General features: G+C 39.9%; 1 protein-coding gene across 2 annotated transcripts; it reads left to right on the forward strand.

The window, feature by feature from the left end:
• The first annotated feature begins 39,717 nt into the window (after positions 1–39,717).
• On the forward strand, positions 39,718–92,472 carry HIP1 (HSP70-interacting protein 1). 2 transcript variants are annotated; one of them, XM_087700182.1, is made up of 11 exons: positions 39,718–40,089; positions 40,226–40,277; positions 64,603–64,782; positions 65,427–65,514; positions 65,590–65,670; positions 65,797–65,861; positions 67,306–67,446; positions 68,058–68,174; positions 68,540–68,650; positions 68,747–68,804; positions 92,150–92,472. In XM_087700182.1, the coding sequence occupies exons 1-11, from the start codon at positions 39,980–39,982 to the stop codon at positions 92,245–92,247; spliced, it is 1,101 nt and encodes a 366-aa protein (XP_087556308.1). In that variant the 5' UTR covers positions 39,718–39,979; the 3' UTR covers positions 92,248–92,472. The 2 variants fall into 2 exon arrangements, with proteins under 2 accessions (XP_087556308.1, XP_087556316.1); XM_087700190.1 differs by having other exon boundaries at positions 39,721–40,089; positions 68,543–68,650.
• Positions 92,473–144,179: the final 51,707 nt, after the last annotated feature.

The raw sequence follows: 144,179 nt of genomic DNA on the forward strand, positions 1-144,179 counted from the left end.
TTGTAAATGCAAATGCATGAAGTAGGATTTGTTTTTATTATGTAATGGCTTGTATTGATTCGGGCATCACCATCTTTGCTTATGATGTTTATTTGACCCTAGCCATCTTCCTTTTGTGATGTTGATTCGGTCCCAATTTTTTGTGATGTTTACAAAGTTGGTTCCAAAAAATTAGAACACATCAAATGAAAAATATTTCAAAACACAATATGACGAGCAAAACTCGAGCTTTCGCATAGTTATTCAGCTTATCTTTTGATAAAAAGAGAATATTTTACCCGAAATATTAAATTGATCTAAATTAATTAGGGATAATTGATCACTTTAAAGCTGTGAGCTAATTTGAAAATTATGGAAAAAATGAGAAACATTTGGAAATTTTTAATTTTATGTCACTTTTAATTATTTTTCAATTACCTCTCTCTATGGTGAGGTGAAATTTCTTACAAGGCCCAAACTTAAGTTCGAATTTTGCCTAATGTTGCATAACAAGGGTTTCCAAAGCCACAATCTTTCACAAGGATGTAAGCTCTTCCAAAATCTCCTCCATCTTATTGATGTACTCCATCATCATAGGGTAATTTTTTATAGAGAGAGGTTGCACCTTCAACTCTATGATCATGCAATGGATGAGTGTCCAAACCTAATGTAAGTATACCAATTGAGTCCAAACTTGCAACAATGCAAATACACCTTACATGCACAAGCATAGAATCTATAAAACTCAAAAAGAATGACTGGGTTCTGGCATTGAGTTGTTCCCACAAAGCTATGGAAACTTGGATAGGTCCAACTTGGGGGATCCACATTAGGTTGATGATAAGGGACTGATGACAAACTCCTATATGTCAAAGGTATCAAGGATTCATTGGACTTTGCACAACCATAGTAAATAGTTTGTCCCATCATAATCTTTATCTCATTATTAAGGGCCTATTCAATGATATTTAGTATCACTATGATCAAAACACAATCACTTCAATGGTCTTCATGGTTGTGATCCATATGATCTACCAATCACACTATCTATCATCTACGTCCCTCTAAAATACATGGAAAAAACAAACAATATATATTTTTTATGAGGATGCTCTACTAATGGATGATGTTAGTATAGGTTACACTAATACCAATACAAGATTTGTATAATATGAAAAATACAAGACTCCTATAAAATGACCTCGTAAAATATGGATATAATACAGGGACACACTATCAAATACTTGGATTACCAATTACATTAAACAAATGATTGAAAGAAAATTTCTTCCGTACAAAAGAAAATGCCCTTACAAATTTTGAACGTGCATAGAGGCTTACTATGTCTAACCAATTTTTAAGCTCAAGAACTCAAATATCCTAATAGGGTCCCTTTATTGTGGGTTGCCAAGCTATAAGTTCTATGAAAATATGATTTTCAATAAGCGAAGCCTTGATATAATATGCTTACATACATACTTGGGACTCTACGTTATTAATGAAGGGAGGCATAGAGAATAAGTAAGTTTTGCATAGAGAATATTTGAACAATATCTTAACTCTTTGGCTTTTGACCAAGCAATATAATTTATAAACTTTGATTAAAAATTGACTCACACCCCTAGCATATCTTTTAACTTAGACAATTTAAATAAAATAAAAAGGTATGATTGTATTCGAACAAAACACTCTCAATTATGAATGATAGCTTAAATCCCACATTCAAATGGTAAAGCTATTGTTATGGAAGTTATCCGATTTATTATGAAATCTAGATTATTTTTATTATTTTGGTTTTTTAAATTTGCAACATCTATGACTTATTGCACGAGTGTACATGTGTGATACTGGTCACATTATGCCTGGCAGATAGATGGAGGGATACTAATATGTGTTGTATTGTGGTAAGGAGATAATTAAACAAGGCTAAGTGGAATTATTGTTTTGGAGTGTGCATTTTAATGCATGGGATTTATGCACTTTACGATGTGAAAAATCATTAATAGAGTCATTATGTTTTGTTTATTTATTTATTTTGATGTTTTTACTAGAGAAAAATATATTATTTTTGTAAATCTATTCGAATAGTGTATTTTGATTTATTTGCAAAAAAGCAAGTAGTGCAAGATGAGGAAAATTAAGAACTAAAAAAGGATACTTTCAATGTATTTTGAGCATAAAAGCTTAAGTCAATATTATAAATACATGCATGGGGAAAAGAGTATACTCAATTTTATGTCATGCATGCTTTCTCAATTTCTCTTCTCTTCTTCCAATTGATGTTTTATGAAATTTGAGTTAATAGTTTGTTCTTCGATGGTGAAGGGTCTCAACATTAGTATCAGCCTTATCCATGGTAGATAGATAAAAGGATACTAATGTGTCTTATGTTGTGGTGAGAAAATATTTAAATAGAGTTGAGCCAAAACTATTATTTTGGAGTGCACATTTTAATATGTGGAATTTATGCACTTCATAGTGTGAAAAATTATTATTAAAGTCATTATATTTTGTATATGTCTATTTGTGCAAGGACTTTTTGTGCACATATGCGCAATAGATTTATTTTAATGTATTTAGAGAATAAAAAATGTCATTTGTATAAAACTATTAGAATAGGGTGTATTTTTATTTATTTGCACAAAAGCAAGTCATGCAAGGTGAGAAAAAGCAAGAACTCAAAACGGATACTTTCAATATATTTTAAGTACAAAAGCTTAATTCAATATTACAGATATATTCATGGGGGAGATACTCACCCATGCATGGGGAAAGAGTGTACCCAATCTTGTGTTATTGTAATAAAACAAAAGTCTTACCTTTAGTTTTAGAGAACTAGCTTTACTTTAGGCTGCTGGAGTATAAAGGAAAGAGGGTTCCAATGTAACACATCTTTTACTCATATGTTAATTTTCTCCATTTCTTAGAGCTTGAGGGTTTTGTATCTTTGATTCAATCTAGTTATTGGCTTCATTGTGCTATAGTCTTAATACATGTTCAACTATGGCATGGCTATGGCTGGTTGTTTCAAGTACTGTTTCTTGAATTTCTTGACATTTTAATTTAAGTTAAGCTAAGTTCATTTCAATGGTATCAGAGCCTTGCTTCCGATCAATTTGGCAAGACCATTTTCAAGCTTAGATTTGGTTACTAGCATCGTACAAGGTAACTAAGTCCAAGATTTAGTTACATGACTAGGTATAGTTCAAATTGTGACTAGTCTGGGTTCTCTACAATTAGTCTTTACTATTTCTAGAGTTCTTGGAGAAGATCTAAAGAAGAAATTGTAGGTTCTTGTTAGTAGCTTGCAATCAAGAAGAGGCCCATTTTGGAAATTCTTGGTGTAAGTAGGATTACTGGAGTTTAGAAAAAGCCTAAGAAGGGTTACTTTTTGTTAATCCATGGTCTTTTTCTCTTCTCGTAGCTTATGTCAAGCACCCATGGTTGATTTCATGACTTGATCTCTTCAACATGACTTGATTTGTTCCTTCTGAGTGTAAAAACATCATTCTTCTCACTTACAAGGAGTAGCATAGTGTGACCAGCTTGAGGAGCACCAAGGCACATGGCAAATAAGGCCTAATCACCATGATTTACAATGTTAATTTTGGATATCATCCAAGCAATCTTCTTCAACTCCAATCTCACCTCTGATGCTTCAAACATTGTTCAAGACATTCTCTAAAGGTTCTTCTACAAGCTTGTGGCATTTTATCCAAAGATTGAAGGTCAAACATGGATTCTCTCTCTTCTCCTTTTATTGAGAATTTAGGACAACATTGAATTCTTAACAGTTTCTTCAAGATTTCTTGGGGCTTTCACTCAGAGCTCTAGCAAGCCCTGTCCTATCTCATTCTTCACACATTGAACCATTTTCCTTTCTTGAAGATCCTATCAGACTCTAGATATGGAGTTTGTGGACGATAAGCAAAATCTTTCTTGGTTCTTGAAATTTTCATGGGACTTTCATTTACTTTCTTCCTAAATACTACTCTAAACCTTTAGCATGTATTGAGAATGCAACATTGATGCATTTGGTCAAGATTTAGAGTACTCTTATTCTTTGATTTGGAAAAAACCAGATAGCTATGAAATTCTTCAAAATTTTGGTCAATTTGTGATCTAATCATGGGGATTATGAAGCATTCTACTCCAAGAAAGTAATAGCAAGTCCACTCCATGAATATTTAACCAACATTGAAGCAATCCATCATGACTCATAGCATTTTCTTCTTCTTGAATGCTTAGATAGAAAAATATGTTTGAAATCTCTTGGATTCTTGATTCCAATCAAGGATTGAAGTATTTTTATGAAGTTCAAATTATTCTTCAAACTTAAGGAAAGGCATTGGTTCAAGATTTATGAAGCTTTGATTGCTCTTCCGCCTTTATAAAGGACAATGATTCAAGATTGGCATTCTTGAACCTATTTGAAGACTTCTAGTGGATTCATTATCAATGGAGGCCTTATATGGATTTCTCATCAACTATTATGAAGGAATTTGATCAATCTCAACATACTCCATCAACATCAAGTATTGAATAATGTATTTCATCTACCTTTTTCTATCTCTCCAATTCCAATTGTTGAAGTATAGCCTATTGTTGAAAGAGAGATTGAATTGGGAATATCCTCTTTTCTTGATTGAAAATTTTAGTCAACTTATGTTGAAATTTAGTATCCACTCATTGTAGATTGAATTTCTATCATTGTGTGACTAATAATTCAACCCTGTAACTTGTTTTTCATCATTGATACTCTTCATGATTGAAACACGTATGCTAATACATTGCAATTTGAAATTTTAGTGAATTCCTACCTATATGAGCGGCTAATCTCTAAATTTTCATCTCTTGTGAACATGGTGGCCCATCTAGTTAAAGACATAGTTTAGCACCCTTCCAATTCTTGGAATAAGGGTCCGTCCTACAACAAGGTGGTGCCAAAGAAATGGGAGGCTTCTCACAAGATCTTACCATCATTTGACCTTTAGGTATTGTTAGGGTAGAACCCGATTCATGCCGTTTTAGGGGACCGGAATGGGACTATGCCCTACGGGCAAAGAGGTTGAGTGGTGCATCCCTCTCATTTTCCATTCTCTTTGAATGAAGTACGGTATGGATCTGCTTCAGATTGGGTACATTTACAAAAAGTGGGATGTCCGAAATCGGTCTGACCCTAGAATGTTGTCAGAAGACCTTGACCCCTATGACCCCAAATTTCAGGTCAATTCTAATGGGTTTAGCCGTGAACGTTCCGTTGCGAGGTGGACTCCGGAAACCCTAGGCGACAAACCCCAAAACATTCCATGGGAGTGTCAGGCGGTGACGCTTAGATTTGTTTCTCGATGGACCACTAAAACGTGCTAACCCACATGCTTTAAGCCCCATTAATGCTTTTCTTCCCCAGTTCTTTCGAGATGAGGACATCTCGAGTTCTGTAAGGGGAAGAGGACCACCACCCCCCTATTCTAATTAAACAAAATTGAATTTTTTTTAAAAATCTCTTCCCCCCTGTTGTCATCGACAGGTGGCAAGGGGGAAAGAAGGGGAAAGAGGAAAAGGATGATGGCGTTATTAGCAAATGCCGTGGAGAGGAAGTAAGAAGGAGGAGGGTAATGACTATAGCTTCAAGGGAAGGAAGGAGGCGATGACATGGAGGAGAAGAAGACGTCAAAGAGGGAGAACAAGATGATGATGACAAAGTAGGAGAAGAGGACAATAATGCCGAGGCTACGTGGCCAAGCACCCCTCCCTTGGACTCGACGACCAGGCCATCACCACCATGGACAAAGACAAGTGGAGGGTGGTGGCACCACCACCACACCACCATTATCCCATGCGCCCCCCCCCCCCCCCCCCCACCCCCAATAATACCCTTCTCTCCCCCTATATAAACCCCCCCTTAAGCGAGTAATTATCACTTCTTGCCCCCCTTTGCTGCTGCTGAAGGGGGAGAGAGAGGGAGGGAGAGAAAGAGAAAGGGAGAGAGAGAGAAGAGAAGAACAAGAAGAGGGGGAGAGAGAGAGAGAGAGGAAGAGAAAGGGAGAGAGAGAGAGAGGAGAGAAGAAGAGAAGAAGAAGAAGAAGAAGAAGAGGGAGAGAGAGAGAGAGAACATGCATTTATCTATTCCGCGAGATTTTCACCCACCGTGCAGCTTAATTCCTTCCCCAATTGGCCCCGCTAATCAAGTACAAGGCACGGAAGACTAGTGTGTTTCGCATCTAAAGGAGACTAAGATCGGGTATGGCCCCTAAGTGCAGGATGGCACGCATGGATGGTAACCCAACAATAAGCAATGAAGCCTAGGGTGAGGGCATCATTGCCAATCCAACTGCAATAACGATCGTAAGTAATAAATTTTCAAATTAATAAGAAGCATGTTTTCATTTCCGCATAAGGTACATTAGATGCCGCATGAGAATAGGTCATGGAACGGTATAGGTTTCATCCCAAATATTTGAAAGATAAAGTTGCAAAGCGGGATATCAAGAGAAGTAAATTAGGTGTTGTGCAACACACTCGCACATAGAATAATAGCATTCCAAGGTATTGTAGACTCTCTTTTTCATGAAAATAATAGATGGGTATTTCCCCACACTGAAAGTATGTTGTAGCTTGCACACTTGACAGATTGCATGATAAGTAATCTAGCCTAGGGGAAATTCAATCTCCAATCTGTTAGTTCATTGGGATCTTGATGATGTGCGTAGTTAACACAAACAACGACCATAAGGACTAAGACTAAGAATGCTTTGAGACCATCCGATAGCGACTATACTTATCGATCCTATTCGGGAATTGGGTTAGATGCAAACAGCATCTCTAGGCCAAAAAGGCAAGGGAAGAACTCAAGGGATTAGGAAACCCAAGGATCAAGTACAAACCAATACTTCTAAACTTGTTGGAAAAAAGGTCGGGTCGTGATCAATCTAAGTGCTCGATAGAATTTTCATTCTTGCATAATTTTATGAGACCTTGGTGTGTGTCTTAGCCAAAGTGTTAAGTAAAGTTTGCGTAGAATCACTCAGATTCCAAGGGGGAGAGAAAATATGCGATGGAAGTTATCACGACTATTCCTGCAATGTTGGAAAAGGATATCATCATTTTGTTGATTGATCTAACATCGTCTTAAATGCTTTTTGCATTAAACTAATTGTTGGGATGTGATTTGGATGATTATTCCAAGTGACGGTGCTTGATGGTAAATGCATGGCAAGGGTGTGTGATAACAATTTGGCATGAGAATAAAGGAATGTTCTTCTTGGACATTGATAATAGGGCTGAATGCCCTGTTCGTACTTGATTCCTAAATGGATTAATAAAGGAAATATATTTTGAACAGGTGGATCATCTCCAAGATTGCACCGCGGATTACCCCGAGAGGGCACTGCTCGATTCACAGGCCGAAGGTCAAGTGGTGAAAAGGCCAACCACGGAAGTGGTGTCTCACTCCTAGGTCGCTTGGGGTCAACTGGAGCTCTGGACACCCCTTGCTTAGTCTGGAACAGAGTTGTAGACTTCCGTGAGCCCAATGTCTAGGGCGTTGGAAGATCCTATTCTAGATAAAGGATGGAAATTATGGTGCCATGTGATTTGGACCGGAATTTGTTTGAACTTGTTGTCAAATGATTGCTTGCTCTGTATTCGTATCTATGCTGTAAATTACGCGAACGAACCATATTTCCTAAAGGCTTAATTAAGGAAGTTGGTTTTAAATGTCACACGTGAATGTGTTAGGATCTAATTGGAAAACTAAAGCTATCAAGGAAAGCAGGTGGGCGGAACCCCCAACAGGTCCATCCTACAGTAGGGTGGTGCCAGAGAACTGGGAAGCTTCTCACAAAGTCTTACCGTCGTTCGACCTTTAGATATTGTTAGGGTAGAACTCAATTCATGCCGTTTTAGGGGACCAGAATGTTACTACGTCCTACAAGTAGAGAGGTTGAGCAGTGCATCCCTCTCATTTTCCATTCTCTTTGAACCAAAGTGTGGTATGGATCTGCTTCAGATTGGGTATCTTTACATAAACTGGGATGTTCAAAACCTGACGCTAGAATGTTGTGAGCAGACCTTGACCCATAGAAACCTAGATTTCAAGTTGATCCTAGTGGGTTCCGGCCGCGAACATTCCGTTGTGAGGTGGACTCGGGAAACCCTAGGCGACAAACCCCAAAACATTCCATGGGAGTGCTGGACGGTGATGCTTGGATTCGTTTCTTGATGGACCACTAAAACGTGCTTGCACAGTTTCGATACGGGCATGTTACAGTTGGTATCAGAGGGAAACTTCATAATGCAACATGATTTATTAATGTATGGTTCATAGACATATCCTAAACAGAATAAACCTTACTCTTGTAACTATAGTTAGCCCTAATAATATGAGTTGCTCTAACTTGAGTCAATTCAAGTAGCGTAGTGGACATATGGTGGGTCCTAACCCACAAGCTTAAAGCCCCACTTATGCTTGTCTTCCCCAGTTCTTATGAGATGAGGACATCTCAAGTTCTCTAAGGGGGAGAGGATGTAATGTCATACCTACGGTGGAACCACCACCCCCCTATTCTAATCAAACAAAATCGAATTTCTTTGAAAATCTCTTCCGCCCTACCATCACCGACAGGTGGCAAGGGAGAAAGAAGGGGAAAGAGGAAAAGGATGATGGCGCTGTTAGCAAATGATGTGGAAAGGAAGTAAGAAGGAGGATGCAGTGACTATAGCTTCAAGGGAAGGAAGGAAGCAATGACATGGAGGAGAAGGAGACGTCGATGAGGGAGAACAAGATGATGATGACAAAGCCGGAGAAGAGGACAATAACACAAAGGCCACATGGCCAAGCACCCCTCCCTTGGACTCAACGGCCAATCCACAAGCCGTCACCACCACTTCTCAGACGACTAGTCACCTCATACTGCAAACCTGCTCGCTCTACTCCTGAACGAGAACTGGAGGAGCTCACGCAGCTTGCCAGCTCTACTTCTCCATTCTTACAATTGTGGTATGCCTTACGACTCCAAAGGGAGAAAAAAGGCTGCCGAATCATGACCAATGCTGAGTAAAGGAGGGTAATCAAAACAATTGAACGCTTATGTGGCACCTCTTTCATTTAGAGTTTTGGCCATTACATGCAACTTACACTTAGATGATCAGGTATTGGCCCACCCGTACATTGACCAATTCCTCATAGAAGAGGAGTTGCACATTGCTAGTCGCCTCAACTCGGGGGACATCTTTCATGACATCTTGACCTACATCACTCAAGCTTCCCTACAACCATGCGAACTTGATCATCATGCCCAGTTTGAGTACAACCCTAACCTTTATACTTGGCTATTGGCCAAGTAGCTCGCCCCACACTATGGCCCATGCGAGCCCTCCTCCTTCCCCCGCAAATCCTAAAAAGGATTCCCGTAACACTTGGGAAAAAGGAGGGGGAAGAGCAAGTGACAACCAAGTGATATAGCAAGAGGTGTAAAGGCTGAAAGTGCTCAACTGAATTCAAATAGGAAAGAAAGCAAGGAGGAACTAGATGTTGGTTGTGAATTATTTCTAAGTTTCATCCCTCTGAATCCGCACAGCAAACTGTCACACACATTTTTTTTTCTTGGGATTTGCTAGGAATGAATCAAGTTGTAACTCTAACGTTGACTTGGGTGATGGTAGGCACCTACCATGGCAGGACAGGATAGACTCCCATTTACGGAAGCGGAGCTGACGAAGTATGGAATCAGCATCGAGACGTGGGGATCTAGCCAATTCACATTCAAGCATACCATGAATCTGAATGAAGCCATCTTGGAAGAGCCGGCCGTGAGAGAGCTGGTGGACAAATGTAACCTCCAAAAGTACATAGAAAAGGTCGGGCAGGCAGTAGACTACAACATGTGCACAGATTTCTCAAGGAACTTTGATGAAGAACGGAGTTGCGGCACAGTCACAGTGAGGCCGGGTGATCAAGAAAGAAGGGTGCAAGTGCCCCTTGACGCAGTCATTATCGAGAGAGCCCTGGGACTTGTGCCCAAAAAAGAAAGACGCCCAAAAAGAGATGTGTACGCCATGCTGGGAGTCAGAAAAGAGGATGTGTACACGGTCGATGGAATCAGTCAACTTGACATTCCAGACCTTGCGACAAGGATGCAGGCTAAGATGATCCACTCTCTTTTCTCCAGCCGCAGATACAACGTACTCATGAATAGAATCAACATGCCACTGCTAGAAAGCATTGCGGCAGGAGTCTCGAAGGAGGTGGACTGGAATGGCTTTGTCCAGAAGACTATCATGAGTTCAGCAGCCCTTCTAGCTCTAGCCGCAGCACCAACTAGTGGGGAATCTCCTACCTCTACCACACGATCCACAAGAAAGAAACCTACCACCAAAGCCTCTACAATCAGGTACGGAGGTTTCCTCACAGCAATCATTGACGAGGCTATCAAGGATGCCGATGTGGAGGAAGAGCAAGTTAAGCACCAAGGCTCGCCACATCATGAGGAGAAAGGCTCGAGCGAAAAGACAGCAAGCAACAAAGGAGAGCCTGAAATACCACCCTCTCAAATGGCCGAGCCTCAGAAGCAAATGAAGAACGGCAAGCAAAAAAAGGAGGAGAGACTGAGCAAAGAGGAGCGGGCCAGGTGAAGAGGGCTCGAAGAGAGTCAAGGAGGATGGAGGAGCAACGACAGAAGAAGGAGGAGGAAGAACTCAAAAGAGTTAGAGAAGAGTCAAAAAAGGCAGAAGAGGAAAGGCAAAGAAGGGCGGAAGAGGAAGCCCACGAGCTGAGGATGAAGGAACTGGCTGAGTTAGCAGAGGCCACTCGCAGGTCTGTTGAAGAAACTCATGGAAGAGGAGAGATCAACCCCTTGAGTCCTCACCATGAGGCTGAAGCAAGTGGCAGCGCGAGGGCAGCCCCAATGATCGTAGGCAAGGGGAAGTCGCTGTTACACCCCCTGCCTTCCTCCTTCGTGCCAGCGCCAACAGACACCACAACTGCCCCACAACCCACGCCCTCCCTGGACATGCCCAGCTGATGAGCGTGATGCAGATGCTCATCAGTAAATTGGATGAGATTGTCCCAGAGACTGGAGGGAAAAGACATGCCGTAGCAGATGCTGAGTCCAGGAAAGACTTGAAACGGAAAAAGCTAGAAGCATCAACCACCACGGCTCTTATTCCCATGCCACTTGGTGCGGACTATGACACCTACGTGGCTGAGCTCCTGGCGTAGTTGGATAAAGCAAAGGAAGAAAAGAAGGTGGCCCTGTTGGAGCTAGAAAAGGAAAGGGAAACTTCGGCAACCCTGAGGCTCAAAGTTTCAAGGCAAGGAGCCAGTCGGCAAAGGGAGGTAAAAGTGCTGCAATATCAGCTGGAGGCAAAAACGAAAGAAGCCCAGGAAAACGAAACCCGCATGAGACAGAGGCTAGAGGACGAAGAACAAAACTTGGTGGCCGAGTAGCGAAGCTTAAAGTTGCTAGTGCAGCAATATGCTGACCTAGAATAGAGAATGGCTAGATTAGAAGGGTATGAACATTTGGCAGCTCAAGAGGGTGAGCTGAGCGAGCGGTAGGAGGATACCATGGCAAAACTACAATATGAACTCGAGGAGCAAGATAGACTGGAGAGAAAGATAGAGTTCCTAGCACGGGAAAGGCTGGCAACCCTCGCAGCAGAAGCACAAGGGCAGCAACAGGAGGCACAACGACCGCAAGGTGCGTTGAAAGTTGCCAAGGAAGACACGGAGGCCCTCATGGCCATGGCCTTCACGCAACGAAGACTGCACCTTGCGGAGATCCGGAGCCACGATCAGCTAGTGCATGAAAAATCAGAACTAATCACTGAGGCAGAACAGAGGTTCAGTATTGCAAATCAAGCGAAAGAAATTGCCAAAGAACAGCTGGCTCGGAAGTCCAGGGAGTGGCACCAACTCTGGGTCTTAACAAGCGAATAGCAGCAAGTGGTAACCACATTGGCAAGTGAGCTGGAAGAAGGAAGGAGAAAGATGGATGAAAGCACCAACGCATGGGAGGAGAACAACCTTGACAGAATCATGCAATTAGCGAAGCGCGTGGCAGTGGTCGAGTGCGAGAGAGTGCTTGCCGAATCCAGGGCTGAAGCAGCCGACGTATGCGCCAATGCACAAAGGTAAGCCTTTCTCAGCATCGTGCTACATGTCACCCAAGCAAAGGGCGATGATTTTGTGGAGAGGGTGAGAAGGAAGCTGGAGTTGACTACTCAAGTGCTAAGATATGGCCTTTAGGAATGGGAGCTCTCCACCGGCACGGGAATCACCAAGGAGCAGCAATTCTACTACTTGCGACGTGCCTGCCTCTCCACTGTTGAGCTCAAGGAACTGGGGTTCGAAGAATAGGAGCAGCCCGCACCACCACCATAAGCGACCCTAGCAGTGGTTGTGCAGAATACCAAAGAGGGCCCGAACTTGGAGCAGCAGGACAAAGAAGAACAACGAAAAATGCCCAGTCCGCCTCTACCAGACCTCCCGCCAGATGAGCCTGAAGATGCCCACATGCCTGAGCGCATCGTGGCAGCCAGAAGAAGGAGGCAGGAACTGGCAGAGGACGCACAACACAGAGCATGATCACTACCCAGACAATTCCCTGACAAGCCGGTGCCACTATGAGGGGACCCCAACCCTATCAATTGGCCTAAGGAATTGATCACCTAGCGTGATCGGGAGTTCCAAATGAGACCATTTGAGCTATCATTTTCCTATCCACACTTGCTCGACCGTGCATTGCATTGCCTCTAGGCATCCTATCCAAGATCAAGGACCTTGGCGAATAGATGGATGGAAGAGAGGAGCCTTATTATAACCAGGTGGAGGCAAGAGGACGCAGATTACTGGCAGGACAAGGTGAACCGGATTCCCAAATCTATCCAAGGCTACGAGGCCCAACCGAAGTGGTGGAGGAGGATTTGGGACGCCAATTTTGACGCCTGGACCGCCTTCTGCAGTTCACTTCCTGAAGAGCATAACGATCCCACCTACGTGCCCTACCCCCACCGGCATGGAGTGGATTATGATCGCACAATTCATGGGGATTTTGATTTTCCTAGAATATATAATGTAAATGCCCGAACTCCCGAGGAATACCTAGTTTTTAGAATAGAGGATATCCTTCCATCCATCAATCGGCATGGAGTGGATTATGACCGCACAATTCATGGGGATTTTGATTTTCCTAGAATATATAATGTAAATGCCCGAACTCCCGAGGAATACCTAGTTTTTAGAGTAGAGGATATCCTTCCATCCATCAACCGCTTCCTCGTGGACTTTTCCTCCTGCCCAGATCCCGCCTTCCTAACCACCTGCAATTATCTTAGGTTGATCAAATTCCTATTAATGCAAAGGCCTACAGCCGAGGAAGCCCACCTTCCCCCCCTCTTTTTTGACATCAATCTAGGAATAGATAGCAGAGCTATGACTAGATTAATGAGGAGGGCAACCCTGCTTCCCTCTTTTTGCTTAGAACTCTTAGAGAATATGAATGACACCCGCTTCACGAGGTGTAACCATCCCTTTTTGTCATCCACACCTCTGAAGGCCCGGGCTGCTATTAAAGAATACCTCCAAAGCTGTGCCTTTCTATCCCAATACCTGCGACCACCCCGCGCTTTGGCTGAAGGTGCTAGGCACTAGCCAAAATGCCTTCTCTGTATACAATCTCAAAAAAAAAAAAGGAAAGAAAAGAAAAGAAAGAAAGACAAATGCAGGAAACCTCACTTTGCTCACCTCACCTAGGGTTCACCCCTAGCCCCTCTCCCCACTTCATGCTTAGGGCACATCAAGGGCAAGACTTCCAGACATGTCACCCTTAGCTCTGCGCTGCATCTTCAACAACACATGAACCGGGTCCTCAAGTGTGGGACATTACCGAGGGCTTGCCTAAGGTCAGACCCATCTCCCAGTTCCACTGCACATACACTTACACCTCACTGTGAGACAGACACACCCCTTAGGGAGTGCACAACTTTCTCTTACAAGTTGTTCGTGACTCAGTCGGGGCCCGCCATTGGCATAGATCTTGGAACCACGTGTTCTTCAACTGATTACGATGCCCTCGTGTTGACAGTCATCGCCGATGACAAATTTCAACCGTGTAACAAAGGTCGAGCATCTTCATGAAGATCAAAGCAAGCTGGAATCTATCCAAATCATCGGGAATCAACACCCCATCATCTCTCATTCACAACACCTTTTTGATTGTGGTCACCTCCCTGCCAATTCCACTTAGCACCAACCCCAACTTCCCTGCTACTCCTTGCCCCAATGCCATGGGACTGGCACTCCGCTAGAAGGGGGGTAATGTTTACCGCATCATAGAGGAACGGAAAATGGAGCAGAAGTGTGGGAAAAAAGGAAGAAGGAGACAACCAAGAAGGCACAGGACAAAGGAAGGAAAAGGCATCGTGGATGGAGATCAGACTTTGAAAATTTGAATGACGGTGTCGACTTGAGAAAAGAAAAGAGTAAAAACGCGCCATTAAATATGAAGGCGCTCCCGAATCTTTGTAAAAAGAGCGTCGGGCTCACTCCTGTGAAAATTGTATGCATTAGTGGGAATGGGATAAGTTAGAACGGTGGGAAATAGGAAAAGAAGGCCTAGGCTAATGGCTAGCCATGTAAAAAGTGGGGATGACCACCTAAAAAAGTAGGGCATGTATATAAAGTTCAAAAGTGAATGAGAAGTTCATTCTTGGGTGTGGCTAAAGCTTCTTCTTCTTCTTCTCTTGTTTCTTACCATCATGCTTGTGCTTGAGTGAGGGATTGAGGGAGTGTGAGGGAGTGAGGAAGTGAGTGTGTGAGAGTGAGGGATCGTGGAGAAGAAGCTCCCCATCCTCTCTCTTCATCTTCCCTTCTCTTCTTCTCTTCTCTTGTCTCGTGCGGCTATGGAGGATGGAGCTTCACGGAGGGGGCTTGAGCTTGCTTGAGCTTGCCACAAGGATTGTGGAGCTACCGAAGTGCAAGAGAGAGGAGGGAACTCGATCAAGCATCAAGGTAAGCTCACTACACCCGCAAGGTAGGCATTGCGTGTCGACTATGTGAGAAGGTAGCCATGGCCGCTCGGCTTGAAACGCTTGATCAATAAGCGGTCCGTAGGTCTTAGGGTAGAGCTCCGTAGCTCCCCTAGATCATGCCTTAATGTTGAAAGTGAGATAAGAATCTATGAATTAATATGACAAGTAAATCAACCAACTTGAAATAATATATTTTACTAAGTGAGGACAAAGACTCAAATTCTTTTAGATTTTTCAATGAATATAAAAATACATTACGAATTTCATTATCTATTTAACTTTGGGAATTATTGAAATGGTAAATCTTCTATGAAAAAATGTTATTAACAAAGTAGATTTACAAATCTAAACACTTTGGTTCCTAAAACCTTGTGTAGGAGGAATTCCATGAGATGTTCTCTCTTGTTTATCAAGTAGGATCTCAGGTGTAGCTTTCCCCTTACAGGAATGCCTCTTCTAGTTTATGGAGCAAATCTTCATGCCACCTCACTATCAATTCTTCAAGACCCACTAGTGGACTCGGTATATGGGATGACATATGACACTTTTCAACTATTGCATCCGCACCGATCGGATCAACAACCTAGCATATGACTTGTGTAGCATATGACATGTGGAGACTTTTTCAAATGAAGAGGCTCAACCTTGTTTATCTTTTTATCTTGTATCCAGGCCCCCTAGCCCTATTGAGTACTATGAGGGTGAGGCTATGACACAGGCTTAGTGGTTCTATAGGAGGGTTGTCTAAGTCATTCAACCCAATTGTATTGTGTTTTCCCATTGATCTTGAGAGTGGTTGATGTGGTATGAGATGTTACTTACATGGCTCTTATAAATAATGGAAAAGATAAGAATAAATTTGGCTTTTCTCTTTTCACATTACAAGTTAATTATTGAGTTTTTTTTTTAGATTGATACTCAAATCCAATATGATGCATGGCACGAGGTCACCTTGTTTTTCAAACCATGTATCAATCCATACTTAACTCATGGGACTACTTATGGTGAGATGATTTCATGAAAATTCTTAAAAGCCTCTATCACTCTGTGGATACTATGTGGAAAGGCGATGGCCCTAATATGGCATATACTACTTGATTGACACCCAAAGGCTAGCCTGTCTAGAAACAAACCTAAAATGGATTAGATGGCTAGAGGAGCTCAAGCTTGTCAATATGTTTCTTTTTAAAAAGTCAATTTTAAATACAATAATCAATATTAATTATTATAGTATGTACCAATATTGGTATATCTACGAATGTGTAACTAAAATCATACCCCTTGATAAAATAGCTCATTTGGATAGATACAAATGAAATGAGTACATAGTCAAGGGTTTTCTTGCCTGATGACTATCATATCATAAAAGTTCATGAAAAACCCCCCATGTTCAAAGAACTTTCTATTGCCAACTTTCATGGCTAAATCCATAACTAAAAATCCGACAGTCGGAAGAGGAGGGAGGAAAAAGGAAAAAGTGAGGGAAAGGCTGGTGAAACACGGCTGTCAAATTAAATGGGACGTCCGGTGCAAACAGGGCATGTGCACATGGAAAAAATGTGGAAATTACGCACGGAAAGGTCCCAAAAACGCACAAAAATTAATAGCGGACCAACCGCGCATCGGAAGGACACGGAGAAAAAACAAAAAATATCAAGGGAAAGGGAATTGTCAAGGCGGGCATGTTGAATTACAGTTCCGAAGCAATAAAAGCACGTTCACATGGAAAATCATCCAATTTATAGAAATTGCTTCAAAAATTAATAACTCAAGAACCATCGGTCAGAACAGGGGTTGGTAAAAAGGAAAAATGGGCAGTTCAAAGGGATGAACATGGCTATAAGGTTGGATATGGGTTTCAGTGAACATAGGATGAGTTCACATGGAAAAATGACAAAACAAAGGATAAAAGCAAATGAGCAAGGAACAACCTCGGGGACAGGGTGAAATAGAACGGATGAGTGGGGAAGGGACCCCATCAGAGCATAAGAAATGAATTTCCACATTTGGAGGTGGATAGATGTATTTCCATGATGATATGCAAAACTAATGCGTAGGGACATGTCTCCATACTTAAGACCTTATTAGGCAGGGCTAGATGGAGCAACAGAACTTAGGACTCGTCAACCGATTGAACTTTGGCATCCCTACACTTAAAACATAATGTACACTTGCAATCATAAGAATAGGGTTAGAAAGACTTGGCTCATTTCGCATATGGTCGAAGGAACCGTCACTGCTACAGAAGGGTTGGAGTCGGCTGCAGGAGAGGTACCACGGCTCACTCCAGCATTCGGCTAGTATAGCAACGACCATGTAGCAGCACCCAGGGAGGTAGTTCTTTGATGAATCCCGTCGAGGGAGGTGTCATTGAAAATACAGCCACAAGTCTGGAGACAATACTTGGATTACTTGTTCATAAATGTAATGGGTTTGGTGAACTGCTTGCCCATTAAAGTGCAATAGGGAATTCATGGTAGCCTTTACAAAGATGAAGATTTTGACTAGCTTGAGCTCCTTCATCCAATGGATTTTGTTAAGGTTCAATGATTGGTGGTTTGCATCAATAAAGCAACAAGTTCCCATTCACATCCAACAATGCTTAACATGCGGGATGATGGGGTTATAATTCCTATCAAGGATCATCATGAACTCCTCCTCTAGTAAAAGTACAAATATCGTTGCCTATACATGGGTCAGGATCGAGATCACATGAGTCAATCTCACACTACCATGAAATATAGGAAAGTCAACCCCTATATCACAAAATATACATTTTGACTTTTCAAATGATTTCAACTTAAGTGAGAAACCAAATCAAGTTAATAGAAACAAGTAAATCTAACTCTTTTTATTCTATTATTTAAAGGCTTTACAAATGTTAAGTAGGATGGAAATAATACTTTATTCCTCCTAGATATTATAACCTCCATTGCATCATGATATCTAATGATGGTTTACCTAAATGTCTGTTGTATTATTAGTTGGTAAATTCATACATAAATTTTGTTGTTATTATTTCATGAGATTTTTCACACAATATCAATCAAGGTGTGTGTGTGTGTGTGTGTGTGTGTGTGTGTGTGTGTGTGTGTGTGTGTGTGTGTGTGTGCGTGCGTGCGTGCGTGCGTGCGCGCGTGCGTGTGTGTGCGCATGCGTGTGGGTGTGTGTGCGCGCGCGCGTGCGTGTGGGTGTGTGCGCGCGCGCGCGCGCGCGTGCGTGCGTGCGTGCGTGCGTGCGTGCGTGCGTGCGTGCGTGTGTGTGTGTGTGTGTGTGTGTGTGTGTGTGTGTGTGTGTGTGTGTGTGTGTGTTAAACACATATGAGCATATATACTCATATATACACGTGTACACAATGTTTTATAGGATTCTAACTTTACTAACTAACATGTACATATATACTCATATATACACATGTACACAATGTTTTATAGGATTCTAACTTTACTAACTAACATGTACATATATACGCATTCAATGTTTTATAGGATTCTAACTTTACTAACTAACATGTACATATATACGCATTCAATTCCTTGCACATATTGACACACAAACCATTTATGCTTCTTGGAATACGATTTTCCCTCCCTTTTGTGCTCTCACTAGTATGCACTTTATTATCCCACCTTTATGTATTTAATACTACTATGCACTCTTATGTTGGTACACCACACTCTTAGACGCACGCACGCGCGCACACACACACACACACAATCCTCCTCCTCTAATCACAAACCACAACCTTACCTTCAAGAAAGGAAGGCAAGCATTAGATCTCTCACACACACAACCCTTCCTCTCTAACAAACAACCTAATGTTCAAGAAAGGAGGCTAAGCATTAAATCACACATAGGTTATCTACAATCAAGTTTTTGTTACTCCATGTATACTCCTTGGAATATCAACAAGCTTTTAAGAAGGTGTGCATGAGTCCCTAGAGTACTTGAAAGGCATGCAACTAGGGTTTACATGGTTCTCGTTGATGGATCCAATACTCCATGATAACTTGCTACCCATATTTTTGGCTTTGATTGATAGCTCCAAAATTCCATGGTAATATGTTATCACTATCCATAATTTTGGGCCTTGCTTTTCTTCAATGGTGTAATAAAGGCATCATCTCATAAGCATGAAATACATGGAATGTTGGAAGTTAGAGCCTTCACTATCACATATACACAAAGCCTTTACTTTCATAAACATGAATAAAATGTCCAAGAAAACTTGAATACATGAAAATAAAATCCATAGCGTTGCTAAGAATCAATGATGACCTATAGCATGGAACTCATCTCATGCTAAGATGGGGCAAGAAACTCACCTCTATGCCATGGTGGCACATGTACACACCCATGCAAGGTGGAAGGAACCATGAAGATCCTTGGGAAGTGTTATTCCAATAATGACCCAATGATAATATGATCCCTACATTTGGTTGATTAGCCTTACTTATAGCAAACTAGGCTAAAACTATATATATTACAAGCCATCCCATCCCCTCCTAAAAAAGCTTTGTCCTCAAAGCTTGGAATATGGAAAATATAAGGGATTGAAGTGAGAAATCAGAGACCCATGTGCTAAAGAAGATCGCATATCTAATGAAGATCAAGTGAGATCATTGCAATGAATTTATTGCATATTGTCATAACAAGCCAGTTATGAAAAAAGAGCCATAACTCACAACAAACATCTCTAAATTGGGCAAATAAGATGTCATGTCAAAGTAGACACCAAATATCATCAACTTCAAGCATAAAACCCTAGCTTTGATGACGATAAGTCATTTTATTTAATGCCAATAATTGTAATACATGAAGTTATATTATGTAGGGAACCCATTCTTTTTGTTACTAAATTGATTGCTTATTACGCATTCTCTATTTAGTAAATTTATGTCAATGAATTAATGGCTCACTTTTCTTTAAGTGTTGATGATGATCTAGCATGGCCATGAGACCATTTAGAGACTAGTATTCCTAGTGCATCACTTAATGGGGTGATCAGAGCACTATGATGGGGATATCTGGCATAGGCAGTACAAGTTATGAAGGGGGAAGGAAGAGAAATCAAGAAGATCAAAGGAGCCAACTTCTGAGTTGTGCAAGTGCTCATCAGTTATATACTGTGCAAGGATCTATGTAAGTTCAAGCTCACCAACCCTCGAGTTGTGCAAGTGCTGCAGAAGCTCTACTGAAATCAAGCACCAAGAAGAGAGCCCTACACATATTGCATAGGAGAGAATAAGAGAAATCAAGAAGATCAAAGGAGCCAACTTTTGAGTTGTGCAAGTGCTCATCGGTTATATACCGTGCAAGGATCTATGTAAGTTCAAGCTCACCAACCCCCGAGTTGTGCAAGTGCTACAAAAGCTCTACTAAAATTAAGCACCAAGAAGAGAGCCCTACACATATTGTATAGGAGAGAAGAAGAGAAATCGAGAAGATCAAAGGAGCCAACTTTTGAGTTGTGCAAGTGCTCGTCAATTGTATACCATGCAAGGAACTATGTAAGTTCAAGCTCGCCAACCCTCGACTTGTGCAAGTGCTACAAAAGCTCTTCTAAAATCAAGCTCCAAGAGGAGATCCCTACACAATATGTGTAGGAGAGACTCAAGAAGGATCAAAAGGTGCCAACTTCCAAGTTGTGCAAGTGTTAGCCGGTCATATACCGTGCAAGGAACCGTGATCTTGTTCCCAAGATCTACAAGTTAAGAAGTGGTTTACGTGTAACGGAGGAGCTTGCTCCTTGTCAATAATATAACTCCACAAGGGGGGAGACTGGCCCATCTTCCAGTCCCTAGTGTGTTGTCAATCTCTCTATCTCTCTCTCTTTCTCTCTACATATTTCTTTTCTCTCATCTATTCTCTCTCTGCACCGGCATAATATTCACCATATTTCTTTTAAGTATATAAGAAGGTCAAGCATGTATCTCAGATCTTATAACACTTTTCCAAACCTTCTTCCTCTCGAGAACATGAAGAAACAACGAGGACCAAGTAGCACCAATTAGTGAGCATGAAATGACTTGTTTCAAGCTAATTTCTACAGAGTAAAGCCACCTAGATCAAATGGAATACCAATATAATGGCCATCAAGCATAGGAAAACCGTCATCAAATAGAAGTACCAAGCCACTCGGATCAAATGGGTATAATGCATCAACCCTATCATCATTTCCAAAATCCCCTTGATCATGAAAAAACATAGTGTCATTGTCATGCCTATCATCCATGTCATATGCATAGGCATTCCAAGCATAATATCCATAGGCATCCTCATCAAGAAACTCATATGCATCATCATGTGATGACCCAATGTCTTTTTCTTGAGCATCATCATTCATTTGTACCTCATTGCCTTCTTGAAACTTTTGATGTTCTTCTACTCTATCAACTTCTTGTCTATCTTCATCATCCATATCTTCTTGGTCTTCCTCATCTTCATCTTCTTGTTCTTCTTCATCTTTGACTTCTTTCTTCATCTTCATCTTCATATTCAACCACTCTTTCAATCAAAGTATTCACCTTTGCAATAGGAGAGCTAATGATAGCATGTTTTCCAATTCCTAATGGTGGCAACACTCCCCAAAGAATTGGCATGAGTATCCCTTACATAGGGCAATCCCTAGGAGTCATAAGAGTTACTCTACAATTCACTCACATAGGCATGTCCATAGGAGTCACAAGAATTACCCTATAGTATATAGGAATATGCATAAGAATGCTACCAATCATCATCATCAAAATGATCATAATAATGTCTATAATGCTAGTCCATAACATCATAAGAATGGTCATGATTATGTCCATAATGTTGTTATTCACATACATTTGAGCATTGACCATCATTATAACAACATACATAGCATACATTGTCCCCAATACCATGATCATGATAAGTACACTCATGATGATGATGTCCATAAGATGAAGATACACAAGAAATCCCATCATATAACTGCCCAAATGATGTACCATCAATCTATCTATCATGATTTCGCTCCATACTATTGGATGCATCCAAAGCAATCGTCTTGTGAATCTTTGAATCCATCACATGACCAAAACTATCAACCATTTCCCATAACTCTACTATTTGTGGCCTCCATTTATCATCTCTCATATCTTGATCGGACATTGTATGAGTGTTGTCCATATTACCCTATAGTCATCGGTTTACCTCTAACTTGAAAACTACTTGTCCAAATGAGGTGTTCAATGGCTCTACTCAAATATTAGAATGTCCCTGTCAAAGTATATGCATCATTTTTCATTAGAATGCAAATATCAGTTTCTATGATAGATTTACCAAATCTGTCCACAATAAAACAACACCATGTTTGACCCTATTATAAGCTTATTTGGACCTATAAGTCATGTATTTCCTCTAAAGATCATTGGGCAACCTTGTAAACAACTAATAGAGCCACTTGGGCTCAATTTGATAGGGTTGGAAAATATGATAGGGTTTGGGCCTTCAAGAATAGCCAAAGGAGCTTCCACTAATCACTTTCACTTGTAATAATGAATATAGACTAAGATCTGAAGATGAAAACAGAATATGGCTACTACTATCTTATGCTCAAAGGGAAGAAAAAATCCTTCAATGGTGAGTAAGAGAGTTTGAAATATCCCATAGCCATGGAGAAGAAGCATTGCATAGCCTCAAATCTTGTAATGATCAATCTGGAGCAACAAGACATCCTACGCATTCAACGCATTTTGCATTGGCTATCTAGTGGAAAATGTGGATGACCTCCCAATCAAGTAACCATTAGATCTGCTCCATTTGATGTGTAGAACCAAGTACACGAGGCATTTGAAGTATTCAAGGCTTAAAAGTAGAGCTCTAAGCCATATGCCCCATGAAAGCTTGAGGATGATTTTTTGTCTAGTCACCTCCACATTTGCTTTGGAAGGGTGAGCCCAACTTGGTAAAATGGTAGGAAGACCACTATTTCCTCTACGATCTTGTTATTAGTCTCCATAATGATCGCATTGTGCTATAGTAGAACTTGTCTAGTCATAGTTACATAAAATAACCAAACAGAGACAAGATCCTTAACCATTGTGACCAATCTTTCATACATAGAACTACACAAAGGCTTGATAATGACATCCTAGTTGAATCAAAGACTTGCTTTGATAGCAAAGTAATAAAGGCAACATCTCACAAGCATGAAATACATGGAGTGTTGGAAGCCATAGCCTTCATTATTACAAATATGAAGAAAATGTCCAATAAAACTTGAATACATGAAGAGAAAAGCCATAGCCTTGCTGAGAATCAATGATGAGTTGTAGCATGGAACTCACCCCATGCTAAGGTGGGGCAAGAAACTCACCTCTATGCCATGGTGGGACACATAGACACCTATGACAAGGTGGAAGGAAGCATGAAGGTCCTTAAGAAGCGTTATTCCAAGAATAACTGAATAATAGGATGATCCCTACATTTAGCTTATTATTCTTATTTATAGCACCTCAGCTCCTCTATAACCTAGGCTAAACTTATCTACATTACAAATGATAGGTGGAGTTTGTCTTTTTTAACTAAAATTCCCCTCTTATAAGGCTAAAATTATGTTGATAGGATTGAGAGGTTCTACAAATGTAATGTAAACCTTACAATTCAAAGAATAAGGCTAGCCATTGAAAATATCTCCTTGCACCTTCTAGAAGCTCATTGCACTTGGTTGCTTTGTCAATATACTCTATTGAGCCTATTCCTTGCCGAGCCTCTCTCAACATATCTCTCACAACTTCAACAAAGGGTGTTGAATTATCATGCATCCCAATAGATGGTATCAAGCTTCAATGGCTTCTCAGGTTGGTCTTATTGATGAAGTATTAGCTTAATAACATTTCTCACGCTTACAAATTAGAGGAAATTTGACCTCTTACATCTTATTATTTATATGAATGTTTTTGTTGTGTTTGATGGTGGGTGAAATAATAATATGACTAAAAAAGTTCAATGTGTATACATGCATAATAGCAAAACCAATGTAATAGTGTATCAAGTGTGTTATTTGCTACCTATACAACCACACAATGGTGAGGTTTTGGGTAAGACCATAGGCAATTTTGATGTGCAATGATATGGACTCTTTATGTTTGCAAATAATACAAGTTATGGTTGTATTATACCTCTATTATGCCTATAGGCTTTGACAATACTTTGGGTTTGCATCCCTGTGTGGTCCAAATGTGGCTTGCTTTATGATCATTTGTAGGCCATGTATACAACTTTGGTGGCATTGGTGTATCACTCAATCTATGATAATTGGTACCCTATGTGTATAGCTCTAATGGTATCAACATATCATAAAAGTGTGCATACATTAGATGTACCCTTTGTTTGCACCATTTGAGCTACATTGCACATGCTAACTTCATAAACCTATTTGTAGTTTTTCATATCAGTGATAATTATAGTAGCTACCAACTACTACATATTAGGGATTAGCCATGGGTTCTACTATGCATATGTTTCTTGCATAATAATTGTGGTGTCTACCAACTATTGCATATTAGGCTTTAGCCATGGGTTCTACTATGCATATGTCCTATCACAAACAAAGAAAGGTCTAATACCTAACAAATCATCAAGCACCATAGCAAAGTTACCTCTCATCAATTAGGCTAGTCCAAGCACTTGAGATGGCATTGCTTCAATTAGAGAGCTTGTAGGATACTTGGGGATATTTGTCTATGCTTTGTGTTGGTACCATCTATACATACATCTTTTATCAATTATGATTCAACCAAGTAAACCCATGACTACAAGTATTCTATCCTAAATTTATAAAGAAAATATAATATCCAAATAGTCAATTCAAAGTAAGTTATCACTTACAACTCAAACAGTAATAAACCATGATTTGCAATTGCATTGTACATTATCCAATAGATCGGGTCTAATAATGACAATGGCAAACTGGAGTTTTCTCTTTGAATTTTCAATGTAATTTTCACTAATTAATTTATATAAATTAATTTCATTAATATAAGTCAAATCAAAGATTTTACTATAAGGATTTAGATATATTTATTTTAAAAAATCCCAATCCAATTATCAATTTCAAATTTATGAAAAAACATAGCTAAGAAAAATCTAATAACAATAGCTTTATCGATTTCTTGGGGTACTTGATAACCATGGTATTCACTAAATAATTGGTGACTATTTAGTACTAGTGATTAAGAACTCATCATAAAATACACTAATTAATTGCAAAACATTACCACAATCAAATAACGATAATTAATAAAAATGCATAAAAATCAATTTTCAAAGAAAATTGACCAAGTAAAGATAGCAAATATTTAATGGTAATTTTTATTAATTAAAATTAATATATTTATTAAATATTTAAGTAACTTAAAAATTCTTAATTAATTCTACTCATTAAAATTGAGATTACCAAGGCTATAATTAATCCATAATTAAGCTGTGGTAGTGTTAGTCAATAATACATTGTGTGTAGAGCACCTAGTATGTGAGTTGTGAAGTGGATAATGGGGCTATGTTCGTAGCCACAACTATCGATTCCTCTCCAATTCTAGCTTGGGCTTAGTTATGCTCATATGTTACTTAGTGCCAATTTTGGAATGCGAATTCTTCACTCAATTTTGTTTCCTAACTATTGGTGCTCCACAGCTCTGTATATGGGCTGCCAATAAAGTCGATGCTTTTTCTATCAATTATTAAGGTAAGTTATTGAGTTGAGGCACTTCAAACCTCGCTAGAAGCTAGAAATCTCACCTTCAAAACAGCTTGGAATTTTAGTGAGTAGTTCGTAGATAGGTTTGGAATTATCGAAGAGTGCCTAATAGTGCTATGAGTAGCTAGTTTAGGGGTGTTTTTAGGGCATGTAAAGAAGCAATTACTGTGCTAGTTAACTTTTTAAAGTGAGATAAATCAAGGCTACATTGATATTTTTGAGCTATGAATGAGATTTCATGGTTGGATTGAGACTATGGAAGGGTTGTGGACTGAGTATAATAGCATGTAAGCTATGGAAGGGTTGTGGATTGATGTTTAGCCACGGGGGCTTCTCGTTGTTTATATAGAGGTGCTTTGGCTTTGTCTTTAGGCTTATGGAATAGTTTAGAGCTAGTGCAACCAATTAGAATCAATCTTTAGAGGTCATGGATGGCCACACCTTGAAGCGCTAGTGATGCTATCTACTTGGTAGGAGATTTTCTTGGTGATTGACTACAGGAGCCTCAAGTGGATACTCATGCAACTAGACCTTCACATAAGATTAGGAAGATGGATTGATGTATTGCAAGAGTTTATTTTTGAAATTTATGTCATCTCAGAAAAGGAGAATGTGGTTGTTGATGCTCTTAACAAAAGGTGTTTCCTAAATTCTTTACTAATCAAAGATCCCTCTATGCAAGGATCTCTTCCAAGCTTAATTTCCACAGCTAGAAGCCCAATTGTTACCTCTTTCTTTTGTAATCTCTCTACCATAAGGAAGTTTGGCAATTTCACAAGTCAAACGACACCTTCTCAAGCTCTCAAGCCATTAATTCCCATCCAATGACTCTAAGAGAGTAGAAAGCAAAAGAGGAGAAGGAGAATCTTCTCTTTCGTAGTCCCTCACTCTTTCACTCTCTTTTTCTCATGGATACAATTGTCGTCTCAAGCCTCCATGTGGTATGGTAGATGAGAAGAAGAAGAAGAAGAAGAAAAGAGAGACAATGAGAAGCATCTTTTTCTTGGTCCCTCATACACACACTCTCCTCCTCACTCTCACAAGCTTTGGCTATGGTGGAAGCAAGAAGGAAGAAAATGAAAGCTAGAGCTCGAAAGTTCACACACGCAAGAACAAGAGATTCTATTAGTTTTATTGATTATATACATAGGACTTCTTGGGTGGCTTGCCTATTAACAAATACTATTATTAATGTTGTGATTATATATGCAAACTACAATGTATCAATATTTATCAAATTTCCTATTATTTGTAGATATAAGGCCGTGTGTAAACAATCCTATGTTACTTACAGCCTACTAAGTTCAAGGCATTAAAAATTTCCTCGAGAGAAAAGAGGAAGCATGATTGGCCTACCCAAAAAATAAGAACTAAGTTTAAGCATATGTAAACATAGGGAATACCTATCAAGACCTATCATGAATTCTAAAGGTATTAACATGGATTCAATGTGCATTTCCAATGGCTTCTTTCTATGATATAATGCATACGAAGCATGATATAATTTGCATAGACTTCTATGGATCACTAGACCTATTGTCATAGGGGAATCCAAGGAGATTGGATTGTTGTTGGGGTGGGGGGGTGACATACTATGATAGAAATCATCAGCTTAATTAAAACGAATGTAGTTGCAAGTTTGAGATTTGAATGACACAACATTTATGAGGCCATAACAATTGAAACAACCTCTTTCATGCTCAAGAAGGTTGTGCTAATCAAGTTAGTAGCTCAAGTACTCAATACAATTTATAAGCACATAAGTATCAAGAGAAAAAAGCACTCGTTTTAAAAATCATCTTACAAATGTCTAACGCAATAAACTTCAAGGACTAATATGATGACATAGCTCAAAACCTGAGCAACAATATGTGTATATAAGAGAGCAGAAGAAGCAAACATCGAGATATGCCTTGTCTACTGAAGGGTTTGAAGGAGAAAGCTAAGGAAACATAGTTGTACTCAAGAACCTAGGTTTGGTTATGAGTCATACATAACACATACTTTGCATTTTTCTTTTGCTAAAGTCAGTGCTAATAAATGTATAAAGTTTAATAGAAGGATGGATCATTTGGTGATTAATTTGCTAATTTAGCATATTTGAGAGTTTAGCTGACATGATGCAGAACCACAATATGCAAATTGTAGGTGTTACCAAGTACCTCGTGTGCTAACGTTTGAAAATATTATAAGAAATTACACTAGGGTCATCTAAATCATGCTTTGATTTTGTACATAGTGGTGGAGAGGAACTAAATGGTCTAGGGACTCATGCAAATTATTAACATCATGAGCTTTTACTAAGAGAGATAGGGAGGGCACTCATCATGACATAACTTTTGCAGTGGGAGTTGTGGCACATTATATGGCTATACCTGACATACGGCATTGGGATGCTATCAATGGTATCATGAGGTACCCGAAGGGAACATCAAATATGTGCATATGTTATGGTGGCCAGGACATAGGAGTCGTGGGGTACACTAACTTTGATTATGCAGGACATGTAGATAGTAGGAAATCCACCTCTAGCTATGTGTTTACCTTTGCTAGGGGTGTTGTTTCTTGGATGTCTAGGGTGTAGAAATGCACAGCCCTCTCTACTATAGAGACTGAGTATGTTACAGCCCCACAGAGGCTTGCAAGGAGGCTCGCTAGTTAGGCCATTTGGTGGAGAACCTTGGTATGACTAACACGGTCCCCACACTGCATTCGGATTCTATGAGTGCTATCCAATTAGCCAAGAATCCAATCTTCCATGAGAAGACAAAGCACATTGAGGTGTGGTGCCACTTTATTAGAGAGGTCACTGAGGAAAAGTCTGTTGACCTTGTCAAGATCTCAACTGACCAAAATCTCGCAGATCTGCTCACAAAAAGTCTCTCAACAGAGCGTTTCGCCTTCCTTAGGAAGTTGTTGGGGGTTGGATGAGATGACCTCTATTCCTCGTCCTATTATACTCTATGTACACATTGTACTTTGTCATGTTTTTTTCTTGTTCCCTCTTCACTTGAGGCACATTTTCCTTTAATTGGGAGGTTGTTGGGGGTAAAGGCGCTTGTGCCTGGCCGCTCGTGTATTACTACATTGACAGTACTTGCATCTACACACTGCAGGCAATGGGCGCTTAGCACAGTCACTTCATTCTTTATTATTTCAGTGACATTTGAATAAAGGGAAGGCTGGTCACACATTGCGATTGTTGGGATTCCCACAAGTTGAGTCTCTCTCTCTCTCTCTCTCTCTCTCTCTCTCTCTCTCTCTCTCTCTCTCTCTCTCTCTCTCTCTCTCTCTCTCTCTCTCTCTCTCTCTCTCTCTCTCTCTCTCTCTCTCTATCCACACTAGCTCCCACCACCTCTCTTGCTTCTGCTTACTTGTGCTTCCACTTGGGTTTCTCCCTTCATCTAGTGATAATTGGTTTTATTGTTGTCTTCTCATTCTTTAACTTCTAATGGCATGCCTCAAGCAGGCTAAAATTTGTTTCAGCTTATCTTATCACACTTTGTACTTGCATCGCACACTACATGCCTTTCTATATGGATCTTGCGAGAAATCACAATGTCACCTTGTTACGATGATGCAATTTCTACAGTCCAAAAATGCATCATCCATGGCCATGTTTCTTGGCATGTTTTTTAATTTCTTCATTCAAGAATGGTGAATTTTTCTAAGGCAACATGCATTTTGGCACGAAGTGCAATAGGATGTGGTCACATGGACTCAATACACATACTCAAAATGTGTAGTCACCATTCAAAAATTGTGATTTTTTAAAGGCAACATACATTTTGGTGTGGAATGTGACAAGATGTGCAATTACATGAACTCAATACCCATGCGACCTCTTTTACAAGTGCTTCAAAATGCCATACAGTCTATTCCAACATCTTCTTTGCTTGTTGGTTCCTTTCTAGCCAAAAAACGGCGATGGGGATAAGGTTCAATTGTCAATTGAACCTAAAAGAAAGCTTAGTTGCACCTTGCTCTACCTCACTCACAAAAGGACTGTAGTTACCTCTACCACGTAGTGGACATGTTTGGCATCGGGGAGTCCACAATTAAGAAATAATACCGCATCATTTTGGAGGTCCTTGCAATCAAGCTTCGGTCGTTATTCATCTATGTTCCATGCATGGGAACATATGATAAGTATAATTGTTGACTTTCAAACCCTTGCTTTTATCTTGAATGTGTGTGAAGAAATTGATGGCACCCACATCAAGCTTGCGATAAAGGCAAGCACATCCTTCCTCCATATCAAGAAGGCACCTCTTTCAGTCAATTCTATTGTAGGCAGTTTGTAATGCGCATAGGCAATTCTTTAGGAATGAACACGTAGTTGCACCAGGTCCGAGCTATTTGTATAACACCTCACTTCATTGTGTAAATACTAGTTATGGAGTTTGCAGACACCTCATCACCCCCCTACAAAGAGTCACACCCACCATCAAGCGGGGATTAAAAAGAATTCACTTCATCATGTATATGCATGCATATATAATTTCATTAGCCACATGCATATATTAATTTCATCACCCTACATACATGCACATTTCATTTTATCACCTATGCACATGCATATAAAATTTCACCTTCATATACATGTGCTTATAATTTCATCACCTACATGCATGCATATATAATTTCATCACTTGCATACATGCACATTTCATTTTATCACCTATGCACATGCATATAAAATTTCACCTTCATATACATGTGCTTATAATTTCATCACCTACATGCATGCATATATAATTTCATCACTTGCATACATGCATTTATGAATTCACCACCTATATACATGCATAGATAATTTCATCACCTACATACATGCAATTATTTGTAAATCTCAAACCATCATGTCCTTGTAATTCCATCACCTGTAATCATATACAATTTCATCAACTACATATGAACTTGTAAATTTCATCACATAGGCCCTTGTAATTTTATCATCGATGTGCATGCAAGTACAAGCAGTACGTACTTATAGTTGATTCACGTACTTTGAATTGTACATGGTTGAATTCAACAATGCAAGATCCAGGATGTATGTATGTTATAATAATTCGAAAGAAAGTATGCACTCATATACTATTGCAAGCCCAAACAAATCTAACTACATACTTTATAAGGCCCATGAAAAATGCTCATCAATGTCCATTGCATGTCGTCTTAAAGTAGATCACCTACTTACAATGATGCACAATTAAAACCAGAATATTGCAATTGCAAAAATATGTTGAATAATTCTACATTCCTTCCAAGTCACACAAGTCTTTTGATCTCTCACCAATATCTCATCCCCTACAATATAGAATTCTATTGATAGAGATAGTATTCCGAGGATTACAAATATAATATTAATGGATTCACATGAATTATATTGTTGGATTTCCAATTCATGGATTGTAACAAGCCTGTGTACTTGGATGTTCCCACAACTTGGATGGTGTGCAAACGTGATGCCAGGAGGCATATTCCACGGTGGATTCCGTGAGGTTTTACGGTGGATTCCGTAAACTTAGATGACCGGGGCTCATACACAAAGAGGATTCTTTGTGCGAGAAGTTGATGGGGACGCCTGTCCTTTTCGGGCGTTTCATTAATTTAGTGTGTACATGGGTGATTCCATAGCGGGTGATTCCGCAAAATGCATATTAAATTAATAAACATTTATGAGTTTAGAGTGCGCACTCGTAATAAATTAAGGTTAGGATTTATTTCTAACCAGTTGATTTATTTATGTAGCTGAAGACTGCTAGGTATTCACTTTTGTCGGTTTAATTGTATTATTTTACTAACGATTGTGAATGCTTCAGTTGATGTGTAGAGATAGCAGCAGTGGCGGAGGAAAGCATTGGAGTCTAGCAGGTATTCGACATTTGGACTATATTTTGATAGGCGCCATGCCTATATTTTGTTATGTCTATTGAGACATCGATTATTTATTATTATTTTGTATGCGCTTATGCGCCCGGATATGTTATTTCTATTTGGACATTGAGATTGGGCGTGCCAAACTCTATGGGCACCGTCCATTAGCTTTATTCTCTTATTTTTGTAGAAAGCAAACTCAAAAGCTAAAAGCTTGTCGTATTTTTGTAAATTGGGCTATTATTGAGCATGAAGATTGGAAATATACATTAAATACATGCTTTGTGAAGCGCTCACACAAGGCATGGGGGAGATTGAACCCAATTTGTCTCTTGCCTCTTGTCGTGCATGCTTTTACATGGGTTTTTGTGCAGAAAGGTAGAGTACTTTGTTCTTGGGGACCTTCCGGGATTCACCACGTGAGCTATCTGCGACCGATCTGCGCACCAGTGGTATCAGAGCGGAGCAGAGATCAAGAGCTTCCAATGGCTACCAATCTCGGGCGAAGGCGGAGCTCCAGGAACAAACGGGCTCTACAGTCAATCTCGTCGCGAACCGTCGATACAGACAGACTTCTGGCGATCAAGAACCCCTGTTTCCACTGTCAGATCGCGAAGGACCAGGCTCTGCAGGCGGAGGACCATGTAATCATCTCCATCAACAAGTCGTTGAAAACCAGTGAGACAATTCTTAATCCTCTTCATTAAAAGCTTAATCTTAAGCTTAGAAGCTTAAAAAAAAAAGCTTCAAACTCCACAAATCTTAATCGAGGTATCAGAAGATAGGCCCGAAAATCTCACGCGGCCAAAAAACGGCCCCTCCCCCCCCCCCCCCCCCCGAAAAAAACCGGCAGCCTGTTAGTCCTCCTTAAGCTTCATAAGCTTAAGCTTAATTACTAAAGCTTAAGGCTTTCTGCAAGTCACACAGATCAGACAAGTCGGCAAACTCCGGGTCTCGCACTTCTGAAGTTAAGTTCCGCAAGTCGACGGTAATCAAGTTCTGCAAGTTCTGCAAGTCGGCCTAAGTCCAGCAAGTCAACAACTCTGCAAGTCTGCTAAGTCTGCAACTCTGCAAGTCAGACTAAATCAGAACTGACTAGTGCTTAAAACTCATAGAAGACTTGTTCGTATGCAAAAACTCTGAACTGGAAAGTTGTTCGCAGCAAGCTGTTCTACCTATCTACAAGTTCGTTGAAGTACTTTCAGCAAACAGAGACAGAAATATTGCAGAATTTCTGAAAATTGAAGAAGAAATACCCAAAAATACATAGCCTTGTAACCCCAAATTTGAGCTACGCTCATCCCGCTAACTGATTTTGAGTGAGAAACCCCACATATGGATGATCCTATGGCTGAAGACGACCTACCCGAGCCTACCATGGAACAAAAGCTGGATCTTATCATGCTGCAATTGGAAGAAGAGCGAAGGGCTAGGCAAGCCTTGCAAGCGCAATTGACAAAGCTACAAAGAGCGTCCACCGATAAAGAAGAACCACAAGCTGAAGATTTGATTCGCCGTACCATCGACGCCACTCTTGAAGCACAAACCATTCGCAAGGAATCCAAGATAAGTAAACGAAGTTTCAAGTTTCGCACTTTCAATGGCATAAGAGAAGGAAAGACTGTTTTATCATTCATTAGCCAGTTTGATGACTATTTCCATGAGAAAACTTATCCCGAAAAAGATAAAATCAAGTGTGTTACTAATCATCTGATAGACAGAGCATCACTTTGGTGGACTGTAGTCCGCAAGAGTATAGAATGTCCTACTACTTGGGAAGATTTCAAGAAGAAGTTCATGCAAAATTTCCTTCCACCGCAATTTCATGAGAAGGCTATCAAGCAATGGGATTTACTTCAACAGCGAGATCGTGAGCCTATTCCACAGTATACAGAGCGTTTTTGGAATGCACTTCTACAGTTACGCATGCTTGAAGACGTACCAGAGACGACACATAAGCGGAAGTATATGTCTGGACTTCTTGGACATTACTACGCTGAAGTAAACATGTTCAAGCCTGCTACCCTTGAAGACGCCATCTCCTTAGCTCACGACACTGAAGATAAGTTACGCGGAAGAGATCGACGACCACAGCCATTCCAAGCCAACGGTAATTATGGATCTAAACAATTCAATTCCAATTTTCGAAGGTTTAATCCAAGTCGTTTCTCATCACCATCTTTCCGCAAGAATTGGCCTAAACCACCTGCATTACCATCCATTGTCAATTCAAATTCTAAGCCTATTCCACAAGCAAATCCAAATATACCCAAACTCCCAGCCATTGCAAATAATGTGACCAAAGCTAAGCCAATAGTATGCTATAAGTGTCACCAGCCAGGGCATCTCGCAGCAAATTGTCATTCAAAGAAGCCATCAGCACATATTAACTACCTTGGAGCTATGGACGAAGACGAGCATGAGGATATGCCGGATTTCACTGAAGAATAAGATGATCCTACTACTACTTCCGACACTTTACCAGGTATGCCTACTTCACATTCATTGTTGACTATGAAATGTATGGTGCATGGAAAAAAAAGAACTATATTGCATGATGACGGTAGTACCCATGACTTTATTTCAGCAAAATTGGTAAAGGAATTAAAATTGCATACTGTACCTACGCATTATCGCATAAAAGTTGCATTTTTAGGAACTAGGTACAATGGCACACAAGAAGTTCAAGATTTAGAAATTCAAATTGGTCCATACATTGAAAGAAGAAATTTCTTAGTTGTCCCATTACAGTCAAGCGACATTATTTTAGGAATGCCATGGAGACACCAACATAATCCCAATATAGATTATTCTACGCACACAATGAATATTAATTTTCAAGGAAAATCTATTACATTATTTGGTATGCATGCATCTCATATTTTTCCACTGCTTTCGCATACTCAAGCAAAACGTGCACTACGCAAGAATACTAAATCATATCTCATTTGGGTGAATGAATTGCATGCAAAGGAAAATCATATGCACCCTAGGCATAAGGAATTTCTTGCATATTTTAAGGACTGTTTTGCAGAAGACCTACCACCAGGTTTACCTCCATCACGTCCAGAAGATCATAAGATTGACCTAATACCTGGCACACAACCACCTTGCAAAGCCCCATATAGGCACAATCAAATAGAGCAAAAAGAAATCCAGAGTCAAGTTGAAGAATTACTAAATAGAGGCCTAATTCGACCTAGCAGTTCTCCATTCGGTGCACCTGTGCTCTTAGTCAAGAAAAAGAATAATACTTATCGTATGTGTATTGACTACCGAGCATTAAATAAGATCACTGTAAAGAATAGGTATCCTATACCTAGAGTTGATGACCTTATGGACAAACTGCAAGGATCTTCTATATTTAGTAAAATTGACCTTAAGTCTGGATATCATCAGGTGAGGCTAGATAGATCCGACATATTTAAGACTGCATTCAGGACACAGTTTGGCCATTATGAATTCTTAGTCATGCCATTCGGATTAACTAATGCACCTGCTACTTTCAGTAGAATGATGAATCGTATTTTTCTGAAATATCAATATTGTGTGATTGTTTTCTTTGATGATATTTTAGTGTTCAGTCAAAGTGAAAAAGAGCATTATGAGCATTTATCATTAGTTTTTCAATTACTGAAAGAAAATCAATTGTTTGCAAATCCTGAAAAGAGTGAATTCTTTAAGACAGAAATAGAATATCTAGGTCATATTATATCAAAAGAAGGAATAAAAGTTGATCCTAAGAAAATTGATGCAATATTGCATTGGCCTGTTCCTAAAAATGTACATGAATTACGCTCATTCCTTGGTCTTGCTAGTTTCTATAGGAAGTTTGTACGTAATTTCTCATTACTTGCTTTACCATTAACAAAACTTCTTAAGAAAGGAATTGTTTATCAATGGACTGAAAATCAGCAAAAATCCTTTGATTTACTCAAACGTGCATTAACCAATGCCCCTGTTTTACAATTGCCTGACTTTAATAGACCATTCTTTCTAGTTGTGACCGATGCTAGCGGATCAGGAATAGGAGCCGTATTAATGCAAGACAACCATCCAATAGCATATTCTAGTTCTAAGCTGAAACCCTCTGAGCTTAAATATTCCACTTATGACAAAGAACTATTAGCAGTTGTACAAGCATTAAAACAATGGAAGCATTATTTAATGGGTTCAGAATTCATGATAAAGACCGACCAGCAAAGCATTAGACATCTACTTAGCCAACCCCAAATTTCTGACCGTCATATCAAATGGGCTTCCTTCATTCAAAGTTTCCATCCTATCATTCAATATCAACCTGGAAAAGAAAATGTAGTTACTGATGCATTGAGTAGAAGACCTGCAATTCATAACATTTCTATCATATCTTTTGATTCTTTGATTGCTATGAAAGACACATATCACCAGGATATTACTTTTCATTCCGATTGGCAAAAATTAGTTCAAAATAATTTCATTCCTGTTGATTCATTGTCATATAATGATGGATTTATGTTCTTTGAAAAGAGATTGTGTGTTACTATTCCATTCCGATCTTTTATTTTGAATGAAATTCATTGTCCCCCATATCAAGGTCATAGAGGTATCGTTTCTACATTACGCATGTTAACTGAAGATTTTTATTGTCCGCATATGGATGCAGATGTATCTAATTTCGTTTCTGAATGTTTGATTTGTCAAAGAATAAAGAGACATCATGGTGAACAATATGGATTATTAATGCCTTTATCTATTCCATCTAAACCTTGGGAACATATTTCTATGGATTTCATTACTGGTTTACCAAATACTAAATCTAACCATGACATGATTCGGACAATTGTAGATAGATTTAGTAAGCAAGCATATTTCATTGCATGTAAGAAAACTTTAACAGCATCACAAGCAGCACAGTTATTTTTGAAAACTGTTTTTACTAACCATGGATTGCCAAAAGTGATTATTTCAGATCGAGATTCTAGATTTTGTAATAATTTTTGGATTACACTGTTTGCAAATCTAGGCACAAAGATTGATTTCTCATCTGCATTTCATCCAGAAACAAATGGACAAACAAAAGCCACAAATAGCACCATTTTAGATCTTTTACGTGCATATACTATTTCTAAACCTCAAACTTGGGATACTCATTAACATTTATTACAGTTTGCTTACAATAATACACCGCACACATCTACAAAGAAAGCACATTTTGAAATTATTTATGGATATAGATTATCTACACATGTTGCATCTTTGTCTAATAGAATTCAGAGTGCTGATGATATTGCTATTATGCATAACACTCTTTTTGATGAGGTTAAGGATATGATTGCTAAAGCCCAACAATCATATACCAAATAAGCCAACAAGAAAAGACAAGCTATGAATTTCAAAGTTGATGATTATGTTTGGCTTAGAATAGAAAAGCGTAGACTGCAAAGTGTAGATAGACATCCAGTTGTCAAATTAGCTCCTAGATTCTATGGACCATTTAGAATCATTCATAAGATTAATGACAATGCATTCAAGTTAGAATTACCATCTCATTGGAAAATTCATAATACATTTCATATTAGTTTATTGAGACCTTTTAGAAGCCAATTACCTATCCACCCTGTTTATGAAAACCCACCTTTACTAGAAGAAGAGACTGAAATACTTGAACCAGAAGCCATCGTAGACACTGACTACATGACCACTAGAACTGGCCGAAGGTATTCTAGATATCTAGTAAAATTTAAGAACCATCCTGTAGAGGAAGCACAATGGATGCACGCTAGAGACTTAAATGCTTTCCCCACTCTGTTAGCTCCACATTGAGCTAATAGCAATTGAGGTCAATTGCTATCCCACCCCGGGGGTATGATGCCAGGAGGCATATTCCACGGTGGATTCCGTGCCACGGTGGATTCCGTGAGGTTTTACAGTGGATTCCGTAAACTTAGATGACCGGGGCTCATACACAAAGAGGATTCTTTGTGCGAGAAGTTGATGGGGACGCCTGTCCTTTTCGGGCGTTTCATTAATTTAGTGTGTACATGGGTGATTCCATAGCGGGTGATTCCGCAAAATGCATATTAAATTAATAAACGTTTATGAGTTTAGAGTGCGCACTCGTAATAAATTAAGGTTAGGATTTATTTCTAACCAGTTGATTTATTTATGTAGCTGAAGACTGTTAGGTATTCACTTTTGTCGGTTTAATTGTATTATTTTACTAACGATTGTGAATGCTTCAGTTGATGTGTAGAGATAGCAGCAGTGGCGGAGGAAAGCATTGGAGTCTAGCGGGTATTCGACATTTGGACTATATTTTGATAGGCGCCATGTCTATATTTTGTTATGTCTATTGAGACATCGATTATTTATTATTATTTTGTATGCGCTTATGCGCCCGGATATGTTATTTCTATTTGGACATTGAGATTGGGCGTGCCAAACTCTATGGGCACCGTCCATTAGCTTTATTCTCTTATTTTTGTAGAAAGCAAACTCAAAAGCTAAAAGCTTGTCGTATTTTTGTAAATTGGGCTATTATTGAGCATGAAGATTGGAAATATACATTAAATACATGCTTTGTGAAGCGCTCACACAAGGCATGGGGGAGATTGAACCCAATTTGTCTCTTGCCTCTTGTTGTGCATGCTTTTACATGGGTTTTTGTGCAAAAAGGTAGAGTACTTTGTTCTTGGGGACCTTCCGGGATTCACCACGTGAGCTATCTGCGACCGATCTGTGCACCAAAACGGGAGGGGGGGGGGATTTGCTTCCAACAAAGGCAAACACATAACCACCTACAACAATTACATTGTTGATTTTTGTTAGTTTTGATGAAGCACTTCAATTACCAAATGGATGGAAAAAACAAAAAGCATGGCGACACAAACAACTTGTTGCTTGGGTGTTAATAGCCCTTGGATGCGATGTAGAGATGGCAAGGACCAATTGCATGGGTGAGGACATTATCACCTACACGAAATGTTAAAAATTTGCATTTCAATAGTCATGAGTTGATCAAGTATGTCAAAACGCATGCATGCCAATTTGCATTTCAATAGACATGAGTTGATCGAGGATGTCAAAACGCATGCATGACAAAAACAAACCGTGTCAATTGTTCTCCAAGATAGCATAAACACGACAAAATATGTCACTTATGACAAAAGCCAATTGATTGACAATGGGATACTAATCCAATGTAATATGTGCATGCATGGGCAATCACAAAAGAGTAAGGATACTATATGCATTATGCAAGCCATCCGTCACTGTAGTGTTCACATGGATAAAATACTACACTAGGCATGCTACGATGTTAGCTGCTCATGGAGGCATAAGCGAGTGCAAATCCTCGTGCAAATGGATCCGTCACAATGATTTTGTGAAAACCACCCTTCTGGCATGAGTGATGAGGAGATACCATGCGTGACAGACTTGTGGTGAAATGGCTAGTTTAGCCTAAATGCACCACAAGCACAAGTTCCCCATGTGGTTTTCACAGTGTAGCCCATCAAATTGGACTGTATCTACCATTTCTTAAAGGATTGACAATTGTACTTCCTTTTTGGCCACTCGTGTGTGAGACCTTTCACTTGTTTATTAGGGTAAAGGGGCCAATGATAGAACCATTAAGCTAATGCATGACACTCTCACCAACTGATGCAATATCAGTTCTCGTTGATTATTTGCTCTAGATCTCTTCATGACATTAAGGGGAAACATAAAAATTAACATTTGCATGCACGATGGACATTAGTGATCAAATGACCCAGATCTCTTTGTGACATTAGGGGAAGCAACAAAATAAATACGTGCGTGTGCGATGGACATTAGTGATCTCTAGCAAATCGAAAATGAAATCGCATAAAATAAATGTGGCTTTCCACATATATATACTAACGGTCTCCTAAAAATTTGCAGGGAGGGTCCAATGATGTGACAAGTGTTTGCCTACAATTACACACAATGAATCTATCCATATTATTAAGCCCCACTAGTGTCAAGAATGGGTATTCATCATTGGCACTTGTTTCGTAATTGGCCTTTTTACCCTACACTCATGGTTCGACAAAAATATGTATAGGTAAATACCTTTTAGACCAGAAAACCATGTGCAGCCCCAAAAAACAGACCCAGCTGGCCTGGAATGGTTTCTGAAAGCAGCGGGGAGTCTTTTAAACCGGGCCATAATTCTCGTATAAAACAGGCGAAAATTAGATAAGACTTGAGTTCTGCTCTGCACAACGATTTAAAGCTCACAGGTGTTAAGCTACGAAAAGAAACCTTGGAGAGGAAGGAAAAGAACAGTTGAGCCAGACACAGCGAGCGAGAGAGAGAGAGAGAGAGAGAGAGAGAGAGAGAGAGCATCCACGCATGGATCCAGGAAAGATCGCGCAGCTCAAGGCTTTCATCCAACTCTGCGAAAGCAATCCTTCTGTTCTTCAGGATCCTTCTCTTCGCTTCTTCCGGAACTACCTCGAGAAGTAAGAAACACACATACACACACTCACACACAGTCACTCAAATACTCACATTCTCAGGCACTTGATCAGTCGTACGGAGGTTTTCAAACTTCGAGGAAAGAGGGCAATTCATTTGTTAGTTTCATTGCTGTTGTAGGCTTGATGCAAAAGTACCACCAGCTGCTTACTCCAAATCGGAGTCTTCCAAGGTACGTCACTAACTTAGATTCATCTAAGGCTATCGCTTAGGAAGGAGAGAGAGAGAGAGAGAGAGAGAGAGAGAGAGAGAGAGAGAGAGAGAGAGAGAGAGAGAGAGAGAGAGAGAGAGAGAGAGCTCTTCTTCACGTGTAGAGGCACTTCAGAAGTCAAATAAGTAAGCTCAATTCCAAGAATTAAGAACGGTGATAGTCCCATTCAAAGAAGGGTGTCATATTTAAAACTTGACCTGGGACCCGGATTATTTTTCAAGGAGTATGAAGATTGAACGGGATTGGGCAATAACTTGGCATTTCCTTTCATGAACTTATGTATCACTTGGATGTGGTCGATTATCGAAAGACAATTTCCTAGGAATGGAAAATGAGAGGACCATGTTTGTAACTAACTACTACTTTTGTATAATGGTAGGTACGAGAAATGTGTCAGGAGTTAGACACGAGATCAAATTGACCATTTGCCATGAAAAGGAAATGAGAGAGGGGTCCTTGTTAGTTATTAGACTTAACATGAGAATATCATACAACAAGACGTTTTATTATGAGAATAGATTGTACTCTTAGGTTTTTTAGTAACTAGCCCTTTGTGTATATCTAGTGATCGATAGAAAATGAACCTTTGTGATCAAAAGGAGTGCATGTCATTCTTTGGGCCAATTAGTATCTGATTACCTTGAAATTTGTCACATTGTTGGGTAAAATTGAGCTAAATCGGGAAGTTTAGAATTCTCCCAGGCCAAGTGCATGAAATGTCATGTATGTGGGGCCAAAAGGCAAATGTTCAAGGTCACTTACCAAGTTTTGAATGTTAATTTATAGCCCTATGAGAGAAGCCCTTTTTAGGTCATAGGTATTAAATCTTAGATGAAAGGAAATTTGGGTGATTAGTAAACCTTATAGATTCTCTATGGTAGGATATTAAGCATTGAATGAATCCTGTAAACAAATCAGTGGGTGTATAGAATGCCTAAAGGCGGAGCTGTCCAACAGCCAATGGCTCTTGTTGGAGCGGGCTGAGAGGTGTCGGAGTGTAACTTTCACTAGACAAGGATCTTGAGTATTGCAACCGCGAGTTGGAGCTGAGAGAAGTGGGTAGGCAGCAAAAACGCTGCCTGAAGATGAGTGTCAGAGCAGTGTGTCCTCTAGGAGCTGTCCAACAGCAAGCAACTGATTAGGCCTGAAAGTGCAGCTGTCCACATGGCTTGAAAACAGGGCAGCAGCTGGGAACAGGCTGTCAGGAGCTGCAGGCAGCAGCATTCAAGTCGGCTGTCCAACAGGCTGTAGAGGGTGCCAGCAGGCTGATGGAGGCTGGAATCAGCAAAACACAGCTGCTAGAGGGTTGAGGAGCGGTGTAGATGCAGTCATGAGGCAGTTGGGCAGCAAAATACAGCAGCAGCAACCTCCAGATGGGTAGGCGACAGTTGGGAATGATGATGCCAGGGGTTGAGGAGTGGCAGCAGTAGGTGATGGAGATGGCAGCCACGACTGTTTTACTGTGTTTAGTTATAAGGGTGCATTTGTCTTGAGGCTGCGAATTTTGAATTTAATGCTCTCTGGACACTTCATTTATGTAAGTCGTGACTCTTAAGTTGTGCATATGTGAGGTGCATATGCGAGATTCAGTTATACGTGTATCACGGTGATAGACAATTCTAGCCTTGGATCTGAGGTTGGAGAGCTTAGTTGTGAGTAGGGAGATAGTTGCTGAAGCTTCAGGACAGCAATGCAACTTGATCTGGAGCAGATTCTGGGGCTGTAAACAACTAGAAACCCTAAAAATGAGGTCATTGACAGTTGTTTGTGCAGAGATTAGGGTTTCAGACAACAGCAAAACCCTAAAAACCAGTAGCTGATGTGATTTTCTCTTTCTAAAACAGGAGGGGATTGCTGTTACAGCACCTTCTTGGCATGAGATTGAAGGTTTCTCTCTTCTATGCTGTCCTTCTCCCTCATCTCAGCAAATCTGAAGATATTCGGCACTGTTTTGCTGAATTCAGACTTAATTACTGCTGTAATTAGGGTTTATCAGCTGTCCCGAGAAGTGTGAATCTCAGCCATTCTCAGTTACCCTAATTTACAACAGTAGAAATTAGGGTTTCTCAGCCACCTCAAAATGCATGTTGATTAAACAAAAGCCTAAAGATCAAAGCACCTGCTGGAATTGAAGCAATTACAACAAAACTGATATAGATTGTACATCCACATTGAATGCATGCAAGTGTTGTCAATTCAATTTATGCTCGAATTGTATTAGAATCAAGGGGCAAACTGGTTCTTGAATTGATGCTTTGCTTTAGCATTTGGCTTAGATAGTAATTAAGTTGTGCACGTGTGAGGCACATGTGATGTGTAAGTCAATTAAGTCACAATGACAGGCCTAGGACCCTTAGATATTAGTGGTGGGTGTCAAAGACAAAAGTTGTAATAAGTTATATTGGTCAGATACTAGGTGGTGCTTGGAGTAAGTTATGGCCTAGGGCATTTAATTGGCCAATAAGTGTCAATGGTGACACTAGGAGAACTAGGCATTACTCAATTAATTACCGCTTGTCCAAGGGCTAATTAATGCTGAAGATCACTTGGGAGTCGAAATGGCCTAGCCAATTTAATTATAGACGGGCACATGTAAATTTTGGCAAGAACAAGGTTAAATGAATTTTTAGAACCATTATCTAATTAGAAGTTGCCACTTAGCAAAATGTGTCCATCCAAGTGAGGGAAAGGCTGTTGGAGGTTGGCTGAGCCTCATCTCAGCGTTGTGGAGGTTGGGAGAGGAAGAGAGAGAGTTGCGATTGTAATTTTCCAGCCCTTGCTGATCAGTCTAGCTATCGGAGACTATCAAAGTGTTGCTGCTACCTGATAAGGTCATTGGAGACAAAGCGACAACCTTGTAGGCTTTCTATAGGCAAGCATCCACAATTTTGGGGTCCACAAGGGTAGGTGGCTACATGTGGGGTTCGTGTTGATTGTGGACTGTAGTCGTTCAACCATTTTTTGCAGGGCAGTAGTAAATTTGAGCACTTTCTCATGATGGAAGTTTCTCTCCTCTAAAAGAAATCCCTTAGCAGATGTTAGCCATTTTTAGACCCTAGCGAAGAGCAATTGTGTTATTTTGTTGTAAACCATAATTTAGCAGCCACCTCAGGTCCCATGCTAGGAAATTGTCGGCTTTGTACTTGAAATCAACAGCTAGAATTTTAGGAATTGTCAGAGATCTCAAGAAGCCAACCATCCCAATTGAATTTGGGGCTAGATTTGCCTAGCCTAGGGTCAATTGGAGGCCAATTCCTTGTTAGATCAAGGAGCAAATTAGATTGAAGCCTTAGGTGACCTACATAAGGAATGCATTAGGGATAAGCGATTTGTCAAAACCACCTAGGGCAGACTTCTTTAGAAAATAAAGACACCTTGAAACTAATCACCATCATTAAGAAACAACATCAAGATTTGCTTAAATTGACCAAATCGCTCAAGAACACTCGACACTATCGCCAATGTAGTTAATTTGAAGAAGAACGAATGATTTTGTTATCGTTATTGAGGATAGTTTGTTCTCATATTATGAGTGCATACATACATATGTTGTTTACACATGTGCATGTTTTAGTAAAATCTCCCCTCTTCTTAGTTAAACCATATAGGATAATTCAAAAAATAATAGATCAAACTTAAATATTAAAAACAATACTTCCTTCAAAATTACGAATCATCTATAATTAAATAAATATGTACTAGAGCTAGTAGGATTTTGAGGACAATAAGTGTTATATCCTTAGACATCTGGATTGACTTGGTGCGAATGCACTAAGGGTACTCTGGGTTTAGGGCAGCCGAGTCCCTATTTATGGGACTTAAGGTTCTACAGTGCTAGTGGTTGTGTGATTATCACTCTTGGACTCTTGTCCTGCTAACTAATGCATTCGTACGTTGGCATGCAATGGTATGGGATATGAGTCCTTGAGACTTGGTCGTGACTCGGAGTGTTGCTAGCTCCCAAGCTTGAGGGTGAGCGTGTTTGGCTCTATGGTTGAGTGGTTAGTTTGATGTCCAATCCCTTTCATATTCATGGATATACCTTGTGTTGTATCTTTGTGAAGAAATGCTCTAAATGCAAAAAAGCATGAAACCAATTGTATGACAAAGCATAGACTGATAAACTCAAAATTCAGTTAGGGTTAGGATTAGTGTAACTCAGAGACAGTGAACACAATGAATAATAAAGTAAATGAAATAATAAATATATACAGTATTCATGCAGCAGATACACTATGCATTGAACACTGAACCTTGAACTCTCGTATCTCTGGAATCAAGGTAGAGGTTATGAGCTGTAGTGTTGTACTTCAAACAGATCCCGAATTGCAGCAAAGGCAGCTTCCAAGTGTCGAACACCAACAAATGTAGCCAAGGAAGGATAGTTCTAGTGGAGATAGTGGTGTAGGAGAGAGAAAGACTAAAAACGTAGGTACCTGAGGAGAGAGAAAAATTGGGCGTCAACTGTTAGATACAAACATAGCACACAGAGGTGAGAGAATGTCAGAGCAGTAGTGAGAAACTGCAAACGTAGCATTCAGAGAAGAGAAGATCCTAGGGACAATTGCCAAGCTGATGGCGACAGCACACAACTGTAGGTGACAACTCTTGGGACCTAGTAACAACAGCAAACGTGCGAAGGCGGTTGGAATCAAGTGCTAGATGGTGGCAGGTCGCTAGTGGAACTCTAAGCGCAATGTGCTTTGCAAATAGGGTGTGGACAGTAGAGTTATGGCTCTTGAAATGTGCAAAAATGAGATTAAGGGAGAGTGGTAGGTTGCATATATTTATAGTAAGCTTAGGGCACCAAAATTAGGGTTTTGCATGTGGGACATAGTAACTCTCTAGAATCGTGTTTTCTTTTAAAATAAAAGGTTTTCTTCATTAATTAAGCATGTTTTGGGGGGGTTTAAGTCAGGCTAATGCATTTTTAGCTCAACACCATGTGAAGAAATGCTCTAATTGCAAAAACATAAAACTACGACAAAGCACAGATTGATAAACTCAGAACACAATTAGGGTTAAGGTTAGGGTAACTCAAAGACAATGAACACAATGAATAATAAAGTAAATGAAATAATAGATATACAATGCTCATGCAACAAACGCACTCTACAACTCATAACCTCTGGTGTGTAATCCCAGAGATAGAGAGTTTGAGGTTCTGTGAAAAAATGTTCAAAACGCAAAAAAAGCATGAAATTAATCGTATGACAAAGCACAGATTTATAAAGTAAGACCACAGTTAGGTTTAGGGTTAGGGTAACTCAAAGACAATGAACACAATGAATAATAAAGTGAATGAAATAATGAATATATAGTGCTTATGCAACAAACACACTATGTAGTGAATATTGAATCTCGAACTCTTGTATCTCTGGAACCAAGGCAGAGGTTATGAGCTATAGAGTGTCTTGTACTTTGAACGGATCTCGAATTGCAGCAAAGCCAGCCTTCAAGTGTCGAATACCAGTAAATGCAACTAAGGAAGGTTAGATGCGATGCAGACAACAATGTAGGAGAGAGACTAAAAACGCAGATACGTGAGGAGAGAGAAAAGCTGAGTGACAGTTGTTAGGTGCAAATGTGATAGACAAAGGTGAGAGAATGTCAAGGTGGTAGCTAGAAACTGCAAATGTAGCATTCAGAGGAGAGAGATCTTGGCGACAGCTGCTAGCTAATGGTGACAACAACCAATTGTAGGTGTTAGGACCCAACTACAAGCGATAGCTCTTGGGACCCGATGTCAGCAGCAAATGTGCGAAGAAGGCTAGAATTAGACGCTAGATGGTAGCAGGTGGTTGTTGGAAGCTCTGACCGTAATATCCACGAATAGGGTGTGGGTAGCAGAATTATGGCTCGTGAAAACTGCAAAAACGAGATTAAGGGAGGTTGGTGGGTTGCATGCCGATTTATGGAAAGTTTGGGACACCCAAATTAGGGTTTTGCATGTGGGACACAATAACTCTCGAGGATCGCGTTTGTTTTTAAAGTAAGAGGTTTTCTTCATTAATTAAGCTTGTTTTGAGATTGTTTATTTTTTGATTTTTTTTTGGGTGTTTTTTTTGTGAGCTTTTGGCGTGGCTTAGTATTAAGTGAAGGTTTCAAAGCAGTGCTCGTCCTATTGAGTCATTGTGCTCCGAAGTACGGAAAAAATAAGGATGGATTGCTTGACTACTTGTATACAACAAGCAAAACAATCCCACACACGACCAGGATAAGTGCCTAGGGATTCCTAAGTGTATGTATATGCCGATCATATGGAGAATATGTGGAGAGAAAGGCATGGCGGGGAAGCAAGCAAGACAAGCAAAGCTAGCATCCAAGCATAGGGAAAGAGTGCCTTCGGAGATTGCAATATGCAATGCCACGATTATGGTGAATTTAGAGTTGATTACTCCAAGGGCGACCAAAAAGGAATAAATGCGCATAGATACATGTTTACATGGACAAAATGTCGATGCATGGGGTAATGCAAAGAGGCATGCAAGTATTCATAACCTACGTCAACGACTGGCACTAGATACTACCAAGTACTTGTGTGGCATAACTTGTAGCAACTTTTGCCTTTGACATCATGTGCTTTGCTCGGGTCTCGAGCATAAATTTACTCTAACCCTAGTTACACCTTACATGTGCAACATTTACTTAACCATGTGATTAAAAATTAATCTATATGTTAAGTGAGGTTTCAAAAATACGTGTTCTCATGACAATCCTCCCTCTTAAAAATCGTTGCAATTTTCCTTGATTGCATTGCGAGATGCATCAAAAGCAAAATAGTGGATTGGAATTTTCACAAGGTATCATAGTTAACACAACATTGTGCATTGTTGCTCAACCATTCCATATGCCCAACACATGCTGAAAATTACTAGCCAATCATAACATAACATAAGATTCACAAAGAATCTAAAAAACATTGCTAGATTACCATTTGACATGTCTATTTCTTAAACCAAACCATAGCATAGCATAACCAAGCATAAACCATGGCTCAAACATCAATGGCATCATAATATATGCTGTTGTCTATGGAACCAGCTGTAAACCATTGAAAATTGAGCATAAAAATTGATCGTAGATTGATTATTTGCTGATCTGAGAACTTATCACAAACTGCTGCAAATGTGACCTCCCAAACTGATCACAAACTCATTGCAGAAATTGACCAGCAATCAATGCAAAAATTGATTCCAAAAGTGACCATCAACGGTTCTCAAACCGATCACAAACTGAGCTGAAATTGATGAGAATGTTTGTCTCAAAATTGAGGCGAAATTCATGCCAAATTGATCATAAGCTGATGCAAAAGTATAGTTCCAGTGCCTGGGTATTCATATCTCATAGTGACTAGTACACTTAGTAGTGACCTCATGGTAAACATACTGTTAGCACAGTACCCTAGATGCATGCTGAACAGATTAAAGATCCACTACATATGAGAGCTGTCCATAACTAGAGGAGTGGAAATACTACCTCCCCCTTGAGCATTAGGCAATACTTTGGACCCCTACTTTGCTGAATCCAACGGAGCTTGAATTAAAGTCGGCTCTAGCTGAAAGGCATCTAGTTAAAGTTACAACGACTGAGGATGGTGTGCTAAGTTATCCTTTTCCATCCATTTGGCATCCATGGGTGAATAATTTTGAAATTTTACCAAGTAGCTCTTGGAAACTTTGTCTTTTACCTTTCTTTCCTTATGTGCCAAAATCTGCTCGGGTACCAAAATCTCATTCAGCTCCTCCATCTCAAGCTGAATTTCAATAGATTGATCCTCTGGCACATCACCATGAAAAGGCGTGAACAATTTGATATGAAAGGCATTGTGTATCTGCTAATGTGGAGGTAATTTCAGCCGATATGCCACGTCGTTGATCTTCTTCTACACTTGGAAGGGCCCATAGTATCTCATGCTTCACTTCCAATACAATCTTCTCTTTCTTTCATCTTTTTTAGCCTTGTCTTTTGAAAACATAGTAATACATAATCGCCCTCTGCAAACTGCAAAGCACGTTTGTGGTGATTAGTTGTCCTCTTTTACTTTTCTTGCGATCTCAGAGTGCATACTTTATCTTTGTATAGACTGCATCCAAGTTTTCTATATAACAATCAGCCTCAAATATCTCATTCTTAGTTTGTAGAATAGGTGGTATCTTCTTGCCAACCTCAACCACCTCAAATGGAGCTTTGCTCGTGGAACTATGCACTGTGTTGTTGTAAGTGATCTCAACTAAGGACAAATATTGCTCCCATTGTATCTTGTGGTCTAAAACATAGCACCTCAAAAGATCTAACACTGTGGAATTTGCTTCCTTAGGTTGACCATTTGTCTACATATGGAAGGATGATGAGAATTTGAGCGTGGTACCTATGTTCTCAAACAACTCCTTTTAAAATAAACGATCATTTGAGAGTCTCGATCACTAATGATCGACTTTGGCATACCATGATACTTAAGGATGTGCTGCAAAGACAATCGTGCTATATGATCAGCCTTTATTTTCTTTGTCACTAGAATAAAATGGGCTTGTTTGCTAAACCTACAAATGATAGTCCATATCCCATCATTTCTTGTAGTAGGTGTCCTAGGAAGCCAAAAAATAAAGTCCATTGCAATGCTCTACCAAGGCCTATCCTAAATAGCCAAGGGCTGCAACAAACCTAGCATCTTTTGTTAAGAAGAGTGCTAGGGTTTGCACTGAGGACACACAGAGTGTACGACTACGACAGAAACACAAAGACACAGACACAGACACAGAGAGCAAAACTCAAACCCGAAATGCAAAACTCAAAACTCAAACCCTAAACGCAAAACTCAAAACTCAAACACAAAAACTCAAACACAAACAGAAGAAGGGAGAGAGAGAACACAATTCTGAAGTGAATGAATGCTCTAAATGAATGTAAGAGTGTACAGTGCGTTCAAGGGCAGAGCAATGTCGGAGTGTGACGTCCACCGAAGACGGATCCCAAGTCTGTGACCACGAGTCGGAGTGTAGGAGTGCTGAATAGTGAATGGCAGCAGGCTGATCACCAAAACGCAGCAGTCTGGAGGCTAGAAACTGGTAAACGCAGCAGTGTACCACCGATCGGGGGCTGGAAACTGTGCACAGTCTGCTGTAAACAGCAGGGTGAAACTGTGTTTGAGAGTGTCAGGGCCTGCAATGCTGACAATGCAGGCTGGCTGACCTTGGAGATGGTGGACAGCAGGCTGAACAACAGTCTGGGACAGTTTGGAGCAGTCGCCAGCAGCTGAGAGCTATCGCCTACAGCAATGGATAGGCTGAAGATGATGTGGCTGCAGTCAATGATGGCTGGATAGCAGATGGAGGCGGGCTGCAGGCTGGAAACTGGGCGCCAACAGCAGCAGAGGGTGTGTGGGCTGGTGTAACTTGCAAAACAAGGATAATTGCTGAATGGGGGTAGCCTGTCTATTTATAGATGTGACAGGGTGTCCCAAAAATTAGCGTTTCCACTAAACTTTCTCGAACCGTTCTCCGTTTTAGGGTTTCCACTGAACTCTCTCGAACCGCTCCCCGTTTTAGGGTTTTACTTTAAAAGAGCATTTTTAGTGTGTTTTGGGCCTGTTTAAGAGGCTAATCAGCAAGTAATGCATATTTTAGCTCAATATCTTTTGCCTATCATGTTTTATCTTTTGACATATGATGCATGTTCTAACAACTTTTCCACATCAGGCCTCAAAGTTGGCCAATAAAAGAAATGCTCCATTGCCTTGACCGTGGCATTAATACCTTTGTGTCCTACATACGGAGGAGCATGAATTTCAGTGATAACTCTGGGCCTTAATTGCTTTGTGACACACAATTATCCATGCATCATTTGAAATCCATCTCTTAGTACAAAATGTTCATGTCTTTGGCCATTGCAAAGCTGATCATAAACATTAGCAAAGTCCGAATTAGCAATATATTGCTCTTTCATGACATCCAACTTAGTGTGATAAACCATGTTGATGGTTGAAATTTGTGGCTTATATGATAGTGCATTAGTCACAACATTCTTTTTACCATCAATATGTACAATTTGAAAGTGAAACATAGAGAGAAAACTTGCCAATCTCATATGCTTCTTTGATCACTTTGTCTACGTCAAAAAGTATCTTAAAGTTTGATGGTTTGTTTGCACTGTAAAATCAGCCCCCAACAAATAATGTTTCCACGTAGACATTGCATGAATTACAGCCAAGGGCTTTTTCTCATAGACTTGCAAATTCCTTTTTGCAACGTGGAGAATTCAGCTCTCATAAGCCACAAGTTAGCCATCCTACATAAGAATAGCCCCAATACTATTACCACATGCATCACACAGAACTACGAATGACTTCCTTAGATCGGGCAACACAAGTACAGGATTTGAAGTCATCTTTTCCTTGAACTTTTCAAATGCTGAAATTTCTGCTGTTGTCCATCTAAATGGCACATCCTTCTTTTGCAAACCATGCAATGGAGATGCAATTTCAACAAACCTATGTTCATACTTCCCATAGTAAGAACATAAACCCAAGAAGTTATGGATCTCATGTACATTTTTCAAAGGTGGCCATGATTATATTGCGTTAACCTTTGTAGGGTCCATGCGAATACCATTAGCCAATACAATATGCCCCAATAAGTGGATTTCATGCAAGAATTCACTTTTCTTGTCATTGATAACTAGTCTATGCTCACGCAATTCATTGAACACAATGTCCAACTGTCTTATATGCTCTGTCTCGTTCTTTGAATAGACAATCATGTCATCAAAGAAAGTGTCCACAAATCCTCTATGTGGCCTGAAGATGTGATTCATTATTCGATTAAAAGTGGTTGGAGTATTCGTAAGTTCAAAAGGCAAAACAAAAAACTTATACAATCTAAAAGATGACTTGAAAGCTGTCTTAGGCACATCTTTCTGTCAAATGGGTATCTGATGATACCCATGTTTCAAATATATACGGTTGAATATGGTTGCCTCTTGCAATCTATCCATAACATTATCGATCCGAGGAATCGGAAAGTGATTTTTTATTGTGATCTTGTTCAAAGCATGATAGTCAATGCACATATGCCATGAAAAATCCTTTTTCTATACCAAAAACATTGAAGAACAAAAGGGAGAGAGCTGGGCTGAATTAGCTCTTTTTGTAACAACTCATTCACCTGACTCATAATCTCCTCTTGTTGGGTTGCATTGACTCTGTATGGTGGCTTATTAGGTGGGCTACTTTCAAGGATAAGATCTATGCTATGATCTTTTAGCCTTTCAAGCAGTAGTTGGCCTAAAAGTGACTGAGAGAAGTAATTAGCATATATTTGTAGAAATGACATTCGATCCTTCTCTAACTTAGATATGTTCTCAACATTATCACTATCATTTTTATCCTTAGTAAAGACCAAGTATATTGAAAGATGATTTTTCATTACTTTAGAAATGGCAACTGTAGATACAACAGAGACAGATTCACCTTTCAACTTTACATCAAGTGTGAGTATCTTTCCCTTATGCGAAATAGTGATCTTTTTTTGCACGAGAATCAATTGTTGTATGCATACGATGACACCATGGCATACCAAGCAATACCAGGGTTGCACTCGTATGTCGAACGGACTGGTTCGTACCATACGAACCGTACGGTATATATCCGTACTGTTTCATATGAGATTTTAAGCATGTTTTGGCCACGTATCCTGCGGGACAAGGCGAGCTATCCAGGGAGTTTCTACGTGAAACGGGCTGGAAAAAAAGGCGCAAATTGGGCATGATTGATCATTTGCGACACACATACGTGACACGTCACACACTCTTGCAAGTCTCGACTCTCTCCTCAGCCCTCCCTCTTGTCTCCAAGACTCCAAGGCTGTATTAAGCTCCCATCCCCTCCAAGCTCCCTCTTTCTCTCTCCTCTTCCCCTCTTCTCTTGAGTCTTCCTCTCATCCTCTCCCTTTTCAAAGTTCGTTCTTCTTCCAACTTTTCAAGTTTTCCCGATCCCCTCCCTCTTCAAGGCTCAAGCATCATCTCACTCTCTCCTCTTCCCTCCATGCCCTCCCTCTTCAAGCATCATCACCAATCAGAGTGACAAGTCTCAACTCTCTCCTCTTCATCGGGCCTCTGGCCTCGCCTCTGCACCATGACACGCGAGACGCATGAGGCCTTCAACTTGCACGCCATCCATGTGGAGAGGGACACAAAGAAATCCAACTCCCATAATTGGATATGCAAGTATTGCAGAAAGAGCTACATAAGTGATGCAACTCGGCTTCTCCAATATCTTTCCAAGACGGGGGGTTAAGTCGCTCTGTGCAAGTCGATCCCTCAACACATTGCGGACGAGATTCTCACCAAGATGGGAGGGGGATCCACTAGAGGAGGAGGTTGCGGATCGACGGCGGCGGCATCTACACCTATGCCTACTCATGAGGAAGCCTCAAATGTAGGCCTATCTTCGACCGATGCGGGTGAGGCCTCCACCATTGGTGGTGCCGACTCCACATCCGCTTCGGGCTCCGGCATTGGCAAAAGGCAAAGGTTAGAGGCTCATGCGGTACCGGAGAGGCAATCCTCTCTCTCTCAAGCTCCCGGTCATACACGTGGATCAATTGCCTTTCTTAGAGAAAGGCAACGACAAGCCGATGTTGAGATTGCACGCACGGTGATCGAGTGCAATCTTGCATTCAATATCCTAAAGCATGAGCAATGGAAGACCGATGGTGAGAACCATGTCAATGTTGGCCCATGTGAAGGATGGTGCGGTGTCTCATACAATGATATGAGGATGAAGAAGATTGATGAAGAGAAGGAGAGGATTGATGAACACTCTTGGTGATGGGCGGCGATGAATGATGATATAGATGATGAATGAATATGATGAATAGATGATATAGTGGGTGGGTAAAATGAGCCTGATGATAGATGGATGATTTGGGTGGAACCTAGATGATGATGATGATGGATGATGACGTCGTCGGTCGTCGTCGTCGTCATGCTCCTGTGTCTGTGGGCGGCATCGACGCACAGCAAGGAGGGAGGAGGCAGAGAGCGGGAGGCAGGCAGGCAGGAGGGAGAGAGAGGGTGGGGAGGAGAGAGGCAGGCAGGCAGGCAGGCAGGCAGGCAGGGGGGTTCATAAGAAAACGGGTGTAGTTGACGTGCTTGTTTCATGCGGGCGCATGGGCTGTTTGCTTGAGGCCGAGTTTCTTTTGATCATGTGGACTCCATGTGCAAGTCATTGTTTGGACTTGCTCATGGAGGACATCGGGAAGCTAAAATGGGTGAAGAGGGTGATACACAAGGCTACATCTGTTGTCACCTTCTTCACGGTGAATGTGAAGGTGCTTGCGATGTATTGCGAGCATAGCAAACTTGAGTTGAAGAAGCCTTTTTCAACTCGGTTTGCTTATATGTGGTTATTGTTGGAGCAGCTTTATAAGGTGTGGTCTGCCCTACGCCAAATAGTGGTGTCCACTCTATGGAATGAGTGGGATGAGCATGAGACAGAGGAGGCGAAAGCCATGTAGCGGCTATGCCTTGATGAGCAGTTTGCGGCATTGGTGGAGGCACGGACTTGCAAGATGATCACAGATTCTCATGTACATACATCATAGAGATAGCAGAGAGGAGATGGGCATGGATGCATAGGCCCATCCATGGTTTTGCAGCATTGGTGCATTCGGTCTACAAGTCGTCGGCGATCATGGATGACAGAGAGCTCTGATCAGATTAGCTTGCATATTTGACTCGTATGGTCTCCATAGATGACCACAACACAGTCCTAGAGGAGCTTGGATGCTATGCAGATCAGAGAGGATATGTGGCATTTTCTTCTCCCACTTGTTGGAGAAGGGAGTCACTTGTAAAGCCTCTATTTTGGTGGCAAAATTTTGGATATGCGCTGGAGACTCTTCAACCCTTGGCCATGAGAGTCCTTGCGTAGGATTGCTCTTCGGGTGCATGTGAGAGAAACTAGAGTGCCTATTCTCTCATTCACACGATGATTCGCAATCGTCTTAGCACACGACAGTTAGAGCGGCTAGTCTATTGCTGCACTAACTTGCGCATGATGAAGGCCATGATGAGTATGGGTAGTCGAAAGCAGGTAAACACCTAACCATAAAATAATAAGTTAAGTTTAATTTTTAAATTTGTTGGTTTCAACTTGTTACTTTATAGTATTATACTCAACAATTTAGTATTTATAATCTATTATCTTATATGCATTATGTAGATGAATGTTGATACATTGAAGTTGACGGGCGACACTCTTGCGAGTGTACATCAGGAGGTCGATGAGGAGCAGATCTTTGCAAAGCTCTATAGAGAGCTCATAGCAGCAGACACCCGTGACACTCGTAGTCAGTGTGCTCGTGGGTGAGGAGTTCGAGTTGCCAGCAGGGGCATGGTCATTCGACGCTCTTCGAGATCGACAATGGGCGGTTCAGGTGGTTTGTAGACATATATGGGGCGGGGCTCTAGTAGCTCTCGTCCAGTTCCTGATGATGACATTCCCCCCTTGCCTACAGTTAGACCTTCATTGCCTAGGGAGCCATCATTTGATGATGATAGTAACCTTATCAGTGAGGATGAGTATGAGAGTGCCTCATCATTCGATAACGAGGAGTCATCTTCAAACTCTCTTGATGAGCACTCAGATGATGATGATGATGATGCTGATGATAGTGATGCCTCATGAGTCATTCTAGCCTCTAGGCCTCAGCTCTCTCGAGTCTCATCTTTTTGTATCTACTTAGTACTATCACTGATGATTGTATCCAGTTTCACTCATTGATGATTGTATGATGTATCCAGTACACTGTATCGTTGCCGGTATGTTTGTTGCTTACATGTGATTGCGAGGGATTTTTACCTCATGTATTTAGCATATTTTGTAATGGCACTGCTAGTTTCACTTTAAAAATGTGTTCTATTATTTATACGTTAAAAAAAAATAAAGTTAATTTTTTTCGTACTAATATCGTACCGTACCTTATAAAATCTTAAGGTACCATTTAGTACCGTATTTTATCGTACCGTACGGTATCGTACTTTTCGTACCTGACAACTATGAGCAATACATCAGAGTTTCACAAACCTCAAGTGGAGCAATAAAGAACTCTTCGCTGTCCACATATCTCTGTGTATGCAACCAAAGCTTTCCAATGAGCAATGTGACAGGCTTTGCATGGCCTTAATATGCCATTCCAACTTCCCCCATGGGTCCCATCTCATCCTCTCTGATACCTAGATGGGTTGCCATGTCAACAGAGATGAAGTTGGCTTGGCTCATGCACCATAATCAAAGAAAATCAATGTATGTTGATTCCTAATTTTGCCCCATGCTCTGCACAACTCAATAGCATTATCATTGGGCTGATCACTAACAACATCAGACACCAATCCCACTGATGTTTTGGGCTTCTTTCCTTTAGAATTTCCCTGATTTTCTGATTTTCCAGCTTGCTGCCTATTGGGACAATCCCTTGCAATGTGACCCTCCTTTTTACAAAAAAAACATTTATTTGCAGCCATCAATTCCCTACGTTGTGCCAATGTTTTCGAGCCCTTTCTTTGCTGTTTTGGCCGCTTTTCAGGCTGATTTTCAGATCTGCCCCTTTTCTCATCCTTAAACAACTTTTTATTCGGCTTTTTTTCACTCTCTAGGAAGCCCAACATGTTTTTCCACTTGCCCATGAAGGGGTACGGGGCGATAAGAAGTAATAGGCAGCAATGCATCCGGAAACTTCTTATTATATTGCTCCAAATTCTTACATTCCTTAGTATCCAACTTATTCCAAGTTGTCATGATGTCTACCTCAAAGGTACTTGTCAACCAATTCGATGCAAACATTTGCTTGAATTGTACCCATGTTGATGGTGCTCTACCTTGCATCAAAAGAGTGGACCACCACTGTAATGCATTCCCTTTCAAGAAAGTGACTGCCTTTCGAATCTTGGAGGACTCAGTGAAGTTCTCCTCTAAATAGGTTGTATCAAATTGTTGAATGAAAGTCAAAGCTTTCAGCCTATCTTGTGCACCACCAAAGGACTCAAACTTCACTGTTTTTCCACTCTCATCATAGTCTTTTGCTGCTCCTTTGGGTGTCAAGTTGTCATACACTGGCTGTTGCAAAAAGGGCACATTTGCTGAATTTACATCAAAACCACCAAACGAAGCATTTGCATGACCAGCACTCATTCCTTGAGCCCCATAAGCATTCGGGGGTGTAGATGCAATGCTAAACATGCTACTTTGTGCCATAGGCATCAAGCCAATGTTATCATACATAGGGTTTTACATATTTCCAGCCATACCCAAATAGATTGGGCCTTGCATACCATGCATTGGTTGTTGCATACCACAGGGATTTGTGCCATACATTCTTATATGTGGTCCCTGTCCAACCATAGTATGACAAATGGTGCTTCGTGCACCTTGCTGCCCTGAAGGTACAGAAGACATCTTCTTCTTGCCTTTGCTGTCCTTCTTTGGAGCATTCAAAATTGGGTAAATTGAGGATCCTTTGCCAATTCAGCAAAGAGATTTGCTGTTGTTCTCATTCGATTCTTGAATTGGTCATCAAATTCCTCTTCACTTTGCTAGTTATTGGTCTCCTTATACCCTGAAGGCCGTGCATCTTGCCCACTAACAACATTTTCAGCTTGCTGTCCATGGTCTGATCCTTGTCCAAGGTTAGACATTGCATTTCCTTCATTCCCATGTGAATGTTCATACTGAGAGGCATCAACATTGCTTGAGTTCATCTCACTATCTGAAGACATATTACTGTAATTTCTCAGCTAAGAGTAAAAACAGCACTATCACAAAGCTTTGGTTTGCAATCAGGTACCTCGGGCCAACCAGATCAAGGTATTGAGTGATATCCCGGCAATGGAACCATGAAACCAGCCTTCCTTTCGTAGATGGGTGGTAATTCCTTGATTACAACCTAGTTATGGCAGCAACATTTATTACAAAACAAAGAAATGCAAATTAACTTATAATCTTGGACAATGGACACCCTGTTGGCCCCAAAAATGGCGTCCCTTTGGGTGTTTCTTTAACTCAATTGATGAAGAAGTTGATGCATAAGGGGATTTTCCCAATCTCTTTTAGTATTCCAACTCCCCTTGATGTCCAAAATGACCAGTAAGTCTTCAATTTGATTTGGCCCTTGATTCAAGTAGTCAATTGGTCTTCATTTGCTTTGATGGAGATCGAAAATGCCCCAAATTCATTGATTTGCTAGTCCCTCTACTTGAATTTGATTGAAAACAACTTCAGCCATGTTGAATCCAAGTCTTGGAGCTTCCAATTTTTGGCACGCTTCTTGAAGCTATTGCTAAACCCTAATTTCTGCTGCAAATTAGGATCTACAACAAAGAAATCTGAAATTTCTCAATCTCTAGTGATCTTAATGCTGTAATCTTAAGAGCAAGGTTGTAGAAAGGCTAGGAGACGAGAGAGAATGCTGAGGAGAGAGAAAATTTAAACTTTCTTTGCGAAGAACTGAAGAAATTAGTCATTTACTACTGCTGTCTTGTCTCAACAGCTTGTAGATGCTGTTGCTTGTTGCAGATTGGTCTTCTCTTGCCCCTGGTTGCCTCAAAAGTTATTGTAATGGCTGCAGATCAAGCCAGCAATATCTCCTTCCTTTCTCTTGCAGGTTGAATGCACTCATATGTCTCTCGCCAGCCTCTAAAGACGTTTTCTAGTCTTGCATGGACATTTTTGACAAGTGGTAGCTTTCCAAATGGTTTTTTGATCATTATCCATATACAACTCACAAGTGTAACATTTACTTAATCATATTATTAAAAAATTAATCCACATGTTAAGTGAGGTTTCAAAAATACATGTCCTCATGATAAATTTCACCTAGTATGAATCAACCAAAGTAATTTTCCTAGAACAGAACGATAGGTATGAGCATCGAGAGGCTGACCTGAGGTATCCTTGTGCAGATGGATAGTGGGGTCTAGAGAATAGTCCACAAAAATCAAGAGATCAGCTCGAGAGGTGAGATTTCCTATCTTGTCATTAAGAGTGTGCATCTAAATACGACTACCGAAAACTTTGAAGTGAGAAATAATAGGTTTAGAGCTAAAGAATGGCTCGTACGGAGTCTTTTTAGAGATCACTGTAGTTGGGCATCGGTTGAGGATGTACACTGAAGTGTTAACAACCTCGACCCAAAAGCACTCAGGGAGCTATGTTGTGAACAACATAGAGCATGCCATGTTTAGGATAGTCTGGTTTTGATGCTCTACAACTCCATTTTGTGTAGGGGAGTTGGTAGAGGTGAGTTGGTATGCAATGCCCTACTCTTGTAAAAACTTAGAAAACTCGTGGGAGGTAAACTCACCACCAAAATCATCCTTATAGTTCCCACACGATGACCAATTTGGTTATGGGCTAGCAATATCCAAGCGCTGAAATAAGTATAGGCATTAGACTTATGCTTGAGGAAGTACATCCACATGTATCTGGAGAAATCATCCACTATAAAATAGAGGTGTAGTGCTCCATTTAAGGCGGCAATGGATGTGAAACCACAAAGATCTACATGAATGAGGCTAAGGGGTTTCGCAACACAAGTGATAGATTGTTGAGGAAAGGGTGTACGATGCTGCTTACCTTGTTGACATGCTTTACAGACCTCTCAAGATAGTTTTAGGTGTGGAAGGCCCTTAACCATCCCCTGACGTGACAGCTCATAGAGAGAGTCGTAGCGAAGAGTTTGCAGGCTTTCGTGTAGTGGCCAAAGCTTGGAAGTGATGGAACTCTGAATCATTGGGAGTTGGCTCAGTAAGAAAGTGGGTCATGTGGTAAAGGCCATTAGGCTATGCCTTGCCGCAAGCAATCAGTAAATCAATCTAAGAGTCTAGGACCTCAACTATGGTTGTCGTGAAGAAAATTGCTTGCCCCAATTGGCAAAGTTATTGAATGGACAAGAAGTTTACCCCAAGTTGGGGGACATGATGGACATCATCCTTTGAAGCAAGATCTGGACCCAGGTCAGCGGGAAAATTGATGAGACCTTGGGCTTGAATTGTGATCGAGGAGTTATTTCCTACGTGGACACTCTCTGCTGTAGGGGCTCGAGAAATGAAAATGTCCACTCTAGGAGTCATGTGATGGGTAGCTTCACTGTCCACAAGCCAAAGAGGTATTAATGTGCTTGGCTGTGATGAGTGGGCCTTTGCAGGCACCTCATTAGGATTCAACTCGCAGATGTGAATAAGACTTGCATCCGATATCTCTAAGGAGATGAGATGGGTCTCTATAGACCAATCACACAAACCCTTTGGAGTTGAGTAGTTTGTTGATTGTGATGACAGATTGGTAGCAGTGTGGGTCTGGCCTCTCCATTGCCCTTGCTAAGGGTTGCCACCACCTTGCTTCCCTTGTTGGAGGCTATGCAATTGGGGTGCGGGGTTTTGATTCTTGGATTTGGACTATGTGCCTCTTGCCTTAGAGCGACACTTGTCATCGTAATGGCTAGCCTTTTGACAATGTTGACAATACTTATTCTTTTTGGGTACATTATGCCATCCCAATTTAAGTGTTGATTGACTGTTTTCTTGGGATTCACTAGCCCTATTGTGATTTTGATTTTGATTTGAGTTTTGTGTACCCTTGCGCTATTGCCCTCTCTGAGAAGATGCAACTAGAGCCACCTCTATCAAGGGCGGTTAGGAAATTGATTGAACAACCGTGCATAACACAACAATTGACACTCAAACTCATAAAATGTGGGCATTTGAGGATGTGAAATTACCCGTTGTACAAAATGGAAATATTTTCTTGGCAGCTTGTTAAGGAATATGGTAACTTGATTGTCAGAGGACTTAGGAGCCCCAGTGGTTGAGAACTCGGCAAGGAGACGCCGATACTCAACAAACTTAACTTTCAAGTCATCCTTGTTTGTGATTTTTGAAAATTTGGAGCTCATGATCCAAATTGATGTGATGCGAGCCGCATAGTGGTCAGTCAAGCTCAGATGCTAAGTCGAATCGTTGAAACTGAGAGTGAAACTCAGGCAACGAGCCTTGCATAAGCTCGACAATAGTGGAGGCGTTACAAGCCTTCCATGAGTGGACGACCTTGTATGGAACAAGGGTGGGATTAGGTTGGGGTTCCAACTCTTGCATTAAATCCCATAGGTTTTGAGAGCCTAACACTCTTTGTCATAAAATTTGACTAACAAGTGTAGTTTGACGCGTTGAAACGAGTCTTGTCATTAAATGCATGCTTGGTGGATGAGGTACTAGAACCATGAGGTGTCCCTTAAGATGGATAGATGGGATAAGATGGAGGTGGTGGTGGTGGATAAGGAGAAGGAGGGGGTAAAGATAGATAGGCCAAAATAAGCTTCTGATGTCCAATGAGTGTCAATTGCTATGGAGGTACCGAAATGGACATAGGTCGATATGATACCACTGGTGTAGGTGGAGGCACTGGGACATGATAGCCTTGTCCAAATGTCGGATGGGGCACGATAGAATGATTAGATGATCCACTAGGTAATGCCATAGAGGCAAACTGTGATACCAAACGATCCACACTTGAAGAATGCTTTGGAGGGGGAAAACTCAAAAGTGTGTATGTGGGAGGATTAACTCCCATCAAAGGGACACCACCCACACAAGAGAAAGGAGTCCTAAAGGATGGGCCTAATGGAGGAACCCTTGGTGTGGTGTGCTATGGAAACATAGGTGCACTTAATGGAGGCTGAAAGGAATGTGTAGCGGAAGAGGGGGGAGGGATGGTTTGGAGCCCAAATTGATTTGTGATAGATGTTATGGGGAACATCATAAGTTCCTTTTGTCCATTAAATGCACTAGATGAAGATGCACCTACTCCATATTGACCATGAGAAATAAAATCATTTGAAGAAAAAGGAAGGGTAGAAATACTTACAAGTTCTTCTTTTAGCTTCTTACCTAGTTTTGAGTTCATGAAGAAATACCTATCTTTCTTATTACTCACAAACCAAAGCTTGCTTTGAAGATTCCCTTCTTGGTGAGCATCTCTCGATTCAACAGAAAATACAGAATCAATTGGCATAGAGTCTTAAATAATAGGGTTTGTACTTGACATTGGAGAAAAGAAGTAATGTGAAAGTGATGTATAATCCGAGCCAGGTTTCACTTGCGGATGGCCGGTCCGCAGTGGAGATTCCGAAGGTGTTGTAAGATCATTAGTTCTGTGTACCAAATCTAAAGGAGAAAACTTAGGTTTACCTTCAACCTCTTGCTGAGCCCTATGCATAAGGATGAGATCATACTCGGTGGTAGAAATTTGATATGGTATATGGACTCCGTGGTAGTCTGATGGTTCTCCACCCATGTTAGATCGGGCAATAGTAAGCTTGGAGGCCCACTCTTGATTGTTTCTATTCATGTTTAGTTGTGGAGACTGGAGCAGTGTTGTGAACGTGTTTGAAGTCATTAGACCCTTCTGTTATTCTTGCTTTCACGAATGAGCTTTTCGATCAAAGGCCAAGGTTTCTTAGAGAGTACCTAGCTCTGATACCATGTAAAGAAATGCTTTAAATGCAAAAAAGCGTGAAACCAATCGTACGACAAAGCACAGATTGATGAACTCAGAATATAGTTAGGGTTAGGATTAGGGTAACTTAGAGATAATGAACATAATGAATAGTAAAGTGAATGAAATAATGAATATATAGTGTTTATGTAGTAAACGCACTAAGCAATGAATACTAAACCTCAAACTCTCGTATCTTTGGGATCTGTAGAGCGTGTTGTATCCTGAACGGATTTCGAATCGCAACAAAGGCAGCCTTCGAGTATCAAACACCAACAAATGCAGTTAAGGAAGGTTGGATCTGATGTAGATGGCAGTGCAGGAGAGAGAGAGAGAGACTAAAAACGCATGTACCTAAGGAGAGAGAAAAACTGTGTGATAGTGGTTAGGTGCAAACACAACACATAGAGGTGAGAGAATGTTGGGGCAACAACTAGAAATTGCACGAGCAACATTTAGAGGAGAGAGAACATCTTGATGATAGCTGCTAGCTGATGGTAACAACAATTAACTGCAGGCGACAACACCTAATTGTAGGTGACAACTCTTGGGACCTGGCAATAGCAGCAAACGTGTGAAGAAGGTTGAAACTAGGCGCTAGATGGTAGTAGGCGGTTGGTGGAAGCTCTAACCGCGATATCCTCTGCGAACGAGGTGTGGGCAGTAGAGTTATGGCTCCTGAAACTTGCAAAAACGAGATTAAGAGAGAGTGGTGGGCTGCATGTATATTTATAGAAAGTTTGGGGCACCTAAATTAGGGCTTTGCATGTGGGACACAATAACTCTCTAGGATCGCGTTTCTTTTTAGAATAAAAGGTTTTCTTCTTTAATTAAGCATGTTTTGGGGTTGTTTAAGTCAGTCTAAGGTTTTTTTAGCTCAATAGTCTCGTGTGTAGGTGGGATCCTAGGTAGGTGCTTCATTGGTATCACAACATCAACTTGCTATATGGCACGAGATTTGATGAGGTGCACAAAACCACTTTTGCTCATAGAGCTGTGATGGTTCGTGCTTGATAGGTATACTTTTATCTCGTTTAGGGTGGTACGGGACACTGCTAGCGAGAGGGGCATACACAGGGGGCCATGCATTGTAGGTGGTGGGTATAACAAGGTAAGTTTCTTGTCATTAAATTTAATGGTCCTTTTACATGTAATGCTAATTGTTACATTTAACATGTAATGTTGGTGATGATATTTAATGCTATTATTAATGTTAATTAACATTACCTTTGACATTAATATTTAGTAATGTATTGAAGAGAGAGATGTAATAGTCGTGTAGAGAGAGAGAGAGAGAGAGAGAGAGAGTAGCCATGTGAGGGAAGATTATAGAGAGAGAGTGTGTGTGTGTTCATGGGCTGTAGAGGGGTCTACCCGTCAGGTAGGGCAGCTACTATGAAGCTGTGCCTTCATGCCTAGCTAGGCGCTGGGGTAGCTGATGTGATGCCTCCATGGGGGGCCTAAATGCGTTTGTTGCACATGGGCACTAGCATGCAGATTGAACCGACATTCAAATGGGTTGCTTGGTGTGAATATACTTGCGTGGCGAGAAAGGTAGGTAGCCAAGTGGCTGTACTTGTCATGTTTGTTTGTGACACGTGTAATGCCATGTGGATAAGGGGTGAGTTGAGATTGAATCCCTCTTACAAATAATATTTTTACTCTTTGTTTCAAGTTTTTGTTTAAACCTTTGGCTTTATTCATAAGCAGGCCCCTCAAGCTACCCAGCTAACCCAACATTATATGTGGCTGTATACTGCTATTACAACAGTCTCTAATCTCTCAACTCTCATCTCTCGAACATCTTCTACCCATGTTTTCTTTTTTGAAATAATCTTCAATACCCCTCGCTCTCTTTGATCCGATTCTCTGCACCATTCTCTTCTATTGACATCATGGCCCCTCACATTGCATATCCTTTGGATGCGCTTGTGGTGAGTGAAGCTAAACACATGGAAGATGCCCAATCAGCTTCTCTTGAACCCAAACATACAAACAAGCATTGTCCCGAAGGATCTTCTTTCATGAAATTTGTGGAGACTTGTTCCTTGTGGCGGTTATGCAAGCTCAAGTTAAAGGCATGCAACGGTGATTCGCCGAGCTGTGCACTCCCCACTTTCCATTTGTGCTCGTTGCCATGAGGATGTTGCCTCTCTAACTCTAGCTTGATCCCTCTAAGGGGGTGAGGAAGGAATGCAATGAGATGCTGCACCAACTATTGTATGTAGAGCCTCACTGAAGTGCTGGGTGAGCTTATGTAGTGGAATGTCAAGATTAGCTAGTACGTAGTCTATCGTTTGGCACCGTGTCGATTGGGGTAACATGTGAATGCACCTGACAGAGGATATCTGGCTAGCCCATTAAGTATGGCTAGTCCATGTGCTGTGCCCATCTCTAGCAGATGCCTCCTGTATTGAGTAAATTCCCTCGCATCATGTGAGGTCTGCCCCATCTCCAGCTCCTCCATATCTTGCTCTTGTAACATCTCCTTAGATGTATCAAAGAAAGACACCTGGTGGCAAGCTGTCGTGGCATTAAAGTCTTCAAGTACAATGACCTAGCCCTCCCTCAAGAACTCTCAGACGTCCTCATCCAAGGCTGTATATGGTGATTTCTCCTTGGGTGGGGTGTATCTGGACATCATAGGGGGAAAGTAACATATGGCCAGAGAGAGAGAGAGAGAGAGAGAGAGAGAGAGAGAGAGAGAGTTCAGATTTTCAAACTAAGTTTTTCTTTGTTTAGGAAGATCAAGTTGAAGAGAGTGATGATGATATGCCAGAACTTGAAGAGCAATTCAAGGGATTTCAAAAGAATTCTGCGGCAGGAGCACCTAGCATGGATATAAGTGATGTTGAAGAGGAATCTGAAGTTGAGTTAGACGAAGCTGGTGTTATTGCTCCTGAGGATGATCCCCCTCAACAGGTTATTATTTGCCTCAACTTTGATGTGTCACAACATTAAGTTTCTATGGACTTTAAAGTGGTGTCTGCTATATACTATCTGTATGCGTTTGAAGTTCATGTGGAAGAGTATGTTAGGACTTCACAGTGTTAAATGTGTTTTAGTGTAAATCTACACAGATTGTCTTTACAATAAAAATCTATATAGATTGTATCTATGTAATCCTATGTATATGTGCATCTTGTGTACGTACTGTATGATATTTGATTCATATGTTGGAAATGTCATGTAATGACATTAGATAATACATAAATATTAGATTTATGGTACAATACCATTTCTGAGATCAAATTTGTGAATACTATCAGGACTAATCAAAATACTGAGTTCATACTGACTAGTTAAAGCAGACATTCTTTCATTCTGGAAAGTGAGAGATTGTGCTCCACATGAGCCAGGAGGGATTTCAAGTTATTTCAGTTTGTCAAATCAGGAGGATAAGATTTCAATCCATCCAAAAATCTTTTTCCTTGTCTTTGGTTGAGAAACTTTTTCTTTACATAAGGGGGGAAGTGAACTATTTAGTACTGGAAATGGTTTAATGATCATGTGGATTGAGTGGATGTGGTCAGTAAACTTAATATTTAAGAAATTTGGGAAACCAGATGGGTGATGCATCAATAGAGGTGACAGACGAAATGCGGGAAAATGCCCAAGTTGCCAAAGGGAAAGCAATGGAGTCTATTGCAGAAGGTAATGTTGCGAATCCAGTAATTAAAGAAGTAAGAAATTTCTGAGACACTTCTCTAAAGTCATGTTTATGTGCAGGAAATCTTGAGATGGCAGTTGGTTTCTTAACTGAGGCAATCCTTTCTAATCCATCATCTGCCATACTGTATGCAAATAGGGGTATGATCTACTCCTGGATCTAATACTTCAAGATGCATTTCTGATATATTATACAATGGCATAATTCACTTAGTCTCCACCGAGATATATCGACAACTTACTATAGTTGCATTTGTCCTTTGATAGCGGGTGTCTTTGTGAAGATGAACAAACCAAATGCTGCCATACGAGATGCTGATGCAGCAATCCAGGTGAACTTTTTGTTGCTTGGCAAACCCTTTAGATGTCTTCTTATCTGCTGTGTTTTCGTAAACACATGAATATCTGTATATGGGAATACTCTAAAGATGATGCATGCAGTCATTTCATGTCCATACATTGGTGCTGATGACATGCTTCATTTATTTGTCTGCTCAGTCTAATTAGCAAGTACAGTACCACTGTGAGGAGCTGACAGCAGTCAGAAATGTTAGTAAAAGCATCAAAAGTACTTCTTCCTTAGTTGAGTGTCACCTTGAGGCCCAGAACTCCAAACACAGCAGTAACATGTTCAATCTGCAGGTTATTACATCTTAAAATTTCGAGGGTAGATAGGTTAGGAACTGAACTGCTTTAAGAAATGTGAAATATCAAACAAGCAGATTATTTCTGTGCGCTTTGGATTTTATGCCTATTGGATATCAGCAGTTTTGAATTTCAGGAACAGAATATCAGCAGATTTATCTTGTACTCATGTTTTGTTTAGAATCATAGCAGCCAGAAACGTTGAAACAAAATGTCAAAAATGTGTTTTGTAAGTTTCTTTCAAGAGGGGGTAAAATAAGAAATGTAGGTTTTTTTATATAGGGATTTTTAATAGTTTTGACTAGTTAAAGAGGTTCTAAACCTCTATGGAACTCTCTTTTAAACAAAGAATGGCTAATTGAGCTTGAGTGATAATAGAGTCAATTGAGAATAATACATCATACGTTACATATCCATGATCCATTATTGACTTGTCACTTATGTCAAAGTTAGTCTTTGGACAAGCTATACTATGGTTTAGAACTCAAACATTATGACTCATACATATCATACAAAGAAAATTGAAATTAACATGTAAATAGCCTACAATATGGACTGAGTCAAGTTGCAACATCATGATTTTCATTTCAAAACAAACTGACAAAATGTCAAAATCGAGAATGAATCGTAATATATCATAAATAACTCATAAATGAGGCTAAAGTCATATAATATTCAACTCTCAAGACAAGAATAGATACTAGATTGACAAAGTCCAATAACTAAACAAAATCACAAAAAAATCAGTCTCTTGTCCAAAATCTTAAGTCCTCACAAGTCATTACACATTATCATCATCATCTTTAACATGGTCCAATAGTTTTTGTCAAAAAAACCATGTTTTGGGTTTCAACTCACAAAAAAAAAACCCACGTTTTTTACTCTTAGAAATGTTTCGTACTCTAAGAAATGTTTTGTAAGTTTCAAATTCTAAGAAACACGTTTCTTAGCTGCTATGTTTAGAATAAATTGCTGTGAGATGGAGATTCATGGTTTTCTTTTGCTTTCTAAGTACAGGCTAGATTCCTTTGAGCAGATCTTGATTGTATCTCTAATTTATGTAAGCATGATACTGTTACATATATTCTTACAGAAATTGGCTTTCTTGTACCTATGATTTATATCTTGCAGATAAATCCGGACTCAGCAAAGGGGTATAAATGGAGGGGACAAGCTTATGCTATGCTAGGAAAATGGGAGGATGCTGCAAAAGATCTTCATCTTGCTTCAAGTCTCGATTATGATGAAGAGATTGCTTTGGTCCTCAAAAGGGTACAGTCCGGTGGACTGTCTTTGTTTATCTTCTGTGCTGCCACTTGCTGTATTGGGAAACTAGGCAAGACTATACTTGATAACTTGTGTCAATAGCTTGAGTGAATGGTAGATACTGGATGCGTGTAACATGCACATGGTTCATTGCGGTAGATTTAAAGGAAATTCACTAAAATGAAATTTTCTTTGCTGACTTGATCTCAGTTCCAGCTTTTGTATCAATGACTGCACATGACTATTGTAGGCAAACATTAGTTAAGTTAGGTTTTTTTTCCATTATCTATGATGGTGTTCAAGAATGTGTGATGCTTAGGTGTCTTTTGAGGGTTACTTGATTCAGTTGTAGGAAGATCTAAATAGAGGAGGATATCTTGAGAATCTTGACAGAGAGTTGCCAGGCTTAATTGAGAGACTTGATGGAGATTTAATTCTCTTTTCTGTGGGCCCTTCCCACCTTAATCTGGTGATCTTGTGTCTCTACTGTTTAGATCTCTTCCGTCTAGTTCTGTTTGTGGTTGATTATGTCTAATTGAAGACTTCATTAAATATAATACAACCCGTGTTACAGACGGGGTACATGAGGGGAGGTTAAAACTTGTGACATTTTATAGGTTGAGCCAAATGTGCACAAACTTGAAGAGCATCGTAAAAAATATGATCGTCTACGAAAAGAACAGGAGGCAAGGAGAGCAGCACATGAAAAAGGAAAGCGCCAGTCTGAAGCTAAGGTGATTTCATTCAGCCAGTTTTTTCCTTAACCAGAAATTTAGCACTGATAAGTATCTAGTGTGCAGCCTTTTCTCATGGTTATGGTCTGTATGTGGACATAAGGTAATTATGATTGACTTATAGGAATGAGAAAAACTTTTTAAGACTGTGCCAAGTCTTTGCATCTGAACTATTATTTGTAAGGAATAAAGGCTTGCTTTAAGATTTGATTCCAAGGTTGAGAAGTCTTGTTTGAGACTCTCCACTATACCGCACTTAAAATCACTCGAGCTTTTCTGAAAAATCCAGAAATGCTTGAATGTAATGCTTAACTTGCAAGGCTAGGTAGGTTCACCTAACAAAAAAGGGTTTTGTTATTTGAAAGCAGAAAGAAGAGAGGGGTGCTGGGCAAGGAGGGTCAGGTATGCCAGGTGGCTTTACAGGTGGTTTTCCTGGAACAATGCCAGGAGGAATAGACATAAGCAAGATTCTAAGTGTATGTTTCTTTGACTGTATTCGATCATATGTCTCAACTTGTCATGGATTAGATTGTCGCGTAGGAGTTGTGCTAATGCTTCATTGCCATCTCCAGGACCCTGAGATGCTGGCTGCTTTCCAAGATCCAGAAGTTATGGCTGCTCTACAAGATGGTATGCTGCTGTGTGTTTTTGCTTGCTTTGTGTGCTGTTTGGGAAAATATCAAACTGAACTGATACAGTCCTTGGGAATCATCAAGCATACTGGTTTGACTTCTATTGTGAATGTGTTGGTTTGGCTTCCCTGAATGCTTGAGGCAAAGAAGTTATTTAAATAACTTGCTGTCTTTCTGTCAAGCTAATTCTGTGGTTCATGTACATGCTGAATTTGCAGATTGTGGATGTTTAAGTTGCATTACAAATCTTATTGTCAAACCAAATAATTTGCCCCTCAGGGCTATGCTCAAGTGGTTGGCTTTAATCCATATAGCTCCTCAATCGTCTCAAGCTATTTTGATTGGTTTATATTGGAGACTGGACCGGTGAGCTTCATATGGAATGTAGAGCTACGATGGCATCACTCTGTCACCACTTTCCATTATGGACAGGCAGCTATGAGCAGATTAAAAAGCAGCGCCCCCGCCCCCCCCCCCCCCCCCCCCCCCAAGTTTCACCTCCAGCTTGTTTCATCTAAAGCCCTTGCTGCCTTCCCACCTGTCACACGTGTGTTTACTGCTGCCAGCCATGCCTCTGAAGAATAAGATAACATATCTGATATCATTCCAGGCAGTACTCATGCAGCATAAGCATTTCATCAAAACCTTTGGGTCTAGCGAGGCCTGGATGTGGATGTTTAAGTTGCATTACGAATCTCATTTTCGAACCAAATAATTTACCTCTCAAGGCTATGCTTGAGTGGCTGGCTTTAATCCATATAGCTCCTCAATCGTCTCATGCTATTTTGATTGGTTTATATTGGAGACTGGACTGGTGAGGTTCATTTGGAATGTAGAGCTATGATGGCATCACTCTGTCACCACTTACCATGATGGACAGGCAGCTATAAGCAGATTGAAAAGCAATGTTTTTTTCACCTGTTTTGCCTCCAACTTGTTTCACCTAAAGCCCTTGCTGCCTTCCCACCTGCAAAAGGTCTTGTTAAAAATTTATTTGCAGGATCTGTGGGAGAAACAGACCCAAAGAGCATGACTGTTGGAACAAAGGAAAACCAAGGTGCAAAATCTGCAACAAGTTTGGGCACATTGATGAAGATTGTTGGAACCAAAAGGCAAACCTTGAAGAATGTTGTCAAGGTATTTTGTAAAAACTGCCTACACTCTATTTGACACTCCATGAACTAGAGGCCTTGCAGGCATTTAGGGGGGAAAACGTATATCCTTGGTGTAGTTATCTAGAGGATAAGCTAGCACCAAGGGGGGTGTTAAAGACCATGCTGCAAACGCAAGTAAGGAAATGTATCCCATAAGCAAAGAAGGAGATGTGTGTCTAAGCTGAAAAGCTATAAAACAATGTACTTGCAACTATCAAAATCAGTCAAGTCTCTTCCATGCCATTGTGGTTCAATTCTTGTTCTTTTTCTTTTTCCCATAGCTCACTACTCTCTTCTTACTCAACCATGTTTTTTAACAAATACTATATATTAGCAAGTTGTTGGATGCTTGATTTATCTATGTCACATGAGGCCCGGATCTTCAGTTTGCTATCTCCCAGTTGGGTAGATTTACGCACAACCCTTTAGTACTTCATTGGCAAGTAGTGAAGCGTGTCTTTTAGTATCTTAAAGGCACCATGGATCTTTGCCTTTTCTAAAAGGCTGATTCTTTACTTTCTTTGCATGGATATTCTAACAATGATTGAATTGGATGTTCAAATTCTCGTGTCTCTCAAATTTAAGAAACAAACTACAGTTGCTACTTCTAGTTTTGAAGATGAGTACAGAGCATCATTCATAGCCACAGTGGAGTGTGTATGGCTGATACTCCAACATTTAGGGATTCTTCTTTGTCTTCTAGTGTTGCCTTTCCTCATCAACCTGATCCGATGCTTTCACTAACGCCTTGGGTTGCGTGCAAGGACTGATTAGTCCTCTTTGCACTTGGCATCCTTTTGGAGTTCAATGCATATATATTTTTATTCCGTTCTCTTCTTTCATTGTAGTCTTTCTCTTCCATTGTGCATTGTCACAGGGCCATCCCAAAGAGGTCAAGGGATCAAACAAAGGATGCTTAGTGGCTTGCTAGGACTTACAAGGGTGATGTAAAACCGCTTTCAGCTTTTGTTGTTGTTACTGTATAATAATAAAATAAAATAAAATAAATAATAAATTTGTGTCCAAGGAGGGAGGATGGTTAGCTCACCAAATTAGAAAATAGATTGTATGTGAGAAAATTAGAATTAGCTATGAAGGAGAGAGAAACGAGATAGTGAGAGTGAGTGAGTTGAAGCAAAGGAGTAGTGTACTTGTTGAAGTGAAAAGATAGAGTAAAGGCATAACTTAAGTTAGGTCAAGGATTGACCTAACCAGCCCTCTACCAACTGACTAGAGTTAAGCTAACTCACTCTAGTTCCTAGTGTCACTACTTTAAAATGTGAAGACACTAGGTAGACACACTAAAGCAACACTTACTAAAGTGTCCGCATTAGACGAATTATATGGGCATTGCTTAGAAGTGATAAATTCTAACATTCTCTTACAGTGCCAATGTGATGAAGTACACGGATGATCAATCACCAAAGGATAATAAGTTTAAGAACTTTTGAAAAGCCTGAAATTTCTCGCGTGATAGTGCCTTCGGGAAAATGTGTGTAACATTTTTCTATGTGGGTACATACATTAAGCTAATCTCTCTTGCATAGCATCTCTCTTTGATATAATGGTAAAGCATCTCAATGTGTTTCGTGTGAGCACGATTTCATGCCACTACAATAGCACTTTGAATGCCAAAAAGAATGGGTGTAGGATCCTCCAATGATAATTGTAGATCAGCCAACAATTTGCACAACCATACACATTCCATTGTTGCTGTGAAGGTTGCCTTGTACTCTGCCTTACAAGACGAGGTAGCCACTGTAGGCTATTTCTTGCTTAGCCATGAAATGCATGAATGGCCCAAAAGGAAACAATATCCACTAGTAGATTGCCTAGTGTTTGTATCACTAGCCCAATCTAAATCACTGTAAGCTTGGTAAGCGTAAATCTCCCTTTTTTAGGAAATAAGAATGCATGTGACTGAGTACCTTGCAAATATTTGAAGATCCGCTTAAGAGCTTGCCAATGTGGGTTGTGCATATACTTTCTTACTTGAGATGTTGCATATTGAATGTTAGGGCGTGTGTTGCAAAGGTAAATAAGACAGCTAGCAGGTTGTAAATTGCAACATCATGCATCTCTTCACCATCATGCATAGACATCTTTAAGCTTAGCTCCATAGGAGTGCATATAGGTTTGCAATCTTGCATATTAAACCTATGTAAGTGCTTATCCACATATTGTGATTGTGACATGATGATACCATGTTGATTTTGGGTGAATTGAATCCCCAAATAATAGTGTAGGCAGGCCATATCTAACATAGTAAATACATGTTTTAATTCAGCCTTAAAATCTGCAAAATTTCCCTTTGTAGATTCATTAAGCACCATGTCATCTACATAAAGAATGACTATTAGCAAGCCCCTTCCATTCATTCTTAATGTATAGAGTGGGAGTAGTTGGGACTATTTTTGAACCCTTTGTTGACCAAATAAGCATCAATTTTAGAGTATTATGCATGAGGAGCTTGTTTGAGACCATAAAGAGCCTTATATAGCTAGTATATCATGTGCTCTTTCCCCTTAACCACAAACCCTAGAGGTTATGACACAAACATCCTCATGGAAATCCCCATTCAACAATGCAATCTTAATGTGCAATTGATGTACTTTCCAGCCATAGCAATCATACATCTCACCATACTCATATGGGATGTAGGAGCAAATGTTTCCTTATAATCTATTCCCTTTTTCTGCACATAGCCTCTTGCTATCAACTGTGCTTTGTACGTGTCAATTGTAGCATCAACCTTGTGTTTGAGTTTAAAAACCCATTTTGTGCCAATGGCCTTCTTGCTAGGTGGTAATCCACAAGATCCCATATAGAGGTAGTTCTTGCCGCTCCCAAACTACCAACTCTGCGTGGAATCCCACGGGGATGTCATTAGGGCACGGTGGGAGGGGTGCGGACGGCAGCACGATTGGCGTGGCCCTTAGTTGCTTCCTGGTTTCTTCGACTAACTTTCTCTGTCTTTCCCTAAGCGCGGCTTGTCTCTCCGCAGATGGATCAACTTGTTGTTGCTCTTGGGAATGCGGCGAGGGGGGTTGTGGGATCATCTCTTACTCATCCTGTATGGCCTGCATCCAATGAACATCTTGTTGAGCTTCGTCCAAGGAAGTAGGCTTATGATCATCTAACAGTGAGCTCATAAATACACGCTCATCACAATCATCTACTTCCACAAAAGAGCCAAATGTGCCTTGCATCATGTGCTGTATGTCTAGTAGCCCTTCTAGTGCATTGAGGTAAAGGAGCATCCATTTTGCTCTCGTGGAGAGTTTGTAGCAGTCATCTTGGGATTGTTTTGTCGCATTTACAGCAACCCTTTCATGTTGTATTGTATCTTCCAGCCAAATGTGCTCCCCTGCATCATGTGTTGCATGTCTAGCAGCCCTTCTAGTGCAGTGAGGTAAAGGAGTATCCATTTTACTCTTGTGGAGAGTTTGTAATAGCCATCTCAGGACTGTTTTGGTTGCATTTACAATAGCCCTTTCTTGCTATATTTCATCTTCCACTGCATATGGCAAACCGTCATCAATATCCTACTGTTCGGGAGCATATGGTGCAGCAACAACTTGCTGTATTAAGTTTGTGTTGCCATTTACAGCAAGCATGGACTCCAAAGAAAGTGGTAAAAGACCCTCAAAGATATCGCCAATGTCATGGGTGGTTGGCGTTTGAAACTGGTTATGTGAAAATACAACATTTTCAGCAAATATGACATTCCTACTAACAAAAAGTTTCTTCGTGCATGGATCATACAAGCGATAGCCCTTGGTCTCCAAACTATAGTCAATATAAATATGCATTTTACACCCGTGTTATTAAGCTTCCCACAAAGCTCTTTCGGAACATGTGCATAGCTATGCAACCAAATACTCGAAAGTAGTCAACTTTGGGTTTTATACCATGCCAAGCTTCGAATGGTGTGATCATCTTCAATGCCTTAGTGGATACTCGATTCAACACATGATTTGCACACTAAAGGCCTTCCAACTAAAATTTATGAGGCAGTCCCTTTCTTTTTAACATAGAACGAGTCATCTCCAAAAGAGTGCAATCGTTCCTTTCAGTAACACCATTTTGCTGAGGGGTCATTCAAATAGTGGCTTGACATGTAATGTCATGATAAAGCAAATACGTCTCAAAAGCATGAGACATGTATTCCCTCCTTCTATCCGTGTGAAGTGTCTGCACTTGTAAGCTAGTTTTAGGCCCAAGCTTTGCAACAAGATGTTTAAAATGCATGAATACATCAGATTTTGTGTTCAACCCATACACTCATATAAACTAAGCATAGTCATCAATAAATGTATCAAAGTAAAGATGACCTCCAAGTGTATGTGTCTTCTTTTGAAGGTAAACTTGTGTATCTTGTTCAAAATACATCCATTGCATGCATGAGGAGGTGGAGCCTTCATTGGAGGCAATGCATCTACCATATGACACCTCTAAAGGGTCATGAAACTCCCAAAACTCGTATGTTCATAGCGGGCATGCCATAGCTCTGCATTCTGCATAGTGGGCAAAAGGGTAGTTATTGCCAGAGTGTCATGAGGACATGTATTTTTGAAACCTCGCTTAACATGTGGATTTTAATCACATGATTAAGTAAATGTTGCACATGTGAGGTGTAAGTGGGGTTAATTTACAAGCCCGCGACACGAGGAAATCACGGGACGTCAAAGGCAATAGTTGCTATAAGTTACGCCGCACAGGTACTTGGTGGTATTTGGTGCTAGTTGTTGGCCTAGGTCATTCATTTGGCCATAAGTGTCAATTGGTGACACTAGAGAAGTGGCGTTTAATGGTACCTAACGCCAATCTGATGGTAAAAAATGGCGCAAACACACTCGGGAATAGAAGATGCCTAGCCAATTTAATTATTGGCTAGTCAGATTATTTTTCAGGGCGTCAAAATAATTATTAGATTAATTTTCAGTATTTAAAGACTGACAATTAATATATAATTATCGATAATGTTGGAAAAACCAATTGGGAAGGCTATCACTTGTCAAAAAATGCCCATGCAAGACTGAAAAACGTCTTTAGAGGCTAGAGAGAGGCATTTTTAGTGTATTCTGCCTACAAGAGAGAGAGAGGAGATGCTGCTGGTTTGATTTGCAGCCATAGGAGGACCTTCTAAGAGGCAGCCAGGGGCTAGAGAAGACCAATCAACAGCAGATGACAGGATCTACAGGCTGTTGAGACAGGGCAGCAGCATCAAATGATTGATTTTCTTCAGTCTTTGCATCTACATGCTGTTGTGGCAAGGCAGCAGCTGCATTTGACTGATTTTCAGTCATTCTTCACGACAAAACTCTGAATTTTCTCTCTCTACATCTTTCTCTCTCATCTCCCAGCCATTTCATAGCCTTGCTCTGAAGATCTCAGCATTTGGACCCTTGGAGGCTGAGAAATTGCAAATTTCTATGCTGTAAACCCTAATTTACAGTAAAAATCAGGGTTTAAGAACAGGTTCGGAAAGCGTACCAAAAATTGGAAGCTCCAAGACTTGGATTTTTTAGGGCTGAAGGTGAATTTAAGCTAAATTCAGGTGGAGGACTTGCACTCGACAATCTTATTGTCCAACATTTTTCTCAGTACTTTGGGAATATGAGCATATGCAAGACATCTAAAAGTACGAAAGTGACCAACTAAGGTTTACGGCTGCACCAAGTCTAAAAAGGCGTTATACTTTCCAATGACTTAGTAGGGCGCCTATTCAAAATGTGACAAGCACACATAATTGCTTTCATTCAAATACCATGTGGCAATTTTGTAGCTTTCAGCATACATCTGGCCATCTCCACGAGTGACCGATTCTTCCTTTCTGTAGCCCCATTCTGGTATGGAGTTATGCAATAGTATATTGATATGCAATGCCTTTTTGCTTCAAAAAATTATTCAGCAAGGAAGATATATATTTCCCCCCTCAGTCCGAATAAAGTCTTAATCTGATAGCTGGATTGATTTTCCACAAGTGCAGTAAAAGCTAAAAATGCATCATACACTTCTGACTTTTTTACCAATGAATAAACCCAGCACACTTTGTTTGCATGGTTGCATATGCACTCATAAGTAGTAAAGGCTCTCTCTCTCTCCCTATGCCAAGGATTTGATGTGATTTCAACCCTTTTTTTAATATGTAATCATACAAGAACTTAGCATGATCTATTTTCTTCTACACTTGCAAAGTGGTGCTGATCCAATTGTTACCTCAGAATGCATTCCACATTCCGCTACCTAAATATGCTAGATGATCAAAAGTCACTTGAAATATATATACTTTTCTAGAGTATCATGCTACTACATTGCTACACAACCATTGGTGTAACTAATCATGCCAGGTTATGAAGCTCCTTTCAGCATTTGAGTATGTTGCATAAGCATCAAATTGCCATAGTTTACATGATGCCCCATGTGAGTATGCCATAACTTTGCTTGTGGGGTAGCAGAAATAATAGTAGATACCAAATTATTGAGTGATCAACCCAATGAGCATCTAACTCATAAAGTCCATGACATAATGTGCCAATGAGTACCAAAGTCAAGAATCCCTTATCCTTGACCATACATTTATCATCATCAAATGTGGCTTACATTTCACATTTTGGTAAAGAAGAAATTGACAATAAATTCTTATTTATCCCTGGCACATATAAAGCATCTTGCAAATGGAGAGTCAAGCCATCAATGGCTTTCAAAACAATCTCCCCAACACCTCTAACAAGATAAGAAGCATTGTTGGCACGTTGCACTGATTTGTCAACAGGATCTGCAATGGTAGAGGCAAACAAATCCCTGTGGGATGTAATGTGCATAAAAGTATCATTGTCAAAGAACCAAGTGCTAGCATCCTTTGTAGAGCTCAATGCTATATCTGCCCAAGAAGAAGCAAGTGTAAAAATAGTCGTCACAGTCAATGACAAAGGATGCGGAATCTATAGCAGTATCAGTAGAAGGTGCATTTGAAACTGACATTTCAAACTCCTTTTTCTCCTTGGCAATTCTTTTTTTGCATTCTGTGATATAGTGACCTGGTTTTTTTACAATTGTGGCACTTGCTTTCTTGGCTTGCATGCCCCTCTTGCTTCTTGTTGTTTTGTGAAGTTCCTGAACTTCAAGAACTTTGCGGAGCATTCCTAGACTGACTGCCCTTGCTCTTCTGTCTTGCCGTAAAAGCATGCTCAGAAGCTACAACATTCACCCCACTATTCTTCCTTGTTTTCTCTTCTTCTAGCAACAAACTAGCCAACTGAAGAAAAGCAACATTCTTCATCATGAAGGACCATAGGGAATAGTTGTTGCCATCCAATCTATCCTCTTTTGATACATAAGTAAAGACATCACTCTGTCCTTGATTTGCCATGATAAATGTCACTATTCCAAATGCACAAGAGCGATAACAAAAGCTGGCCTGACCTGGAAATCTGAAAATTTCCAGAAATTACAGCAAATGCCAAGCTGTAATCAACTAAACTATGTCGCACTTGACCACTATTATTTCAATGTGCTGAAAATTTTCCAGATTTCAGCAAGCAACGTGCTGCCCAATGCAAGAACAATGCTCAACAGCACTAAAAACACAAAAGCCCCAAATTTCCTGACCCAAATTCCAACAATTTCTGCAACTTGTGCACTAAAAACCTGCTGTGGCAGTTATTGAACTTTCCTTGCAAAAGCCCCTTGCTTTGGCTGTGATATTTTGAATAGAATAATAAGATATACTTGTGTAGCCAAGGCGAGCCGAATAAGCATTGATGTGGCGGTCAGAGCTGTCAAGATAGCTTGTGCAGCTATCACAGGATAAGCAGAGCTGTTGGAGGTTGAAGGCGGATGAGCTGCGGGTGTTGGCGCTGCAGGCGGGATTGCTCAAGCTGGCGAGTTGTGTAGTCTAGTTGTAGGTAAGCCTGTTGGGGCTGGATAGGGTGTAGGCGCCGGCCTCAATAGGTTGCAGGGCAGATGGCTGGCAACAGGACAAGGTGGTAGTGATGCAGCTTGTTGGGCTGGCAGGCGATGGAGCTACAGAGCGGCCGTTGGCTGATGGATCAGCTACTGCAGCAGTTGCCGGACAAGGCGGATCTTTGTCAGCTATCGCCGGATTAATCTTGAGCTTTGATACAACTTGTTGGTTTGGAGATGGCAGCAGCTCTTAGCTCGGCTCAAAGAGTGTAGATAGTAGAGAGAGAGAGTGTGTGTGGTCGTTGCTTGACACTTGATAAGTTGGGAAGTGTGCGACTCAAAGTACAAAGTACAACCCTTAGACTTTAGGTTTGTGTAAGTGCCTTAGGGTGCATTCACGCACAAAAATTTGTAATGAGTGGTAAGTGATTGAATTGTGTAACATAAATATGCAAATAAAGAATAATGTGACCAGGGAGAAAGACCTCTCTTACAAAGAGTAAAAAGAGCCCTAGTGCCTACATGCGGATCGTCGACACTCCTGTGTGAGCGTAGGCGTGAGTAAAACCGAATAGTTGGTTTAGAGCCTATGCCATACCCTCGAATGACCCACCCTTATCATTTTGTTAATTGAGAGCTCACAATGCTACTACAAATGCTGAGTTAATGGAAGGGTTACTTCCTAAGCTTCACTCACAATTACAATGCTTTCCCCTAGCATCCCATTGTTGGAGTCATCTCCTTGACCGCTATGTGGTGAGAGATCGAACAGGATGTATCAATCTCAACCATGAGTTGCAAGAGCTTTCCACTAGGAAGGGGATGATTTGAAAGTCAAGTTGGTTGAGTATAGGCGGTTACTTGCTGAGTTTGCTACTATTGGCTTCTTGAAATAAGATGATGATAAGGTTACACCATTCCTAAATAAGGTGCCGCCCAAATACTTTGACATTATGCAGCAAGTCATTTAATTATCTCAAAGGCTAACCTTCTATAAGGTCAAATGTCAGTTCTTGCATGACGCACAACTATATGATCAAGTCCACAATAAGACATCTTTTTGATTTTGATATTCAAAAGGTTCTTTTGTATCCTCTTCTTCGAAGGGAACATTTGGAGGTGGCTAGAACTCTTAAGATGAAAAGGCAACCCAAGATAAGGGTCGTATCCTTCCCTAGAGAGAATCAAAGAAACCAAAGAACCTAAATCCATGTGGCAACAACTCCCAAGTAGAATAGGTTTTGCACACACTACCAAGGCTTAGGCTATGCAAATGAGGAGTGTCATACTAAGGCCCAAGATATCTCATCTAAAAATTCACAAGTTGTGACTGCATCCACCGGTGGCGTATTCCTACAGAGTCCAAAGGGGGTCCTTGTCTAGCTGTCGCATCTATTGATCCTACTTCTATTACTTAGCTGTAATGTGCCCCATGGTTGTCTAGGCATGTGTTTAGCGGTTCATCGAAAAATGAATCTAAGCATTACTGCTCGGCACTCCCATGGAATGTTTCGAGGTTTGTCGTCTAGGGTTTTCCGAGTGTGCCTTGCAATGGAACGTTTGCGGCTGAATCCACTAGGATTGACTTGAAATCTGGATTCCTAGTGGCCAAGGATCCTGGACATTTTACTTTATGCAGAGATACCCAAGCCGAAGAAGATCCTTTCCGCACTTGGTTCTAAGAGAATGGGAAACGAGAGGGATGCACCCCTCAACGTCTCTGCCTGTAGGGCCCGTAGGGCATAGTCCCATTCCGGTATCCTAAAATGGCATAAATCGGGTTCTAGCTTACTATCACCCAAAGATCATACGATTGTAGAACCTTGTGAGAAGCCTCCCAACCTTCTAGGACCACCCTTTTGTAGGACGGACCCGTCGGGGGTTTCATCCACTTGCTTCCCTCAATAGGTGTTATTTAGTTATCTAATTAGGTCCTATTACATTTACGTGTGATATTTAAAATCAGCTTTCTTAATTAAGCCTTTTAGGAAACAGGGTTTGTTCACGTAACTTACGGGACATAAAAACAGTTCAAACAGGTTCCTTGGAAACAAACTTTATATTAACATTTTAACTGAGATACAATTCTTGTCCAAAAAGGACGTTTCCTGCAATCCATGAGGATGCATCTTATCTCTTCCGAGTTTCCACCCTTGCACTAGTAACAAGGCCTCGAGAATCTATTTCGAGTCACATAGATCGTTTGAGTAGGACTCGGAGACAGGGAATTTACAGCAAGAGCCTTCCCTAGCATCCAAGCGTCCTCCTACATTCAAACTAACCCACGGAGAGACCTCTTGTGGCGGGTTTGGTCCATGTTCCCGTCACGTTATTTGGAACCCCCTTGGCTATGGTTGGCAGCTAGTTGGGGGTAGCTTAGAGCGCCCTCCATGAATTCAACTTGATTCATTATTCAAATTTCTTTTGTGAGCTTGGGTCATACATTCCTTTCACAGACATTGAATCTAGATTTACAAGTATAAACAACAATGAAGGCGAGTGCTTAGGACATCTGCTAAGGTGGAGTTCCCATCTTTGAACGCCTAGCGTTACCCTTCTTGGGTCTTTTTGCTTGGGTGTCAGTTCCCATTATCCTCTGAGGGACAAAGAATACCCTCTTTCCGACTTCACTCCTATGTAATAGGGATGAGCAATTATGTTATAGTTTCGGATGGTAGCTTCCGTAAGTTACTAACCTTTGGTTCTTATCTTAAGGTCCCAATCTAGGACTTCAATTGGTTAGTTAGTAACCATTTTCCCGCCTTAGAGGTTTTTGGGGTTCTAAGTTTACCCTAGGGTTTTCTTCCCTCAAAATAGCAGGAACTTGTGTTCATTCCTCTCGCAAGTCAAGCATAAACTAAGCCCATTTACAATCCTTAAATAGTTTCAAACATCGAATGCAACGTGGCGAATAGCCGTTCTTCTTGTGGATACGCCATTCGAGTTTACTTGTGTTAGCTTCGAGATATATTTTAAAAATGATATATCCAAGAGTGTTTTGGACCCATCGCGGCTCGTTATTGGGATAGAGACCAAAGAGCATGTTGACTCTAAGTCAAAATATGGTTGTAAGGACAACTTGACCTATTTGTGACTAAAGTTCTAGTTGAGTCGAACTAAATCTTGGCTTTACTTATCATGCAGGATTTCATTTACCAAACCGGCCCTTGCAATTAAGCTTAACATTTCACATGCGCATCTGAAATCTACCTTTTTAGATGCATCCCTATTATATGGTGCAACTGAGGCCATCCATGATGCCATGCAAGTTTTTCGTGAGTTGATGATGCGATGCGGGTCTCCATTTATGAAAATTCCTTCTAGTGCACTTATGCAATTCATAAGGCATGACCTAAGTATTTAAGTGCGAGTGTGCATCAGCTCATTGTAAATGCGAGTTAATTTGCTCCATTGGTCTACAAGATGCAATTCAGCTATACATAATATTTATGTTTACCAACAATCTATGATGCATTTGCGAAAGTTCGAACCTAATACTTGGCTTAATTACTTCAACAACCCATAGATACTCAATCTATTCGCTGCAATTCATGGTGGTTAAACCTTTTTAACTACCTTTTAAGTTATGCGCGTTGCGTGACTTCTTTCTAATGATGTCCATGCTTAAATGTTTGGTTCAAAATATTAGACATGGTAGCGGTACCTGGTTTTGGAGTGTCGAATTAGTGTTTATGCCCGATAACCCATTCGTGTTGATGGCGGCATCTTTACCCAATTCTCCTTCCGAAGTTGCGGCTTTTCTAGTTACTTGGGAGAGTTTACGCTTTGGGGCCATTTCGGAGCTTGGGATGCGTCCTTCACCCCTCTCGGAGGACTCCTTGATGCCAGAGTTCCCTACGCCTTGTCTTGACTTCCGCGATCTCCTTGTCAACTAGAAGCAATTGATGGAGAGGTTACGTGGACTCACGATGGGGAGAGAGGGTACTCGAGCCTTCGCCCAAGAAAGGAATTGTCCTTGGGCCTCTCTCTCTCTCTCTCTCTCTCTCTCTCTAGGTTTCCCTTCCCTCTCCTCTCTCTCTCTCTCTCTCTCTCTCTCTCTCTCTCTCGCGCTTAAGCTTAGCAGCAGGAGGGTAAAGAAGAATGGCCTGTTACTGCTTTTTGGGGGGGGGGAGGAATTTATAAGGGATACGGTGGGTAATAATTTGGGGGGGGGGGGGGGGGGGTGTGTGACACGAGGCTCCCTTCCTTTCTCTCCATTCAGGCGTGGCCAAAACGGCCTTCCATCATGCAATAGTTTGTGGAGGAGAAGAAGAGATAGTGGAGGTTTGGAGGTGGCACACGTGTGCTCTTACCCCATCTCAATCGTTGTCTTCGTGATCTTCGGCCTCCTCTATCCGCCACGTCGACTCCTTTTCCCTCACCTACGTCGACTCCTAGTTCATCTCCCCCTCCCTCCGCCAGCTGGCAGCGCTGACAAGGGGAGGAGGGGTCGATGTAAAATTTTTTTGTTTTGATTCCTTAAAAAAGGGGGGGGAGTCCTCATAACGGCGACGGGATATTACATCAGCCACCTCAATGGCATCCCATTGGATAAAGTTGCATATGAGCAGCCCTCTCTGCCCCAACCTTATAGGACTCATGAAGGTTTGGGTGATTGATGTGCTAAACCCATTATATTCAAATTTTCTCACATGTACTTTTAACCACCATTTCGAGGTCTCCTAATACACCCTAGTTCTTCTCCACCTTGCCATGAGTTTCATTGACAGGGAATGAACATGCACAATCGTGACAACAGCCTTAGGCTAGCACCTTCTAGGTCCCTTCGGGTACTCTAGGCTAGTCTAGCATTACTTAGTACTCATAGTTCATTAGGCTTATGAGTCAAACCCATAGGCTAATTTGTCCTTACACTACTTCACTTTAGGATTTTCTTTCATTTTTCTATTGCATCCACACATTTCTTTACTTTGTTACTTGTTAATTCTAGCTTCATTTACTTTTCTTTTGTTTAGCATTGAAGCATACACAAGTTCTAATCTTCTTTAGTACGTACATGGTGGGTTTTGTATTTCAATAAAAGGCTAACATACAGGCTTGTACCAGTACTTCCTAGGCGAGAGCCATGGGTTGCTAGCCATTCCTTTGTGGTTCTATCTTACTTTGAGACTTGCTCTTCTACCAACATGACGGCTTTCCCTTTCGAGGTGGATCTTCAAGAATCTCTCGATGCTACCACGACAACTTCTCCCTAGTTGTTTCAATTGGGGTGCTTCATCTTAATCTTTCTTCATGGTTCTTGACACTATATGAAAATCAATATGAAGTTTTTCATTCTTCAGCATCTACATCTATGGTTGAGAGGAGGCTCATACCTTTCACTAGATACTTGCATGTTTCGGTATTGCCCTTGAGATCGTCCTAATCTCTGTGTGTACTCACCCTTTGCATTGCGATCATTATCATCTTTATAAAAGGGCACTTGAGCAAGTGAATGATTTCACCCTTGAGGAACATTGTCCAAGTGGCACCTTACTGCATGTGCATTCTCATCATGTAGCATTCATCTATGCATCTCATTTTGCAATGTACTACTGATCACATTACTCCGATCGAATTCTCAGTTGTCTCCAATGACGGTACATACCTCTACACCCCTTTACTTCATCATCAATATGGTTGCAGGTGGCTAAGTACATTATTAGAATTTATCGGTTCTAGGCAAGTGCCCATGTAATTTGTGTGGTGTGGACACTCTAGTAAGTGTCACTTTAGTGTGTGTACCTAGTGTCCGCACATTTAAAAGTAGTGACACTAGGGACTAGAGTTAGCTAGCTTAACTATAGTCAATTGGTGGAGGGCTGGTTAGGTCAACCCTTGACCTTACTTAGGTTGTATCTTCACTCTATCTTTTCAGTTCAGCAAGGACACTCTACTCTCTTGCTTCAGCTTGCTCAGTATCATTTCCTTGTTTCTCTCTCCTCCATAGCTGATTTTGATTTTCTCACATTTGGTATCACAGTAGCTACTCGGCAGGTTCCAATCAGCCACCGCCATCGGTGCCGCTTTGCACAAGGTCTTGCCGCCACCAGCATTTGTTCATTCGAGAAAGGGCGCAACTGTTCAAAGCTTAACTGTTGTACAACAGTGACCAAGTCTACCAGTTCTGCCACCTAGCCACCAATTGCACTCCACATTTTTCAGTGAGCCTCTTGCCAGTGCTGCCTGACAGCAATGCTACCTTTTGCCCGTCTGTCCGACGCTGCCATTGCCTCCAAGTCTGTTGCCACCACCACAGCCCTGACTACAAGGTGCACGCCTAGGCAGCTTTGCTCTTTGCTCCCTGCTCGTAGCCACCTTCTGCTTCCTGCTTGACGCTTGCCTCTTGTAGACGCACCTTCTACGCCAACACCCCAGTGTGTGCAAGCATGAATATCACCCCATCTGCTCTGCATTGCTCCAAGCCAGCCATTGCCACCCTGTCGTGGTGCTGCCGCTAGCTATCACCTTGTGATGCTACCACCGCTAGCTATCAGCATTAGCCATCACCACCCAACTAGGTAGTGCTTGTTGAGATTTCTGCAATCACACCTACTTAGTCTCTTTGTATGGAGCAGTGTGGGCTCAGGACTAGAATCCCATAAGCGCAATAGAAAAAGTGCTACCATCCAGTTTTCTATAAAGCATTGTACTTACTCTCTTTGCTAATACAATGTCATAGTACTTTTGTCCTTCAGTAAAGTCTCTGTGTCATTGTCAATCTATACACAAAATTTTGTTTACGAGTCCAAACTTCCATCTTGGAACCTAATTTACTTGTGTAACAGTCAGTCATGTCAGTGTCTTCATGAACTGACTCTTTCTCTTCCAACATCCATAGCTTTTGCCTCAAGCCATGTGCTAGATCCATGTTTTTACATGGTATTAGAGCCATGGTGAGCATGGCATACATCAGTTTAGATCAATAAACCCCCCTTTCAACCTCTCTCCAACTCTACTCAGCTCAAGTCCAACCAATGAGTTCATTTTCTTACTCTATCTTCACCAACCTTCCATGGCAGCCATAGCCAAGCAGTACCAACCCTGCTTGGAGCTCTTATATCTCCACATCCAGGGAGTATCTCATGCTTCCTTTCGAGGACTTGTTCCCCACATCAGGGTGCTTCTTCTTGTCACCTGTGACCTCGACATTAGGCTGTATATGGCCCAACATTGTGAATTTTTCGGCTTGTTGCTTAGAATTGCGCTCGCCCTCTTCGTACTCATCTCGTTCTTTGTACACACTACGATTCAGGGTGCCATCATAGGGCATGGATAGTCCATGAAGTAAGCTTCATTTCTATAAAAAAAGTTTTGGAAATGATGCACTACAGCTCTTGCAATCTATGAAAAACTAGGCTGCCCAACAAACCCTAACTATGACTGCCATAGCCAAGAACCCAAAGCTTATCTTTCCGTTATTTTCTCTCTCCTGACACTCAAACCAAGCCTTTGCCACTCTGATCCATTGAATCTAAAGTTGTCGAGCACTTTGTTCAGCTTCAAATCAAGGAGGAGAGATTCTGAAGGTCATTCTGAAGGTCTCAAGCTTCGAGCCACAAGCATTAGTATCTCTTGATACTATTCATCTAGTGTCTTTTGGCACTTGTGCTTATCAAGTATACTCAAGATCAAGTCTTTTGTTGCTGAAATCTGAGAATTTTGAAGCTGATTTGATACTGATCCTCTAACTCCAGCATGGGCAAGGCCTCTCCGACAGTTTGCTTCAAAGGGGTTGGGCTTCACACTTGGTAGATCCGCATCAAGTTCATCCTAATGAAGAAGGGTCTTTGAGCCATCACCAGTGGCATAGAGAAGGAGCCTCATGATGCGGACCTTGCAGTCATTTGGCAAAAGAATGATGATAAGGCTCAGGCCATTATCAAACTGGAGCTAGATGACAGCTATATCCACCATGTGGATATGATACTTCACATGATACATGGAAGAGACTTTACACTTTGTTTGGTGCACAGTCTTAAGTCATCAAAGTATGGTCTCTTGATTGAATTCTTCGGGCTTGACATGAAGTCCAACACACCTCTTGCTACACATTTAAATTACATGGAAGGACTTCTAACTCAACTTGCAGGAATAAATTTGAAAATGGATGACGATATTAGTATTGGTGTTTTGCTTAAAAGTTTGTCTCCTGAATATAATAATGTATCAACCACCTTAATTAATATGCCAAATCCTAAGCTTGTTGATATTCAGGCATTACTGCTAGAGGAGGAAAAGAAGCTGAAATCTAAAGAAGAACCAAACACCTCTAGAGATGAACAAATGTTATATGTTGCAATAAGTACAAAGGCAAGAAGGACCAGCTATTTTCTGATTTTTGCAAAAGGACCAGACACATTGAAAAGTTCTGCCATTCCAGAAAGAGGTCCCAGAAGGCATATCTTGCTACAGTGAAAGAAGAAGAAGACCATGGAGCAAAGGAGGAAGAAGAAGAAGAAGAAGACCACCATGATCAGAAGGACAAGCCTCATCAGTCCTTCTATTCTCACTATTCTGATAGACTTTTTTAGCTTTGCACTACTAGCTCAAAATGCCTCTATCATACGCTTGTAAACTTCTCATGTAGGCTTGTATTACAGCCTCTGTACACTTTGTGAGGCCCTTGTTACAGCCTCTGGATGTCCACCATGTTTGTGGTATCCACACTTAGCCTTTTCTGCGACAACCTCTGGTGTTTTGCCATGTTTATGGTGTGCCCACACTTTGCAGGTGTTGCTCTCACTAAAACCTCTATACACTTTGTACTTCTAGTTATGATTGAGGAGGGGCGTTGAGATTTTTGCAATCACACCTACTTAGCCTCTTTATAGAGCAGTGTGGGCTCAGGACTAGAATCCCATAAGCACAATAGGAGAAGTGCTACCATCCAGTTTCCTATAAAGCATTGTACTTGCTCTCTTTACTAATGCAATGCCATAGTACTTTTGTCCTTCAGTAAAGTCTCTGTGTCATTGTTTGTCTATACACAAGATTGTGTTTATGAGTCCAAGCTTCCATCTTGGAACCTAATTCACTTGTGTAACAGTCAGTCATGTTAGTGTCTTCATGAACTCACTCTTTCTCTTCCAACCTCCATAGCTTCTGCCTCAAGCCATGTTCTAGATCCATGTCTTTACAGTGCCGCCTTCTGCGCTTGACTGTGGCTGCATTATCCACGTTTGTTGCCAGTTCGGCTGCTTGTTCAGCTCAATTTTGCCTCCTGAAGGTATCAAGCTCCACGCACATATCTTGAGGCATCCCAAAATTGGAGGTTTTGCTTGATTTCTCTCGCAACCTGCAAATCGATGTCCGATGACTTTGTCCAATTTCTACCTGATTTGTGCAAGAAATTTGAGGCTGTTTAGCCTAGAGGCTCCGACATGCATCATGAGTTAGATTCCAATTGTCGCTCACTATTGCCACACCTCCCGAGGTGACATTTCTACTAAAATTCAAGCTATAAAGTATAGATTTCTTCAAATTCTTTGAAATTTCAAAAACAAATTTGAGGCTTTTGCTTGACACGCACTCCAAGGTAGGAAACTGGCATGTCAAGGGAATAATGATTATTAGCTTTAGTATCTTTTATGACATGCTCTGGTTCCTTGTTTTGACCTTTTTGGGTGCTTTCCGTTGCTTGTAGTGGCCTTTAAAGAAATTATGTTTGTTTTGTTGCGGAGATCTGTAATGTTTTGATTGACATGCGGCAGGCAAGTCATTTAATAACTTTACAATCGTCCTCAGCAAACCAACTTGAATCTGAATGATAGTTCAGATTAAGTAAGATTTGCCTTTTGTGCCATATTTTATTAAGAACATTTTGATTTTGACTATTTTTGAGGTCTTTCATATAGAAGCAAACCCTTTTTCATGCCATTTGTTATCTTTCAAGGTTTGTGCTATGCACTCTTGTACCCTTTGTTCTAAGTCTTCTTCATTCTTTTGCTCTAAAGCCTTAAGTTTTTCTTAAGTAGGTGTTAATAACTACCCCCCTTTACAATAAACTGATTGGCTCTTTCTTATGGCCCTAAAACATGTAAATTACCAAACTTTCATTAAAGAAACGTGTTTCTAGAGAGTGTATGTATCCCATAAGCGAACTCTAATTGGGGAGAATCCACTCATCCATAACAAGGTTGTCACATCCTCTGGCATCCAATTAGTATCATCCAATACTGGCACAATACTAATCAGACTAATAAATCTTAGACCTACCTTTGATGCTACATCCGATTAAAGTTTTTTTTACATATAATTCATAGTCTATACTTAATGCTTGGACTTAAAACATAATTACTCAAAAGGAACGGCAAAAGAGAGCAAATAAGACTCAAGACGCAAGAGTATAGTATGAAATGGTAAACCAAGAACTTTACTATGAGTCAAGTGGCAATCTCATACAATAAAGGTATACAAAAATGGATCATGTGATAAAAATAATCAATTTCATATGACATAGGCTTTAGAGTCTAAGTACTCACATCACTCTCGCCATCAAAACTAGAAGTATCCTTGCTGGCACTTCAGGAGTCATCATGACCCTTAACAAAATCACCCTCACTAAGTACGTTGCTCTCCTGCTCATTTTTGGGCTCTCTAAGCTCTACACAAGAGGTAGTGATAGATGTATCCTCATGTGTTGCACTAGGAGTGCCTCTTGAGCCACCCCCACACCTTGTATAGCACCTAAGGGCCTTAGGAACACCATGGGTAGCCGGTGTCAATGTCAAAGTAGAAGCTCCACCACTAGTTGCGCAAGGGCGAACATTGACATGTCGGCATGCATGAGTGCGGGAGACCCGCCGGTCTATCTCCTCGAGCTCCAAATAACGATCTTTAAAGATTTGCTCCTTCTCCAAGTCCCTCTCATGAGGCACACTTTAAATTGTGCTTGCAAAGAGCTTGAGGCTTGAGCACATCTACGTTAACTTATATATTTAAAGGATAAATAACTTATACTAAATAAATAAAACATCTCTAAATATATTACATGATTTAATCTCATGAATAAACTAACAAGTAGATAGATACGGTATACTTGTCTTGCCATAGACATCTCATGCATGCTACGTAGTATGCATAGGTAATTCTTTGATAAAATTTAGTATGCATATGGCTAGTTAGTAACCATTGAAGTCGATGTTCAAGGATTTTTATTTCCATTGTATTCAGGGGACAAATTCTCTTCCATCTTGTTGCCTACTAGTCGTCAGCTGTGTGCTAATAGTAGCACTTTCTTTTTCCAACACCATTAGTAGCCTAGAGGATTACGATCTTGCTAAGATAGGGTGTCTTGTATCACCCTTTGAGGCCTCATAAGCTGCTTTGGGACATAGTGCTTAAAGGCAATATGATAGAAGATTTGTGTTAGTAGTGGAGTGATGACAGAATGGATAGGTGTATGTAAGGGAGTTTGGTGGTGTGGTAGTCAGCTGTCTTGAATAAAGCAGGCAAACTTCTTTAGGTACAGGTCAGTGAGACATCTTGTTTAGTGTTTTTCCGACTGTATGATGACCTCTGTCTCTTGGGAAGTCAGTCTAAAGGGTTTGTGTGGGCTCATGTCTATCATATGTAGTTCTTGTAACCTTATTTTTTGGTCCACTAGATGGAGACAATGATTGCTAGTTTTTGTTTTAAGCATTATAGTCCTCAAGTAAGAGTGTCTCTTATATAGAAGTCGAGACTGGCAGATATGATAAGTGGTCTGTAACTAGCCTTTCTTCCGTGGATGGGTGGTAAATCCCTGATTACAACTTAATTACAACAGCAAACAATTAATGCAAATTTGAAAATATAAATTTACCTATTGATCTTGGACAATATACACCCAATTGGCCCCAAAATTGGTGTTCCTTTCGGTATTTCTTTAGCTTTATTGAAGAAGAAGTTGATTTAGTTGATTTACAATGGGATTCTCCTAATCCCTTTCGGTATTTCAAGTCCCCTTGGTGTCCAAAGTGACTAGCAAGTCTTCAATCTATTTTGCCCCTTGATTCGGGCACTTAATTGGTCTTCACTCACTTCGTGGACGATGGAAATGCCCCAAATTCAATGGCTGACTAGTCCTCCACCTGAATTTAGCTGAAATTCACCTTCAGCCTTGAAAAATCCAAGTCTTGGAGCTTCCAATTTTTGGCATGCTTCCTGAGGTTGCTGCTGAACCCTGATTTCTGCTGTAAATTAGGGTTTACAGTAGAGAAATTTGCAATTTCTCAGCCTCCAAGGGTCCAAATGCTGAGATCTTCGGAGTAAGGCTGCGAAATGGCTGGGAGATGAGAGAAAAAGCTGTAGAGAGAGAAAATTCAGAGTTTTGTCGCGAAGAATGATTGAAAATCAATCAAATGTAGCTGTTGCCTTGCCATGACAACTTGTAGATGCAAAGAACTGAAGAAAATCAATCATTTATTGTTGTTGCCCCATCTCAACAGCCTGTAGATGCTGTCACCTGCTAGTGATTGGCCTTCTCTTGCCCTTGGCTGCCTCAAAAGGTTCTCCAATGGCTGCAAATTAGACCACAGCCTCTCTCTAGCCTCTCTTTTGCAGGCTGAATTTATAAAAATGCCTCTCTCTAGCCTCTAAAGACGTTTTTCAGTTTTGCATGGGCATTTTTGACAAGTGGCAGCCTTCCCAAATGGTTTTTCCAGAAATTTTTATAATTAAATATTAATTTTCAGTCTTTAAATATTGAAAATTAATCTAATAATTATTTTGGTGCCCTAACAAATAATCAGACTGGCCAATAATTAAATTGGCTAGGCAACTTCCATTCCCGAGTGTCTCTGTGCCATCTTTGACGATCAGATTAGCGTTAGGTACCATTAATGCCACTTCTCTAGTGTCACCAACTGACACTTATGACCGAATGGATGACCTAGGCCAACAACTGGCACTAGATACCACCAAGTGCTTGTGCAACATAACATATAGCAACTTTTGCCTTTGACATCCCATGTCTTCTTCGGGTCCCGGGCTCGTAAATTTACTTAAACCCCAGTTGCACCTCACATGTGCAACATTTACTTAATCATGTGATTAAAAATTAATCCACATGTTAAGTGAGGTTTCAAAAATACATGTCCTCATGACATGATCTCATTTGTTCAATTTGTTTAACATGCAGCTCACTTCTACAACTCTGAAGAACTTGGTGTGTTTCCAAAACATGAGCTTGTATAATTGATGTTAGTAGAAGATTTTGTGCTCACCATTTGTAAGAAAACTTTTCTAGGTTATCCAAGCTTGAATTAAAACCTCTATTCCTTAATATAGTTTAGTTTGCATATGACCAGTTAGTAATTACTGAAGTAGGCATTCAATTTAAGAATATCTACTTCCATTGGTGACTGTATTTATTGCACAAATACTCCTCCTTGTTGCCTACTACTTGTCAGCCACATGCATCAATAGTAGCTCTCTTTTTCACAATACCAACATACTGTAGTCTATTGAGACATTTAGTATTCAATACGGTTATGGTTCTGCTAAGAGAGGGGGCCCCATATCACTGTTCTTACCCATTGAGGACTTCTAAGCTGCTCTGGGACAGTGCTTAAAGGTGGTACATAGAAAGGCCTGCGTTTGTAGTTGGATGGATGACAGAATAGATAGATTCATGCAAGGAGCATGGTGTGCTCAGCTATTTTGCACAAAGCAGGCAAGCCTCTTCAGGGATAGGCCACTGAGACATCTTGTTTAGATTATAATGCTATGAGCAGCCGAAGTGCTTTTCTGACTGTGACCACTGTTTCTTGAGGAGATCTAAAGGCCTTGTGTGGGCCCACGTCGATGATGTGTACTTCCTGCAGCCTTATTGACTGGTCCAGATGGAGGTGGGAAGTGGCATGTTTTGTTTTCAGGCATTATGGTCCTTGAGTACGAGGGTCTCTCATGTATGAGAAGTCCTCTGAGTCTGGCATATATAACAAATGATTTTATTTGTTCAGTTTGGTTAATGTGCAGTTCATTTCTACAACCTCTTTAAGAACTTGAGGTGTATTTCAAAACATTAGCTTGTACAATCAATGTTAGTAGAAGATTTTTGTGCTTATTATTTTTGAGGATTTGTCTAGGTTATCAGTAGAATGAAAACCTCAGTTACACCTTTGTAGCAATGGCTACAGCCAGTGGTGTCTTAAACATTTCGTGGAGATAAATAAAATCCATAATTGTCCAATGGCCTTCTAGCTCTAACAAATGCAGGCGCCTTGGGGGGGGGGGGGGGGTGGTTTGTGTTGGGTTTTGTGGAAGGGGTGTTTAATGGTTTCCATTGTCTGTGCAGTCATGAAGAATCCTGCCAACCTGGCAAAGCATCAGGGTAATCCAAAGGTTGCACCTATCATAGCCAAGATGATGAGCAAATTTACAGGTTCTAAATAATGCTGGACATAGTTTTATCAAACAGAACCATTCAATGTTAAGCAAAGGCATTTTGGTCTCTGCTGTAATCTTGGGTTTTGGGTCTTGAGGGTGTCTGTAGTTTGTAAAAACAACTAAAGCACAAATTTGAATTATTACTGAGGTATCACTTTATGTATGAACTTGAGTAAAGAAAGTTGGCTCTTAAGTTGGACATGATCAATGTCTAAAAATTCTATTTTCCTATCAAGGCATTGGATTGTCATACTACTTAAACACACTTCAGTGGACTTGGATCATCCAAGTACAGCGTGTGCATGTTTGACTAAGACTACCTTCCATTTATCTACATTAAGACTCAAACTATCTACAAATTCAGGTATGCTATATGTAATGAAAAATTTAAGACATGTTTTTTGGCAGACACAAGAATCTTTTACTTGTTTTGATGGGCAAAATAGCCAAACTCAGGGATGAAAGCCGTCAAAGTTAGGCCTTAGTTGTGTGAAACGGTTTCGCACGTACAGCCCAGCAGTCCATGCCTACCCTCACACTTGGCTAACACTCTGTCAACACGATTAACATTGAAACTCGATAGACCCCTGAAAAGGATTGGAATTCGTCACGTAATTTGGAATGGGCAACCCAGAGGAATTTAATGGGGTGCTATTTAAAGCTCTCAAGATGTAGTGGTTGTCAACTTGGCATTAGCAAAATTTGCATAACAAAAGATTGTGCCACTATGCCATATAATATGTCGAATATTTTCGGAGAGGCTCATTAGTGGAATTGATCTAAAGCCATTGTGAAAGGGAAGCATTTTGCATTGACTAATTGTATGGTGAGTCTTGGCAACACATTATGGATGAGGACTAATTTTTATCTGTTGGACGAATTCTCACATTTTTATGTTCAAAATAAGAATGCCAAAACCAAAGTTGGTCTAACGCGTGAATTTTTTTGGGTCCTCCAAATTATAATGACAGCCCAAGCTCTAAAACTTTAACTAAAAACTTTGCTTTGCATTGTCTAAATTTACCAAGTTAAACAAGGAAAGCACGCATGCATGTGCACATTATCTCTCTCTCTCTCTCTCTCTCTCTCACACACACACACACACACACACAAACACTCACTCTCTCTCTCTCTCTCTCTCTCTCTCTTGTTGACTTTGTGGGTGATGTGTAATGAATTTTTTGTGGCATACCATGGATTGAGATAAACAATCACCTTTAAATGTTGGATGAACATTGATTGGGCAATATTGTTGAGTTCTATCATCACATTAACATCGTGATAGAAGTTTCATACCTATTTAGAAAAGTTTGCATTCTTGTATCTTGAGATGTTTTGAATCATTTCAAATAAAGCCAACTTAAGCCACCTCGATTCCTCAAGCCACTTGTCAGGTTATAGAAGTTTCAATTCACCTTAAACCATTCCACGTAAAAATTGATTTATAGCATTTGAGGTTTTTAAAGCCACCTCTATTTCTCAAGCCAGTTGTTAGTTTATAGTTCTAATTTACCTTAAACCATTTCACATAGAAAGTGATTTACAACATTTGAGGTTTTCTTTGATATAACTAGTTCACGTTCATGGCTAAGATGAGTTAGGTCATGCTTTTTTCCCACATAAATTCACACACACACACACACACACACACACACACACACACACACACACACACACGTGTGCATGCATTTGCGTGTAGTCCATCTAGATCCATATTCTTATCTTGTTATTTTAGCCTTATGTTGTCATGGTGGTCTTCTCTTTGGTTCCTCGTAGATATACATTTGCTCTTTAAGAGGAAAGGTAGTTTTAGATGTACAACCATTGAGAGATAAGGATCAATCTTTTAGCGCATTTGTTTGAGATATTTATGAAGGAGACTCGGTACTATCCCCATTGTTTACAATCTACACTATTTGATGTGTTGTGGTGTTGTTAGATCTAAAACTTTCAAGCTTCTTCTAAGTGAGCTCTCTTTCATTGCCAAGTTTATGCAAGGGTATGACATAAGAACAATGAGGGTAGAACACTAGGAATAGACTCCCACAAGAAGCTCCATTGGTCAAAGCAAATGTGAGAATGAATATAATCATGAAATTGGAGAATTATGATGTTAAGTGGACACATGGATACGTGTATGGGATATTCCATGTGGGTGCCTTCTAGTATTGGGCAGCCATCCTTGGTTGGGTTTATTGGGCAGCCAACCTACATTAGTCCGGGTGGTGGGTAGGAAGGAACGAGCAGTAGGAGCCTGAAAATGAAAGGAAGGCTGTCATTTAGTCCAAAGAAAGAAAGAAAGAAATAAAGAAGGCCAAGGTTATACAAGCGTGGGTGGAGCAGGTCGTCATGAGAGAGCCTACATGGCTGGAAGCTACGCCTATTCAAGTAGTTAGCTGTGCTCCACAAACCCAAAACCCCAAAACACTCCCCCCCCCCCCCCCCCGGTTGCACAAGATGAGCTATGCCTGCAAACGTCTTCATGTACACACCTGATTGCTGGACATTTTGAGGAGTAGCTAGCTCGATCCCACGCTTCCAATTGTGCTCGGAGCTGTGGTACCCTTTGCTCCAAGACAAGACAAGCTATTGAGGCTGTTACAGCATCTCCACAGGCCATCGTTGGAGATGTCAAGGCCTCTCGTGTGGTGGAGCCATGCTCAAGTAAAGCAGGTACATATGTATCAACGGAGGGAATGATGGCCAGAATTTTAGCGGTAGCTTTTTGACCTAAGGCTAATATAAGCCTTAATCTTGCCCACGTCCAGTGAAAAGCATATAGACTTTATATTAAGCCTCAACAAAAGCATAAGGACTTGCGCCGCATCAATTTCTTGGCACACCACTACCATCTTGACTAGGTCTCTTTATATTGAGTTCATTCATCTCATCTCAAGGCTTCATGATATAGGCATAAGATACTTAATCAAACTTGAAAAGAATTGGTTTAATTGAAGAATTTCCCTTTAAAAAATTGCCCCTAAAGTAGCCCACATCACTTGATCGAACTTGAAAATAATTGGTTCGATTGAAGAATTTTCCTAGAAAAGAATCACTCTAAGGTAGTCCGCATTGATGTGGCACTACTTTAGGCTCTATGACCATGGCTTTGGAGCGAACTACACAAGGGTAGCTCCAGGTGTTATACATGGCATGAACTGTGAGTGCTAATCATAACGATGGATCATTGTCATAACAATCACCATCATAAGAACTAATTGCCATTATAGGGCACTCATGATAATGGAAGAGTGGATTGCCATCGTGAATATACGGAGTAGGGGCTCGTTGTCACGCTATCATCATCATAAGGAAGTGGATTGCAATCAAGATATCTCAAAACAGGTCATGTTGCCATAATAAACATAGGCACAATCTTCTTGGCTCAAGATCTTGTGTCAATTGCTTGGGGCAATTACTATTCACCTTACTATGCCTGTCAAAGGAAGGGGGTGGCTAATCAAGGCAGTTCGCTCACCACACAGTTGGTTTAATATGAAGTCATATGCCTCTCCTTGATGATACCATAGGCTCACCTCAATTAGAATCAATCGTATTTGGACTTTGTGAGTGCAAGCATCAATTGTGTGATTGTAACCTACAAAATATAGGTCTTACACAACAAACTCAACACAATGCATTATGAATGCTTTAATATCTTACATGAGAAATATTCTATCATTGTCAATACAACTTGTTTTATGTAAACAACTTGGTGGCTCCAACTCTTATCTTGTTTAACTCCCCTAAACTTTCTATTTTTATCACATGAAGTGGGAGTTGGTTAATGAATTGGACTTCATAGTTCTGTTGGAGTTGCAAGGAGAATGGAGATTGCACACACACACACACACACACACACACACACACACACACACACACACACACACACACAGAGGACATTGTGTCCACCAATAGCTCTCTTGAAAGCAATACCTTATTGTCTTATCACTCAAAGAATAAATAATGAGTATGTATATATATAGTTAGGGTTAGTGAGTAAGATGTGCGGCTGGCCACATTGCTCTTTACCCCAACAATCTCCCACTTAAAGGGCAATATGCATGGGGGATAAAAGAATGAGAGAATGTATGAGGTATAATACATGTCAGTTACCCTCACCCAATGTCCATAAACTCCTTGCAATGTGCAAACGTTTTGGAGGGTAGACTCGGTACAAAAGTCTATAGGGTTATCATAAGTATGAACCTTGATAAGCCCAACTATCTTATCCTCAATCACTTGAGCAAACCAAATGGGTTAACCAAGTCATTGAATACATACTTAGAGCTTACGGCTTGCAAGGAACCTAAGCGGTGGATACAATACCTACCTTTGGTGAAGTTTGCCTACAATACATTCTATCATTAAAGTATCCATATGACCCCATTCCAAGCTTTGTATGGGTAAGAATGCCTAACTCCATTGAAATTTTATGACCCTATCTTAAATGGAGAAGTTTCCAAAAAGATATTGGAAGAGACGGATGAAAAGTTAAGGCTATCAGACAAGATATCTAGGTTGCTAAGGATTGATAAAAAGCATATGCTGATCTAAGAAGACAAAAATAGACCTTCAAGGAAGGAGGCATGGTTTTTGTTCGTGTCCATCCTAAAAAGAGTTCTTTATCCTTGATGCAATTTAAGAAGCTAAGCCCAAGATATTGTGGGCGATACAAGATTCTTTTAAGTGTCTAGGACTCAATGCTTACAAGTTACAACTTCTTGAACACTTGAAAGTTCACAATGTATTTCATGTTGACCTACTGAAGGTTATGTATCCAATCCTGATCATGTTCTTGATGATCAACAAGTTGTCATGCCAAGCCAAGGAGTCCTTGAGCTTCAACCTGAGAGAATATTTGAGGTAAAATAACATACCCTCTGAAGCAGAACCATTAGGGAATATCTCATCCAGCGGCGGATAGACTATCCTGAAGAGGATGCCACTTGGATGGATGAAGACACCCTATATAAGCAATATCCCTAGTTTCTTTTGTGATGAAGGACTAGAGCCCACTGAAACCTTGAAGATGATTAGAAATCTTAGAAAGATCTTTGTGCGATGTAAGATGCCCTATACTTGTAATAAGGACTACCTTGAAATGGCTATTTAACATTTTCCTTGTAATCATTATACAGCTTTGAACTTTCAATGTTGTATGTCGTTAGAGTAGCATAGTAGAAGAGTGATGGGTCCTAACCCACATGTCCTATAATCCAACTTATTCCTCCAAGGGGAAAAGGATGTAATGTCCTAGCCCTCTTAATAGTCCCTGCATGTGAAAGGGGATTTAGGAGGAAATTAATAAAGATCATAAACCTTAGAGAAATGAAATTGACTATGAATTGCCATTAGATTGATAGTACGATTGAGCTTGATGATGCCATCGATTGCGATGTTTGACCTTGATCCTATCTCAACTATCTGCTCAATCGATCTTCATAATCATCAATCACTTTGTTGATGGAGTCGAAGCTGCCATGCCATCACCTGTCTACTCGAAGAAATCACTCCAATCAAGTGCACGATAATAATACCATTATTAGCCTTAGCTTAGGCATAAATCCTTAGCCAAAGGCTAGTTCTTATTTTCAATTCTCCAAAGGCTTAACAAAAGACTAGTTCTTCTTTTCAATTGTCCTCTTGTGGGCCAGTTGCTATTGTTAGAGAGAGAGAGAGAGAGAGAGAGAGAGAGAGAGAGAGAGAGAGAGAGAGAGAGAGAGAGAGAGAGAGAGAGAGAGAGAGAGAGAGAGAGAGAGAGAGAGAGAGAGAGAGAGAGAGAAGAAGAAGAAGAAGATAGGAGGAAAGAGGAGGGGTGAGAAGAAGAGAGGAAGAAAGAAAAGGTAGAAGGAAAGATGAGTGAGAAAAATAGAAGAAGAAGCAAAAGGTAGGAGGAAAGAGGAGGAGTGAGAGGAAGAGAAGAAGAAGGAGAAGTTAGGAGGAAAAGGGAGGAGTGAGAGAACAAAAAGAGTAAGAAGAGGTCATCATCATTGACAACCATATCATAAAAGAGCACCACTTCTAGCTTGTAGAAACTTTGTCCACCACCCTGTTGCTCTAGTATCTATGGAACAGCTCCTTCTCTACCCTAGAAAGGTGTCTATCATCTCGCAAGGGATCCACCTAGCCACTCAAGGTTTCTAATCATATCTTCAAGTTCGACGAAGCTTGGAAGGCTAGTGTATGAGGACCTTATTCGTGAGGGCCCCTGAAGAGATGATACACTGGAGTAGGGAGCATGGGAGTTACAAATGCAGTCATGAACATGGACAACACACCATCTCACGCAACACAATCCTAGGTTCCTTCATAAATTAACGTTCATTTAATCTAAGGATTAGAAACATAAATAAAATATTAGATTTTAATTTTTGAAAGGTAATACAAATTGCATGACATCACAATACATTGAATTAAACTCTTCTTTAGTTGCATATTAATAAAGTGCATCAAAATAAATCAATTTTTAATTTAGAAAGATCAATTTAAAAAATCCACAACAAAATAATTGCATCAAGAATGTTTTTCTTGGCATTTACAAATGAAGTAAACATTTAATGGTATTTTTCTTGGCATTTATGAGTCATGTAAACATAGAAAAAAGTGAATTAAGATAGTTAAAAGTAGGTCATTAAATTCGTTGAGTAGAAGTACCCTCTTTAATAGAGAAAATATCATTGTTATTAATTAAGTCAAACTTATTAAATTGTGTACGTAGCCATTAGAAATTATTGAATTGCATAATTAGTTATTAGAAGCTAGGATACTTGAAGTGACTCACTTTGCTAACATGACAAAGTGAAGTATGAACCCTAGTTCATGAAGCAACCGAAAAGTTGACATGACTCCCTTTCGAGAAAATAAAAACTTGAAAAAATTCCCAGAAAAACTATGAGAATCCAAAAACGGGACGAGACCAAGTTGGAAAGAATTGCTACTAGGTTAAAACCTTACTTTGATTGCCTCCTTATGGTGTAGAAATATTGCTTGAAAAATAATTTCTTATGCTTGTAAATAGTGCATATAAGTTTATGTGATGCCCTTAGGAAGTTTGATTGAATTGATCAAAACCCTAATTTACCAAATTTACAATAGGATAAAAGGAAAGTGTGCTAGACCTCCCCCAAGCCTAGCTACGGATCCCTACACTAAGGGGAATGGGTTTTTGCTACCTCAGAGAATTTGGATCACCAACCTTGATGGTAAGATGTTGCTCCATAGGGGAAACTTGGACAATAGGAGTTGAGGATATGAGGGCTTTGACTAGTAAACTCTTAGTCTCCTAGGAACCATCCAAACCCCTGCATGACTTAGGATGGACTTCGTAAGGGCCTTGGTGCTAGTTAGGGAAAAAATCTTAGTAAAATAAAGGCCTTCAAGTCATTCTTCTATATGGATGAAAGGTGAACACTTGTATAAGATTCTCTATAAATAAAGAAGTTGTACTCCAAAGGATTGTTTTCATTGTTTATGTATTGTGACTTAAGTTACATGAATGAACACAGTGACTTAGAAGATTAATTAAGAAAGCTAATTTTATTTGTATAACTTAAATGCGTTAAGTAAGTGGATAACTAAAACTATCAAAACTGAGAGAAGTGGAAGAGCGAGATTCTTGACGAATCTGCCCTAAGGCATGGTGGTCTCAATAAGCCAAGAGCTTCTCTACATTTTGATGTGTTATTATATAGGGAACATTGACCATATAGAATCAGTTAGCACCTTGACTCCATATCATTTTAGGGGAATGAAGTGAGACTTTGCCCTATGAGAAGAGGTATCAATATACCCATACTCCCCTCATTTCTCAGTCTCCTTGAACCAAGTGTGATACAGGTTGGCTTCGGTTTAGATAATCTAGCACAAGTAGATGCTCAAAGACTATGCTAGTTAATCTGAATAGGTGACCTTAGTTTACTTAGAACCCAAAATTCGGGTCGATTCTTGTGGAAACGGCCAAGACCTTCCATTTATTGTGCAAAGTGGACTCGAGAGAGTCTAGGCAGCCAACCTCATATTATTCAAAAGAGTATCGAGTGGTGTCACCTAAAAAATCATATCGATGGACCACTAAATTGTGCCACTGAGGATTTCTTAGAGTGGGGACGTCATAAGCAACCATAGCATACATCAAGCTACCAAGAGTTGATGCATACTATACCTTGGCCATTTCAGCCTTCTACTCATTCAACTTTGTGTTTTTCTCTTGGATAAGTTTCAAAGATGAAGGAAATGGAATACTAATAACCTTTACAATTTTCATATTGAAATGCTCAAGTACCTTTCGAATATACTCCTTTTGAGACAGACAAAGAATACTCTTTTCTCTCTCCCACACAAACCACTTGCTAAGAATATGAATTGCTTTCCTTAAGTCCTTCATGGCAAAATTTTCATGTAATATTTTCTATGATGTATCCATATCCATCAGTGGCTTCCTAGAGCAAGCATTTCATCCACATGAAGTATAAAGATCATAAGTCTACCATCATAGAATTCCATGTCCAAGTAATAATCAATCTCACTCCTAGTTAGTGTACCTATGTAAGCTTTTATGTGGAGCCATAATTACATGTCCAAGGAATTATTCACTACTTCCAGAATGGTGCTCAATAGCATGACCATTGATTGAAGTTCCTATCTCCTTGTCAAAATGGACCAACACTTTATCAAGGTCACTAGGGGTCATGGTACATTAGGACTTGGAGGAATGGAGCATAGTTGAGCCAACTGTTTTTTTAACTCCTTAATCTTGGCATTATGATGCTCAAATGTATAATTTGCTGATTGTAACTCCATTGTTTGGGCAGCATTAAAGCTCTAAGCTCTTAGGTTTCCTTAAAAAGACAATCCTTATTCTCATTAACAGTAGCTACATGAGCCTTTACTTCGGTCAATTGGGCTTGCAAGGAGGAAATTTCTACTTTCTGGGCTTCTAGCAATTTATTCTATGACTCTATTTGTTTGAAAAGATTAGAGAGAGTTGTCTTAGCTGAGGCAAGCTTAGTATTAGCCTTATGTAACTTCTCCATCTACCACATTTCTTTCCACTTTTCCAACATACTTTCTAACTCCTTTCTTATCCAATTTAGCTAAATTACCTGAATCTCCATCTTTAACCCTTTCTTCTTTTTACAATTTTGTCTATCCATCCCTTCATCCCTTAATACTTGTTCCTCTTCCTCCATCCACATCTTTTATTTCTAACCCCCCTTAGTTGGTTAGTAGCCACTCTAGTTTTGATTTGCAGATACCAAGACACAGAGGGTGGAGTCAAATTGATTCATTAATAGGACCTCAACTTAATTGGCATGTGATTCCAGGGTATTGGTAGATCCTATACAAGCTTATCAAAATTATGTGCAATTTTACCAGATCTATCATCAATCTATTGATCCTTCACTTAGATTAACTGCTCATTTTGCTTGGTACGTAGCATATATGCATTGTCATTCTCGTAATGATCAGAAGCCAGTACCAAAGTCATGTATGAACGCCAATGTGGATGTTGATCTGTGTGAGTTGAATATCTTGTATTCCCATGGTCTTTGTCTTCCAAACAGATATTTGCGTAATGGGTGCATAGGTGGGTAGTATTTCTTAATACAACTTTCATTGAAGAAGCCTATGCCCTCCCCATCTAGGGTTTCAAGCTCTACATAGCTGGTTCTACGAATATAACAGACTCTAAATGGCCCTAATCTACGAAACTTCATTTTTTTGCTTATGGCCCTCTTGATCGAATAGAGTAACACTAGGTCACCTTTTTCAAAGTCACATTCTTTGGCATGCTTGTCAAACCAGGCCTTTCTTTGTGCCTTTCACATATGAGTGCATGAATGGCGATAAGTCATGTTTCAGATCATCTTTCCAACTCAGCTAAGCATTTCGTCCAAGCCCCCTAGCCTTCTCATCTCTCATGCACAGTTATCTATAGGCTTGGAACAAAGAATTTGATCGGTAAAATCACTTTCGTTTTGTAGGTTAGCTTGAATGGTATTTGTCCATTAGATATATTGTAGGCACTGCGATAACCCCATAAGGCTGCCATTAGCTTATTGTCCCAATCACTTCATAAAGCAGAGATAGTTTTTATCAGTATATTGACAAGATTTGGTTCATTTCTTTAGCTTGAACATTGGCCTAGGGATAGTATGGCAATGACTTTTGATGGATAACCAAAAAGGTGGACAACAAATGCTTGATGACCTCATTAATAAAATGTGTATCATGATTGCTAACTAGTTTAATGCGACAGCAACATGAAGATGACTTGCTCCCAAAGAAACTTAGAAGTGGTCCTTGCATCATTTATTCTCATTACCCTTCCTTCAGCTCACTTTGTGAGATAATCTATGGCTACTATGATGTATTTCACTTGGGAGCACTAAGTAGCAGGACCAATGGGTCCAATGAACTCGATGCCCCATTTTTCAAATGGTTGGCATGCTATCAATGGTGTCATTTCCATTTTGGCATTTTGTATGGAAACTTTTGTGCACTGGTACTCATCAGAGTGCTTGACAAACTTAACAAGATCATAGAACAACATAGGCCACCGCAATTGAGACTGTAAGATCTTTCATGCAATGATATCTTCATTGAAATGACCTCCTACAATTCTGCAATGCACTCTCATGAGCACATCATGCATCTCATTTTCACATACTTGTCATCTTAAGTCTAGCTAAGTGTCGATAGTATCCATTAGCACTGAACTCCCTTGTAGTTTGTTGGAGGTAAAAGATCAACAATCACCTTCACTTTTAAGAAGTCTGTAACAATTCCATTCCTCGACACCACATGCCATAAGATACAATCATGTTTTACCCAAAATTAGCACTTCAAGGGATTCAATGAGAGACCATACTATCTACACCGTTCAAAGACTATGGGGAGTTTCTCCAAGTATTCTTTCTAGTTGGTATGAACACACAGGTCATCAACAAATACTTCTAACCATTTTTTGAGCATGTCTTTGAAGATCACACACATGAGATATTGGAAGGCGATAGGGGCATTGGTCAACCCAAATGGCATGGCTATATAAGCAAAAACACCTTATTCAATGGCAAATGCTATTTTGTGCCTATCGTCTGAATGGACTTGCCCTTGATTATAGCCTAAAACCCATCCAGGAAGCTGTATGCCTCCTTTCCCACGACTCTCTCAAGAATGTGCTCAATGTATGGTAATGGATAGTTGTCTCTCCTAGTAGACAGATTAACTTTTTGTAGTTTACACACGCTCTACTATTACGATTCTTTTTTAGTACAATTACAGTGGATGATACCCAGTATGTGTGAGATCAATTTCATAAATTAAGCCTGCACTCAAATTTTTATCAATCTCTTATTTCATAGCATGAGCATGCTTTGGATTCATGGCATAAGGCCTTTGTTTAATTGGTGTTGCATCAAGGACCATAGGGATATTGTGGGTTACTATGCTTTTGATGCCTTTTAATTCCTCTATGGACCATGCAAACAAATCGGAGAATTCCTTTAAGAGACTAACAAGGTTAGCCTCCTCGTCCTTGTTTACGTCATCTATTATGAATACTAGATGAGGTTTTTCACCTTCACCAGCAACCAAGTTGACTTAATATTGGCAGGTCCTTTGATGGGCTCACTAGTTTGGCCTTGTCATTTTGCTCCCAATAACACCACTATTCTATCACCCTTTTTGAATTTCATGAATCATTTAGGCAGGTCCCATGGTTTCTTTTTCTTTTGGGCATCCAAATCCTTAGTTTGCTTCCTCACTTCCTCCTTTAGAGCTGTTTGCACTTTAGGTGGACTGGGAGGTCTCCCTTGGTGCATCTAGTCCTAGGGGGTTTTGGAATCTCTGGATCACTATTAGAGCTTATTTTAGAATCCGAGTTCAATTCATAGTCTTCATTGGAAGAAGGAGTCTCAACACGTGGTTGGAGCTCAAACACTGATCCTATTTTATGTACGATTGTGGACACAGGTCGAGTTAACCTTGCTTGCTCATAGTCAACCACATGTAGATGCCCTAGCTAGGTTTGGTCACAATCCACTTTCATAAACTCCTTTTCTATCTTGAAAGCATTAGTGCCTTTGGGCTTAGAGTCAATTATTATTTGCTTGATTATCCTCCATCAAAATCCTTTTGTTTAAAAGACAATTCATCATCCTGCAAGTTTCCATCGTCCCTTAGTAGAGCTCAATTGTATAGTAGGTTCAGATCATGCACTCTAGTCTATCCACCTTGTCTCTTCCATGAGATCTCTATGAGGTTTTAGGTTGGCCATAAGGTTGCATGCTAGTTTTCTCATTAGATACGACCCTATGTAGTTCTAATTTGTTTATTGGAACATGATAGGTCATTGGCAACCATTTTGTGTTTTAGCTTTGTGTGATCATGCATAGAGGTACTATAGGCAAGGCATCCCTTGGTGCATGGACTTTAGACCCCTCATTGAAGGCGCTTGCCTTTTCCACAGCCCTCTTGTAATTATCCTCATCATTAGAGAATTGCAAGTCCATGGTTGCAAGCACGTGCATCCAATCCTACTCATCCTCTAGACATTGAATATATTTGGTTAATGGACCATAGTTGGGTTACTCTATGACTCTCCCTTGAACATGGCTGAGATGGCATCTAGGTCGACTGGTGAGAACTTCCAAGTGTCCATCTCTACTCGAAGTGCTTCCTTTCTATTTCCAAAGAAAATTAGTCCATTACCCCAATCCTCTTACACGAACACTATGCATTCATAGTATTCCTAATAAGATATCATAGTCCACTCCTATCATCACAATGAAATTGACTGAAAATTGTACTCTGGCTATCTTGACTGGCCAATCCTTTAGTACTGCTCCAAATGGTTCGTGCCATTGGCCAAGGTCACATTGAGTCTAATACCTTCAACATATAGACTTCCCCATGCTTGTAGCATTGTATGGCTAAGGACGCAATGAAGTTCTTGCCCTTGGCTGGCCATTGGTTGTATGTAGGTTGGTGAGGAGGTTGGCTCTATACTAGATATCTCATGGTCTTCATGATCCAGTAAAGATTGTCCAATGTGTGCTTGAGCCTCTTCGACCCATCCCCTCATCTTGTCCATGATCTCCATTTGATGTCTTGGATCGAGATACTCCCCTTTTTTTTCAGTTTTGGTGCAGATGTTTTGGGTTCTGCATCATGTGCTTGCCTTTTCAATGTTAATGTGTTGTAGCACTGTCACATGTCAAATTAATCTTCCCTTCTGCTCTCTTTTTCTTTTTCTTTTTATTCGTTTTGCCAATAGATGAAACATCCATATTGTTAAGCCCAAGAGTTGATACTCCAGCTTGCTTGGCTTGTGCCCTAGTCATCTCATTAAGTGGTATGGGCATTGCATCATCATCAAGAGTCTCTATTCCAAATAGTCCTAAGAGAACTAGTGGCATGTTTGAGCCACTTGTTGATGCTTTTCTTCTAGGATAATTTGCATACAAGTGTGTTATGCCATATCCTGGATTCTAGGCAATGGCAAGTGATCCATTACTTGAATGTGCTTGATGGGCTAAAAAGCCACAAAATTTGTAGGTTTCCACTTTGATTTTAATGATTTCCATCAATTTTTACCATGGGATGCATTAACGTATTACGGGTTGGGAGTTCATTAATTTTTACTCGTAAAGACTCTTGCTTGCGCATATCAATGCTATTCATGATTGGGATTGAAAGACACATACAATAGTCATGAAAACATGTGGGATTCACTCTAGCTAATTCGTATTTATTGATTTTGGAGCTTCATATAAGAAGCACATGAAAGCGATTGTGCTTGTAACAACTAGGTGCATTAGTTGCTTGTAGTGATTTTCGGGCATAATTGGAAAAGGGTAAAGAACATGAGTATTGCCCGTATGTCATTGAGATTTTTTTATATTCTTTGCTAAAAATACATATGGCTTATAGTTTGGTAAAGAATTCAAGAAAGCATAGCAAGAGGGCATAAGCAATCTAATCATAATCACTACAGGTAGTAGTCTAAGAAGACTAGAACATGCCTGCTTGATAGAATGGATGGGGCTGATTGCTTACATAAGTAAATTTAGTAAAAAATTTAGTCTTGAATGCCAAATCTTCATGATAAATCAAGATTCTATGTTAGTTATTTTGTTTCTTACAAAATGATTGCTAATCGATTGCAGTGAATACAATGTGCTTAACAAGGTTGCAATTGAGACTATTTTGTGAAGCAGTTGGATGATTAGTTTACTGAAAATTTACTATCAAAACTCCTAGAAGGTGCTAAAATTCTAAATTTTCATTGGTTTGAATGAAGTACTTTCATGAGAACTAGTGAGAAACTGACTAACTAGTCCACAGTGCTTGTGAGCATCACGTTCTTGGATGTATTTATTGTTAATTGAATGCTCAAAAAGGGTTTTTGTTGTAATTTACTACATATGCTCAGTAAAAATTATTGAAATCTGGTTGAGAATAAAATCATTGGTCATAAAATCCACTTGGGATGAACAAGTAGACAAACTAGTTGTAGTGATGTTACCATTGGCTAGTTGGACTAGTAAGGGGTAAGACCAAACTATGTAAGCTCCTAAAATTATTGATACCAAAGCAAGCCACAAACCTTTAAATTCTCTTATATTATTGAGCATTAATCACAAGTGTTTCAAAATTCGCATACTACATTGAGATAGTCTTATGTAGTGTTGACTAATTCCTTCCTACAAGGACTAGAGAGTGCGAGGTAAGGGCCGAAGTATAAGGTGAATTAGTATATTTCAAAAAAATTACTATTATGTATAGCATAGGAGGTGCATTGGATTAGTTAGGATTAAGGGTACTATTGCAAGCAGTTTTGGCAGACTGTTCAAGAGAGGCCCAAAAAGCTAGTTTGAGGGCATCTAAGGGACATAGTTTTGATCTATTTATGCTCCTTGGTCCTTATACTACTAACCATTGTGGAATTGCAAGTTTTCGTGGGGCTGAATTTCATGTTTTACACTAGCAAGGACCCTTGCATGCTCAGTTTCCCACTAGAAATTGATTGACAGGTAGGAAGCAGTTGATTAAACGCTCTCTAATGAAGAGCTTTCCTTTTTGGGTTTGGAGGGATGACTTGCATGTGGTTTGGTGGCCTACCTCCTTGTGTTGGAGATCACCAAGTCATCTGTAAGGATTCCACTTTGAAGTCAAAGGTGGTAGCTTGCAACCTTGTAGAATCATAGGTAGGCCGCAACCTCTAACAACACTACACCGCACACCACTACTAGTGGTTGGAAAACCTTCATGAGGTCTAATCAAACTCATGTGATTGATTACCATGGGTAAGGGTTGAGTACTTACATACTCTCAAGAAGTTAGGATCACCCTTATTGCCTTGAACCCTAATGCATCTACTTATTCTAACCGCTCTAGTCACACTTGGACTGTGGTTTTCTAGGCAAGACAAAACCCCACGGAGATCATCCACCACCGCATGATTCTTAACACCTCAAGACTTAGTGCTCGCTATTTCAGCCATCCAATATACACTCTCTTGAAGTAAATTGAAAGCCTTGACTCACCTTTGAGTAGTAGGAGTGCCAAAAGAGAGAAGGTCATAGCACACATTTGAACCTTGACAAGTAGTACCATACACAAGGGAGAGCAAGAAGTGCCTACTTAGCCAATGAGGGCCATGAGGCAACTAAGCTTAAGCACTTGCAAGTACAAACATTGCACCACATCAACTCAAGTTGGAGAATATCTCACTCCTGCAAGGAACACCCAATAGGAACCCCTAATACTTTGTCAAGGCTCATTAGCTTCATTGAGAGGCTTGTCACCAAAGAGTATCTAGAAAATATGGCAGAAACAAGTTCAAATATTGACTCTCTAGAGTTTGATGCATTGGAGTTCCCTACGGATATTCAAAAGCTAATATCACTCTATGACCAACATACATGAGTTGAACATAGAGAAACATATGTGGAAGAGATCGTGGCAGATGTAGAAGCCAAGAGGAAGCTTGGAAGGGATCTCATTAAACAAGTTGCAAGGCTCATACAAAATCAATGACTAAACAAGTGAAGAAAGGAGACAAAGTTAGGCCAAATCCAACACATCTTGGCTAGCATGAGGAATTGTTGTAAAAGAGGAGATGAGCGAGACAAAAGACCTAATGTAGAGCTTAGGCCATCCAAAGTCCTACTCAAAAAACTACTAGACTAAACTTTGATAGAAAAAGGTAGTGTTGCACTAGCTACAATACTTTTGACCCACTTGGGGACAATGCCTAGAAATAGAAGCCAAATGAAGATACCGATCCTCACAAAGAAAGTTTACAAATACAGGGCATGGGATGACCCTTATAGCTTCATTGAATAGTTCAAATAAGTTTGCAAGGCAAACAATCTCATGGATGCTGACAAGAGAGTGCAAGCTTTCATATTGTGTCTTAGGACAAAAGGTCAGACTTGGTCCACAAGCCTCGATGACCCAAAAAAGAACAAGTTTGATACTCTCAAGAATTTGTTCATCAAGCACTCCTTAAAGGTTGGGTACTCTGATAACCTAATTGTCAAGCTCATGAATATGAGCCAGAAAGGCAAAGAGGAAATCTGAGACTACATCACTCATGTGAGAAGTCTCTATCAAAGGACCTCAGGATCTAAGAGACCCACAGCTAGGGTAGTGTCAATGGTATTTATCAATGAGATAAAAAATGAAGAAATGTATAAGGCTTTGGCTAGCAACTCAAGTTTGCAATGAGATGTTTTAGCTAATGCGTTCAATGAAGCCATAAGGGTGGACAGTTTGTTGAAGGAAAGAAGCAACAAAGCTACACAATCAACATGAATTATCACTATCCATAGTGAAAGGCCCACCATTCATAGCAAGCAAGCAACATCTAAAGCAGAATCAAGCAGAAGTGTGGATATCTCTTAGGACATGTCTAGCCTCAAGCTAGAGATTATCAAGCTTCAAGATGCCTTGTAGACCTACTAGAACAAACATTCAGTGTGTGCATTGTGGTGGCAATCATTTGCTAGCAAAGTGTCCTAAATTAAGACCCAGGACTTGTGCTAATTGTAGCAGGTATAGGTATGCGATTGCCCTAGTGCCTACCATACCAAAAACCTTATTAGCCATAGTATTTGATGAATCCCCATTCCAATTTAGTTGAGAAGCTCCATTAGCTCTCCCAGTGACCAATGAGTAAAGGCTAGTTGCATTCCTAGCCGACATACCTAAACCCCTAACACTGATCATCACTTTGCCATAGAGCGACGCTTTGGTGCATTATGTAGAAGAACCACTCAAGGAGGAGCCTTATGTGAACGCCTACATCTCCTAAAAGGAAGAGGGAAACCCATTTCTTATGGACTACATGCCCACCCTAGTGATGACATTGGGTAGAGGAAGAGAACAAGGGTATGGAGAAATGCAGTCACAAGAACTAGTGACGTGCTGGAATTGTGGTCATCCTAGACACATTTCCTTCTAATGCCTGAGAAAGAATATCCTAACAATGACAAGGCAATTGTGGGCAAGCGAGAGCTATTTGTGTTTTTGGTTTTTTCTAAATTTTCTTGAATAAAAAAAGATTTTCTCCTAATCTAACAAATTTTCAAAAATCCAAGCCTATCCTATAAAAACAAAAACACATAAATCTTGATCAATTAAGATCAAAGATAAAGGTACATATGTACTACAAGGGATCTAGGAGATAACCAGCAAGTTGACCAACCGAGGATGACGGGGTTGTCCATTATCTATTTTACAAGGAGACCTAAGGTAAGGATAATTAGAGTTGGCAGGGTACAAACCCTAACCAGAAGATAAAGGGAAAACAAAACAACCTAGCTTACAAGCCCTTGGAATCTTGCCAAGTCACGAACGATCTAGGATCGAATGCTAGGAGCATTCGGGAAAAAGGATAGCCTGTTGGCCCCAACTCTTCTATCCGCGCTTGACTATCATTGCCTGTGTGTGTTGATAGTGTCTATATAGGGTGACACAAAAATCATTGTTTTTACACATATACTTATTCACGAACCCATGTCACTTCACGAGGATAGAAACCAATTGTAGAACTCGGGATTGTATTGAAGCGTGGCACATGCATCTAGTACACGTGGTAACTTACTCAATACTGATAAATATTTCGCCACATCGAGTAGCATGGAACCTTGGCCGAGTCTACTAGCGACATGTAACTCCTCCTCAGCGAGAACCTTATCAAACAGAGGGTTTTCTTGGCTTGGTTCAGCCAAGTCTTTGCCCCGAATGGTAGTCAGCACTCGAAGGGAAGTTGGTGTCACATAGGTTGGGTCTCTTTGGGATCGCCATTTGGCCAATCGCTCCTCAAAGACTCTCATGATCTGAGCCCCTAGTTCGACCATTGCAACGCGGTTTTCACGCCAACGCTGCTCAAATCGACTCCAGCCTGCTGACAATTGCTTTAGTTGCTCTATGTCTATGAGATTCAGTTGACAGAGCACCTCATTGAACGTGACAGTTAAGCGCAGTTCGTCTGCTTCCTCGCCCGAGATGAGTCGCAACAAGCATTCGTGCAAGAGCCCGCTATAGTGCTCGTCAAGGTGTTCCTGCTCTTCCCAAGATAAAGGGAAGGGCAAGTAATCTCCAAGCGGCTCCTTAGGGAATGCTCCCATGTCCGCAAGGACGTAGACCTGTGCAAACACCTTGAGCTTAGCATCCAACTCAGTTAAGCATTCTGCGACACTTCTATGTTCAACGAGGGCTTGCTCGGTTACTATCTCATGCAAGGTTCTAGGAGTTTGCCTAGGCTTTAGCATAGCTGGGGGTTCAGGCCTATATGAGCAAGATTGGTCAATGCTAGGATTGCTCATGCTCTTGGGGTTTCCATGTTTCTCTTGAGGCTTCGTTATTGCGTCATGGTTCTCCTTGGGTGTGACTGGTGTGAATTCGTCAACCCGTCGTGACAGTGTTGTATCCACTCTTGATTTGTCAATGCGAGTTTTATTGTCAGTGAATAGAGTGTTGCAAGCAGCCATTGATGGTAACGACTGCTTTGATTTGTCGGAGCACACGGATGTGTCTAAGGTTTCACCGCTATTAGGAGAGGCATCAGTGGGCTCATTGGTGGATGGACTCGATGCTTTATTCATCAGCTCTCCAGCACCCTTCGTCCCAATGTTCTTGGGGTCCACAACCACCTACAACTGTTGTTGTTTTCGATGTTTTCTCCTCTTTTTCTTGGTCAGTGCAGGTGCATCTAACGGCTCAAGACCCTAGGCTAGGTTGACCGTTGATGTACTTGGTTGGGCCTCAACATTTCCCTTCTCTAGTGTGTCCTCATGGGACCTATTCGTGGTCTGCGGAATAGCCTTGCTACGTTGTGTGGGTACAACTGTCTCCCTTTTGGGAGAGTCTAGCTCTTCATCCAATTCCCATGTGTTTAACTCCTCCAGCCTAGGCTTTAGGCTCTTTGGAAGTGCTGTAGTTGTTAATGAAGTTGGTTGCGACACCTCCTTCACAGGTAAACTACTAAGGACACGTTCCGCAAGGGGCATTATCATGGCCAAGGGCTGTGACGGCTGTGTTCCCTGATTTGAAGTACTAACAGCTAGTTCGGTGGACTTGCTACTATTGGCGGATTGCGGCATCCGGTCCTTAGGGCGATCGGAGGTGGTCGCATCCTTTGTTGCCCTTTGAGCATTCGTCTGTGTAGATCGAGCATGGGTTGATCGGGTCACATTGGGATGCACAGGCATATCCTTGGGTCGAGAGATACGGCTACTGTCATGTCCCCCCTCTTGGATATTTGGAAGCTTTGATGGAGATAGAGATTGGGAATGAGCAGCCGCCATTGACGACCACTGTTGTGCTTCCTGTGTCCGTTTGGAAAAAGAGGATGTAGAAGATTTGGGACTCTTGGGTGGACTTGACACTGGCTGAATGGTTTGCTCATGATGGTTAGACGATTACATCATTAGCTTTGTTGAGCCATCAGCCTTATCATGAGCGATGTTGTGCCTGTGGTACTCATCATCCTCTTGGGGGGTCAAAGGCGCCTTGGGCACTAGTGCACCTTGTGCATGCTTGACAATCACCTCTGATATCTGCCTGCTAAGCACAGTAGGCTGAGGATCTAATTTTTTATAGGTTCTGTTCGATTTCTTGATTTCAATCGTGAGGGGCTCAATCGCTCCAATATTTTTGGTTCGAGACTTAGATTTTCGTTTAGGTTTCCTCCTATGCCTCTTTGCTTTTGACATAATTTGGGCTTCTGGAACAGGTGGTTTAGTAGGGTGTTTTGGTACCCAAATCCATCGGTTACCTACGTAATACCCTTGAGCACATAGCAGCGCTTTGGGTATCCATCGTGGCATTGTGCTGGCCCTCCATCGATGCCTTTGCCTATAAAGCTTGGGCTTCCTTTGGGGTCTCCTACGATATTCGTAAGTCCCAAGCCCGTCCTTGGCATTGTCTCTTGACCTTCTTGTTTCAAGCATGGCCTCACTCACTGGTTCTCGTCGTTTGACCTGTGCTTGTATCAACTCTTTCAACAAGTCCTTGCTCTTATTAGTAGGCTTGATTGTTACGTCAGCACCTTCCTTGCCTTTCCCTTGAGGTTTGATGAGGTCACCCTTGCTAAAGGTTGTGACTATCCTCACACGTGGTAGTGTTAGGTGTATCCTCTGTGCTACATAGTCAGCCTCACATTTGGTCGCCCTTTTGAAGGGTCTTCCCAGGAGGGTCTCCTTACCATATTTAGCACTATCTGGAGGAACATGAAATAGGATGGCCAAGCTCTCAGTTTCAATTGTTGCAAGGATATTGCACTTCCCCATGAGTGCTCGTGGAGATCCCCCGCAAGGGTTAAGAGTTGCATTAGTCGGTGTCATCTCTAGTTGGCCTAGTAGGGTCCATGCCTCATAGGACAAGACATTAAAATCTGCTCCTTCATCAATCAGAGCATCGATGGTATGTTCTCTTTTCGCGGTGAGTTTGACCCTAAGATAAGCAGGTGGTACTATGTCTTCATCTTCCGGGTCTTGGCTTGTAAATTTAAGCCTTCTGACAAATGGCCTTGAGTCCCCAACTGCACGACCAAATGTGGATTCTCCACTGATGTCTTGGTTCGTCAGTGCGGTGCTATTCAAGGAGCATCTATTGTCAGGACTGTTGTATCTAGTCATTCTCGCTATTGTAGCTTGCTGTTGTTACTCTTCGCTTTGACTAGATGCAGTCCGGATGCAACACGTATGTGTTTCTGTCGTGTGGCCTTTTTGCCCTTGTTGGCTAGATTGGCCCATTGAGATTCTAGGGTCTCTGTTTCTCTCGGTCCGGGCATGGGCTTTTGGTTGCTCTGTCGTCAGTGAGAATCCATGTTCATGTAGAGCCATTACTACGCTATGGTCGAATTTGGAGGACCTGTCACGGCATGTGTTTCCTCTCCAACCTACTCGGAGGAGATGCGGAGGGGGCAAAGCTCCCTCTAAAGGGGTCCGGGGGGCGGTCCCCTCCTTGACCTGCACGATCATTATGGTAAGCACCATGCACAGCTTGGAGGATCATTCTGCCAAATCTTGAACCACTTGCTCGAGGTTTAGGCCCAGTGGTGGATCTGCGATGCGCCTTTCGCTTTCTGTAGCCTGTGGGGTCAATTTTGGGGTTTGGAGCTCCTTTTCTAATTCGTTGCCTCACTCATTTTTGGCTCTAATCAAGCTTTCCCACTCGGCAGATTGCGTCTAAGTCCCTGGTCTCGCAACGGCCGCCTCTAGCTACTAAGCGTCTACGCCCTACGATTTTGCCTATTCCATGTGCCAGAATCGAGTTCTGAGTGTCCCAAGGGCTTCTGACAGTTCGTGCTACAGAGTGTTGGCTGGGTCAGGTAAAGTTTTCTGAAAATTTGGTCAAACTGCACACTCGGCCCAACTGGTCCGAGTTGCAGGGTCTGAGTGCCCGATTCGGCACGTCTGAGGGCCGAGTGGTAAGGGTCATGTATGACTGTCCGAATGAAAAATTCGACCGATCTGACACCGGGTGTTCGAGGGCCGAGTGGTCCGAGGCCGAGTCAGAGGGCCGAGTGGTTCGAGGCCGAGTCAAAGGGCCGAGTGGACTGAGGCCGAGTCAGAGGGCCGAGTGGACCAAGGCCGAGTCAGAGGGCCGAGTGGACCTAATCGAGCGGTCCGAGGGCCGAGTCTGGGCCTCGGACTAGAGTCATCTTGACTCAAACGCACCGAGCGCCACGCGTGTTTTCGTCGACGCTCACGAAATTTGTCGTGCAAGGCGTTGGAGGCCTTCCCCCTTGTCGAGTAGCTCCAGATTGGTCCTACTACTGTAGGGGGAGGTGTAGAATTACATGGGCTAGCTGAAGATCTCTCTGGTGCCAAGATTAAACCGGATTCCCTCGCCAAGCTTTCCTCTCCTCTCCTGCTCTCTTGAAACCCTGCAATGCACAATGTGGCGTTTCTTGCCACTTTTGGCCCTTATACCCTTTTCCGAGTGTAGTATTGGCACCCCCAATAACTCACTTACCGACCTTAGGCATCACAAGCGAGTTTTTTTACCACTTTTGCACGATTCTTGCCCTATTTTTGCCCTGTTTTGCAACAGTAACCCTAATGCTCATTTTCTTTGTTTTTCTTTGTTTTCTCCTACTCTAATGTATCCAAATCACAAAGTAAATACCTACACTACTCCATCTCACAACATAACTCTCAAAAAGCAAAAAACCTACTTCCCAAGGAGATCGAATACCATCTTCAACCCCCTCACTCCCTACCTATCTCAAGCACCGGTTCGGGGGAAAACCCTTACTTTGATGCTCGATTCGAAGCGTGCAAGTGCTCAAGGCTTGAATCCATTTGTCCTAGCAACAGAACCAAAATGTTGGGAGCTTTCCCTCAACCGCCAAGACCCACAGACCGCTTATTGTTTCAAGCATTCCAAACCGAGCACTAATGGCTACCTCTCACATAGCCGACGCGCCATCCATATCTATGGGTGTAGTGAGCTTACCTCCATGCCGTTCGAGTTACCTCCTCTCTCGCGCACTCCGGTAGCTCCACGATCCAAGTGCAAGCTTCAAGCAAGCTCCATCCTCAAGCTCCACGCTCCAAGCTCCATCACCGCGAGCAAGAGAAGAGAAGAGAAGAGAAGATGGAGAGCTTCTCCTCCTCGGTCCCTCACCCTCACACACTCACTCCCTCACACTCTCACACTCCCTCTCTCAAGCACAAGCTCAAGCAAGCAAGAATAAGAAGAAGAAGAAGAGGAGGAGAGCCACTTTTGGCCACACACAAGAATGAGCTTCTCATTCACTTTTCAACTTTATATACAAAACCCTAAATCCCTTTTGGGCGGTCATCCCCTTTTCCCTTTTTTGCATGGCCGACCGTAGCCTAGGCCCTTTTTCCCATTGTCCTTCTATCTTCCTAGCTTCCTTTCCACCGCCCATCTATATTTACAAATTGCGCGGATGAGAACCCGGCGCTCCTTGAATTAAACCATGATGCACTTGCGCTCTTTTACCAAAGTTTGGACTTGCACTTTTCCTTGTGTGCCTTTGTCTTCCATTTCTCTTTGCCTCGGCCTTTGTCTTTGTCTTCTGTTTTAGCTTTTCGGATTTCCCACCACCTGGCACTCTTTTACAAGATTTCAGGGTACGCCTTTGTATTTTAAAATGCACCTTTCCCCTTTTGCATTTGCCTTGGACTTTTTAAGGTTGCCCCTGCGCTTTTGGCCTTTTCTTTTCTTCTTTCTTCTATCAGGCTACCCTTTTTCCGCCTTTGCCCTGCGTCTTTTTTATTTCCTTTTACTTTCTTCGTGTTGGGGTTAATAATAGGTGTGGTCCCATGTTTGTTGTAACCTGCCCGCCCATGGACTGTCCAGGCACGCTTTTAGCGGTCTATCGAGAAACGAATCTAAGCGTTGCTGCCCGGCACTCCCATGGAATGTTCCAATTTGTGTCGCCTAGGGTTTCTCGAATCCGCCTCGCAACCGAACTTTCAAGGCCCAAACCCACTAGGATCGACCTAAAATTTGGGCTCCTAGTGGCCAAGGTCTCCTAACAGCATTCTAGCGTCGGATCTTGGACATCCTACTTTATGCAGAGATACCCAAGCCAAAGCAGACCCATGATGCACTTGGTTCAAAGAGAATGGGAAATGAGAGGGATGTGTTGCTCAACCTCTCTACCCGTAGGGCATAGTCCCATTCCGGTCCCCTAAAACGGCATGAATCAGGTTCTAAACTAACAATACCTAAAGGTCAAAGGACGATAAAATCTCATGAGAAGCCTCCCAATTCTCTAGGACCACCCTGCCGTAGGACAGACCCATCGGGGGTTCCGCCCACCCGCTTCCCTTAATAGCTTTAGTTTTCTAATTAGGTCCTACCACATTTATGTGTGACACTTAAAGTCAAATTCATTAATTAAGCCTTTTAGAGAACAGGGTTCGTTCGCATAACTTACAGCACAGACACGAAAACATAGCAAAGCAATCTATTGACAAACAAGTCTAAACAATTTCCTTAACTTATCTTCAAGTTAATCTTTGTCTCCCACCCATACAGGAGAAATTATGTATCCCTTCTGCCCTGCAAAAGTAATTGGTCCAAATCACATGGCACCACAAATTCAATCATTTATCTAGAATAGGATCTCCCAACATGTCCAGATGTTGGGGGCCTCGGAGGTCTTCAACTCCATTCTAGACCTAGCAAGGAGTGTCCAAAGCTCCAGCTAACCCGCAAGCTGTATAGGAGGGAAACATCATTCCTGTGGTTGGCCTTTTCACCACTCGACCTTTGGCCCATGAATCGAGCAATGCCCTCTCGGGTTAATCTGCGGTGCGATCATGGAGGTGATCTACCCATGCAATATATCCTTCCTTAATTAAATCCTTTAAGAGTCCAACACAACAAGGCATTCAGTCCTAATGTCAATTGCTAGGAAAACATTCATTTATCCCCATGGCAACTTGTCATCGCAGTCCCTTGCCATGCATTTAGCATAAATCACAAGCACTCGGAACATCATCCAAACAACAAACTAACAACCAGTTGAATGTAAAAGCATTTAGGATGTTGTTAGATCAACCAACAAAAAACCAATTGTATTCTTGCCAAACAATGCAAGAATAGTCGCGATAACATTTCCATCGCATATATGCTCTTCCCCTTGGGATCAAAGAGCGATTTTATGTAAAATTTACTTAACACTTGTATACACAATTTTTAATGTCATGATTATGCCATTCATAACCCTTGACCGATTCCTCCTTGTAATTGCTCTATCAACAAACAAGCCATATGCAGCTAGGTGTTATGCACTTTGTAAGCTTGATCTTTTGAATACGTGAGATGAAATTTATCCCTTTCGATGATCTATACTTGTGCATCATAGTATGGGGCCTAATATATCTCATACGAGAATCAAAACAATCATCTATCAATTTGGAAATACATTACTTACGACCGGAACCGCAGTTGGATTGATAGTGATGCCTTTGCCCGAAGCTTCGTTTTTGGATTTGGGATTGCCATCCACATGCAACATTCTTCGCTTGGAGGCCATCATCTGCAAGTAGACTCAAGAGATAAAGAAGGCGGAGTAGATTCGAGATAGGAGAGTGTAAGAGAAGATAGCTTAATCGAAGACCGAGATAGGGAAAAATTGAACTAACTCTCTCCCTCGCAGCCTCTTGAGATAACTCCTCTCTCTCTCTCTCTCTCTCTCTCTCTCTCTCTCTCTCTCTCTCTCTCTCTCTCTCTCTCTCTCTCTCTCTCTCAAGCTCCTTCTCGTAATCTCTTGGAGGGGTATCCTTCTCTCTACCTCTCTCTCGCAGCCTCTCGAGGTCTCCTTATCCTTTTTGTGGCTCCCCATGCCTCATATTTATAGTGAATTAGAGAAGAGGCTTGTGGCTGAGAAGAGGAGCACTTTGTGGAGGGGGATCTTGGAAAAATCAGTGATCTGATGCTCAGATCATAAATCTGATAGTTCTATTGGCTCTGAAAGGGAGGTAAAACCCAAAGACACTTGCCAAGACACTTGGTTAGAAAGCTCTCAGTTCACTCATTTTCTCTATTTGAAGTGATGTTTTTTATCTATAGATTGTGATCGCGACACACGCGATTTCGCAAATCCCTCTCTTTATTTTTTCTTTTGATAAAATCTCCAAAACTAACTAAAACATCACTTGTTTTTTCTTTTAAATGACATCCAGTTCTAGAAATCCCCATTTCTTTTTAGGTTAATATCTAAAATATACTAGTTTTGTCCAAAATCTAATATTTTTGGACAATCCAAACTATACACATTAATACTAGTGATTAATATAGCTCATAACTCTCGTTCACGTTGTAACTTCCGTGAAGGGTGGCTACGGTCCTTGTCAATCCAAGAAAAATATTGAGTTTATGACTCTCAATTTTTTTAAATAAAATATTTTTAATTAAATAAAAATTGTTAGTTATTGATGTTAGTTAGTTTTTACCTTAGTTAGTCTTTAGTTAGTAGCCTTACTAACTTATTAATTGACTAACTGACTTTCGAACTAACCAACTAACTTTTAATTGCATGGAAATACTACATTTGTGCAAGCATTTTTCCTTTTTTTCTTCTCTTCTTTTTTTTCTCATTTTCTTTCTTTTGAAATACAATACAACATAGAAGGACTTCCTAGCCTTGGTGAGAAAAACATCCCAAGGTCGAGAGGCTTTAAGGAGGCTCTTAAGAAGGAGTAACCCGGTCGATATCAAAGAAGTAACAATAGAGTGGTTCATGGGACTCGAGGCAAGGTGTGGCTGAAATTATGACTTGGTTTATGTGTATGAATGAGCTTTTTCCATTGATAGTAGCTTGTCTTCTCATTGGTATTACACCTTATTTGTTTTGGTAAAGAGAGTATCTAAGAGAATGCCTATGGAGACATAGTAGTGTATGGAGCATGATCCTTGTAGATGGATCCTTATAGTCTCTTCCCACAATATGTTTAGGGTAGGCCTTCATTGCTCAATGGTGCTTTTGGTAATTATTATAAAGGATTGTAGTCCTTGGTGTCTTAGAATATTTGATCTACCAACCTGCTTAATCACTTTGTACTATATTGCATTCACTTGATAGAAATATGAGATCACACATAGTTGACATGCTTCAAACTTCATTAATAGGATTTCTTAGAAAAAGAACCACTTACTCAAGTCCAGTTGTGTTGACCTTGATTCTAATTTTCTCTACTTGACAATCATTGCTTATAAGTTATAGGAGGTTCTTTTTAATAATAAAAAATTTTAAATAAGTTTGACATGTATACGATTATCGAAAGATCTGTACATAATTATTGAAACAATGTTTAATTTGTGTACATGTTTACAATCTATGAATATATGTCACTCTAAGATGTTAGAAGCCAATTGTAAAACTCAAGATTATACTCTAGTGCAAATGCAAGCATAAAGGAATCGTGGAAACTTTACTAGGAAAGATAAGTATTGTGCAATGTTGACTAATATCGTTCCTTGTACCAGTCTAGTAGCAACATGCAATTCCTCTTCTGCTAGAATTTTGTTAAGGGATAGTCTAGGATGGGTCTTACTAAGGCCGTACCACTAACAATAGCCATATGGATCATCACCCCTCTAATATATTCATTAGCTAGCCTTCTAGTGTAACCATTGAAGCTTAATTATTAAGCCAACATTTCTCGAATTGGCTTCATCCCTCAGCTTGCTATTCGAGCTCCTCAATCTCAAATCTATCATGCTGACTAAATAATTCATCAAATGTAACTACTCCGGCTTCTCAAGGTGTTCTTATTCCTTCCATGTCAACAGATATGCTAGGTATTCCTCATACTCTTTTTATGCAACCTACCCATGTCGACGTGGACATAGATGCATGCAAACAATTTCAACCAAGCATCCAATTCTATCGTACACTCTCTAGTGTTTCTATTTTCTAAGTGAGCTTGCTCTACTACCATTTCCTCTAACTGTTTCTTTGGGCTTTAACATGGAGGGAGTTTAGGGCAAGATGGGCAAGATTGAAGAAGCATAGGATTGCATGCATTGTTTCTTATTACATGGATAGGTGTAATCGCAACTAGTGGTTATTCTATTTCCACATTTTATTGGACATCAAACTCTTCATTATTAGTGGATTAAGTTTTATTTGCAACAATTGGAAGCACTCATTGCTTGAAAACCTTGGAACCTTCGAAAGCATTCATTGGCTTAGTGCTTTTGGGAAAAGAGGCCATGGAGATATCTATGGATTGGTTTTGTATTAAGGTTGTTGGCTTGCTTAGCTTTGTGGACTCCTTTTTTTTTTGCTTCTATAGTTGCTTGCTAGTATTTTTGTTTCTTTATCTTTCTTTTCTTTCTCTTGATAATGAGGATGCAGACTTAGGAGATTCTATGCCCTCAATTGGTTTGGCAATTGTATCATGGGGCTACTCATCAAGGATCTTCTTTCCTTTTGTCTTCCCATGGGGCTTCCCTAGGTCATGCTAAGAAATATTATTAGGTTGTGATGATGATTCACTTGCCTTGTGTTTTTGAGAGTCAAGGCTTTCAAGAGTCTCTTCTTCGTTTGGTGTATTAACTATGGATGTTGATAATTGTTCTTGCTTAGTTGGAACTTTGTCCTATTTGATAGCAAATGGCTCAGCCTAGAGAATGTTGATCAGTTTTACCGCCTCAATTGTTCCTTTTTTGGCTTCATTTTATGTTTATGTTTGTTACTTTTCCAGTGAGAAGACACTTACATGTGGGTGGTAGAGATTGCTTTGTACGTGGTTTAGGCAATCATAATCAAATTTGGTTAGAAACTTGTTGTGTAGCTTGGGACGTTGTATAATGAAAAGCATCTTGCAAAACATAAAATGGAAAATTAAAAATTTGATTGATCAAAGTTTGAGATCTGGTGATCTTTATGTTTCCCTTTTGTTTAAACACATTTTGTTTAGGACTCAACTTATAAGTAAAGGCAATGTAGTAACAAGAAAGAATGCATTAACATATTATATGAGCAACATGCCAAAGAGTTGGCACATGTCTATGCATTTTTTCATAAGTATAGGGAAATGCGTCATTCCCCCATGTCTAGAGAAGATGTAGACTTTTTTTTTTCTTTACTTTACTTTTCTTTATTGTTGATGTTTTAAAAAAAGGAGAAACAATAGATTCTAACCTTGTGAAATTAAATTAAAGCATATAATGGTAAGATAGAAGCAAATAAGAAATAAATTCCAAGTAAAATAATTATTAGTTTCATGATAGAAAATAACAATAACCAATCATGCATTATTTAATGATATTTAGTTGCTTATTTAAAACTAATACATAATAATCAAATTTATATTAACTAATCAAATTTTAACAAATAATAATCTAAGTAATACTAACTAATCAAATTATAAATATTAACTAATTGAATACTAAGTAACTAATTGAATAATTGGATTATTACTAATGAACTAATCAAATTAATGAAGTGCTATTAAATTTAACTAACTACTAAATTACTAAATAATTGAATTAAGCCAATTAATATTAATTGAATAACTGAGTTAGTGCTAACTAACTAATCAACTACTATCTGAATCCATTATATACTACTAAATTCAACTAACTACTAGACTATTATTAAATAATTGAATCAATATTGGTCAAAATAATTAACTACTAATTATAATTGAATTAATTAAATTTTGATTAGTTAAATTAATTCAATGATTAAATGAATATTCACTAATCAAATGAATTAATTCAATTGATTAAGACACTATTTTTATCAAATTGTTAGTAGTTTAAATTATTAACTAGTAATTTAAAATCAATCAAACCAATACCAATCAAAACAATTCACTGCTAACTAATTGAATGGCTAACTAATCAAATTATTTTGATGATTAAACAAATGATCACTAATCAAATTGGTTAATTCAATTAACTAAGACATTGTTTTCATCAAAATACATTTTAGAATAATAAATCAAATAGAATTATAATAATTCCAATTTGATCAAATTGATAAATCCAAATTATTGAATTGACCTTAATATTCCGATTGATAATTCAACTAAATATACTATACTCATTGTACTAACTATACTATATTATAATTGATGTTATACTAATTGAACAAACTATAAAGTACTATAATTGATAATACTATAGTCGATACCACACTATAATTGGACTAGTTATACTAATATCATAACTATATAGTATCTAATTGATTATAATTTAACTAGCTATACTAATATCATAACTAAATGCTATCTAGTTGATTATTAAACTAACTAAATTTAATCTATTATAATTTAACTAATTATACTAACGCCATAACTCTATACTATCTAATTGATCATAATTGATCTAACTAGATCTACTTGACTATCTAATCGATTACAATAACTAATTGATTGAACTAATTATATCTAATTGACCATCTAATCAATTATGATAACTAACTATACTAATCATATTGCATCTACTTTCTAATCGATTATAATCAATAATATCTAGTTGACTATGTAATCAATTATGATAACTTAATATCTAATGCTAAATTATGATAACTAACTAATAATCAAAGTTACAAACTTACCTCATACCATGTCATAATTGGATCATCAAGCACAATGTAGTGTTGTAGCACACGTCAAGCAACAAGCAACAAAGCACATCAAAAGAGAGTAACATGAGTTGAGCAATGTTATAAAGAGCAACATGTATGTGATCAATTTTTCAGTGTTCTTAAAAGTGTGTTGGAGTTTTTAAGCTTTTTCAATTCAATGTTTTGATGTTGGAATTTTTTTAGAAGAAAATAGATAAATTAAGAACACTCAATAGCTACATGTGCAATTAGTTATTGCTAAGAAGAGCTAAGAGCTATGTTGCCTTTCTTTATAAGTTTGTAGAAGCTGCTACAACAACTCAAGGGTGTCAATGTATCACATGAAATCAAGAAAACATTTATTTTATTTGATTAAATTGAATTAAATTTGCAAGTTTACTTTTACAAAAGGGTTTTCAACTACAAATTGAAAAATGATTTGTTTATAATATTTTCTAGTAAAAGAACCCATTTCATTACTTTATGCCATGTAAGCAAGGTAGGTTTTTAATACCCTTTGAACATACATAATATTGATGGTTTCTCATAAAGTGTACCTCCCAAATGCACTAGACCTAGAAGAGCCAAGAGTTGTGGATGTGGAGGGGCATGCTAGTATTATCTTATTGGTAGCATGCACTACAATAGGCATATTTGATATTACCACTTTGCATGATAATTGCCACAATAAATCACAATGTGATACATTCGAGCTTTTTCAAACTACAAGGGAAGAGCTAAGAGGTACAAGAATCACAATCAAAGCCTTTTCAAACTATAGGAGACAAATATATTGTACTTTCCACACATGTTATAGAGTATGGTAACATGTCACCACACAAAACTTGTTCTTTATCAATATAAGATTGAAGCCCACGACCGAAGCCCTATAGAGATGATTGATAATATTACTACATACTAGGTGTCAAAAAAATATGTTACTATGGGAGGTCGCTTAAGTAACATCCATAGCAATACAAAAGCATTGCTTACACTACCAAAGCTATCGTCAATTAAGCAACAAGCATCACTTATACGATGACTATGTTGCATGAGCAATGCCTACAATTTAATCCATATGCTACAATCTTTTATTGTGCACCCATATTCTCTCTCTCTCTCTCTCTCTCTCTCTCTCTCTCTCTCTCTCTCTCTCTCTCTCTCTCTCTCTCTCTCTCTCTCTCTCTCTCTCTCTCTCTCTCTCATTTGAGCTTTTAAAGATAAGCATGGAGGATAACTATAAGCACACCAACTCATTGACATCTTTGCACACAATTTTGAGAGAACCAAAAATATGCACTTGTATATGTATACACCATTTGTAAATGTCAATGGAGTATCAAGAACAAATGACACCATCCAAGCTACAATAGAATGTTGGCAATCATAGGATTTATTCAATGTTTAATTATATATATGCAGACTATCCATAAATACCTAATAGGTATAAGAAAAATTAAGGCTACTAGCCATAACATGCTAGGAAACTAAAAGCTAAGTGGCCCATATTATAAGGGATAAGGGGGATATCGATTCTAATTTCCAATGCACACCTGAAAAAAATCTGGATAATAGTATACACGTTGATGTTTGCATCAAAATTTCTCCATGAATATACCATTGCACATATTGATGCAACTTCAAAATATTTTCCACCAAACATTTGAAAGCATATTTTGACGTTGGTTAAAATTCCTTTAATTGAGACTTACCTGCTCTACTCATTTTTATGCCATTGAACTTTGAAGCAAGTCTTCAAACCCTATTGCTCTTCTTTTTTCCCACTTTCAAGGTTGATTCTTGAAAGATTAGAGCATGAATATGTAATCTAGGTGAAAATTAATAAAGATTCATGTGTTTTTTTCAAGTGTTAGTTTGGAGTGAGTGTGTGTGTGTGTGTGTGTGTGTTAATTGTGAATATATATACATGTGTGTGTGTGTGTGTGTGTGTGTGTGTGTGTGTGTGTGTGTGTGTGTGTGTGTGTGTGTGTGTGTGTGTGTGTGTGTGTGTGTGTGTGTGTAGAGAGAGAGAGAGAGAGAGAGAAGAGAAAAAGTACAATAGAGTACAAAGAAAGGAGAGAGAAAAGAGAGAGGAGAGAGTAGAGTGGGTAAGTGTAGAGATAGATGAGAGAGAGAGAGAGAGAGAGAGAGAGAGGAAAAAGAGAATAGAAAGAGGAGAGAAGAGAGTTGAGAGGGAGTAGAGTAGAGAGATAAGAGAGAAAGTAAAGAGAAAAGAGAGTATAAAGAGAGAGTTGAAAGAGGGGAGAGAGGAGAGAAAGGGAGTAAAGAGAGGAGATTAGGGAGAGAGGAGAGAAAAAAGAGAGTAGAGAGAGATAGTAGAAAGAGGAGAGACTCTCGAGTAGAGAGAGGACATGCTAATCGTAAGACAAAAGGCAACATAATAAAAGAGCAATCTGCAAAGGTAGACAAAGAATGCAAAAGTAAAGAAAAGTGCAAATCGATCAAAGGGTGCAAGGCATAAAATAATTTTTAATCAAAGTTTATAGTCCGGGTGTAGTATTTGTGCAAGTTGTAATATCTTCTACCAAGAAGAAAGACATGTAGCTCTGCAAGGGTGCAGACACTAGCTTTCATTCACTTTCTTACAATCGGTGTAATCTAATATGCATGCATAAATTGGGAAAGACTAGGTAAGAGCCAAATAGGAGGGACGGGCACCCAGCTTAAGTGGAAGCCCAAACTCAAAACCCCATGTATAAAAACTAGAAAGTGAATAGATAAACTCATTCTTATGGTGTGTAAACTTGAGAGCATGCTTCTTCTTCTTGCTTTTATTCTATCTACTTATGCTCCATCTTGAGAGTGAGAGTGTGAGAGTGAGGGACTTGAGAGAGGGACTTGAGAGAGGTGAAACACTTTCCTTGCACATGCTCTTCTCTTCTTCCCCTTCTTGGGTAAAAGGCAAATTGGAGAAGAGATTGGGTTGTCTTTCTTCTTCTTTGCACTTATTATCGTGGATCAAGTGCTTGCAAATCGAATAAAGAGAAATGGAGTAGAGAAGGTAGATTGAGTCCCACTACATGGATCATGGAGCCATCATTGAGCCATTGGTTTGTAGCGTTGAGGAGAAGGTAAGGCAGTGAGTTCACTACACCCTCATTGATTTGTTCATTCTTGCTTTTGTGTGGCTTAGGAGAAGAATAAATAGATTGATGAGTGTAGAAGATGTTTAGGCTATGTGAGAGGTAGCCATTGCCAAATCGAATGAAGTTCTTGAAATAATAAGCATTCTATTAAGTTAGACAATTGAACTTGCAAAGACTTTGACATTTTACTTTTGTTGTCGAGACCAATGGAATGATCTATGAAGGTAAACATTCTCTTTATCATACATTGGAATAGAAGTCTGACACTGAAACAAAATATGGGTACATGCTCCAAAACAGATTAGGAGTGGAGCTTGAAATGAGTGTGAGCTAGTGTAGGATGGATGGAGTAGGAGGAGACAATGATAATTTTGGATTGGTTTGAGTAGAGTAGCATTTTAGTGTAGCCTTAGAAACAAACCTTAAACCATAAAAACCATTTAAAAAAAGAAATCTAACTTTTCGGCTCTTTGGTTAATATCCTGTGGGATGTTTAAAGGGATTGCTTGCATGTCGAAAGCTAGGGGGTTATAAGAATCAATAGCCCTTCAATCCATTGCTTTCCATCCTTGATCTCACCTCCCTAGATGTTTCACTTCAATTTCCCATCTATATCAACTTTGATTCACTCAATTTAATGGAGGCATTTCCGATCTTGCTTCCCTTAAAGCGGCAATGAGGAGAGAAGGGTGTCTTGGGGTTTTTTCTTGGAGAACGTAGTCAAGCAAGAGAAGGGATCCAATAAGGCCAATAAGGCCACAAACATTTAGATGGCCAATATGGCAATTAAGCCTTAGTCATAGTCAAAGTCAATTTGGCCATTTGGATAAATTAGCAACAAGCTATCATCATTTGGACCCAGCAAAAAAAGGGGGGGGTGCAATTATTTGATTATGAGGGCCAAATTTTATTTAGTGGGCCTAATCCTAAAAATTCGGGACGATACTTTTTAATATTAGAGTGATTTTTTGATTTTGTGGGTGAGTTTTTTATTTGGGCCAAATTTTTGCAGCATTAGGCTGATAATATTTAAGTAGTACTATTGAATTGCAGTGCCAAATTTGATTGAAGTAGGTAAATTATCTCCTTCATGGGCTAAATTATTTTGATTGGGGCAAATAATCTTGATGGGGCCAATTGATTTTTTGATCAAGTTGAATTCATGATTATTTGGGCCGATTTAGAAAGGTGCCTTAGTAGATTCCACGATTAAAGGGCATTTTTTCTTTTTGTGGTTGATTTTGATCAATAGGCTGAAGGCTACGGTGGGATCAATTATTTTAATTGGGCTTCTACTTGGGCCAAAATTGATATGATAGGCTAAACAATGGGCCTTGTGATTGAATTTGGCCTAGCATGTCATGAATAAGGCAATGTCAAAGAACATTCTCATCATCGTCATCATCAACATTAGTTTGGGGAGCTATTGACATCAAGCTATGAAAATCCAAAGACACATCAATTAGGTTGGACTCCATGTTCTTGTCAATCCCCAAACCATTACTCTTGAGGATAGATGGACTCTTACTACATCCCTCCATGAGTGACATCTGCCTCTTGGCTCACGAAGGGCAACAAACCTAATCCCTTAAAAGGGCATCATGGCATAGCTCTAAGCCTTGAGCCATAATATCTTCTTCAATCCTTATAACATCAATATCTTGGGATTATCCTCACATTATTGGACTCTCAATTGGCAATGTGACACATATCAAATTCATATAAGTGTTCATGTGACCAAACTAGCCCAGCTTGAAGTAAACCATGAGTATAGAAGACCACACTCACAAAACATACCATTGCATATAAGATAGGTACTAAAAGTATGCCCACAATGTATGCATGCTCATACACATGTTTGCAAGACCATCAAAATGTTGGCAAGATGAACATCTAGAGGGGTCATAGCTATTGACTATGCACCCTTAAGAGCTTAATCACTACACCAGTAATAACCACTCTTGGGAAAGTGAACTCACTTGTATTGTAGCTATGAGGTTTCTCTTTTGCCTTTTGTTGGATCATGGCATGTTTGGAACAAGATGCTAAGCATTTATTGTTGGAATCCCATGTGTAGGGAGCGTTAATCTTTGGGAAACTTTGAGCAACACACACCTTTTAGCCTAGACCCATGCATGGTGCAACTTGAGGGTGTGATTCAAAGATCTAGTATTCATTGGACATGCAATAATGTTCTATCGTTGTTTTGAGAGGCATCAAAAATAGGGAAGAGGGACATAGCTACAAGAGGCCACTTACCACTTGAACCCTTGAGGGAGCCACGGCCTGAAGATTTGAAAGGCACACTAATAGCAGGGAGACCAATTGTACAAGGATATTAGCCTTGGAAGCACACATAAGCATAAGACTATATGTTGCATTCTAAACACCCTTCCTAGGGACTATCCTAGCTGATTCTAGCACCCATTGGTCCTTGATAGTACCTTCAACACACTTGGCACTCTAATTGAAAGTACCCCTAGCATCGAGGAGGGAAAGGTGGACCCATCCAAACCAGTGCAAAAGAATTTCATAGAAGATTAGGAGAAAAAGTTACTTCCAATCATCCCCATGAAGAGCACCTATCTTGTTACACAAAACCTAGCTTTTTCTATAGTAGTTTGATCCCAAGCTCCAAACTTGGAGAAAATACTCTGGAGCCCAATTGTACTTAGGACTTGCACTTACCTAAGAGAGAGACGATCTATCAAGTATCTTGTCCACCTTAAGGAGCTAGAACAAACAATTGCATTCACAATCAATTCTAGGAGATCGAGAACAAGCAATTTGAAGCAAAATGAATGATTGAGCAATCATAGATACTAAGCACGAGCCCACTCACTTGTAAGATCTTGACTAGATACATGCTAAAATTGTAAGTCTAGGAGGACTAGCACCCAACTAGGTCTTGAAGTATATTGAGATTTCAAAGATCAGGATGGGAGGGAATATCCATCCAAGACTCAACTATTCCAACCCAATCTATATCTAATTTGACACCTTGAATCGCCTCATTGGACAATGTTGTAGAAATTTGGGTGGAAACAAAAGACCTTAGAACTTCAAGTAGCTTTCAAATATGTGGACAGAATACACCTAAAGTACATGATCTCTCTCAAAAAGGACTAAATGTAATTGAGCTAAACCACGCCACTTGACCCCAAAGTGAGGGCTCAAAACTCCTTGTGACACAAATTCAAACTAATGAAACCACTGAGCTACTAAGTAGCACTCAGCTTCACTTGAGTGGCTCCTATCAATCACAACAAGTGGATGATCAAGCATTGACTATATACAATAGCCATGAATTGCCTCTAGTGGGCTTAATTATTGAAGCTAAGGACTACACATCTTGGCTTTAGGAGGGGTTTGATTCATATTGTTTGTTAGATTAGAATCCTTGGAGGGGAAAGTCCTCAAAGGGAAGACATGATTGCTTGCAACATATCGTCTACTTCTTGGGTGATCATAACTAGTCCAAGCTCATGGAAGAATTGATAATTTTGGGGCACCTTGATTTGCATGAACACTATATACCATAGTACCTTGAAACACGATAAATTGAGTAGCGTCACATCCTCAAGTATGGAAGGGAGTTTAGTAGGCTAGCACTAGAACCTTCTTACAGTCAAGTTGCAAATGGAAGATAGAAGTAGTGTAGCAATCATAAAGACAAGTCCAGACTTTTGGAGGAGATGTAAACCTGTCCTATTAGAGCTAAAGAAGAAGAACCAACCTCTACAAAAAATCAAGGGTACTTAACAAACATTATCACATCAATGATCTACATCTTTATGTCACGATCCCTTTGGACTTATTTGCTAGCCAATAACCCTGTGAATAGCTACATAGAGCCAAACCTAATAAGGAGTTGAGGCTTGACAATATAACGACCATTGCAATTTCCAAGTAGCAACCAAGAATTCACGAGTAGAGAACTAGATAGCTCACCATTAAGGGCATTATTAGGGGTGTCGAGGGCATTGTAGGGATGTGAAAGAAAATGAATTGACGTTTCCAACATCCATGATAGAATTGGGGGCTAGAGCTACCACTTGACTTGACTCATGGGCCTACTTGCACATAGGCTAAGTAAACATCTTGCCTTGAATCAACTCCCAAAAAAGCTTAGGCTCATTAGCCAAGACAAAGGCCAGAGATGATCACCCACAAGAGTGCCAACCTCTAGTGCTTGAGAATTGCTACTATAGAAGCTTGCACATTCCTCATGATAGTGACAAACCTCCATCAATTACAACATTTCTAGGAATCCACACAAACAACCTTGCAAAAACGCATGTTAAAAGTTGTCATGTGATGCATAGAATATGAGAGGATCCCCAACACTAGCACAATACAAAGAGTTCTAAGGTGAACCAAGGACATGGGAGGATTAATTGGCCATTGAACTTCTATAAAATAAATACTTGGGAACCTCTTATTGATCACCAAGGTAAAAGTTGGAAAAAAGGTATAGGACTTCCTATCATGCACTAGATTGCAAGAATTCCAATGATAGTTGATTGTGCATTCATCTCTAATATTCCTTAAGGCACCCCATGTAGCCTCTTTGATGGTCACATCCACAACTAGGATAGTACACTCTTGGGACTCCACACATCAACTAGATCAACTACCTTGGTTACATATAGGGTTATAATGACAAACCTATTAAGCTTTATAAGGCTAGAGCCTAGGTAAATTTACCTAGAACTTTTGAGGAGAGGCTAAACTGAAGGGAAAAGAGAACCTACATTGTCATTAGCAAGAGAAAGTCCATCAAGTAAATGTGAGAAGGGTGATTGAAAAATAAGCTAAGAAAAGTGTGACAAAGAGGTTAGAAAGCAAAAAATGTGGTTGAACATCAATAGCACAAGGAAATTCACATGACATTAATATGTCACTGATTGAAAAATCTAGAGCTTGATCGAGCATGAGAAGCACAATTGTAATTGAACACATTGTCTAGAGAAGGTGAACCTAGTTTTCATAGAGACCTACTTGTCTCAAAATCTTTGGGGAAAGAAGCACATGCACTACTAATTTGGCAATAAGACACACTAAGGCAAGAGCTCAAAAATAAATATAAGAGGAGGAAAAAAAAATTTCACTACATCCATGGCAAGCAAACAAGAGGCACAAGAATTGCACATGCAAAATAGTATAACGAAACAATGAACCATGGCCAAAGGTAGATGAATCAATTTGAGAACCTACATAATAAGGAGAAAATGCACACAAGAAATAGATCTTGATAAGGAATTACCAAGATGCAACAAAGGAAACCCACACTTGGCAATGAAAAAACAAAGACCGTAGAACTCAAAGGGGCCATGCTAGCCATCAAGGGCAACTAGGCCATGTAGAAGCACCTACACATTGCATTCAGATTGCACTCAATCTTAATAGAATGAAACACCATTAAAAGAGTAACATGAAGATAAATCAACTCAACAACTCTGACTTTGAATGTGATAATAGTAGCTAGTGTAGCTAGGAGTCTAAGGATCTGCATTCAAAAGGTTGGGGTTATAGACCTAGACCTAGAAGGCAATGAGATAATGCTTCCTATGTAGCTTAGGGTCAAACTTGCTACAGTAAGAGAGTGTTATTGACTCTCTCATCACTGATGAAGGAGTGGACTTTAATATTTTAACTTATGAGGCATGGACTGAAATAGGCCAACCAAACCAATTCAATCCTCATCCCCTGTGGAGGAAAACCATATTGTCTCCTAAGAAAGTACCCACCTTATTCCATGTATTCGTGAATCATGAGGACATAGTAAAGAAAATACTTATAGGTAGATATTTGAAGTAAGCAAACAAAAAAATGTGAGGTTGATTGTGTAATGCAACAAGTACGTCTAATGCTCCCAAATGTGAGGATAATTATAACTTTCAGCAAGGGTATCTTGCTAGTCCTTGATAAGAAAAAGGCAAGGAGCAAATCCGTGACTTAAAAGAGATACCAAGTAGTGAGAGAAGCAGGAAAATGCTTGAGGAGTTTCTTTGAGCACACAAGGTAGAAAGAGAACCTGTTAGTACAAATTCTCTTAACCAAGAATATGAGGAGTGATGCCAAAATATGAGATGGACCTATAAAACTCATTGGAAATCATGAAAATAACCCAAACCTCATAGGCAAAGACCATGCAGATCACAAATCATATGACCTTGTCAAAGTTTTCTAAAAAAAGGAAAACTATGGTTTCTTTAAAAACATTACTAAAACAATGTGCCACAAGTTAGTATGATACACACAAATTTGAATTAACTTAGGCAATAGAATGTTCAAGCATCATTAATACACTAACTTTATGTTCAACTTGTAGAGTAATCACAATGTAGCATCAAACCATTGCCTCACAAACAAGCAATAGAAATACATAACAAATGTAAGTTTTGACAACTTTATCAAACACTACGCTCATTCTTGCATGCCAACAATAAAGGGTTGACATCATAATAACAAAATGGGCACCCTCTTGTGCAAACAAAGATTGGAATAGTCACATAGTGGCCCTATTGCGAGACTACACAAAAAGGATTCTCCATATTGACCATTTTAACTAAAACTTATGAGCATAATTGATATGCTCATCTCAGTCTCCAAAATGACAATAGTAATCACAAATGGAACCTTAGATTGACGATTGATTATTGACAATACTTTGGTGTCTTGGAATGATGCATCACTTGCTCATCCATCCACCAGACTTGCCCGAACAACATCTACCATGGTTGTTCACTTTTAATATAATGCATAATCCAATCATCCAAAAATACATCATAATATAGGAACATGCACTTCCAAAGATAGGCCTTTGTGTCCTTAGCAAATACAATTAATTGAAAGGATGCTAGAAGTCCACTGTGAAAGGTTCCCATTTGATCCAATATTAGAAATAGAAAATGAAAAAGTTTAGACTTTGCTGAACAACATAGTTAAGGCCAGTTGACAACATGCATTTGAAAGGGTCGATCAACATGAGTTTGGATGCATCATCTTACAGAATAACAACTGATCACCTCTACAAAGAACAACAATGTTCAAAATAGATGGCTTACTTGTAATAGGCTCATCCTACTTGGGTATAGCCTTCGAGAATATACTATACCCATTCCACTTTCTACTTGGTCATGGTGCATATGATGGTGACATGTATTTAAGTGAATACATCAAGATGTGTACATCAACATTGTTCTCTGTCTATACCTTACACAAGTCTTACATCCTACCAACTAAAACAAGATATGTTGATCGTAAATAACATGAGTGCCACTTGCTTATAAAGAGACATCAATAACTATAAGCGAGCAAACAAGAACATTTCCAATGAGGAACTGATTGTGCATATACTCCATTATAGCATACCCACATCAATACAGGGTCCCCTTCTTAGCACCGATGTAATTAAAGCACCTTATCGTAATTTTGGATGTTTGGGGCATGACTCACTTATTTCTTACGTTCACTACAAATTAGGTGACAACTACAAGGTGGGCTAAGATGAACACATTGAAAGAGATTGCAAAGGAGTTCAATCCATAATTCTCATCGAGATATTATCCCATTGAGTGTGATATCCTCTTTCACACCAAGTTCCACTTGCTTCTCAATTAGTACATCATTAAAAAGCTGCTTTCATGGGATGGATCTAGCATCATGTAATTAGGTATGAGATTCAACATAGGAGCTCATTGCATGAACATTGCACCCTATGGTTGCATGAGGTCGACAATGATAATATGACAAATGAGTTCTACGCATATGTTCCATTGAATGATGAGCAATGTTGTTCAACATAGGAACTAAGAGCCCTCGTCTTAGAAAAATAACTTCATAAGCGTTATCACACCTACTATATATTTAGTAGTAACAACCATGAAAAATGCGAGTACATATTTCCATTTGCCACATACAACAATCCAAAACTAATAATAGACCTTGAAACCCCAATGGTACATCTACTATTGTCCTAGAGATGAGCACCACAATGGTGTGTCATATCACACAATATTATTGGGTTTATGGGGAGCCCACGTGAACATTCAACAAGTAACAAACTCATTGGTCTTGTTCTACTTGTGCTAAAGTATGCAATGGAAGCCAAGCCTATGGGTAGATTAAATATTCAAATAGAAGATGGCAAGAGACTAGGTTTCTAAGACTTGGATTTAAAAAAGCAAAAACTAATCTCCGTCACAAAAATTTCCAAGCCAATATCTCCAACTAAAGTTCCATTCAATTGCATGCAAATTCCAATAATGAGATAAGAAGTGAGGTTGTTAAATACATCGATGTGTCCCCCGCCAACATATGACAATGGAAGCCTAAAAGGATAGGGAATATCATCATGCACCCCGTGGACCTATACTACATGTGATCATTATGCTAGACAACCTAATATTCTATGAGTACCACAAAAACTACATCATCGCCAAAGGAACATCTACATCTGATCTTGAAGCCACTCTACAATATGCTTATGGAAACATCATTCATCAACACAAAAGACTAGTATAATTCACCGATTCTCATTTGAGCCACCAAACTGAAGGTTTCTACTAACAAGTAAGGAAAACATCAAAATGTATGTCACCTAATATACACAAAGAAAATTGCTCGCATTAGATCATCGCCAGATAATAAATATGATCATCCAAAAAATCCTATTCATCAAAGATAATCTTACAATATTCACAATATCTTAAACGCCACATGAGTGCTAGAATAGTGTTGCATCAACACAAACCAAGATATTGCATTTGATAAAAGGATTCTAAACAATACCTTTAGTAGTATTTTGACAATAGAATAGCAAAAAATTTACAACCAAATCATCAATGCAACATCCAACCTACACATCATCAATGGTACAATAGGCTATTATAGTTACCATCTCATTGTTAGGAATAAAGTATATTGTTAATAATAAGTATAAGAACAATTACAACTAAACTATCTAGCCTTCCCACCAGAGTGCACTACCAATCTAAGATACCATTCTAGGCACAACAATATCCAATATCATTTACAAGAGACGGATGAGCATTTTATCACAATAAGAGAAGCAGACACCACCATCATTAATGAGATGGTCGTGTTGATATGAATGACATTTGATATAATAGTATGCTAGATAGTCAGTGTTTTCAAGGCTCTCTACTCGATCCATTAACAAAAAGCTCGTGATAATGTTTGGTGGCATTGCACAACTACTACCTGTTTGCAACCATCAAACCAAGTCCTGCCAACAATGTCACAACACATCGTCAGCATATTGGACACATGGGGGACAACATCATTCCCTCTCAGACTTTAGTCCCAACATGCTCATGACCTAGCATTCCTATAATTCTCTAATATTGTGAGGTCGCATATGAATGGAAGCAAAAGGGGATTAATTTAAAACTTTTTATATATAAAAAGATTTATAAATGCTTACATTTCGTCATTGCCATCAGCCACCATCATCCATCTCTCTCATGCCACCACATGAAATCCATTGATATGGCTCATGGTCACCACTCTCACTGGTGTCATCCCCCAATTCACTACACCTGCATGTTGCATTATTCCCCACCATAAAATTTGACATTGGCAACCTTCTTGGTAATGTGAAGGAGAGAAGACCTCAATGAGAATGAGAGAAGAGAGGGAAGGGTAACCCCCCTCTCTATGGCTATACAAGCCTTCGTATCATATAGCATCTTATTGATTTATTTGGGTCAAGACCTTGCTCTAATACCTAAGGTAGTTGTTATTGCATAGAAATGATGGAACGATGACTCATTAATGTAAAGATTACCTCCTAAGTACTAGGGAGAGTGGCATGTATCACTTTATGTGATTGCACTCTAAGGAAGAATAAGTTGTTGTAAATTGAATCTTAAGGATTGATTATGCTAGCATGCCACTTTGTGAAACATGGTATACCCACCTGCTTCATAATCCCATTTATGCAAATGGATGCATTTAAATATGAATGTTGTAGTTTACTCCACACACATCTCTCTCTCTCTCTCTCTCTCTCTCTCTCTCTCTCTCTCTCTCTCTCTCTCTCTCTCTCTCTCTCTCTCTCTCTCTCTCTCTCTCTCTCCCCCCCTCCCCCCCTCCCCCCCTCCCTCCCTCCCTCCCTCCCTCCCTCCCTCGCTCTCTCTCTCTCTCTCTCTCTCTCTCTCTCTCTCTCTCTCTCTCTCTCTCTCTCTCTCTCTCTCTCTCTCTCTCTCTCTCTCTCTCTCTCTCTCTCTCTCTCTCTCTCTCTCTCTCTCTCTCTCTCTCTCTCTCTCTCTCTCTCACCCCATTACATAGTGAAAGAGGCCAATATCTCTTTATTAGCCTATTCATGATCTACTGGTAAGAGCTTATACCGTGTAGAGCTAAGATGTAGAGAGTCAAGTTGAAAACACACCATAGAAGCTACATACTAAGTATATACATATTTGAGTTGAAAAGTCAATCGCTTAGGTTAATACCCATTGCCTCAAGCTAAAACATTAGTCACCTATGTATCAACATGTAGTAAGACTTTTAACCAATCATAGAGTCTATTGTTTACCTATGTATCAACATGTAGCAACACTTTTAAGCAATCACAAAGTTTACTAGTCACTATATAGAGAAAGGTGATATAGGAGCCTTTGATGGTGTCAAGGAGGCCATATGGCGTGAAGCATGCACTAAATTGATGAGAACTCTAAGAAAGGGATAAATTTAATCCATTGAAATTAGGTTTCTTTATTTACATAAAGTAATATCAATGGTAGGGAACTCATTTAAAGGTATTAATATGGAGAGAGAGAGAGAGAGAGAGAGGACTTATTGTTTGATATTATCAATAATCTTTGTTTATATAATTTTGTTTGATCTTTTTTTTGTTAACTCCTTGGTGGATACACTAGATAAGTGTATTTGGGTTCAATTCCCCTAAAATATATCTTATAATATTCCATTTATGTGGATTTTAATAACCAAACAAATGGTCAACTTTTTTGAAATGTCATTTTGATTTCCAACAAGTGCAAGTATATAAAGGGCAAATTACTCTCACATTCATAAGGTTGGATATTTTATTTTTATGAAACTCATGATAGGCATTGTAATCTTTAAGCCAACTTGGTTAAGTGATACAAAATGGAAATATCATAATCTCTTTTATTCGATTCATAGGAAAAACTCTACTTAAAATATAGCATTTCATAGTATGCATTTTTCGTAGGTGTGTATTTGAAATATAACCTTTCATAGCATATAGTTTGAAAAATAGTCACAAGAACATGATGACATGAAGCTAATAGGGTAAATGTATCTATGTCACCAAACTTCATCACCTTAATCATCAGAGCTAATAAGGTAAATTTATATGTGCCACCAAACATCATCACCTTAATCATGTTGAGAGCTTCATCAAGAGCGCAGAGGTAAAGGGAAATGTCATAGAAGCCACATTGTACTTAACGCTAGCCTACATGCATACTTTTCGACTACAAATGAATAAAGTGAAGTTATGTAATATGAAATCTTAACATGCATGCATCAAGTAGTAAATACTCATCAATAGTGCTTTAGCGTCGCGTTCACTTTGAAGAAAACTACTTTGTGTGTGTGTGTGTGTGTGTGTGTGTGTGTGTGTGTGTGTGTGCGTGTGTGTGTGTGTGTGTGTGTGTGTGTGAGTGTGTGTGTGTGTGTGTGTGTGTGTGTGTGTGTGTGTGTGTGTGTGTGTGTGTGTGTGTGTGTGTGTGTGTGTGTGTGTGTGTGTGTGTGTGTGTGTGTGTGTGTGTGTGTGTGTGTGTGTGTGTGTGTGTGTGTGTGTGTGTGTGTGTGTGTGTGTGTGTGTGTGTGTGTGTGTGTGTGTGTGTGTGTGTGTGTGTGTGTGTGTGTGTGTGTGTGTGTGTGTGTGTGTGTGTGTGTGTGTGTGTGTGTGTGTGTGTGTGTGTGTGTGTGTGTGTGTGTGTGTGTGTGTGATTTTAGGTAAAAGCCTCAACAATAGAAACAACAGACAAGGATCCATTGATTGGATTCCACTCATATTAGACTTTTAGGCTTTTAGACTATCAATGCAAATTAGGGGTTCATTATTGATAGAAAAGAGGGATAGTTTGAAAACTCTTTATCACTATACCATGATTTAGTTAAAGCACTTCATATTTCTAGTGAGCCTATGGATAGATGTCTCACTTGGCACGATCATCATATTGATGCCTCTTGATGGGCAAGTAGATTGGATAGGATATATATTAATTAGGGTGGTTAGATTGTTGCTCCTAATCCCAAGTTAAGGATAGTGTTTGGAATGAATGTTTGATCTTTGCACTATTGGATTTGCTTTTAGATTAATGACCATAGGTACACATATGATGGTCCACTACCATTTTTCCTAAATATCAATTGTTTAGAGGATAGCCAAATTGTCAACAAATTTGAATTTCAGCTATTCGAAGTGCCTCTTCCTCCCCCTTTGTAAAATTACAAAATCTTACATCCTATTTTTAGTTATATATTTTCATGCAACTAACCTCCATGGAAGTTAAAATTAATAGAATGTATACTCTTCCAAGCTTTATTACATTTGTAGTTCAAAATCCTCCAAGATGTATTTAAGAACCATGCACTCCAATCCTCCTTAACTTTAAGAAAAATATTTCTCCTCACCCTCCAAGCCCTTTTTAGCCTTAAACTTCAAGGTTGAATTGCCCCTCTTATTCACAAATAACTTAAGGGGATGTGACATTTGTAGTAAATAGGAAATAGGCCAATTATATGTACATGCTAATAAAGTTTGTTGTAGCTAATCTACTTATCGTCTTTTGATGTGAAATCGATTAACAATGTTATAAATATACATTACCTCAAGGTCATTGCTTCCCAAATTTAGAATCGATTTTAACAATGTTATAAATATACATCACAAATGGATTTTTACAATTTAGAATCTTTTTTTAGTGGATAAATCCCATCTCAAAAGGCATAGCGAAAGGTCTAGATGACTTGAAGCAAAGAAGAGTCTTGTTCTTGGTTGGGTTCAAGATCCCAATGTTGCCCCTTGAGAAGAATCTACCAATTTTTGACCAAGATTTGAGTGGTATCTAAAGAATGAATCTAGATTCGAGAGTCAAAAGCCAAAACCTTATATGAAAAATATAGATGATCCTAAGAGCCTCCTCATTATTGCACCTTAGTAGTCCAAGCCCTCAAAATATGCTTACGGTTGTGAATTTTCCAACTTCTTCAATAAGTGAAAGGAGATTCTCCTACCCTTTGTGCATAGGGCCTCAACATCAAACCCACCATTAGATTTAGGAGTAGTCAAGGTATCCCAAGAGATTAGAATGCCATCTTTGATGTGAGGCCATCTTTCACAAAAACGAGCTTCTCCAACTAACTCCATCTCATTTATAAAGCTACAAATTATATAAAGGGAAATAACATGTTAATCAAAACCAACAACTTGCAATGGAAGCTAAATATCCCTACTCATTTTAAAGTTAGTCACCTTGAGAAGAGGATATAAAAGCAATTTTAAAAAGTAAAGGAGCTAAAGGGAATCCTTGCCTAACAAATTTATTGAGTTGAAATTCATAAGAGATAAACCCATTAATATTTACTACAATAGAAGCATTGATAGATACATCTTACAAAACTGAGGGCCAAAACCAAAAGCCCCAAGCACTAAAATTAGAAATCTCTAGCTAATAGGGTCATAAGATTTATCAAAGTCCATATTTGTGAAAACAAACTAATTGACCCTTTTGACATCTAGATCTATGAACTATAGGAAATTCACAATGGCATCATCAATCTTTGTAATTTTGATAAATCCCTATTAACTTGAATGTAGTAGTTTAGGAAACATAAATTTAGTACGAAGAGACAAAGATTTGGACAATTTTTTAAAATACACATTGAGTATATTTACAAACCACCATTGATTGAAGTTCATCCTCTCAAGAACCTTGGTTATGAGTATATTGAGTATATTGAGAGGCCACCATTGATTGAACTTCATCCTCCTTAGAACCTTGGTTATGAGCTCAATATGTCCACATTTTGCAAAGTTCGTCCAATATTCCTTACTTCATTGGCAAAAGCATAGAAAGATGGTTTCAAGCAACCCATGTGGCATAAAAAATTAACAAGAATCACATCTCATCCTAGGATTTTTATCTTTTTCATCCTCTTGACAACAAACTCTAATTTATCTATGGTGAATGGCTTGGAAAGTAGTAGAGTAATGTTTGAGTGGAGAACAAACAATACTACTTGGGGCAAGAAAGTCCTTAAGTGCTCTATCATATATTCAATTTATTCTAAAGCCTTAACACCAAAAATGGCAAAAAAATGATTAATAAAGGCTCGGGATACTGAGATGTAACTAGTGTGAATGCTAACTATTCGCATCTTATATCATTATCATTGTTTTGTTCCTTTGTTTTGAATTAAATGATATAGAGAGATGAGCTTAGAACATCACCATCAATATCCCAATCAGCCTTTAATTGTATGCTAAGATCCTCAACTCTACACCTTTCTTGATCTTTAAGAAAATCATCAACTTCCTAGAGGATATGTACCTCATATGTACAAGACATTGGTCAAAAGTATGAACAGTAATAGCATTGAGCAAAAGATGCTTTACAATCAGTGATAGGAGCTAATGATCCTCTTCTCCTCCTTGCTTGAAGCCTCCCATATCTTTGGAGGAAATAGTAATAGCCCAAGTCTTTCCAACATATTTCTAGAAGAAGAAATAACTCCCTCATTGTTCTTGGCAATGTAACAATGCTTCAATAGTCTAGAATACAATCAAAGTTATCCATGCAAAGTAGGATTTGGATTAAACACCTAAATCCATGCAAAGTAGGATTTTTAAGGATTGAATTGGTCTTGACCTTAACTCTTCGATACTTTAGAATATAACCCATGTTGTGGTTATTATGTATCTTTGGCAATATGAAAATAGGATACTCCACACAAGGGTTGTAGATATTCTATAGACAACGTTATTGATCTTTATGCCAAAAGTAATTTGGCTAGTTTTTGAAGAAAGAAAAAGTTGAGCATGATAAAAATTTACACAAACAAACGGTACCTTTGAATTTTAATGCAAAGAGAATATATATTTTGTAAGTATCATTGCACCCTAGAAAGTGTTTGAAGGTAATCTTGAATAATGGGTTTGCATTTCCAAGGGCTTTGCACATAAATGATACATCAATAATGCAAGACCTAAAGATGGCCTTAATAGGCTCGCTTTTTCCTTTTTTGCATTAAGACTTTGCTCCTTGGGGCCTAGATGTGCTTTAAAAGTGTGGCTCTCTTAATGTTTTGTAACCTCAAACTATCTTTATCCATTGCCCTTCGTGGGTCCAAATAAATTAAAAACAAGAAGGAAGGTTTTATTATGTTGCAAGAGGTATGGAATATGACTTTTCCATGCATTACTTGCCGCACTTGGAGATTCATACTAGTTAGTGTTTGGATACCAACAAGGAAACTCCCAAACTAAAGATAGGATATCACAGTACAAAGATCTATCTACATATTGCCCTCTTTGTCATAGAGTAGCAAGGATCTTATGGTCGATGACTAAAAATTGGTTTAATGATACCTTAAGATTTGGCATAAATTTTCAACTATGAACTTACTAAATTTGACAAAAAGAGGACCTAGTCAATATTATTTACTATACTAGTTAAATGATAATATATTGAGGCATTTAAGATTCACTCATCTATTAATTTTTAATTTTCTTTTTATAGAAAATTACTCTACAAATTAGATATTCATGTCCATATACATATCTAAGTGATGGGGTTATGTTTATTTGTGGCATTGAAAGAACTCGTTCTTTACAAGCATCAAATTGTTATAAAAGGGTATTAAATTTTAGGGTGAAACTAAACCAATCTCCAAGGTCCAATCCTTAAATGTACATTGTAAACAAATTCTTTCTAGTGCAGTACTCTGTGTGTGTGTGTGTGTGTGTGTGTGTGTGTGTGTGTGTGTGTGTGTGTGTGTGTGTGTGTGTGTGTGTGTGTGTGTGTGTGTGTGTGTGTGTGTGTGTGTGTGTGTGTGTGTGTGTGTGTGTGTGTGTGTGTGTGTGTGTGTGTGTGTGTGTGTGTGTGTGTGTGTGTGTGTGTGTGTGTGTGTGTGTGTGTGTGTGTGTGTGTGTGTGTGTGTGTGTGTGTGTGTGTGTGTGTGTGTGTGTGTGTGTGTGTGTGTGTGTGTGTGTGTGTGTGTGTGTGTGTGTGTGTGTGTGTGTGTGTGTGTGTGTGTGTGTGTGTGTGTAGAGAGAGAGAGATACACACAGAGGGAGAGGGAGAGAGAGAGCAAATGAGCCGCATGCAAAAGTAAGAAGGGGAGAGAGATGATATTAATAAAATGAAACATGGGTATCTTCAAGTGTTTAGCCCATCAAATCATTGATATTTTATTTCAAGAAAAGGTTTCATGTGTAATAAATGAAAATAGAATGAATGCCTTCTAGCTTACAATTTTCATGGAAGATATGATATTTGAAATGCTATGTCAAGTGTGTGATATTGCTATTGAATCAAACTATTGTACTACACATGCATTCAACTTACAATTTTCATGGAAGTTGTGCTATTTGAATTTGCATATCAGGTGTACAATATTGCTATTGTATTGAACCACCACACTACACACCTACCACCATGTCTATCATTGCCACCTTGGCACTAGCTTGCCCACATGCTACCCAAACTTCCCTTGTCATGTTACCAAAGCCACCAAGTCTACTCCCTCCAAGAAAAAGAAGCAGTCATTGTCTTATATTGTGCCTCACAATACTCTTCTTCTTCTTCATCTTGTCATCTTCCATTCTAGGTTTCTTAAAGTGTGAGATCCAGACTACTATGGACATAAACGAATAATGGAAACATGCCATGATACATGGATAGAGTAAGGTGCATTCCATCCAAGCATGGCTTTGCCTTAGGCTTTCACCCCAAGATTGATGGATTTCAATGTCGTGGCTCTAAGCATTTGTTGCAAAAACCTTATCTCCTTCTTCCTCTTGTTGCAAAAACCTTTTCTTCTTGTTCCTCTTATTGTATTGCATTTAAACTACATCTATTTTAGAATTAGTATGAAGCTTGGTTATAAATCTATGTAAGCATATAGATGTGCGTGCGTGCGTGCGTGTGTGTGTGTGTGTGTGTGTGATGTGATGAAAAGAAGGTACATGGGCACTACAAACCCTAAAGCACCAACTCATAGGATTGATATCATGTGAGTACTATGTGAGTATTTAGTGCATGGGGACAACACACCTTGGAGCACTAATGCATAATGACAATTGTCCTCCCAAATACACATGGTGACATATTGACTCCATAGCACAACATGACACATCAATTGATGATATCGATTTATATGCATCAATTGTTACTAACATGGTGAACCTTGAATTCCTACACATACATGCTAACAAAAGTTAAGTGAATTGAGCAAACATTAATTGAATTTATTGATTTTTTTGAATAGTTGATAAATAAGTGATAATTGGGAAGACTTTTGTAAGGGCCTATGCAGTACTCATAGACACATTGGTGGTCACATTGATGGCCTTGAGGCCAATCACGTCAACTGTATTAAAGATGTGTGCATGACAAACAAAGTTCATGACTATGGACCCCCTATTTCACATCCAATTCAAGATCATGGACAATGGGCACATGTTGTAGTAACTTCTTGAATAGCATAAGATTGATGTGGTGGATCAATGCTATTGGTGCAAACTATGGTAGGGAGGGGCTTGGATGATGAGGTAAAAATGCATTACAAAAATGGTGAAGATAGTGGTCAGGGTGGGCATAGATGATGGAGGAGATGAGGTTGATGGCATGCTAAAGAAGTTGCATTAGGAAGACGAGGCAAGAGAAATGGTGTAAGCCACTCATCTAGAGAGATGGTACCTACTTTGTCTAGTGCTCTTCATCCACATTGCCCTATGCAAAGATAGAGGCGAGAGAGGGTTAATGATAGGAAAATATGCTTAATTTTTTCCTTGCAACCTATCAAGTGCAAATATTCATCATGAAGTCATTAGATTTGTGGAAAAAGAATCACACCACCAACACTCCCCCTTCCTTCACCTACACCTTCATGTACTCCACCCCCAACTCCTTCATGTGCTCCACTTCGTCAATTCCATGGCATCCCACTTGCAACACAACTATATGCAACATCATCATTCATTATACAATCAATCTCATCAT

Source organism: Lygodium microphyllum, chromosome 2 (assembly GCF_053477565.2).
Source record: "Lygodium microphyllum isolate KBCC chromosome 2, Lygodium_microphyllum_v1.1.10, whole genome shotgun sequence".
NCBI lineage: Eukaryota > Viridiplantae > Streptophyta > Polypodiopsida > Schizaeales > Lygodiaceae > Lygodium > Lygodium microphyllum.

What these genes read in the sequence shown, in the direction of transcription:
- HIP1 (XM_087700182.1), top strand. Translation starts at nt 39,980, where the DNA reads ATGGATCCAGGAAAGATCGCGCAGCTCAAGGCTTTCATCCAACTCTGC. An exon ending in CATACTGTATGCAAATAGGG is followed by an intron (nt 65,671 to 65,796) that starts GTATGATCTACT and finishes GTCCTTTGATAG; the next exon opens with CGGGTGTCTTTGTGAAGATG. An exon ending in TTGCTTTGGTCCTCAAAAGG is followed by an intron (nt 67,447 to 68,057) that starts GTACAGTCCGGT and finishes GACATTTTATAG; the next exon opens with GTTGAGCCAAATGTGCACAA.